Source organism: Nilaparvata lugens, chromosome 9 (assembly GCF_014356525.2).
Source record: "Nilaparvata lugens isolate BPH chromosome 9, ASM1435652v1, whole genome shotgun sequence".
Classification (NCBI taxonomy): domain Eukaryota; kingdom Metazoa; phylum Arthropoda; class Insecta; order Hemiptera; family Delphacidae; genus Nilaparvata; species Nilaparvata lugens.
Genome location: NC_052512.1, coordinates 38,543,026 through 38,678,215, shown reverse-complemented (window position 1 = coordinate 38,678,215; position 135,190 = coordinate 38,543,026). Strand labels below are relative to the sequence as shown.

The 135,190-nt window shown below is 35.3% G+C and overlaps 3 protein-coding genes across 3 annotated transcripts; 1 reads left to right on the top strand and 2 right to left on the bottom strand.

The window, feature by feature from the left end:
- Positions 1-389: 389 nt before the first annotated feature.
- LOC120353138 (E3 ubiquitin-protein ligase RNF126-like) lies at positions 390-16,798 on the bottom strand. The gene is made up of 4 exons (XM_039435839.1): positions 16,657-16,798; positions 12,843-12,956; positions 7,019-7,095; positions 390-453 (listed from the first exon to the last, which is right to left on the bottom strand). The coding sequence occupies exons 1-4, from the start codon at positions 16,747-16,749 to the stop codon at positions 414-416; spliced, it is 324 nt and encodes a 107-aa protein (XP_039291773.1). The 5' UTR covers positions 16,750-16,798; the 3' UTR covers positions 390-413.
- Positions 16,799-17,277: 479 nt separating this feature from the next.
- Positions 17,278-29,450, top strand: LOC111060207 (protein kish-A). The gene is made up of 3 exons (XM_039435835.1): positions 17,278-17,411; positions 23,575-23,684; positions 28,374-29,450. The coding sequence occupies exons 1-3, from the start codon at positions 17,409-17,411 to the stop codon at positions 28,477-28,479; spliced, it is 219 nt and encodes a 72-aa protein (XP_039291769.1). The 5' UTR covers positions 17,278-17,408; the 3' UTR covers positions 28,480-29,450.
- A 15,875-nt stretch (positions 29,451-45,325) lies between these two features.
- LOC111060208 (very-long-chain (3R)-3-hydroxyacyl-CoA dehydratase) lies at positions 45,326-113,741 on the bottom strand. Its single transcript, XM_039435834.1, has 11 exons — positions 113,470-113,741; positions 108,459-108,571; positions 103,205-103,324; positions 94,472-94,588; positions 66,044-66,191; positions 65,049-65,153; positions 62,511-62,638; positions 57,075-57,187; positions 54,008-54,130; positions 52,791-52,909; positions 45,326-45,815 (listed from the first exon to the last, which is right to left on the bottom strand). Exons 1-11 carry the CDS (start codon positions 113,504-113,506, stop codon positions 45,733-45,735), a joined length of 1,206 nt encoding a protein of 401 aa, XP_039291768.1. The 5' UTR covers positions 113,507-113,741; the 3' UTR covers positions 45,326-45,732.
- Positions 113,742-135,190: the final 21,449 nt, after the last annotated feature.

Genomic DNA, 135,190 nt, shown 5'->3' with positions numbered 1-135,190 from the left:
CATGTTCGCGGCGCGTATATCTGGACGCACCTTGAGGCTCAACTCCACTTACGCGCTCTAGTGGAGAGCATGTGTTTCCAAATGGTGACACTCAGACCAGTCGATTCTAGTCTCCGCGACTGTAACCATTTGAAAACACATGCTCTCACTAGAGTCGAGTCTCTTCTCGACCTGAGTCGCGAAAGTGTGGGTGAGCCTTAGACCCTCACTTCGCTCGGTCAAATATCTACATATTTCAATATGGTCCTCTACATTTTATTATTTATTTCATGGCAATCACAAAGTACAATTTTCATGATAAACCGCAGTTTGGGCGACAAAAAGTGTGGGCCTACTTACACAGGGTGGCCGTTGGCAGCATTGCGATAGGTGCCCTGCGGTGCATTGGCCAGCCCATCCAAGTCCGGCCAAATTCACAGCAGATCTTGTAGAATGTTTTCCACCGGCTCCAATCTGAAACCAAAACTTACTACAACAACACTCTCTCTCAATGATCAAAATGGTAGTTATTCGTGCATCTAGGGACTAAAATCCTATAGGTGCTAGGCACACAGTCAAGACAAGACAAGACATGATCAGACACAATATTTCACATAGTTGCTTATGACGCAACACATTCTGATTAGTCATTGCAATTAGATAGTCTTCATAAGCAACTATGAAGTATTGTGACTAAACGTGACTAGTCTTGTCTTGACTAACCGGTGTACGCCTAGTCTAGGACTAGGCACACACCAGACAAGACAAGACATGATCAGACACGTTCAGTCAAAATATTATTATTACTTCCCTTACCTATGGTAATAGGGCAAGGAAGTATTGCTTTCCGGAAAAAATTAAGGTACCCCAATCTCTAATTTCTATACGTTTCAAGGTCCCTGACTCCAAAGAACTGTTTTTGGGTATTGGTCTGTATTATATATATATATATAATATATATATATATATATAGATATATATATATATGTGGTGTGTGTGTGTGTGTGTGTGTGTGTGTGTGGGTGTGTGTGTGTGTGTGTGTGTGTGTGTGTGTGTGTGTGTGTGTGTGTGTGTGTGTGTTGTGTGTGTGTGTTGTGTGTGTGTGTGTGTGTATGAGTGTATGTGCGTCTGTGTACACGATATCTCATCTCCCAATTAACGGAATGACTTGAAATTTGGAACTTAAGGTCCTTCCCCTATAAGGATCCGACACGAACAATTTGATCGATCAAATTTAATTCAGATGGCGGCTAAAATGGCGAAAATGTTGTCAAAAAACAGTGGTTTTCGCGATTTTCTCGAAAACGGCTCCAACGATTTTGATCAAATTTATACCTAAAAAAGTCATTGATAAGCTCTATCAACTGCCACGAGTCTCATATCTGTAAAAATTTCAGGAGCTCCACCCCATCTATGCAAAGTTTGATTTTAGATTCCCAACTATCAGGCTTCATATACAATTTAAACGAAAAATTTCAAGTGAAAAAGATTGAGCATAAAAATCTCTACAATTAATGTCCAGTAATATTTTCACTTTAAATTGAAAATAAGCACGAAATTCGAGAAAATGTGATTATCCAATCGCAAACTGTTGTCAACTGTTTATTCTATTAAATCATTCACTATAAAGAGATAGCAGACCTCGTATGTCTCCAACGTTATTGTCCTGTCACCAGCTGGCTCAGATCTTTGTTCATAAGTAGACTTGATATGCGCGAGAACACTAGCGTCAGGTGATCAATTTTCATAACGGCAAGGAAAGTTGTGTGAGTGCGCCACACCAGATTTTTGATATAGAGAAGGTAACCCCGACCATAACAAAGTCTTCTTGCACTATGATTTAAATAGGTAACCTTGTTAGCTGGTGAAAATTCGACGTCCAAAATCAATTTTAATCCTTCTGCATCGGAGTCCAGTTTCTTTCTGTTGATCGATGCATTTTCTTTGCGTTTCTTGCCTACATAAATATTCTGTTGATAAGTTATGCAGTGCTGTTGTTGTCACTTCAATACAGTAATGTTCTTTCTTTCTTTCATCTCGCTTGTTGCATGAAGTGGCCTTAAATGAATGCATTGTAGAAAGAGAACTCTATATAGTACATAGAACTTAATAATAGTATAATACTGTACATCGTTATTCGGTTTTGTTCTTATAAGAGCTCTTTAAATTTCGCCACCTTTTTGGTGTCAGTTATTTCACAAATTTGTCCCTTTTAAGTGTCCGTTAACCGTTATTGAGAGAGCCCGCTATTTAGAGATAATGATGTATATTCTTCTTACGGAGAAATGGCGTGGAATGAAAATTTGTCCATTATTGAGAGATGTTCGTTATTTGGAGGTGTCCGTTAAGAGAGATTTCACTGTATTATTATTTTGAAGGGACGGATTCAAGGATCCAAAGGTTCAAAGAGCCCCACACGTCAACCGAAGCTTATTTATTTATTTATTCGTGGAAACAATAACAAATCATATAAATATGATTGGGAAGGAACAACAGGCTTGGCCCAAAACCATTCCATTCCCAATTTTTCATTACATTTCCAAAAAATAAGTTATGTTTCTTCTGTAAAAAGTTCAAGCTCAACTTTCGTCCAAAAATAAATATGGGATGCAAATTTTAAATTTAGAAAATGCAAATTTTTTATTGTGTTCCCAAGTAGTATGTTGGTTAGGCAGACCAATACCTGTGTCCTTTACAAGAACCAGGAGTTTTTCCCTATCCTAACATCCCATTCATCCATCACCTGGATGCAATCCTTGTCGCAATCCAGTGTGATATGCTTGGCAGTCTTTGCAGACTGATTAGTCCTCGTGAACTACGTGAGTTCCACTCCTGGCCTTCTTTATGGGTAATCACAATGTTGGAGTTAGCTGGCTAAGTCGAGCTATTCGCTAGTCTCTAGCTATTTGCTAAGTCTGTGTTAACTCAATGCTATAGTGGGACGTTGGAAAAAAATTAACAGACGAGATAGCAGATAGCGCTGGTTTGAGTCCGCTAACTCTAGCTATCTCTGTTAAAACGGCAGCCATATTTGTTTTGATCATATTTGGTAGCAAAAGTGAGGTTATAAACTTGAGTTACATAAATTATCCGCTTGGAACGCTATTGTAGTTAGCTTATAGCAGTTGGTTTCAGATGGGGCGTTCACAATCCAGATAGCACACTTTAGCTGGCTAAAACAACATTGTGAATACCCCTTTTGAAGGTCCTTCCGCTGAGGGAGGGGTGACCAAGTTGCCTCTCTGGCGCCCGGCCACCCTCGACACAGCCGCTTGACCCACATTTGTGCCTGGAGTTTCACCCATCTCTGGTCTCTTGGGTTTTTGTTTTTGCCCCTCCGAAACTGTGTACTCTGATTACCCTATATATATATATATATAAACTCATGTTATTTTAATTATCCACTGCATACTGCTGTATATTACTGAAAGTGATTACCCTGATCTACTTTCAGCCTACTTCATTTTATTAATCAATAATTTGATCTTATCTACCTATATGATTATTTTACTCTATAAATTTTCTGTTTTTTCTCTTAAATATTTATATTAATTAAAACTTTTACAATATTTCCATTAATAAATAAATCCTTAGTTTAATTAATTAAATTAACGTTTTGGTAGAGAGTTAGTGGGGAGGATATTTTTAATATTCTTTCCAAAGAATGGACATTGATATGTCCAAAGCTCCGCCAATTTATGTACATGCATTACAATATAATTATTATCTACAGTTATTATATTACAAATTACTTTTTCATATCATATAGCCTACAGTTCAATAATTATTTTCTTAGTCTATATTATGTAAATTCATCTATAATTTTGCTGTATTGTAAGCTATTGTATATAAGTGTATAAGCCAGTATATATTGTAATCTACATAAATAAAGTACTCAATCAATCAATCAATCAAACTGCCCCGATGGGGCACAGATCCCGTGGGATCGAAGGCACTTCTGGAGTTGCCTTGGGGTCCCTTTTAGTCGCCTCCTACGTCAAGCAGGGATACTGTGGGTGAATTCTGGTTTTCAACACATTCTTGAGTACGATGTTCTACTCAAAGCTCCCCCAACCCACAGGGGGCAACTCAGTCACAATACTTCGCATAGTTGCTTATGAAGACATGTCTAATTGCAATGACTAATCAGTGTGAGTTACTTGTACTAGCCAAGACGCAAAAATCCGCCATCTTGTTAGGAAGCGCCGCATTGTAATAGCATTGATAGTAGATTCGGATCACTTTGATGATCCGGATCAATTGATCTCATTCTCTGCCACGAGCCAATCAGAAGACCAGGATTGGAACTTCCCAAGGTCACGTGACGTGTCTAGTATTTGCGTCATGTAAAAAGCATTGGTTAGATAGGCGTTTGATTACAAGTTTCCATTCTGTACCTATTCTGTGCCGCGTCCCCTTAAGTTGTCTCTTGATGTTTAGGAACAAAAAGAAGTCCGGTGGTGCCATATCCGGGCTGTAAGGAGGATGTGGCAACGTTACCCTCGACTGTTTGACCAACTGCTCGGTGATGAGCAGGCAGGTGTGCGACGGAGCATTGTCGTGATGCTCCGAATCCGTGATCCACGAATCGGCAATCCCCGGACGGACTCGATAAACCCGGGCGGTTAGTCGACGGAGCACCTACCTCTCTGTTGTACTGGTCATTCACAAAGAGTTTGTGTCACCCGGCCAAACTGTAAACGGCCAGTACTACAGAGAGGTGCTCCGTCGACTAACCGCCCGGGTTCATCGACTCCAAATCCTCATCACGACAATGCTCCGTCGCACACCTGCCTGTTCGTCACCGAGCAGTTGGCCAAACAGTCAAGGGTAACGTAGCCACATCCTCCTTACAGCCCGGATATGGCACCACCGGACTTCTTTTTGTTCCCAAAGATCAAGAGACAACTTAAGGGGACGCGGCACAGAAAAGGTACAGAATGGAAACTTGTAATCAAACGCCTATCTAACCAATGCTTTTTACATGACGCAAATACTAGACACGTCACGTGACCTTGGGAAGTTCCAATCCTGGTCTTCTGATTGGCTCGTGGCAGAGAATGAGATCAATTGATCCGGATCATTAAAGTGATCCGAATCTACTATCAATGCTATTACAATGCGGCGCTTCCTAACAAGATGGCGGATTTTTGCGTCAGGGTATAGCCAAGTTTCCATACTGTATGTATACTGTGGACGCGGTTCGGGACTCTGGAAAACGTTCAACGTGCTACGACGAGGGCTCTAGACAGCATAGAGGTTGCCGACTTCCAGGGAGCGTTCAGAGATTGGAAAATCCGGTATCAGCATGTTATCGACTCCAATGGGGACTACTTTGGAGATTTCTAAAGAAAAATTGTACATATTTTGCCAATAAAAAATTTCCGAGGTCAGTCCGGTTACTTATTATACAGACCCTGTATAATTGGAAACGTTTTATCACAGAGAAACAATAGCGTAAGTAGATATCCCATGTTATAGGGAATTTATGTCGCAACTTTCACTGTTATCTCAAGCCGATTACTGTCGATTATTGTCAATTTTTACTGTTTTGTTGGGGTGATAGTGTATGAACGGCACAATTTGAGAGACTATCAGCGTCACACAGCTGCATAGGAAAGAACTATGTGAACTATCGGCTTGGGATAACAGTAAAAGTTGCAACATAAACGCCCTATACCATGAGATATCTACTTATGCTATTGTTTCTCTATGGTTTTATTTTCCTTGACGAAATTAAACATTACTAAATAATACAAAATAGCTGAAACTTCACACTATTTTCTCTTAATATTATTTTGAGTTCAATTTTATAGTTTTTCGAAATTTAATTTAAACGTGACTATGACTATAACTACGACTACGCTCCATTTTGGAAATCCAATTTTCTGACTCCAGCTTTTCACAGTCTAGAACTTAGCTAAATCCTGAGCTCAGAAACCGGCCTTAAAGGTGTAATCAACAAAGTAATCCACGGATTAAACTTGAGATTAAACCATTCATGGGCAGTTTAAGGGCCGTTTGCACAGTGTGAGTTTAAGCTATAGCTTAAACCAAATCTGGATTTTTTTGTTCAAACTAAAATTCCGTTTGCACAGTATCAGTTTAAACTCTGTATTGAGTTTAAACTCTGGAAAAGTTTAAACCTCCAAAGTAGGAGGTTTAAACCAAATAATTTGGATTAACTTGACATCTGTAAAGATTTGATGGGGGAACAGCTGATAGTAAATTATTTTTCGACAGTTGTTTTGAATGCTTCTGTAGACGATGATTATTAATTTAGGTTAAAATGAATCATTATTATTTGAATGTAAAAATAATTATAATGGAGGAATTGATAGAAGTTTTTTAGGCGATTGATAAATATGACTGCGAAGAAATTATAAAACTGAGAAAAATTGGGCAAAAACGAATGATTTAAATTCTGGGATAGAAAATTTTCTTAACGTTTTGCTTGAGTAAAGCAAAACTGCCAATCCAGTATTTGATTAAATAAACCACTTGATAGCAAATAAGACAACTTTTAACAGTGGTCATTGATGAGGAGACATATTTTTAATAACACATAACTGAGATATTTTGCTTTCGAAAGATTCTAATAAACGAGGAAGACCGTAGTAGATTTAAGCGTAACAAAATCGCTTTTTTAAAACCTTCTCAAATATATTTTTTTGAAGAACTTCTTGATCGCTTTTCACTTTATTACCGTACAGCTTACAACTCTGTGGATTTTGAACAAGGAAATAGTAGCTAATAACTCAATAATTTACTGATAGTTCGTAACAAATAACAAATTTCCTGTAAAAATAAGCCTTCCTGATATTATAAACGATGACATTCTATTACCAACTTAACGCTAAACTAGTTTAACTTAAACTGGATTAGTAAATGCACTGAGAAAACCGATTCAAGTTTAAACTTTCAGATTAACTTAATCGAGTTTAGCAATCTATACTGTGCAAACGGCCCTTAAACAGTTTAAACCGCTGTTTAAACCAAGTTTAAAACTTCGATGCCACGACAATAGCCTAGTATTCACCTGTCTCTGTTCCTCCGAGCTCCTCTACGCCCTCCACCCGTGCCCGCCAATTCCGAAGATAGAATTGAGCTCAACATCTGAAAAAAAGAAAACGTTTCAACTATTAAGGTCTACTTGATTCTCTTATACAGGACAAATATTGTGCCAGTACTCCTATAATGTGGTCCACGTTATAATGGCAGTGAAGAAAGATAGGAGAAAAACGTTGCCAAGTCTCTCTATTTTGCCACTGACTGTACACAGCGGTTACTCAATTCATCCCATTGAATTTAATCCAATAATAATATTATCATTTCCTTGATAAAATAATCAATTTAATGTCAAATTGATCAAATAAATATATTTTTTCATAATTTGATTCAAAAATTTGCTTTCATGACTAAGATTAGATTTTTATTTTTATACAAACCTGAAGTGGCGGCTAATTTAAAAATCGTTAAATAATAATTATATATCAATTAGCATTTGAATAATAATGCATTCTCCATCTGTAACTGGTTGGCCGCTGTGGCTTCGTATAAAATGAACGCTGCTATCCAGAGATTGTCATGTTGGTGTAAGGTAAGCATTCCTGACTAGAAATTGGGAGGTACCGGTTCGATCCGGGCTGGCAACTATTTTTGGATAGTAGTTCTCATCGAATTTCCATCTAGCTGTTAACCCTGTTGTCAATGTCTGCAGTAGCAGAAGTCTTCGGGGTGATGTACAGCATTTATTTAGGATTTTCGTTAAATAATAGTTATATATTAATTAGCATTTGAATAAATGCATTCTCTATTTAATTCCATCTGTAACTGGTTGGCCGCTATGGCTTCGTATAAAATGAGCGCTGCTATCCAGAGATTGTCAGTTTGGTGTAAGGGTAAGCATTCCTGACTAGCAATTGGGAGGTACCGGGTTCGATTCCCGGGCTGGCAACTAATTTTTGGATAGTAGTTCTCATCGAATTTCCATCTAGCTGTTAACCCTGTTGTCAATGTCTGCAGTAGCAAAGCTTCGGGGTGATGTACAGCATTTATTTAGGATTTTCGTTAAATAATAGTTATAATTATATTAATTAGCATTTGAATAAATGCATTCTCTATTTAATTCCATCTGTAATTTTAAAAGCTGTGATAGAACAATCTGAATTTCAAAACAACAGAAATTGAGTTATTTGGTAGGTATCTATTCCAATTTCCTTAATAATAATAGAAAATATAATCCTATTTAAAAATAAGTAGTTTTAATTGATTAATTCTGAAATAACTTTTCAATATTATTTATACCGATACGACGGGTATAACCATAGATAAACAATAGCGTAAGTAGATATCCCATGGTATAGGGAATTTATGTCGCAACTTTTACTGTTATCTCAAGCAACGATTACTGTCGACTATTGTCAATTTTCACTGTTTTCTTGGGCGATAGTGTATGAACGGCACAATTTTAGAGACTACCAGCGTCACACAGCTGCATAAGAAAGAAATACGTGAACTCTTGGCTTGGGATAACAGTAAAAGTTGCGACATAAACGTCCTATACCATGGGATATCTACTTATGCTATCGTTTCTCTATGGTATAACCTATGCGGGTAGGCTAACTTAAGCATGGATGAAGTCTAGGATGGTTAGTTATCAACCTTTAAAATGTTATTTCAGGTATTTTAGTTTGTGTTTCTCATAAAATGATGTTTAAAAATTATCTCTTTGTTTCAAAAATACATTTTAAATCAATTATACGACTTGTGTACTCAAGTATTTTGATAGAATGAAGAAAAAAAATGGCGGCTAAGAATATGGTTTGTTCAGTTTTGTAGTCACTGTCAAAAGTAAATATAAAATATTCTGGCAAATAGACAACATTGCAAAGCGAGAGAGAGAGATAGTGCTATCTGTTTTGTTGTATGATAGAAAAGGACAGCAACAGAATTGTCAATCGTACACTGCCATTATAATGTGGACCTCACTATATACAGGGAGTTCTGAAAAAAGTGCCCATAAGTCAGGGCGTGATTCCTCACATCAAAAGAAGAAAAGTTCTAATTATTAACATAAGTCCGAAAATGCTCTTCATCTTCTCTTCTCTTTATCTCTTGAAAATATCTTCTTTTTCTTCTCTGTGCTGCCATTTTGATGTCATTACTTGTAGCAGAGCTACATATAATTTGGAATAAACCAGTATCCACTGCTCAGTTCCCAGCCAGAAGGTAGTTCTTGCAGCAGCCGCTGCTTTCGCCGCAGCTACTGTGATATTTTCAGCACAGAGAAGAGAAAGAAGATATTGGATAATTTTGTCTCTATTCCAGTTAAATTCACTCTCCATCTTTGCACAATAATATATATATCAAAAAGAAATGCTCGCAATGCGCAGTAGCCTACTAGCACTCTGACAACAAATGAGTACAGTATATCTGGTGTAAACCCAGCAGGCACTAAACAGCTGCAAACAGCAGTAAACAGCTGCGGCAGCCTTCCTTCAAGGACAGAGCAGCTACATCTAGCTCTGCTATAAATAAAAATTGACAAGTAGCAGAGCTACATATAGCTCAGATTCACCAAAAATTTTGGATAGCTCATTTTTACTGCTATATAGCTGCAAAAATAGACTTAAAACTGCTATATAGCCGATTTCCAGTGTCTCTTTTTGAGCTTGTAGCAGAGCTATATAGCTGAGCTACATGTAGCTCTGCTATATAGCTTAAGGCTGAACTCACACTTAGGCGGGCTACACACTGGTGTCTACGACATGATGTCTACGACAAATCTCATGTCCGAGGCATGTCGCATATGAAACCAACCTGTGTTGTAAAATCAGAGCTTACTCACTGCTTGCGACAGATGTTCGAGGCATCGCCTGTGTATCGGACAGGTGTCGCATGGAACCATGTCGCGCGAGACATCACTACGCGCATGCGCTCTAGCCACTGTCTACTGCCAGCACTGAGCACTCTTTGTCACTGCTCATGCTCAGTCTGTAATACAGCTTTGTAACAACCGAAAATCACAAGACATGCGACAAGCGACAGAGACATGCAAAAGACATACATGTCTCATGAAATTTGATAAGACACGACACGCGTCTTGCGGCGACACCAGTGTGTAGCCCGTCTTACGCGACTCAGGTCGAGAAGAGACTCGACTCTAGTGGAGAGCATGTGTTTTCAAATGGTGACGTCGCGGAGACTAGAATCGACTGGTCTGAGTGTCACCATTTGGAAACAGATGTTCTCAACTCAGTCAAGTACTATTACTTACAATCTATTATTAAATTTTAGATGGATTTTATTGTTGTATTTGTCAAGCTAGACTCTATTTGGTTTCTGTATATATATTTATGAGTGTGAATAAATTTGAATTTGAGTCTCTTCTCGACCTGAGTCTCCCAAGTGTGAGTTGAGTGTAGATGGGCAGGACACCTGATACGAGCAGATGACACATACCCATCCAAGATGGCGATGAATGGGAAAATATACAGCATGTCCCACGAAGAGGTTCACACGTTTAATTTTATATTACGTGCCCATTCATGCACCGAACGTTTTCAAATTTTGCACAGTTTACAAAGTAGGTTCTGAAAATATTCTCTAAAAATTTCAGCTCCCTAACCTTCGTAGAAACAAAATGGCGGCATATTGAAAATGTTACCAATTCGCTTACTACTTCCATGAGTTACAATCTGATTTGTTTACTACGTTGCGTTAGTCTTGCCTTATTTGATGGTACCAGAAATGAATCAAGCAAATCTTCCAACAAGATGGTGCTCCACCTCATTTTGCAAATCATGTCAAGCAATTACTAAATGACATAGCCGTTGGATTGGTCGTGGAAGTGATTTTTTGATTGGCCACCCTGATCACCAGATTCGACTGTTTGTGAGTTAAACAATAATATTATGATTGTATGGTATGAGATGTAATGGTATTTCTCCATAATTGAAAGAATATGACGTTGATGTTGTCAATACCTCTTCAATTTATTCGAAAATTAATTCATCTTACGGAACCAGGGTTCATGGTAATGGAACCAGGAACCAGGTTTCATGGTAATGGAACCAGGAACCAGGTTTTATGGTAGGTGTTACCATGAAACCTGGTTCTGTAAGATAAATACATTTTCGAATAAATCAAAGTGGTTTTATTCTTTCAATGTTTGTGACTTCTTTCTATGGGGTTACTTGGAGGAAATTTTTTTACAAAATATTCCCTCAAATTCCTTTAATGATCAATTTTTGAAAAACTGGATGTTTCACACTCAACACTAAAGCTGCTGCAACAGTTGTAGGAAAATGCGTAAAAGTGTGAAATATTATACATCAAATAGAAGAGAATTTGATGCTCTATTGAATAAGCTCATAGTTTTTTATGCATTAATTTTTCCCATCGAATTTTCAAAAGTTATACGAGCAAAAATAGAGGAAGACGTGTTATTTTTAACCTTCCGGTAGTCGCGCCCTACTCAATCACACGAGCAGTCGCGTGTTGTATTTTTTACAACATCCAATTTTCCAAGTGTTATGTACTCTGTTTACTGTCAAAACATATTAATTAATTGTATATTTACTTTCTCCATATTCTTGGATTATTTTACGCCTATGAACATTTGGATGATTACCATTTCATAGCCCAATAAGGTACATCAAGCAAAGCCATCAATTCTGTGTTATTGGTTCGTTTACAGTCCCCGTATACTGTCTTTCCCTATCTCATGCACTGTCGCGACTAAATGGCACCTAAAGACTGAACCATTGCTCGGTTGATACTGCAACTCAGTGGAGTGATGGGGGGAAAGTTTTGGAAGGCATAGGTGACTCATTCACTGAATAATTATGTGTTATTGGTTCGTGTACAGTCCCCGTATACAGTCTTTCCCTATCTGAAGGTGTGTACAGACTTTCGCTCTGCTCCGCAATCGAACGTCACTCCAGCAGATCGATTGATGATCGACCGGGGAGCAAGAGTGGAACGCGAGAAGAGCTAACATCTCCCGTAACGTTCATGATCGGAGCGATTGCGGAGCGTGTTGGAGGCGCGTATATCTGTACGCACCTTTATGCACTGTCGCAACTAAATAGCATAGCACCTAAAGACTGAACCATTGCTCGGTTGATACTGCAACTCAGTGGAGTGATGAGGAGAAAGTTTTGGAATGCATCATAAAGGTGCGTACAGACTGTCGTTCTGCTCCGCAACCGAACGTCACTCCAGCAGAGCGATTGATGATCGACCGGGGAGCAACAGTGGTTCGACCGGGGAACGCGAGAAGATCTAACATCTTCCGTAACGTTCATGATGGGTGCGTGGGCGGAGCGACTGTGGTTCGATGGTGGTACGAGGGAGGAGCGTACTCGGTGCGGGTTGGAAGCGCGAATATGTGTACGCAGCTTAGGAAACTCATTCACTGACACCACCCCATTCAATAGTTTTGTGCAGCAAAAAAACTGACACAGTTTTACTTTTTACAACAGCGCGACTGCCGGAAGGTTAAATGTCAAACCTTCAAGAGTGGATACCTCAAAAACTAGAAAAGATATAGAAAAAGTTGTGAGATGGGTATTGTAGGAAATTAAGTAAGCTTTAATTTTATTCATAACAGTTATGTCCATAACATACATAGTTTTCGAGTTATATGCGAGAAACCAAAAAATAGTACCTTTGAGCCACTCCCACCTCCTTAGCACAGTGGGTAGGGGTGGGGACTTTTGATATGTTTACCTCCTTACTACCCTAAACAGAACTGCGGGGTCGAAAATTGTCTCCCAAACTTTTCCTTCTTTGCCCTCTTTTGAGCATCCATTTCCTGGACTAGTTGGAACATTAATAAAACGAAATCAGCTACTTACTTCAACCGGGTGAAAGTCATCAACATCGGAGAATGATGAATCACTTTCATCATTGGCTTCCGGCTGTTCCATCAGCTCTACAAAGCCATACTGGCATGATGGACACTGGAAGCCCTGTAGCAAAAACAAAAATAATAATAATCATTTCCATTAATAAACAAACAAGCAATCTAATCAATAAAATGTAAAAAATATTCAAAAATACAATAAAAATATGAAATTTACTACAAATATAAATAAATTGTACAGATGGAAATTACCAAGATATTGCAATTATTCGAATGCTAATGAATTAATTATTATTATTAGACGAAAATCCAAATAAATGCTGTAATTCACCCCAAAGACTTCTGCTACTGCAAATATTGACAACAGGGTAAACAGCTAGAAGGAAATTCGATGAGCGCTACTATACAAATATTATTTGTCAGCCCGGGAATCGAAACCAGTACCTCCTAATTGTCGGTCAGGAATGCTTACCCTTACACCAAACTGACAATCTCTGGATAGCAGCGCTCATTCATCTGTAGATTGGCTGGCCGCTATGGCTTCGTATAAAATGAGTGCTGCTATCCAGGGTTGTCAGTTTGGTGTAAGGGTAAGCATTCCTGACCGACAATTAGAAGGTACTAGGTTCGATTCCCGGGCTGACAAATAGATTTTGAATAGTAGCGCTCATCGAATTTCCATCTAGCTGTTTACCCTGTTGTCAATATTTGCAGTAGCAGAAGTCTTCGGGGTGAATTACAGCATTTATTTGGATTTTCGTCTAATAATAATAAATAAATTGCATTTTTTCGGAAATTAACCTACTCAACTATGGGAAACCCATGTTCTAGAGCAGGTGTGGTAGTAATAAAATTGAATTTAGAGTGGGGGTGCAAATACATTGGGTAAGTGAGCTCACATATTGTTCGAAATTATGTTTTCTATATTATGTCTTCCAGGTGTTGTGATCCAGTTTTTAACGGCGCATTAAAATTTTCTTGAGTTTTCTATCCTATCATATTAAGCGAGCAATTTCTGTATATCTGTTTATATTTTTATATCTGGTTATCTGTTCATTTTTATATCTGGTTATTTATGTTCAACGGATCTCGAAAACGACTCTTAATGATTCTCACGAAATTTGGAACATAGTAGGTTTATGATATAAAAATTCGATTGCACTAGGTCTCATCCCTAGGAAAACTCGCTGAACCACATCAAAAGGATAATTTATCCTTGGAAAAACAGGTGAGACTTTCGTCGTCTGTGGATCAATGGAAGTGAGTAAGCGAATGCGTCTGTGGAAAATCAAAATATCACATCCCCGAAATTCATAAGATGACATATAGCCAGCTGTAAAATTAAAACATGACCTAAAAGATGAAGAAACCTTAAGGGTTTGAAACGTCGAATTATTCATAATTAATGAAAAATAATAATCATATTAATAATAAAACATATTTTCGCGATGTTATGATAAATTCATCATAATTTTCAAATTTATTTACCGTTTACATAAGTGATTAGTGAGTGTTATTTTGTTATTCAATTTGGTATGTAAACAATCTATTCTGTTTTCAAATGTTTGGACCTTAGACCAGTTATAGAATCGACACGCTGGGAAGTCTAGCCTCTGAAGCCAACATCTACTGCCATTATCACCATATTGTGACGTCAGCATCGGATAGAAAACTTTTCTGCAGAGTTTGTTTACATTGTTTTCTGTCCGATGCTGACGTCACGATATGGTGATATGGCAGTAGATGTTGGCTTCATCGACTTTCAGTATGAATATACAATGGGCCGTGTCTATTCTATAACTGGTCTAAGGTTTGGACTAAAAATTGGACCTGAATTCAAGTAAATGGAACATAGCCTACTTTTTGGACTATTCATAGTGTACAAAACAAAATTTGGGGAAGAAACAGTTTTGGGCTGTGCCTGTTAGTCCTTCCCCAATCATTTTGGAGAATTGTGTTCTGTTTATCAATAAATAAATAACGAGCAAAGCTCGGTGCCCCGATATTGTTCTATTAACTCAAGAGCTTTTACAAACATAGAGTTTTGTCATACAGTAACTTAGAGTCAATTCAATATTAATATAAGTTCCATTTATACTCAATACTCATATCAGACAACTTGTAAAGCACCAAAGTACCCGATAAATATACCACATGTAGAAATGTGGTCAAATTCAAAAGCTAAAATATAATAAATTATATTAACTATATAATAAATTATATTAACTATAATAAATTATATTATTGTAGACGCTTCATAGAACTTATCGAAGGTCCAATTCCAAATCGACGACTCTATAGTGAGGAACACGTTATAATTACAGTGGAGAGAAAAACGTTGCCGAACCTCTGTCTTGTCAATGCCACATGTTCATCATGTGGAGGATAAGTTATGTTCAATCTTATAGAATCTATAAGGATCAAGTTATTAACCTTTTGTTAATAACTTTGGTGTAGACGCAGCTTTAGCGAAGCCATTGATTCTACAAATGTGGGTAACGATGATGAAGAAGAAAGTAAAAAGTGGGGTAAATTATAAGTTGATTCTATATTTTGACTGTTATATTTCATTAAACTTTAGCTGCATTTCAGGTGGCACTGAAAAGACATAATAATATTCACATAAATATTATCATTTTATGACAAATATTATTACGATTATAAGTTGATGCATCTAACTAATTGGAACGATATGATTCATAAATATTACAAGTAGGCCTAAATGAACAAGTTACATCATGAATCACAAGTTCTAGCCTAACTCTTGCAATTCTGTAGCTACGTTATAAGTTTATTATCATCTGAATCTTTATTTTTAATTTTAATGAGTAACAGATACCAAGAATTCTACGCATAATTACTAAGATTTAATAATCCTCGTTCTGAATTTCACGTTTTTGATTATTTCATCAGACACTATCCATCGAGTTGTAGAAAAATTTTCATCAAGTTCATACATGTTCCAGCCTAACTCTAGCAATTCTGTAGCTACGTTATAAGTTTATTATTCTCTAAAACTTAATTTTTAATTTTAGTGAGTAACAGGAACCAAGAATTCCACGCATCATAAATAAGATTTTATAATCCTAGTTCTGAATTTTACGTTTTTGATTATTTCATCAGTAATTTTCCATCAAGTTGTAGAAAATTCTTCATCAATTTGTGACATAATGAATGAATAATACATCTCAATTGAATAGATAGAGATGGCCTTGATTTCAACATGATTGTAATTAGGTGAGTTCAAACAAATAATTAGGTTGCTCATAGTAATAGTACGATACTACAATTGTAGAAAGTTATCAGACAAGGATAAAATCTTACAGAGTTTCAAAAAACGAATTTTGAAATTAATGTAAACAATGAGATCAAAAACATTGATACCAAGTCGTCAATATAGGCTATGTTGCGGTAACTAGGGAGGGTAGCCCACATTCTTTTCTAATCAATTCAATTTCTGTATGTTGGAATGTTTATAAATTTAGCCATTTATTAATGAGTATTCAAGCCTTCACTTTGACAATATTGATAGAAATTAATTAAATTGCTAATTGGAAAGGTCCATTCTAATCTTCATAAGAAGCATTGTAACAATCAAACGAAGGATGCCAGTGTTATTATGGTACTTGAATAGTGATAGGCCTACATAGAATATATTTTAGTCAATATTGATAATGAGTAAATAAAATCAGAAAACTTGAACTTCAGTACGTCAGGTACAGCGTAGAGTGGAACGTTATGGTGGAATGGAAATCAATGAAACATGAAAGGAATGGGGAAAATCATAAGTAAATTTTAGTACTCACAGGTAAAAGGTTTCGAACTTCTGATTGACATTTGTGACAATAATATCTATCTTCCCTAGTTAACAAATTTTCAATATTCGTTTCTTCTGCCATACTCTCTTCTGTGCTGTACTGAGAACTCACTGAAAATTTACACTGCAAACTAGATCAGAAATGAGCAATAAACACCATCGAGATTTCGATTATCAAACAAACTACACAATTCAAAATACAAATTCGAGTTGCAAAAATCTTTTAAATGTATTTTAAAATATTATTATTTTGATCATCAGAACCATTTATTAGTCATAAAATGTTTCTTCTAAAATTCTTTCAACATATGCTCCATTACTCAATGTACGCTACTTATACAAAATTAAAATTGCTTGAGTTAAGAGTAAACAATCATGAAGTGAATGAAGAAATCTTTTGTCCAGTTCCACTATAAATTTCAAATGTATAATAATTATGATTTTAATAATTATCATTAAATTTAAACTCGAATTTTATAATTCAGTCTTGCTCTAGACTTCTACATACTTTATATAATAAATACTCTTTCAATCTTTTTTATAGATTGACTTTCTTTCAAGATGGCTGATTTTGGTGACACAATTCTGGACGAGTTTGCATTCTGTAACGATTCAGTGGCCAGAGACCCGATCAAAAACTTAACCTACAAATTACAAATTAAGATAACCTCAAATTTGGAACTGCTGACTTGGAGTTAGTTTATTTGAATCAAATAATAATCTATTCAAATTAATTTTAATATGGTGAGTACGTTTCAGCCTTATGCATTTTTTCATTAGAGTTTTCACACTTGAGCTTACGTGACTTGAGTAGGCTATAATATAGTGAATTAATTGTCAACTGATTCTAGATTACCTATACAGAAATGATACCTCAAACACATTTATAGCAACATATCAAAAAACTCACTATGTATTAAATATTAATCAATTGACTGCCTCTTGTCCTTTAGGAGGGCCCAGTTACAATATTATAATATGATGTAGACGTAATTCCAGGTCCAGTGCCATTACACCTGTCATCAAATGTTTGGTTGATATCGATTTAGTATGTTTTTAATTTATAAGTGGCCGTCGTTTAATTTTGTAATAAGAATAACATACTCAATTGATTCCAATCAAAAAAATTATGACAGATATAACTTAATGGCATTAGGCCAGGACTATGGCCTCATATGTATTTTGATATTGTCTCAATATAATGAATATACTGTCTCAATACCTGACGACGTTTTGCCCTATGAAAACCACAAAAATAGAGCCAATGACTCAAACATGCATGTTAATAGTTGGTACAATCCTGAACTCAAGACCATGAAGAACCACCTGTTAGTCTTGTATAAAATTTGGAAGATCCGAGGTGCCAATGAAGACAAAGAGAGATTCAAAGATTTCAAAAAACTTTACACTGAAGCGATTGCTAGGGCAAAGTTGTCACTCAACGACAAGCTGTTGACAGAATCTAACAATAAATGTAAAACAGCATGGAAAATCATCAACAATGAATCTAAACACAAGAATAAGTCATCAACTACAATCAACATTCCTCCTGAGAAACTGAATGATTTTTTTCTTAGTGCAGGAGTTCATGCTCAGGATATGTCTATCTCTACATCAGTTACAATGGAAGATATGCTGGAAAAATGTAATCTCATCAATTCAATTCAATTCAATTTTATTTTAATGTTATGCATCGTATGTAATACAATATTAACACAGGTCATAAACATTTCATCAAACAATACACATCTTAAATACATTACAAATGTCACCTCAATATAAATGCAATATAGTCTATATAATTAAAAACAATGTTAATATCACAGATGGAATTATTGTAGTTGAATAAACTAAAAACATCAATTTAAAAAATGTGGCTGCACCAAGATTTGCATGGAAAGAGGTTGACATTGAAACGGTGAAGTCCATAGTGGGAAATCTCAGTTCCTCAAGAAGTGAGGATACCTTGGTCTTTCAAATTATACGGTGAAGAACATTATCGATTCGATTCTCCGTCCACTGACATGTGTAATTAATTTGATTATGATACTTGGAGCTTTTCCTGAATGCTTGAAAATGTCGATAATAAATCCAATCTATAAAAAAGGTGAAAAGGAACTGCCAGAAAGCTACAGACCAATAGCAATAGTCTCGATCGTAGGTAAAATCATTGAGGCATGTCTACTGAAACAGCTGTATGAGTACTTTGTAGAAAATAATTTGCTCAACCCCAATCAATTTGGATTTAGACCAAATCATTCAACAACTATGGCGATTGAAAAGGTTGTCAACTACATTCTTGAGAGCTTTGAAAGCCAATGTATGGTTGCTGGTGATCTACTGGACCTGAGTCGTGCGTTTGACTCCATGTCACATTCAATATTGTTTGAAAAGTTGAGATACTATGGTATTGAAGGTAGCGAGCTGACTCTGATTCAAAGCTTCTTGAGCAATAGACAACAGGTGGTAAAAGTAAATAATAAACTATCTAGCCCAAAAGCCGTGAAAACAGGCGTCCCTCAAGGGTCTGTTTTGGGGCCGTTTTTATTTCTAGTGTTCGTAATGATTTCAGTTGTAATATACCATGCTTTTTAATATTGTATGCCGACGACACTACAATTCTCAATTCTGGTGCGAATGCGGAAAATCTTATTCATGACCTTGACGTTTCAACAAAAACCTCAAAAATATGGTACAATGCCAACAGCCTCCGTCTTAATGAGACCAAAACTGAGAGGATATTATTTTCCTTGAAGAGCAGAATAGATCCTAGCCTAAAAAACTACACGAAGCCGGTCAAATTGCTGGGCTTAATGCTGGACAGTAAGCTATGCTGGGAAGACCATATCGAGTTTCTTTGTAAAAAACTATCAAGAGTCACCTTTCTTCTACGTAAACTTAAACTATCAGTCAGCCCTGGAGTTTTGATGATGGCATACTACGGTCTCTTCCATTCACATTTAAATTATGGTCTCCGTTTATGGGGCAACTGCTCTTCTGCCAGCAGAGTGTTTCTATGGCAGAAAAAAGCCATAAGATGCATTGCAGGACTCAAATTCAACGAGTCATGTAGAGATGCTTTCAAGAAACTTAGCGTCCCAACCCTTGCTAGTATGTATATTTATGTAAATCTAATTTACATGAAGGAAAATGAAGATAACTTTATGAAACAGCAAGAAAATCATGATCACAACACAAGAAATAAATTTGACTTGATAAAACCTTCTATAAGGCTGCACAAGACTTATAAAAGCCATAAATACCAGCAGATTATTCTTTTCAATAAACTTCCCTTAACAATTAGAAGTCTTCCAAGCAGCAAATTCAAGAGAATAGTAAAAGAACTGCTGAGACGTAACGCATTCTATACAATAGAGGAATATCTCGATAGTCAAATATTGCAATGTTAAATTTACACATGTTAACTTTAAAATGAGAATGAACTACTCACCTTGTTTTGCCTGCTTGTACGGAATAACTTATTGTCGCGACTAATTTAAGACATTTTCTCATGGCATGACTGTACCTATTATAGCCTATTTATTTTTTATTTGTAGTTTTTAACTTGACACGATCCATATATATTATGTTATATTTGTTGATCAATAAACAATTCTATTCTATTCTATTCTATTCTATTCTATTCTATATTGTTAATAGAGATGTGTTGTTCGGTCATGACCCGTTCGAATTGAACGGGTCATTAAGGTGAACGAGTGATCCGGATCACATTTATTCAAAAAACCCGTTTATTTGACCCCTGTTTTTACTGTCTTTACACATCAACTGTGGTGAACTTTTTTTTTTTTTTGCTTGTTTATATGAAAGCTATAGGGAATTAACTGTTCAATTGAACGGGTCTTTTTGAACGGGTCGCGACAGTGAACGTGAACGACTGACCCGAATCAGTAAAGTGATCCGAACTTCCCATCTCTAATTGTGAAAAAAAATATATATAAAACTTATCTAATACCATAGATGAACAATAGCATAAGTAGATATACCATGGTATAGGGCGTTTATGTCGCAACTTTTACTGTTATCTCAAGCTGATAGTCCACGTAAATCTTTCCTGTGAAGCTTTATGAGGCTGGTAGTCTCTTAAATTGTGCCGTTCATACATTCTCACCCGGTCAAAACAGTAAAAATCGACAGTAATCGGCTTGATATAACAGTAAAAGTTGTAACATAAACGCCCTATACCATGGAATATTTACTTACGCTATTGTTTCTCTATGGTAATGCTTGGAGGCGTAGAGCTATCAATCAGATTGTAAGATGGGACACCGAGCGAGCCATTCACTATCCGATTACTATTTAAACTTTAGGCTCAATAAACTATGTCGGACCGTATAGTCTGGTCCACGTTATAATGGCAGTGGATAAAGATAGAAGAATAGCGATGTCAATTCTCTGCATTAATTAATTATATTACTACACCGTCAAAAACATAATTGTCATCGTTGTGGACCTAGAAAAGGATAGTACCACCGGCTTTGTCGAATGATAGAAAAGGATAGCAAAACTGAAGTTGATCAAATACTGTCATTATAACGTGGACCTCACTATAGTAAATGGGTCAGTTGGAAGTTGATGTTGGGTCAAACGCTGTCGGACGATTTGGGTGAACTGAAAATCGGTATTTCACTGCAACCTTGCATTGTAACATTACAAAGATTAACATTAATGTGTAGATACCTTACGCAAGAATAGAAAATGTTATTAATCCCAGTCATTCATCTTGGGACTCAATTACATGGTCAATAAATGAAAAAATACTATTTTATAGTAATTTAAGTAAATTTGGCATTGGACAAAGTCTGATCTAATACTATAGTGAAGTCCACGTTATAATGGCAGTGGAAAAAGATAAACCTTATCTGCCACCATCTATAGAAGGCATTGACAAGAAATAGGTTCGGCAACGTTGTTCTTCTATCTTTCTCCACTGCCATTATATAGTGGACCTCACTATAGTCGTTCTATTCTATAACAAGAAAGTGATTTAATAGTAGCCTAAGGCTAGGCGCACACTGGTTAGTCAAGACAAGACACGTTTAGTCACAATACTTCACATAGTTGATTATGAAGACATGTCTAATTGCAATGACTAATCGGTGTGTGTTGACAAGACATGATCAGACACGTTTAGTCACAATACTTCACATAGTTGCTTATGAAGACATGTCTAATTGCAATGACTGATCGGTGTGTGTTGCATCATAAGCAACTATGTGAAGTACTGTGACTAAACGTGTCTGATCATGTCTTGGCTTGACTAACTGGGTATGCGCCTAGCCTAAGTAGTTCGTGATGGAAAACAACATTAAATAAATTATATCATAGAGCTCGATGTTTTGCTATATCGACTGCTAATTATCAAGTTATTTTATTTTAGAGCTCGATGTTGCTATATCGACCGATAAATTATCAAGTTATCAGTGGATATTAATTGCCTCTATAGTGAGGTCCACATTATAATGGCAGTGGAGAAAGATAGGAGAAAAACATTGCCGAACCTCTGTCTTGTCAATGCCTTTTATAGACGGTAGCTGATTGATGTAATATTAGCTGTTCATTCTCGTTTAAAATGCAGGATTTGGTTTTGGATGGTGTGAGAGGACGAGGTAGACCTAGGATGGAACATCTGGTACAAAATTTTTGACTTTGTAGATTAATGACGACTAGTTGGGAGGTATACAAAGCCCAAAATCCGCATCTCTAGCCCTTCTATTGAAGTTGTGGAACTGCTAAGTTGACACTTGTTGCAGAGTTGAAAATTTCACCCCCACATTGAATCCGCTATAACAATAGAAGGAAAACAATAAGTAGTGAAATAATACATCAAATTAAAGAGAAAACAAAGCTCTACAAATCTACGGTGAGCATTCATTTTTACGATGCATTGTTGGAGAGTTGTAGGCCCTTAAACATAAAAAATAGGATTAAAAGCTGTTATTTTAACAATTTTACACTTTTAAGAGCGTATATCTCGATAACTGTTAGAGAAATGACAAATCACCACAGAACAAATATTATAGAGAATTTATCAAGCTTCATTTCTAAATAGCTAGTCATGTCGGTTGAACGCATTTTTCTCAAGATATGAGCGTGTAAGCAGAACATTGAAAAATGCAACTTTTAAACCACCCTCATCCCTTTAGCACAAGGGGTAGGGATGGGGACTTTTGATATGTTCACCCCCTAAGTGGTCCCAACAAAGCTGCAAAGTCAAAAATTGTGTTCAAAACATTCTCTCAAAATTCCTTTGTCAATTTGTCTATTTTTGCATAAATGAAGATATCACACTCAACACTGAAGCGGCTGCAACAGTCGTGGGGATGTGTGTAAACTTGTGAAATTATACATCAAATTGAAGAGAATTTGATGGTTCATAAGCTCATGATCAGCATGGATTTTTCCCATCGATATTCAAAAAGTTATAAGAGCAAAAATAGCAAAAAATTGAAGGAAAATGTGTTTTTTTTTTCAAAAATGTCACATCTTATAGAGCGGATATCTCGAAAAGTGAGAGAGATAGAGAAAAAGTTGTTAAATCAATATTGTAGGAAATTATGTAAGCTTTGATTTCTTATGGAATAGTCATGTCTGTAAAATGCATAATTATCGATTTATATGCGAGAAACCAAAAAATGGTACCTTTGAACCACCCCCATCCCCTTAGCACAGGGGCTAGGGGTGGGGACTTTTGATATGTTTACCTCCTCAGTACCCTTAACAGAACTGCGGGGTCAAAAATTGTCTTCCAAACTTTTCCCTCTACACCTTTTTTGAGCATTCATTGCCTGGACTAAGGTAACTATAGAATGATCATAATTATGTATTTGATGGTGTAATGTGTAATGGAGAGGCTCTATCAACAACTAACAATATTTTCAATTTTCAGTCGGCGATTTTCAACTTCCAAAGTCTCCTAACAGTTGTTTTGCTGTTGATTTGTACGTGCGCCTATATCCGATCAATGTTTCCCAGTCTTCTGGATAGGAATAAAGTTGGGTAAGTATACAGGGTGCCTACGAACTCCCTACCAACACTCTAGGGCATTGTTCCTGGGTGAAAAACATATCTAAATATCATATTTGAATTGTCCGGAAGTCTTCAGTTACTCACTCAGCGGCCATTTTGATTTTTCACTTATTACTTTTTTACTAAATAATGGTTAAACATACGAAATTGAAACTTTGCACGATCATTTATAACAACTGGGCAAAGCTACAAAAAAATTGAGATAATTTTTCAAATTCTGACGGCCATGTAAAAGTTTGCTTCTTAAATAACTCAGAAACCGATGGTTTTATAAAAACTTTACAAGAATAACTTTTTTTAGTAAATTTAATGGCCTATCGATTGGTACCAGAATTTTTAAGATTGCACGATCATTTATAACAACTGGGCAAAGCTACAAAAAAATTGAGATAATTTTTCAAATTCTGACGGCCATTTAAAAGTTTGTTTCTTAAATAACTCAGAAACCGTTGGTTTTACAAAAACTTTACAAGAATAAATTTTTTTAGTAAATTTAATTGCCTATCGATTGGTACCAGAATTTTTAAGATTGGACCAATAATAACTGAGATATGGCAGCCTTAGTGATATAGTGAGGTCCACATTATAATGACAGTATTTGATCAACTTTGGTTCTGCTATCCTTGTCTATCATTCGGCAAAGCCGGTGGTACTATCCTTTTCTAGGTCCACAACGATGCCAATTATGTTTTTGACGGTGTAGAAATATGATTAATTAATGCAGAGAATCGGCATCGCTATTCTTCTATCTTTATTCACTGTCATTATAACGTGGACCTCACTATAGGTGACCACTGAAAGTTATATACGTGGTTGCAGTGCAAACCAAGGCATGATGATAGAGTCGCCTCAATAATGCAACAATCTCTATTCGCATTGAATGTTAATAGAAAGCGATTTTAGGTCATTTCAAACAATAAAATAACGTTACATAACCCTCTTAAGGTGGGTCAGCAACCTCTAAAGCTGCCATATCTCAGTTAATATTGGTCCAATCTTAAAAAATCTGGTACCAATGTAGGCTGCTATAGTGAGGTCCACATTATAATGGCAGTGGATAAAGATAGAAGAACAGTGTTGACTATTCTCTGCCTTTATTAATTATATTTCTACGTTGTCACAAACAGATTTGGCATCGTTGCGGAGCTAGAAAAGGATAGTACTACCTGCTTTGTCGAATGATAGACAAGGATAGCAACACTAATGTTAATCAAATACTGTCATTATAACGTGGACCTCACTATAGAACCAATTTGACAGAGATTATTCATTCAAGATTACTGTATCTCAATAAATGATTGTTCGTACAATCATGTTTCTAGCCCAATCTTTCAATATCAATCAGAATAGAATTATAGGATAGAAATATGTATCTCATTAACTTGGCTAATATGTTGTCATAATACAGTAAAGTTTTGCTTGAAGCATCCTTAGGATACTGTAGTGAATTTGAATTTCGCTCCTTCAGTCGGAGAACGTAATGTCGGCTGCTAGTGAGAGCGAAATGGCATCACTCGTGATGACGTCACGGACGTTCACTTTGTTACGTTCAATCTGTGAGTGGCCAAACACATTCTGACCGTTGGGCGCAATTTGCAGATTCCCGTCCACTACAGGTAGAAAATAAACTTGGACCCATCACAGACCTTGAAGCCATTAAATCACTCTCTTGTTATTGAATAGCAGTCAAATTACTTCCATAAATGTTCCTTCCTAATCATATTTATAAGATTTGTGATTCTGTCCACGAATAAATAATAATAATTGAACGAAAAAGACTGAGAAATTGTCAAAAAACCACTGATTTATTGATAATTAGAAAGACCGGTTTCGGTTATTACACCATTGTCAATCTCTGATAACTTATAACCGAAACCGGTCTTTCTAGGATTTACACTTTCCAGGAGTTCTATGAACTGGCTAGGACTTTAAAATTATTAATATTATGTTGAGGTACCTACATTAAGTAAATACTGTATCAGCTACTGCTACTTTTCATTTCTGTTTGTTCGTTTTTATTTGTGTGACTGCATTATATTTCAAGACCAGAATATCTTATATTTGAATATATACAGGGTGTTTCAGAAGTAGTGTCGAGAATTTTAGGGTATTGTACCTGGATGCTAGGAGACTACAAATGTCATATTTGAAGTGTCCAAAACTCAGCGGTTATCCTTATAGCTGCCATTTTGTTTTTTTCACTTAAAAATTTTTATCTCAAGAACGAAATGTTGTATTGATCTGAAATTTGACATGAATATCTATGCTATAAAGACTCAACTATAAAAAATAAAAAAAAATTTTTCGTTGAAATTTTTCAAAATGGCGGCCATTTTAAATTTTTGATGGCGAATATCTCGAAAACCGTCCATTTTACAGAAAATTTACAAGAGACAAAAAAGTTAGCAAATTTTTTCACGATTCCAATGATACCTAATTTATTAAGATTGGTCGAAGAATAACAGAGAAATTAATTTTTTTCGTACTGCATGCATGACCACTTTTCACCATTTAAAGATCAATATTAATTTTTTAATTCCAGATGTATTTAAGATGAAGCTTTGAAACTCGGTATGGCTCCATATGGGCAAACAGATGATTTTACAATGGTTTTCAGATGATAATGTTTGTCTTGTAAAAGTATTGTTGTTTCATTAAAAGTAAAGAACCAGATGTAGTGCTTCCTATTTCTTAGTCTCACGTTTCCTAGGTCTTATTTCTATCTTAAATTTCCAGTTTCAATATTTTCTTACGTTGCTTCTACACAAATATTTAATTATTGTAATGGAATTTAGTTCGCTGGAGTACACCGATATTCACTTCATGTATGGAGCAGCTCTTGGCAATGCGACCGAAGCAAGAAGAATGTATGCAGCTGCATTTCCAAACCGCCGTCTCCCTTCCGACAAGGTGTTCACAAGAACTCACAATCGGCTGAGAGAAATTGGTTCATTTGAACGGAACAGGGTAATTGCTGGTAGGCCTCGAGCAGTTCGAAATGTTGCTTTTGAAGAGGAAGTATTGCAGAAATTCGATTTCAATCCTAGAACGAGTACGAGAGCAGTTGCAAAGCAAATCAATTCAAGTGCTTCTTCTGTGTGGCGTGTACTAAACAAGGAAAGACTTCACCCCTTCCGCTTTCAAAAAGTTCACTCATGGTTGAACGCGACTATGAGCCAAGAGTAAACTGTGCCCGTTGGTTTCTTCAGCAAGACATTATCCAACCAAATTTTCTAGAAAATGTGTTATTTACCGATGAGTCCAGCTTTACAAGAGAAGGAATCTTCAACTCTCGCAACAGTCACGTCTGGGCCTTAGACAATCCTCATGAGGTCAAAGTGCGTGGTTATCAGCATAGATTTTCGCTGAATGTTTGGGGGGTATCTTAGGTAATCGCGTGATTGGACCATACATTCTTCCTAATCGTCTGAATTCTCCCACGTACATTACTTTTTTAAGAGACATACTACCAGAACTTTTGGAAGATGTGCCTCTTGCAAACAGATATAATATTTGGTTTCAACATGATGGTGCCCCTGCTCATTTCGGAAATGTTGTTACGGACTTTCTGAACATGACCTATCGTCAGCGGTGGATTGGGCGGGGTGGACCAGTACCGTGGCCCGCACGTTCACCTGACCTCAACCCTTTAGATTTTTTTTTCTGGGGCCATATGAAAAACCTTGTTTACAGCACGCCAGTAGAAAACGGAGAAGACCTTGTGGCAAGAGTGGTTGCTGCAGCAGGTGCCATTCAAGATGATGAAAATGCTTTTATAGCAGTTCGACGGTCCATGATTGAAAGGTGCAGACTGTGTAATCAAGTTGAAGGACGGCATTTTGAGCAATTGCTGCATTAGTATCAGTGAACCGATTTGAGTGAAATTAATATTTTTCAATGAAAATTTTTTTTTTATTTTTTATAGTTGAGTCTTTATAGCATAGATATTCATGTCAAATTTCAGATCAATACAACATTTCGTTCTTGAGATAAAAATTTTTAAGTGAAAAAAACAAAATGGCAGCTATAAGGATAACCGCTGAGTTTTGGACACTTCAAATATGACATTTGTAGTCTCCTAGCATCCAGGTACAATACCCTAAAATTCTCGACACTACTTCTGAAACACTCTGTATTTATATACATTTTGTATTTGTATATATATATATATAAGGACATCTTTCTTTGTTTGGACATGATATTAATATATCATGATATTGTAGTTCTTTTAGAATAGTATATTTCCAATTATTGTATTGTATGTGTGACATTTGCTGTACATTGTGACGGAGGTAATGCTTCTGAAGACCTCAGAAGCGGTTACATTAAAACTTATTCTATTCTATTCTATTCTATTCTAATTATCAATAAATCAGTGGTTTTCTTATCAGAGATTGACAATGGTGTAATAACCGAAACCGGTCTTTCTAATTATCAATTAATCAGTGGTTTTTTGACAATCTCTCAGTCTTTTTCGTTCAATATGAATAATTACCACAATATCAACTTCTCAACTACACAAAAAGTGAAAAAAAGAATAATAATAAATAACTTTGACTGCTAGTCGTTCCATTTAATAACAAAAAAGTGATGTTCTTATTTCTATTGAGAGTGGATTTCATTTCAAGTCTAGTAATAAATTAAATTTCATTATTACAGGCTTTTGGGAACCTTCTGGAAATGCGCAAGGATTGGTGAGAGAAAAAGTCCTTTTGTGGCAGTCTTCTGCATAATGATGGCCGCCCGCATCCTCTTCATATCGTGATAATTATGTTAAAAAAACTGTTGTGAAATTATTATTTCTGTACATTAAGGCTGTGCAAAGGCTAAAATTAAACTTTCTACTCGTGATATTTTTCAAAGTTTTTCGATTTGTATATCATTAGGCTATCAAACTGAAAAAGTTTTCTCAGGAAAACATTTTTTCTGATCATTACTTTTTGAAATATGAGCGCCTGAAGTTTGAATTTTTGGGACAGAACTTTTCAAATTCGGTAAGATATAAATCCATGAGATTTAAAGGATAGATTCTTCGTGGTATTGTTGATCTAGTAAAACAAAAATTCTCTGAAAATATCAATTTTTGAAAAAGTTATTCAATTTACCAAAAATAACTTAACTAAGTGCCGGTTGCACAAAAGCCAGTTAAATGTTAATCGTGATTAATTCCTCGAGAACCAATGAGAGAAGACCTTCAAATCAAAAAGGCCTTCTCTGAATGGTTCTCGTGAAATTAATCACGGTTTAAATTTAACCGGCTTTTGTGCAACCGGTCCTAAAAGTTATTTTTGGTTATTTTTAATAAATTGGATAACTATAATAAAAATTAATATTTTCAGAGAATTTTGTTTTACTAGTTCAACAATACCATGAAGAATCTATCCTCCAAATCTCATGGATTTATCACTTACCAAATTTGAAATGTTCTGTCCCAAAAATTTAAACTTTAGGCGCTCATATCTCAAAAAGTAATGATCGGAAAAAATCTTTTCTTGAGAAATCTTTTTCACTTTGATAGCTTAATGATATACAAATCGATAAACTTTGAAAAATATCACGAGTAGAAACTTTATTTTTAGCCTTTGCACACCCTTAATACTATGTGAAGTATTCTGTCAGTTCATTAGACTATTATGAATGTCATATAACGTTTTTTACTGATATCTATTAAAATAGTGTTGAAATTACTTTCTTTATTCAAATGAATAGGCGAACAAATAAATCCCATATAACGTTTTTTAGTTTTTTTACTGATATCTATTAAAATAGTGTTGAAATTACTTTCTTTATTCGAATGAATAGACGAACAAATAAATCCCAACCCCTGTTTCATAAAAACTTAGAAGTCCTGTAATACAGGAACAGCTGATTTTATCGGCTATATTGAGCATGTAATTGGAATGGCGATTCTCCTGTATCACGTGACTTATAAGTTTTATGAAACAGGGTCCTGGTGTGGCGCACTTACACAACTTTCCTTGCCGTTATGAATATTGATCACCTGACGCTAGTGTTCACGCGCATCTCAAGTCTACTATTCAAAGATCTGAGCCAGCTGGTGACAGGACAATAACGCTGGAGACACACGAGGTGTGTTTTTTACTTTCCTTGGCCTATTACCATAGGTAAGGAAAGCATTGCTTTCCGAAAAAAATTAAGGTACCACAATTTCTAAATTTCTATACGTTTCAAGGTCCCCTGAGTTCAAAAAGTGGCTTTTGGGTATTGGCATAGAGAAACAATAGCGTAAGTAGATATCCCATGGTATAGGGTGTTCATGTCGCAACTTTTACTGTTATCTCAAGCCACTAGTATATATAGTTCTTTCTTGTGACGCTGGTAGTCTCTCATACTGTGCCGTTCATATACTCTCACCCCAACAAAACAGTAAAAATCGACAGTAATCGCTTGAGTTAACAGTAAAAGTTGCGACATAAACACCCTATACCATGGGATATCTACTTACGCTATTGTTTCTCTATGCTACTATTCAAAGATCTGAGCCAGCTGGTGACAGGACAATAACGCTGGAGACACACGAGGTCTGCTATCTCTTCATAGTGAATCATTTAATAGAATCAACAGTTGTCAACAGTTTGCAATTGGATAATCACATTTTCTCGAATTTCGAGCTTATTTTTAATTTTAGGTGAAAATGTTACTGAACATTGATTGTAGAGATTGCCATGCTCAATCTTTTCCACTTGAATTTTTTTGTTTAAATTGTATATGAAGCCTGATAATTGGGAATCTAAAATCAAACTTTGCATAGATGGGGCGGAGCTCCTGAAATTTTTACAGATATGGGCAGTTGATAGAGCTTATAGATGACTATTTTAGGTCTAACTTTAATCAAAATCGTTGGAGCCGTTTTCGAGATGACCGCGAAAAACCCTGTTTTTGAAAACATTTTCTCTATTTTAGCCGCCATCTTGAATTGTATTTGATCGAAATTGTTTGTGTCGGATCCTTATATTGTATGGACTTTAAGTTCTAAATTTCAAGTCATTCCGTTAATTAGGAGATGAGATATCGTGTACACAGACACACACACACACACACACATACAAACCAATACCCAAAAACCACTTTTTTGACTCAGGCGACCTTTAAACGTATAGAAGTTGGGGTACCTTAATCTTTTTGGAAAGCAATACTTTCCTCACCTATGGTAATAGGTAATAAATAATAATACAATAGTATGATCATAGTTTTAAATATTATGTAGCGTCATTCGTCAATTCGCCAATCGTCATTATGTTATTCTCCTATTATTCCCGTTTAAGGCTTTTCGGTACACCTTTTAATTATTATTAAAATTGGATAATCTTTTTCAATATAACTGTTAAGATCATTATAAGAGTGAGAAGAAACAAACAATCCCTCTCGAAACTGTTCAAACTGTGACATCGAATTTTAATGTAGCATTACTAGATAATAGAGTAGATACAGAACTCCATAATGATGCTCTCATTGAGAAATATGTTGGTTCAGATAAAATACATGTGATCAACGAGAAATTGAAGGAGGAAATTAAAAATGTATCTGATAGAATTAGGTTAATGTCAATTTCAATTGAGGCCTTAGAGGCTGATAATCAGACCCTAAACAATGAATTACTTCATGGAAAAAAAGAAGTAAATCGATTCAGAACGCTCTATGATGAATTGTACTCAAAATCAATAGCAGGTTGTCAAACTGGTTCAAAACCGCGAAATTTAAAAAGAAATGTTTTTGGAAAAATAAAATTATTCGCTGACAGCCATGGCAAAGGTTTAGTGAATAAAGTTTTTAAAAGCGTGAAAAGTACAAGCAGTATTTTAAAACCAGGAGCAACTTTTGATAAAATAGTTTCATCTTGCTCAGCTGAATGTAGAGAGTTGAAAGGTGGAGATCTGGTTGTTTTAATTGGTGGAGCTAACGACGTGGAAAAGACGGAAAACTCGAGGAAACTAATTGGTGAAATTGAGAAACAGCTTCTCGCATTGACTCATACTCGGGTACTTATGCTAAATCTTCCCCACAGACATGACCATGGACCCACATCTGAATTAAATTCGAAGATTGCAATGTTGAATAAGGAAATATCAGAATTATGTGAACGTTTCAAGAATGTAGAGCTGATGAACATTAATAATGTTGGCCGACGGTTCCACACGAGACATGGCCTTCATTTCAATTCTATTGGGAAAAGATACATCTCGGATCGTATTGTGCGCGCTTTCAATGGGCAGGAATATTCATGCATAGCGATACAGACACCACCACTTTCGGCTGCTAACGCGGGAAATTCAAGTGTTTCTCAATCAGACAGCTTGGATGAATCGGTAAATTTATTTGAGAATGGACTTGAATCTTTTCCGGGAACTGCCACGAGCTCAATGAATAATGGTATATCTTCTGTTGAACATGTTGACAATTTAAACTTTTAGGTTGTGACAAAGATGAGAAATCTGCAGCGAACATGACTAGAGAATCTATCATTCGTAATTCGAACCCCGCAATGACCTGTGACTTTTCAATTTTCCACCAGAATATATTTCATCTGCCATCACGAATAGACTCACTGGAAATAGTTCTGAACGAGATAAATCCAAATGCTGTGATTTTGACTGAACATAAAATGAAAAACGTTGAGTTGGAGAGGTTGAATATAGCGAATTATGAGACAGTTGTATGGTTTGCTCGAATGGGTAGAGAAGGCGGTGGCGTTGTGATCCTTTCAAAAAGAGGTGTCAACATGGAGAAGGTATCAAACCCTTTCATTGATAATCTCATCGAAGAATTTCAGTTTGAATTGGCTGTCTGTTCTTTCAAGTTGAATATGGTTGATTTTGTGTTGGTGGGAATATACCGTAGTCCATGCTCAAATAAAAGCATATTCCTTAATAAATTGGATGAACTACTCAGCTTACTCTCAAGAAATTATACTCGTGTATTGATCGCTGGTGACTTGAATATAGATGTTTTAGAGGCTACGACAGCCTCAGTTGAACTGAAGAACATTTTGAAGAGCTACGGTCTCTCTGCCATGGTGAACTTTCCAACTAGATTTTGCTCAACTCGACAATCAGCGCTTGATAATTTTCTTACAAATCTTCCACACAGAAATATAATTATAACTGGAATAGATACCTGTTTATCAGACCACGATGCTCAACTTCTAGAATATAAAAATGTAGAAGAGAAAAGGAAGAATGATAGTGTTATTAGAATTAAAACCCGAAGATTCTCCAAAAGAGATGTAGAAAGATTTAAGAGTCTTCTCTCTTTAGAAAATTGGTTCAATGTATTTAATGCAAAGGTTGAAGATAAATATAATGAATTTCATACTACCTTTGTATATTACTTTAACAAATCATTTCCTGTAGTGGACAAAATAAAAAGGATTGGAAGTGGAGTCAAGTGGATAACACCTGAACTGAGAGAGCTAAGAAAGGAAATAAGTAGTAAATGCTGTAGAGCCAGGATTGCAAATGATTTTGATTCACTTGATGACATCCGCAGAGAAAAACGTCAATACAGAGAAAAGTTAAGATCTGCAAAAGAAATGCATTTTAAATTGTTAATTGAAAATTCGATAAATCCGACCAAATGTACATGGAATGTAGTGAATTCTTTAACTGGTAAAAATAATAAAACCGACCATGATTTAGAGATTGAGCATAATGGGAGACTCTACAAGAATCCAACAGATGTGTCAAAGCTGTTTAATGAATATTTCACAGATAATACTTTATTTCCTCAAGATACAAATACAGTCATCAATGTATTACAAGGAAGTAATGAATGCCGATTTCGCCCAAACCAAGTTGATGATGAGGAAATGCTCAATATAATAGGATCATTTTTAAATCTCAGATCGTGTGGTTTTGATGAAGTTCCAATGTCCGTAATAAAAGAAGCTAAATTTTATCTGATGAAGCCCTTGGTCCGTGTAGTAAACTCTTCATTTGTATCCGGAATCTACCCTGAACTTTTGAAAATAACTAAAGTAACGCCAATACACAAGAAAGGAGATAGGAACAAGCTCAGCAATTACAGACCGATCTCAGAGCCGTCAGTCTTTTCCAAAATATTTGAGAGAGCAATGAGTAATAGACTTATGGAACACCTGTCTAAATACAACTTGATTGACGAGGAACAGCATGGTTTTCAGCGCGGTAAATCAGTAATGACAGCAGCGGTCAGTAGTATTGAATGGATTGTTGAGCAGGTTGATGCAGGTCGGCGCACAGCATCAATTCTGATGGACCTCACCAAAGCTTTTGAGTCGGTGTCTCATAATATACTTCTTCAGAAGCTGCATTCATGTGGGGTGACTGGTAGATATCTGCAGTGGATGCGTTCATATATTTCAAATAGAAGGCAGTTCGTGACAGTTAGAAGAAGAACTTATGATACCTTCAAATCAAGATTTCAACTTGAAATCTTCAAATCTGAACTTAGAAGGGTGACTCGAGGCGTTCCCCAGGGATCTATTTTAGGCCCTATCCTCTTCAAGGATCATTGCTTGAGACTGAATCCAACTAAATGTGAGGCTATAAAGTTTTCAGCTGGAATTCGTGAGGATGAGGAGACTGAATTCACTGTTGATGGTCACGTACTTCAGGAAACCTCAAACTTAAAGTTCCTGGGTTTGACAATAGACCAACGATTGTCTTGGAAGTCACATGTGGATGGCATATTGAAGAAGCTGAACTCTGGCCTCTATTCACTCAGGGTATTGTCGAATTATTCAAGTCAGGCTACACTGAGAACCATCTACTTTGCAAACATTCATTCTCACCTAGCGTTTGGAGTAGGACTCTATGGAGGAACATCTCTTGAAAACTTGAAAAAATTATTCACAGTTCAGAAAAAAGCAGTCAGAATCATATTGAAGTTAGGTTTCAGAGAGTCTGTGAGAGAAAAATTCAAAAGCCTCAACATATTGACAATTTATGGACTGTACATAATGGAATGTATTCTGACATTGAAATTTAAAAATGAAGAATATGTTACCCACCGGTATCATACACGCTCAAGGAGAACATATGCACGTCATCAGCACAGGAGACACTTCTTTGAAAAACGGCCATCATACATGGGAGCAAAGTTCTTCAACAAGCTGCCGATTGATGTCAGAGAGAAGGAGGGTGCAGACTTCAAGAGAGAACTGAAGAGATATTTAATTTCTATGAGCCTGTACTCAATTCAGGAGTATCTAAATTGAATTGTTGTTAATGTTGAAATTCTTTGACCTCTTTTACTGTGACGTTATTTATATTGTATTGATGCAATGATGAATAAAGAATTATTTGATTTGATTTGAAGAAGTGGCAACTAAAATTTTTAAGTGTTCTAATAAGCGAGTTATGGGTTGTTGAAGTGCTAAACTCAGTTTTCTTTCCAGAACATGAACGGTTTAGAATTTTCCATTGGAGTTTTTTTAATACATTCAGTATATCATTGGCTTTGTTCTAATATGCGTTTTTCGCGATTAATGCCAAAATAAACAAGTTATCGAATTTACAAAAAAATTAACTTTTTTATTTATGAACGATATGGGGAATAAAATGTTTTAGTTTGGAAAGATACTTGTTTTGAATTTTTAAGAGAAGTTCTAATAATATAGTCAAAACCGTTTATGATCTGGAAAGAAAACGGAATCTGGAAAGTTAGCACTTCAACAACCCATAACTCGCTTATTAGACCACTTGAAAATTTCAGTTGCCACTTTTTCTCACTCTTATAATGATCCTAACAGTTATATTGAAAAATATTATCAAATTTAAATAAAAATAAAAAGGAGTATCGAACAGCCTTAATTAAGAATGAGGCTTACAGTTCAATAAGCGAGGAAAGTTGTGTGAGTGTACCACACCAGATCTTATTTCTATCTCGATGTGTGTGTGTGTCTGGGATCCGCTGAGATCTGACAAAAAAAAAAAATAGGAGTATTCACAATGTTGTTTTAGCCAGCTAAAGTGCTACGGTATTTGATAACTCTGGATTGTGAACGCCCCATCTAAAACCATCTGCTATTAGCTAACTGCAATAGCGATCCAAGCGGATAATTTGTGTAACTCAAAGTTTATAACCTCACTTTTGCTACCAAATATGACCAAAACAAATATGGCCGCTGTTTTAACAGAGTTAGCGGACCAAAGACCTTAAAGAGATATAGACCCACAATGCCTATGCCTTCCCAATGATAGCTCTTACTTCAAATTGAAGGCCGCCATTGGGTATTTTAGCACGAGATATTATATCTATATATATATATTTGTAATACAATAAATCACAAAGGCATTGGTGGCATTGGTATGTAATAATCTGATGGGTTGCCCCCTCAATGGCGGATTTCAATTCCAAGTACAACACTATTTATTTATTTATTTATTTGAAAATTTACATATTTGAGGGCACCAGGAACTGAAACCCATTATTGCCCTCATAACACACATTGAGCATAATACAATTTGAAAATACAATACATTAAAATGAAAATAGAATAACTTAACTAATATACTATTGAGTTTTAGAAAAAACAAAATACAACAAAAAATAATAGAAAACCTTGCAAATATGAAACTTATAGTATAACAGATAAAAGAAGAAGAACTAAGTATGTAACTAATACTGAAAAATTCAAGAAGAAAAGAAAAAAGAAATAAAGAAAAGAGAATTATGGAAACTTTGCAAATATGAAACTTATAAATAAAAACACTAATAAATTATGTAATACATAGGAAAGAAAAAAAAAAGCGCTGCATGTGAGTCTATGCATCTTTAAGGTCTTTGTAGTGGACTCAAACCTGCGCTATCTGCTACCTCGTCTGCTATTTTTTTTCTAACGTACCACTATAGCATTGAGTTAACACAGACTTAGCAAATAGCTGGAGTTAGCGAATAGCTCGACTTAGCCAGCTAACTCCAACATTGAGAATACCCCTATTATCACCCGGTTGCACGAAAGTCTGTCACCTTTCATACCCGATCAAATATCACGAGAACCAACGTCACAAAAAAACTTCTCTGATCCTTGGTTATAGCGGATTATAATTATGATTAAAATTAAACAGGCTTTTGTGCAACCGAGCTTTCTACCAACAGAAAGAAAAAAGGTAGGTTAAGTTGAAACATAGAGAAACAATAGCTTAAGTAGATATGCCATGGTATGGGGCGTTTATGTCGCAACTTTTACTGTTATCTCAAGCCGATAGTCCACGTATTTCTTTCCCAAAAAGCTGTGTGACGCTGGTAGTCTCTCATATTGTGCCGTTCATACACTCTCACCCCAACAAAACAGTAAAAATCTACAGTAATCGACTTGAGATAACAGTAAAAATTGCGACATAAACACCCTATAACATGGGATATCTACTTACGCTATTGTTTCTCTATGGTTGAAACTTTACTGACAGTTGAGGATATTTAACTTATCAAAGAAAAACACCATTCAAATTGATAATGCTTTATGAGTTATTTGTAAATAGAAACAAACAAGAACAATCACAACTTTCCAAAACACTTTAATATTCTATATAGGCTTAATATAAAAAGGTAGGCCTAATCAACAATATCTTATCGAAATTACAATGAATTACAGTCAAAATATTTCAATACTATCAAAAATTACAATAACTTTGGTGTCGAATACGAAGACTACTCATTAGTTCAGTCAACGAAGGTTTAACTGCTATAGTGAGGTCCACGTTATAATGACAGTATTCAGTATTTCATCAACTTTGGTTTTGCTATCATTCGACAAAGCCAGTGGTACTATCCTTTTCTAGGTCCACAACGATGCCAATTATGTTTTTGACAGTGTAGAAATATAATTAATTAATGCAGATAATCGGCATCGCTATTCTTCTATCTTTATCCACTGCCATTATAACGTGGACCTAACTATATACCGTGTTATCGGATGAGCACGTTAAACTGTCGGTCCTGGCTGGAGTATGACAGTCGTGAGGCCCATTGACGGCTTAAATTATACATATATTCAGGCGGTGGGACCTTCCCGCAAGGGACTCCCCACCAACAAAAGCCATACGAATTTACTTTTACTAGCTCTAAAACGCTTAAGCTGCGATTACACCAAAGTTATTAACAAAATGTCAATAACTAGTAGTTCTGTGAACAGTGGACCTCACACAGTATTCTCATCCACAAGTACCTGATTGAAACTATAGACCTTATGGAAATATAACAATAGACTGGCTTCTCAACACATCTGTGTAATCACTTGTCAGCTGATTTATGATGCATAATTCTATAGTCTGATTTTTACTATAATATTGGCGTATGAAGGAGGCTCCTTTTTCCTTTTATATTATCCTTGAAATGCAAAATTTCCAAAAACCTTGTATATACGTCGACGCGCAATTAAAAAAGGAACATACCTGTCAAATTTCATGAAAATCTATTACCGCGCTTCGCCGTAAATGCGCAACATATAAACATTTAAACATTAAGAGAAATGCCAAACCGTCGACTTGAATCTGAGTCCTCACTTTGCTCGGTCAATGATCATTATAGTTTCTATTACATTGAACATAACTTATCATACACATGATGAACATATGTGTCTGTCAAGTTCCGTTCAATCTAATAGAATCTATAAGGATAAGTTATTAATTGGATAAAAACACACATATGTTGTCAAATTCTACATTTTTATTCGGTACACGACAATGGTTTCGTAACCACACCGGTCACATTTTCAAGTCGTGTACCGAATAAAACTGTGTAGAATTTGGCAACATATTTGTGTTTTTATTCAATAATTCCATATTTATTATGGAACGGTTCTACAATATTGACAATGACTCAGTCGGATTGAGTTATTAAAATGTTGTTAATAACTTTGGTGTAAACGCAGCTTTACTGTACCATAACCTACCTTATGAATTATTATAAACTTGTTTGAGCTGGGTTTTCGTTTGTGCATAAATGCCGTCGTCGACCTCGACAGGGTGAGGATCTCAGATTGGGTAGATTTCAATTTGTCTAAATCACCTAAAAGAGTATGTTATTAATGTTTCAATGGGGGAGATTTGGTTTATCCTTTAAAATAATTTTAAATGGCAATATCCTATTATATTAAGCGAGCAATTTCTGTATATATACTTTTTTATCTGGTTATTTATATGGTCATTCATGTCCAACGGATCTCGAAAACGGCTCTAACGATTTTCACGAAATTTGGAACATAGTAGGTTTATGATATAAAAATTCGATTGCACTAGGTCTCATCCCTGGGAAAACTCGCTGAAGGACATGAAAAGGATAATAATTATACATCCTTGAAAAAGCAGATGATAATTTCGTCGTCTGTCGATAACAGATGTGTGTGCCTCTGTGGGAGATCAGCTGTGTAATCATTCAAACAGCTCACTGTATCTCGCAAGAAATAATATCTATAAATTTTAATAGACTCTATCAAAATAATCTGATTTGTTGACATGACATGGTTTATCACTCTAATGCCCGGTTTCTCAGTCGATCCATAAGCCGTTTATCCATACAATAACTTTATTGAATCGATTAATATGATAAATGCGTTTCTAGAACGCTCCTTAAAATTATTGGATCCATAAATCTCTCAATAAACTATAGTGCCAAAATCCAGCCTATAAATATTTATTGAATGGATAAATTTGTCAAATTTTTGGTTGCAATCAAAAAATTAAGTTAAGTTGGAAAAATTAAATTACAAAATAAAATTAAATTTAGTGTAGATTACTAGTATTTTAAAAACAAAACAGAATCAAAGTTGCACTATATTTAGCATTGATAGATATTTGCCCTTATTTGGTGTCAGCCATCTTGTTTTGGAGACATGAGCCAAAAGATGACATCTTTGACATTGTCAGTACCGTGGGAAATTACCTCACAACAAGAAGCATGGAATAAACATCCAAGATTTGGTTGGTTACCATAGGAACCATGTATAAAGTTTGTTTACGAGAGTGCTGGTTTTGGATCATGCCATGTTGCCAGATTCATTGAACAGATAAATCGTTCCATATCTATGGATTCTATAAATATGTTTGAGAAACCAATAAAGATTTATTGATTGGATAAAGTTATTGAATCAATAGCTATAGCGTTGTTTATTGAACGACTGAGAAACCGGGCATAAATTAGAGTATATCATAATATTCAAAGTTAATCATTATTTTACAGTTTTAAGTGATTAGTGAGTGTTATTTTGTTATTCAATTTGGTTTGTAAACAATCTAAATTAGAACTTTTCTGTTTTAAAATATTTGGACTGAAAACTGGACCTGAATTCAAGTTTATGGAACATAACCTACTTTTTGGGCCATTTATAGTGTATAAATCAAAATTCGGGGAAGAAACAGTTTTGGGCTGTGCCTGTTAGTCCTTCCCCAATCATTTTGAAGAATTGTGTTCTGTTTATCAATAAATAAATAGCGAGCGAAGCTCGGTGCCTCGATATTATTGATATTATTAGAAATGTTTTGATTCTTGAATAATTAACACAAATAATGAAAAGTTATTTGATCAGCTGTTTTAGCACACTTGGAATTTCGACAATATGAATGTCAACAATGCGAAACTTTACGCACAAACGAAAATGCACCTTTAGATGCGCCTGTAGGGAGAAAGAAGTTTGGAGGACAATTTTTGACCCCGCAGTTCTGTTTAGGGTAGTAAGGAGGTAAACATATCAAAAACCCCACCTCTACTTACTGTGCTAAGGGTTTGTGGGGGTTCAAAGAAACCACTTTTTAGTTTCTTGCATATAACTGGAAAACTATGTATTTTACGGACATTGCTATTCTATACAAAATTGAAACTTCGGAAATCTGAACTTCAATCAACAGAAATCAAGTTATATGGTTGGTATTCTACTTCAGTTTCGCTAAAAATTAATTGCAAAATAGAAAACCTATTTATAATAAAATAATTTCAATGGGATCCTGAAATAACCTTTCAATATTTGTTTATCCTTTACCGGTAGGCAACTGAAGCCACAGATTACTTAAGCTGCCATTTTGTGATGTTTATGTTATACCGTTAAGGCTGTGCAAAGGCTAAATAGTTATTTGTATATCTAGAGTGAAAAGAACGACTTTTTCTCCCTGTGGGAAAAAGTTTGAAGCCCGAGGCGAAGCCGAGGGCAGCAATTTTCCTGAGGGAGAAAAAGTATTTTTCGCTTGTGATGTACACAACATTTTTCCTCCATCTACATTTTTTTTATAGAAACTGCAAATAAAATCATTCTAATAACTCACGTATTGGTGACAATGATTCCTAACAACATAACCTAAAAACCGGTCGTCTGATTGGCACTGCCGATTGCGCTATCTATCGGCAAAAGTTGTAACAATTATATCAGCTGAGCAGCTACCAAAAATGGCTGACTCTAGATCACGCGGTTCAGATTTGGATTGCAGATCAAAAAATATTTGTTGGCTGGTATTTTGAATAGAATAAAATATTTTAAAAATTTTATAAATTTTTATCGTCTACTAATATTAAGAATATAATAATTATCATACAAACATATATTTCATGAGTTAATCAAATTTCTGGTTGTGGTATTGAATTCAGTTGACTCAATGACAGACACCTCTATTAATTATGCTTTCTCATCTGAGCTTAGACCTTCTAACCTATTACAATGTAAGTTTCAAAATAGAGATGCTCCCCATGTTATTTAAATGGAGTAGCTTTTACTCCCTAGGGAGTTTTTCTGTTTTTTACTACCGAGAGCGAAAAAGTGACACTTTAGTATTAGGTTTCAGGGAGTAAAGTAAGTACTTTAGACAGTAGGTGGAGGAAAAATAAACTTTCTACTTGTGATATTTTTCAAGGTTTTTCGATTTGTATATCATCAAGCTATCAAAATGAAAAAGTTTTCTCAGGAAAACTTTTTTTCTAATCATTACTTTTTGAGATATGAGCGCCTAAAGATTTAATTTTTGGGACAGAACATTTCAAATTTGGTAAGAGATAGATCCATGAGATTTAGAGGATAGATTCTTCATGGTATTCTTGATCTAGTAAAACAAATATTTCCTGAAACTATCAATTTTTGAAAAAGTTATTCAATTTACCAAAAATAACTCAACTAAAAGTTATTTATGGTTATTTTTAGTAAATTGAATAACTATCTTAAAAATTGATATTTTCGAAAAAAATTGTTTTAATAGATCAACAATACCATGAAGAATCTATCCTCTAAATCTCATGGATTTATCTCTCACCGAATTTGAAATGTTCCGCCCCAAAAAATTTAACTTAGGCGCTCATATCTCAAAAAGTAATGATCAGAAAAAAAGGTTTTCCTGAGAAAACTTTTTCATTTTGATAGCTTGATGATATACAAATCGAAAAACTTTGAAAAATATCACCAGTAGAAAGTTTATTTTTAGTCTTTGCACAGCCTTAAGTGGGAGGAGACCGTCTAGCTGGGCCAATGGCAGGCGTTCATGCCCTTGACCAATAGCAGTACTCGCCTACTAGTATAAATTCTGCTGCTCTTGTATTTAGTATTAGTTTATCAGAGATTGACAATGGTGTAACAACCGAAACCGGTCTTTCTAAGTATCAATAAAATCGGTGTTTTTTGACAATTTCTTAATCATTTTATTTAATATCTAAATTCAAAAAGAAAAATTAATAATTATGCGACTTGATGTCTACTCAAGTAATTTGTTAGGATCAAAACATGGCGGATGACCTGAAAATTGTTTGTTTAAATAGGTTAAAATTTCCGGATAAGAGTCCGATTGTTTATGGCTTGCAACTTTTCAGCAAGCTGCCTAAAAGTTTGTCAAAGTCGAGTAGGCCTAGCTTTAAAAGAGATGTGTATGCATTTCTGGTTGACAAGGCTTATTATAGCGTTGAAGAGTTTTTAAATGATAGGGTGTTACAATTTGTTCAATTGTAAAATTACAGGTATTTGTATGTAAAGTGTAGAAGAACGTTATAATTTATGTGACATGCTATATTTTTGTAAGCCTCTGTTATCCTATTTATTTATTTTATGTATTTTTCAATACCTGTTGACAGGGCCAGTTGTAAAGTGTTTTGGCTTAATAAAATTGAATTTGAATCTTTACTAAATAATATATTTTTGGCAAACTGACAGCATTGCAAAGATAGAAAGGGATAGTGCTATCTGCTTTGTCGAATGATAGAGAAGGATAGCAACACCATTGTCAATCATATACTGCCATTATAACGTGGACCTCACTATATTTACAATAATTATAAATACTATGGTGGGCTACAAAATATTCTAAACGTGACATGACAATGAGATAACAATCTAGATGATAATAACTTAGAACTATGAACTCAGTGCTGATTTTAGACTAGTTTTGAACTTTTTTAGAAATTAATACTATTAATAAAGACGAGCTTAGTTTTATAGAAAAAAATCAACTATTTAACCTTCCGGCAGTCGCGCTGTTGTAAAAAGTACAACAGTGTCAGTTTTCTTGCTGCACAAAACTATTGAATGGGGTGGTGTCAGTGAATGAGTCACCTATGCATTCCCAAACTTTCCCCCCCATCACTCCACTGAGTTGCAGTATCAACCAAGCAATGGTTCAGTCTTTAGGTGCCATTTAGTCGCCACAGTGCATAAGATAGGGAAAGACTGTATACGGGGACTGTAAACGAACCAATAACACACAATTGATGGTTTTCCTTGATGTACCTTATTGGGCTATGAAATGGTAATCATCCAAATGTTCATAGGCGTAAAATAATAAAAGAAGATGGAAAAATTAATTATACAATTAATTAATATGTTTTGACAGTAAACAGAGTACATAACACTTGGAAAATTGGATGTTGTAAAAAATACAACACGCGACTGTTCGTGTGATTGAGTATGGAGCTACTACCGGAAGGTTAAACATTATGCACGATGAGAGATAGAATGATGGAAAGCTACATTATAAACCAGTAAAAAAATGAAAGTGATAAATTGTAAAAATATTTCAATATACCCTACATTTGATTGCAGCTTAGGAACAAAAATCTTTGGAATAAATATTGTGCTTATATTTATCAAGAAGTAATGCATTTTTATCTGTATATTTGTTCATTTTTAACAATGCAAAAAATTACCTCATTGTTTTAATGGTCGTTAATTATTAATTTATTAGGAATAAAAGTATTGATAATAATAATTTTAGACTTTATTATTCAGGTAATCATAGACTAGAAGTGATGAAAATTTCAATGAATTATACTATTCTATGTAACCTATCTTATTGATAACTACAAAACTTTGGTTTGAAAAGCTCAAAATAAATTCAAAAACATGGATAGCCCATATTATGCTAAATAGTATACTAATAATTATTATAAAGTCTATTTATCAATGATTTACAAATCAAATCAAGGTCTATAAATACAGGTCATGACACTCGTGTTCCTTATGGAGCGGCCATTTTGTGGGGTCTTCATGGCGGTACATTTGAAATACCATGATCTGCTCATAATCAAATCATTATGTTATTACTATTAAACGAAAATCCAAATTAAATGCTGTAATTCACCCCGAAGACTTCTGCTATTGGAAATATTCACAACAGGGTAAACAGCTAGATTGTCAATATTTGCAGTAGCAGAAGTCTTCGGGGTGAATTACAGCATTTAATTTGTATTTTCGTTTAATAGTAATAATTTAATTCATTAGCATTTGAATAGTTGCAATATCTCATTGATTTTCAACCAAATCATTATGCTTTTTAAAAACAATATTCCAGTTCAGATAATATAGAAATTCAGGTTTTAGATTTTTTAATAATGAATTATTTCAATAATAACTGGTTAATAATTCATTTTTTATCATTAAAAATTGGTCTTATTCTTGTAACTTGTTATGATTCATAAGGCAATGGGACAAAAGGTTAAACTCGAAAACAGTTTGAAGTTTCTAATCTAAAAATCAACAATTCAGTTTCTAGTTGGAATCTAAATAATAATAATATTAAAAATAATAATATTATTATTATTATTCTGCCGGAAGAATTTATTTTACAATTTAAAGCCAATAAGCAATATTCCTTGAACAATATAACAAAACTAGCTTGCCCGGCGAACTTCGTACCGCCAAAAAATCAATGTATCTCATGTCACACTTGACTTTATTTGGCGAATCATGAAATTTATCTGACAATCAATATTTTTATTTACATCTCGATACGGACTTCCTATGTGCTTAAACTACCGTTTTAATACCAGTATACAATTTTATCACAGAGTGACGTGTTTATTACATCTGGTAAATTATATTATCACAACATGATCTTGAATCATGATGATCTTCCCGTTCTACGTTAGCCGCCCGGCCGACAATTTCGAAAACATAAGTCTGTAAAATGGATTAATATATAATTTATTATTAGCCCCCTATTGAAATTTCTGGTCAGAAACCATCCCCAATATTAATACAACATATTTCCAAAGTTTTATGCCGTTCTGTCAAGTAGTTTTCGAGTCTATAGGGAACAAACAAACTAGCAAACAAGCAAACTAACACACAAACAGACTTTCATTTTTATATAGACAGAACACATCATGCTGTTCAATCTATAATGATAACAGTTGATAAATTTGAAAATTGGTGAACTAGAACCTCATAAAATGGCGATTTTGCAATGCATCACGGGATTGTGTCATGACCTGTATTTATAGACCTTGGATAATTATTCACAAATCATTTATTAACTAGTTATTTTTTTGTCTTTGGCCAAAACTTTCTAAACAAATTACGACTAATATTTGGTAAATAAGGCATGCATTCAACAACACACATCAAATTGGTGTTTTCAGTAAGATTATAAAGCGAAAATACGATATATTATCCTGATTAACAAGAATAAAATGTTCGTGAAAATATGTGACGTTGACGTCGTCAACGTTGACGTTGACATTGTCGTTGATGACAACGTTGACGTTGACGTCAACGTTGACATTGACGTCAACGTTGACGTTGAAATAATTTTTGTGACGTTGACGTTGACGGATTCACCTATCTCAATTTCTTTTTCCAGAAATTCGGTTTCAACTTCTTCACACGAGCGTTGTACATGTGTCTCATCATGGTGTACATACCTAGAAACGAGCATTAATAATTAATTGAAATAATTAATAATTAATCAATTATTGAAAATACAATTTATTTGAAGGTCATCCAATAACCTAAATTTTCACAGTAAATTTTCGTCTGTAAAGCAACGAAAACCATTTCGAGCTATAGTGAGGTCCACGTTATAATGACAGTATTTGATCAACTTTGGTTTTGCTATCCTTGTCTATCATTTGATAAAGCCGGTGGTACTATCCTTTTCTAGGTCCACAACGATGCCAATTATGTGTTTCACAGTGTAGAAATATAATTAATTAATGCAGAGAATCAGCATCGCTATTCTTCTATCTTTATCTACTGCCATTATAATGTGGACCTCACTATACGCCAAGCTCTCAAGGAGAGACCTGCGCTAAATCAGAAGAAGAAGAAGAAGAAGAAGAAGAAGAATTACTCATTCATTTATTGAACGAACGTAGTGAGGTCTACGTTTCAACCCGAATATTTTTTCGTCTGTCTGTATGTAACGCGATTACGGCCAAACGCGTTGATAGAATAGAATTCTATGAGATTTGGCAGGAATATTCCTTTTTTAATTGCGCTTCAATGTATACACAAGGTTTTATTTGAAATATTTCGCATTTTAAGGATAATATGAAAGGGATAGGAATTTCCTCCAAACTCCAATATCACTATATATATCATCTACTCTGAAGATAGGATTAATCAGACTATAGAATTATTCATAATGAATCAGCTGACAAGTGGATTATTCATTGCATGCATTACACAGATGTCGGGAGAAGCCAGGTGACACCAGATACTTAAGGGCAAACGGCCCTTAATGTTTAAATGTTTATATGTTGCGCATTTACGGCGAAACGCGGTAATAGATTTTCATGAAATTTGACAGGTATGTTCCTTTTCAAATTGCGCGTCGACGTATATACAAGGTTTTTGGAAATTTTGCATTTCAAGGATAATATAAAAGGAAAAAGGAGCCTCCTTCATATGCCAATATTAGAGTAAAACTCAGACTATAGAATTATTCATCATAAATCAGCTGACAAGTGATTAAACAGATGTGTGGAGAAGCCAGTCTATTGCTGTATTTCCATAAGGTCTATAGTTTCAATCAGGTACTTGTGGATGAGAAAACTGCGTGAGGTCTACTGTTCACAGAACTACTAGAACGATGATATTCAAATGAACATATGTGATCTTGCATCATAGTTATTCTATTCACGTATCTATTGAGTCAGAAACAATGATTATATTATTGACTAGCCGTCAGGCTCGCTTCGCTCGCCATATCCGTCTAGCCAGGGGACTCCGCCCCCTGGACCTCCGACTGGATCGTCCAAGAGTGAGATCAGCATTTTTCATTCCAGCATTTTCATCATATGTTAGGACGATCCAGTCGGGGGTCCAGACTAAACGTCTGGCTAAACGTCTGGCTAAACGGATATGGCGAGCGAAGCGAGCCTGACGTCTAGTAATATGATATTCCCAGGATTGAAGTAGCAGTGCCCAATCAATTTTTCCGCGATAAATGCATTTCAATCTTCAACTTGGTGCCAACCTAACAAAGTCAACTCAACTTAATGCCAACCTGACAAAATTATTAATTTAGTTACCAGTTAACAACTGTTTCGAAGAGGTACTCTCTCTAGGTTATAGTTCTATATTAACATATGGTATGGACATTTCAATTATAATTCCAAGATATTGGAATAAGAAGAATATACATGCTAAAAGACGAACTTTAAACCCTTAAAAACCACTCTTGGAGTTAAAATATCGCCAAAAGATTTCTTAGTCTCCTCTAAAGGGCCAACTGAACATACCTACCAAATTTGAACGTTTTTGGTCCGGTAGATTTTCAGTTCTGCGAGTGAGTGAGTGAGTGAGTGAGTCAGTCAGTGAGTGCCTTTTCGCTTTTATATATATAGACTAGCCGTCAGGCTCGCTTCGCTCGCCATATCCGTCTATCCAGGGGGCTCCGCCCCCTGGACCCCCGACTGGATCGTCCGGGAATGAGATCAGCAGGCTCGCTTCGCTCGCCTGCATTTCTCATTTAAGCATTTTTATCATATGTTAGGACGATCCGGTCGGGGGTCCAGACTAAACGGATATGGCGAGCGAAGCGAGCCTGACGGCTAGTGATATAATATTCCCAGGATTGGAGTAGCAGTGCCCAATCAATTTTTCCGTGATAAATGCATTTAAATCTTCAACTTGGTGCCAACCTAACAAAGTCAACTCAACTTAATGCCAACCTGGAAAAATTATTAATTCAGTTGCCAGTTAACAACTGTTTCGAAGAGGTACTCTATCTAGATTATAGTTCTATAGTAACATATGATATGGAAATTTCAATTATAATTAAGAGATTGGGAGAAGAAGAATATACATGCTAAAAGACGAACTTTAAACCCTTAAAAACAACCCTTAGAGTTAAAATATTGCCAAAAGATTTCTTAGTGAGCCTCTAAAGGGCCAACTGAACATACCTACCAAATTTGAACGTTTTTGGTCCGGTAGATTTTTAGTTCTGCGAGTGAGTGAGTGAGTGAGTGAATGAGTCAGTCAGTCAGTGAGTGAGTGAGTGCCATTTCGCTTTTATATATATAGATAGAGGAGACATTATCATTAGTCCGGGCGCAAATGTCATGAATAAGGCACTCCGTGGTCATTATTGAGTAACAGCCGTGAAAGATGTCTCAATTTCTTCGTTAGGTCTAGCAGAATAAGGATCGTGATGATGATGATAAGTCGACAAACACCTCGGAAACAAAATGGCCGCCAACATTTTCATGGTTTTGCTATATCGCTTGTATTTCAATAACCGTTCGAGATATTCAACCGTTTTTTAGACGAGAATATTTTTAATATCTTCCTCTACAATTTTTGTTTTATAAAATTTTTCTCTAAAACGCATATTTTTCTAGTTATAACCGTCAAAACCCCAAAAAATATTTTTTTCTAAATTTGTACAAATTTCATTCCATTATAACTTTTTTTGTGCAAGAGATACAGAGAGATTTTAAATCTACGAAATTCAAAGCGTTTTTACAACTTTGGAATGATATATCTTCATGCGCTGTACGTCAAAAAATGAGTTCTCCGGCGCCCTCCAAAGAAATCCCTGCATGATTTCTGGTGCGTTTTTCCATATGCATGAGGCAACAAGCTAGAGCTATAAAATCGATTTTTTCATGACTACTTCAAGATTGAGACTTGCAAATGGTCTCAATCTCTTCGTTACAACATTACGAATAAAAATATTGATGATGGAAACAACTAAAATATTCGACATCATTGAACAATACAAGATGGCGGTCATAATTGACAGAAATTTTTATATCGCTTGTTATTCAGTTATTGTGAAAGATATCGGATTGGTTTTACCACCAAAGTGTTTAGAATTCAAAAATATGTCGATTTTAAGAAATCGTCTGCAATTCTAATATTGTCGAGGATATCGGATCAATTTAGTCATCTGGAAGCTCTAAAATAATCATACTGAAATTGCCGTGCTACCAATTTTTCCTTAAACGGTTGGAATAGCATTTAACACCTATCAACCTAAGAATAGTTGTCGGCTCCAATAAAATAGATTCTTGATAAACTGTGAATGGATCTATTGCCTATGAATGAGAAATCCAGTTTTCAGAGCAAATTAACTTATAATCTTCAGATGAAATTTTGGCAAAACACAGAAATATACAAAGAACAATAACTTACAAGCCTAATTATTTCAAGTAACTACGAACTAAAATACTTATCTAGTTTACAGTTGAAACACAGTGGCTATTGGCTTTACTACACTAATAGCTAATTTTGCACAAAAATTTATATAAAACTCAATCTAAAACATTAATAAACGAAAATGATTTAGAGCAAAACTCCACGACAACATTTGTAGCCAGCCATTTTTCAGAAAAAGGGCAGAACAGAAAAAAAAAACATAAGTTGCCAGTCACAAAAACAACGCCCTGTTCAATATCGATCTCCACAGACACGTCATCAAAAAATTATAACTTATAAGTTTAGAATTCACATTCTACATCTGTTCTCAATAAAACTTTATTTTGAAAATGTTATTTTAAATTTTTATATATATCTCGATTTAAATAAACCATTTATTCTGTTATTTTGTTAACCCTGCCTCGGTGACACCATGGAACAATGCAACAAACATTTACGATAATAAATTCTCCGTCAAAAAGTTTATCCGTCTATTGATAACTCTGACATTTACTATAAAGTTCCATAGATCTCGAATTGAAGATTCGATTCCAATGTGAGAAGAAAAATGTAATATTACAAAATATCCTAAAGATTTATCCAATTCCACCAACTTTTACTATGGTGAATATAGCTTCAAACTCTTGAAATCAGATTTTTGGCCGCCATCTTGGATTTTTCTATGATGACAAACATTTTGAGATTGCCATCATGGATATTCTATTTCCACACATCTTTACGAAGAGATTGATACCAATTTCAGGTTTGTACCTCCAAAGGGTCATGAGTTACATGGTTTTCTAATTGTTCAGGTTTTGCATAATATTATGGTTAAAAAATCTAGTGTGGCGCACTCACACAACTTTCCTTGTCGTTATGAAAATTTATCACCTGACGCTAGTGTTCCCGCGCATAAAAGTATACTATTCAGAGATCCAAGACAGCTGGTGACAAGACAATAACACTGGAGACACACGAAGTCTGCTATTTCTTCATAGTGAATGATTCAATAGAATCAACAGTTTGCAATTGAAATAATAACATTTTCTCGAATTTCGAGCTTATTTTCAATTTTAAGTGAAAATGTTACTGAACATTAATTGTAGAGATTTTCTAGCTTAATCTTTTCCACTCAAAATTTTTTGTTTAAATTGTATCTGAAGCCTGATACTTGAGAATCTAAAATCAAACTTTGCATAGATGCTCCTGAAATTTTTACAGGCACAATTTTTAATTTATGAACGGCACAATATGAGAGACTACCAGCGTCATAAAGCTTCACAGGAAAGAACTACGTCGTCTATCAGCTTGAGATAACAGTATATTATAATTATATCAGCTGAGCTGCTACCAAAAATGGCTGACTCCAGATCACGCGGTTCAGATTTGAATTGCAGATCAAAAATATTTGTTGGCTGATATTATGGTGAAAAAAGAGTGTTTTCCGCTGCAAACAGTAGTTTTTTTCTCTTTTTCCAATGACGCTCCAGCCGTGGAAGGTGGACTTACACCCTTCAACTAGATGTCATTTTCAAGCTTTCATAATATTCTACAATACTGTGGCAATAATACCATAGAGAAACAATAGCGTAAGTAGATATCCCATGGTATAGGGCGTTTATGTCGCAGCTTTCACTGTTATCTCAAGCCGATTACTGTTGATTATTGTTGATTTTACTGTTTTGACCGGGTAAGATTTTATGAACGGCACAATATGAGAGACTACCAGCGTCATAAAGCTCCACAGGAAAGAACTACGTCGTCTATCAGCTTGAGATAACAGTATATTATAATTATATCAGCTGAGCTGCTACCAAAAATGGCTGACTCCAGATCACGCGGTTCAGATTTGAATTGCAGATCAAAAATATTTGTTGGCTGGTATTTTGAATAGAATAAAATATTTTAAAAATTGTATACATTTTTATCGTATACTAATATTAAGAATATAATAATTATCATACAATCATATATTTCATGAGTTAATCAAATTTCTGATTGTGGTATTGAATTCAGTTGACTCAATGACAGATTATGCTTTCTCATCTGAGCTTAGACCTTCTAACCTATTACAATGTAAGTTTCAAAATAGAGATGCTCCCCATGTTATTTAAATGGAGTCACTTTTACTCCCTAGAGAGTTTTTCTGTTTTTTACTACCGAGAGCGAAAAAGTGACACTTTAGTATTAGGTTTCAGGGAGTAAAGTAAGTACTTTAGACAGTAGGTGGAGGAAAAAGTATTTTTCGCTCGTGATGTACACAACATTTTTCCTCCATCTACATTTTTTTATAGAAACTGCAAATAAAATCATTTTAAAAACTTACGTATTGGTGACAATTTTTCCTAACAACATAACCTAAAATCTAAAACCTGAAAACCGGTCGGCTGATTGGCACTGCCGATTGCGCTATCTATCGGCTAAAGTTGTAACAATTATATCAGCTGAGCAGCTACCAAAAATGGCTGACTCCAGATCACGCGTTTCAGATTTGAATTGCAGATCAAAAATATTTGTTGGCTGGTATTTTGAATAGAATAAAATATTTTTAAAATTGTTTAAATTTTTATCGTCTACAAAATAAGAATATAATATCATACAAACATATATTTCATGAGTTGTTCAAATTTCTTGTTGTGGTATTGAATTCAGTTGACTCAATGACATACACCTCTATTACGCTTTCTCATCTGAGCTTAGACCTTCTAACCTATTACAATGTGAGTTTTTGAATTAGAGATGCTTCCTATGTTATTTGAATGGAGTCACTTTTACTCCCTAGGGAGTTTTTCTGTTTTTTACTACCGAGAGCAAAAAAGTGACACTTTAGTATCATGTTTCAGGGAGTAAAGTAAGTACTTTAGACAGTAGGTGGAGGAAAAATAACGTTCTCACCATGGGAAAAAAAATTTTCCGGCTCTCAATCTTTTCTAGTCCTCGGCCTACGGCCTCGGACTTGAAACCCGATTTCGAGCCGGAAAAGTCTCATTTTCGGCCCTAGGTGCGAAATATACTATTTCCGCTGCAAACAGTAGTTTTTTTCTCTTTTCCCAATGACGCTCCAGCCGTGGAAGGTGGACTTACAGCCTTCAACTAGATGTCATTTTCAAGCTTTCATAATATTCTACAATACTGTGCCAATAATACTGACATAATAAGCATATAGACAAGTTCAAATACGATCGAGTGACAACTTGAACCTCACTACACGTTTAAATATTATAAGAATTATTGTTATTTGTCGAACTCACCAGGAAAAAAGAGGAACAGGAGATAGAGCTTCATGACTGTCGGACAATGAAACGTGAAATTCCAGGCATTGGGCAAAGACACGCTGAACCGGTTCGTTTCCTCAAAGTACGGAATATTTCTGAAAAATTTTTAGTTTCAATTAAATTTTGATTTACATACAGCATGATATTGCATTGTATCATAGAGAAACAATAGCATAAGTAGATATCCCATGGTATAGGGCGTTTATGTCGCAACTTTTACTGTTATCTCAAGCCGATTACTGTCGATTATTGTAGATTTCTACTGTTTTGACCGGGCAAGAGTGTATGAACGGCACAATATGAGAGACTACCAGCGTCATAAAGCTACTTTATTAATTTGATAGTATGGTATGAGATGTTGTGGTTTTTCTCCATAATTGAAAGAATATTCAATAACGTTAAGTTAGTTAACGTTAACGTTAGTTAAGAATATTAACTGACGTTGATATTGTCAGTCAGACATTAAGGGCCGGTTTCCGAGCTCGGGATTTAGCCAAGTTCTAGACTTTAACTGGCTTTAAACTCTGGAGTCAGAAAATCGGCTTTCCGAGTCAGAGCGTTAACATAGTCGAGGACTTGAATAGACTCTGGAGTTAAGAGATCACGTTAGACCCTGGAGTTTATAATTTCGCTTTCTGAGTGAAGGGCTTATAAGTCCAGGACTTGAATTAGATACTCGCCTCTTTCCAAGACGAGGATTTATCAAAAATCGTTAAGTCCATGACTTAAAACAGAGTGATTTTAAACCCTCGACTGGGGTAGGGTTTAAATTCAAGTTCTAGACTTAACTGAGCAAATACAATTCAGTTATTGTTTTGGAGTGGATAAAAAGCCAAATAGATGTCATGGAATACCTAAATTATTTGGATTAGTCCATCGAAATTCATAATCAATAGTTTGCAAGTTCATTTTGGAGTAAAATTATATCAGAATTATGCGTAAAAACTACAGTACCATAACCTTATTGTACGACGACTGTGATATAACCTGAATATGTTCTACTAATTTTGGTCAATAGGTACATTGGAATAGGAAACGAAAAAACGAAAAACGATTCTTCTTTTTAGAAAACGAAATAGATACTTATTATTGCAATAATAAGTATCTTATTGGTTTTTTGATTGCAATGTGTTTTTATTATAAAATGTTCTTTCAATTCATTTACTACATCACTTGATTCTGATTTCACTGACCTTAGAATTATGATGCCCTCACAGAGAATACCCAACGGGTAGAGAGGAATCCATACAGAGTATCTCAGCCATGTAAGAAAACTAACGTTGAGTTTGAAGACTTGAGCAATATAATATGGATACCTGAAAAATCAACAGATGAATTGAGCATCTATCAAATGTTGAAAGTTAAAATTACACATTGAAATAATTTAGATACTTCTAGAACACATCGGCCAAGGTCTGAAAAAGCTTTATTTGTATAGTGAGATTGTAATATTATGTCTTGCGGTACCATATGCTTTAAATTTTAAACTATCCGCCTATGATATTTGAACATTAGAATGTATTTCTTGACAGTCTCTTCAGACTGATTAGTCCTCGTGACCTACATGAGTTCCACTCCTGGCCTTCTTTGAAGGTCCTTCCAGTAAGGAAGGGGCGGCCAAGATGCCTCTAAATGACGCCCCCTGTGGGTTGGGGGAGCTTTGAGTCGATCATCGTACTCAAGAATCTGTTGAAAACCAGAATACACCCACAGTATCCCTGCTTGTTGTAGGAGGCGACTAAAATGGACCTCAAGGCAACTCCAGAAGTTGCCTTGCCTACAAACCCACGGGATCTGCCCCATCAGGGCAGTTTCGTAGGGGCAAAAAGAAAAACCCAAGAGACCAGAGATGAGATGGGTGAAACTCCAAGCACAATTTTCTTAAATAACTCAATATTATTTGTTACAAGTGGCAATTGAGTGGAATATTTCTAAACAATTTATTAATTCAAGCCATCTAAATTCAAAATTTATAGTTTTCATGTTTATTTTGGACTAGAATTTTGTGAAAATTGTACACGTGAAATTCTAACCTTATCTTGGATTTTGTCACCTACAAATTTGGAAGGAAAAAAGCACAAGGACTACCTTATTATTTTATCTGCCAATGTTATTAAATCAGTCTCATTTGTATTGCAAATAAATAAAATAAATAAATAATGTGGGTCAAGAGGCTGAGTCGAGGGTGGCCGGGCGCCGGGCGCCCTAGAGACAGTTTGGCGTTCCCTCTCTCAGCGGAAAGACCTACAAAAAGACCAGGAGTGGAACTCACGTAGGTCACGAGTTTTGGGTGGAGTTACCAAACCTCACCACTGCTCAAAGAAGGAAGGCCATTTAGGCATAACCTCTTGTAAAAGGTGAGGCTTCTGACCCTGCGAAGTTTCGGAGGGGCAAAAGAGAAAACCCAAGAGACCAGAGATGGGTGAAACTCCAGTTTGAAACAGGTGAAACAGTTTGCAGAACTGCCTGTCGTGGATGATCATGATCTTTATGGCTCTGTGATTTTTCGGTTAATTATTCTGTTTTACACGTTAATTTGAGTTAATTTTTGTGCTGTAGTGATCTGTATGTTGTATTATCACTCTACCCACCTGGACATATATATGTGTGGTTCGTAAGTAAGGTCGATTCAATCGTAATACCATATCCGCATCTTCTTGCACTTGGTTCACATTGATTAAGTTATTTGTTGTTTTGCACTGCTGAACTTGATCTCACCAGCCGGTGGCTGTACTGTCGTCTGCTACTACACTGTTTTGCGCTCCAACTACAGTGCTGTGATTCCTTATTAGTGGCTGCGGCAATACTATTTTTGAGATAAGCGTGCTTCATCAATACTTCAGTTTTAACGTGCCCATCCGATAACACGGGAGTGATCTGGTTAAAAAAACTTTTGGAAATGAGAGGGTTCGAACCCGGGATCTCTATGCTGCTACGCAAGCACTCTATCCACTAGACCACGGATCACTCCTAGATTGCAACAAGCAACCGAGTGATGAATGGAATGTTAGTATAGGGAAAACGCCTGGTTCTTGTGGAGAACACAGGTATTGGTTTGCCTAACTAACATACTACTAGGGAACACAATAAGCTTCGGTTGACTTGTGGGGTTCTTTGAACCTTTGAATCCTTGAGTCCGTCCCTTCAAAAACAATAAACAATATGTTGCCTCTAGGGCGCCCGGCCACCCTTGACTCAGCCTCTTGACCCACATTTGTGCCTGGAGTTTCACCCATATCTGGTCTCTTGGGTTTTTCGTTTTGCCTCTCCGAAACTTCGTAGGATCAAAAGCCTCACCTCTCCCAAGAAGTTTTGCCTAAATGGCCGCCCTTCTTTGAGCAGTGGTGAGTTTTGGCCTCTCCACAGACAAACTCGTGACCTACGTGAGTTCCAATCCTGACCTTCTTTGTAGGTCCTTCCGCTGAGAGAGGGGACGCCAAATTTCCTCTAGGGCGCCCGGCCACCCTCGACTCAGTCTCTTGACCCGCATTTGTGCCTGGAGTTTCACCCATCTCTGGTCTCTTTTGGTAGAGAGTTAGTGGGAAGGATATTTTTAATATTCTTTCCGAAGAATGGACATTGATATGTCCAAAGCTCCGCCACTTTATGTAGATGCATAACAATATAATTATCTATAGTTATTACAAATTGTTTTTTCTCATATCATATACAGTTCAATAATCATTTTCTTAGTCTATAATATGTAAATTCATCTATAATTTTGCTGTATTGTAAGCTATTGTATATAAGTTTGAATGCCAGTATAAATTGTAATCTACATAAATAAAGTAAATATAAATAAATAAATAAATTTTTATTGTCATTGAGCAACATTGGCAATAGACAAAGTCAAAACTATACTAACATTATAAAAGTCAGAATTTTATAAGTTAATGTAATTGAAAGTATATACGATATACATATATAAACACATAAACATAACTACATCTAAAGTAAGCCCAGAAGAATTCAAATATTCATCACTATACAAGGCCTTGTCAAAATGTTAAAACAAGAAATAAAAGCTTCAAGCAATCAAGGAATCAAACATCAATAATCATATCATATATGCCTTGAGGTCCATTTTAGTCGCCTCCTACGACAAGCAGGGATACTGTGGGTGAATTCTGGTTTTCAACACATTCTTGAGTACGATGATCGACTTGAAGCTTCCCCAACCCACAGGGGGCAATGTGTGTGAAACTAGCCTAATAATCTGTACTAATTGGAAATTGAGAAGGAAGGGAGGATGCAACTCACCGAACAATCTCAATAATGGACCAGATGAGAAATAAGTAGAACACGACTGGCTTTGTCTGCATCCTGGGCTCGGCATCGATCATTAAAAACAAAATGGCCGCTCTGCCCGTCACCTACAGCACAAAAAAATCTATGAACAATCGCACTCTGTAGTCTCTTTTAAGCTGCGTACACATATACGCGCCTCCAACTCGCACCGAGCACGCTCCGCCCTCGTACCGCCCTCGTTCCTCCAACGCACCGCAGTCGCTCCGCCCCCGCTCTGCAGTCGCACCCATCATGAACGTTACGGAAGATGTTAGATCTTCTCCCGTTCCCCGGTCGAACCACTGTTGCTCCCCGGTCGATCATCAATCGCTCTGCTGGAGTGACGTTCGGTTGCGGAGCAGAGTGACAGTCTGTACGCACCTTTACAGTGACATATAATCAGCACCTGATTATCATTGAATAAAAAGACTAACCCCCAGTTTTTCGTACGTCGGTTAACGTTTAATCACGATTAAATGCTGTACTTTAATCAAGATTAGTGCTAACCGATGCATTTTGGTTTCACAAAACAGAAAAAAAGTAAATTCGTATGGCTTTTGTTGGTGGGGAGTCCCTTGCGGGAAGGTCCCACCGCCTGAATATATCATTTAAGCCGTCAATGGGCCTTTCGACTGTCATACTTCAGCCGGGACCGACAATTTAACGTGCCCATCCGATAACACGGGAGTGATCTGGTTAAAAAACTTTTGGTTATGAGAGGGATTGAACCCGGGATCTCTGTGCAAAAAACACAGAAACAAAACACAAATTTCAAGCGATAACGCCGATTAAACTAACCGGCGTAAACAATTTTTAATTCTGATTAGTTGGCACCATTTTAACCGCGATTAGTTGAAACGAAGAAAATTTGGTTGCTCAAAGGTAAAAATAGAAAAATAACGCTGGTTAAACTAATCGACGTAGAAGATTTTTAACAGGCCATCCACGGGGAATTAAATCCAACTAACGCCGGTTAGGTACCTACTGATTCTTCCAATTAGTTTTTGGTAAAAAAACTAAAAAATTCAAAGTATGGGCTAAATATATGATTGAATTTCATTCATTAATAAAATGGAGAAGTGTATTTAGCTGATATTAGCATTCTGATTTTTGAGGTTAGTTTTCGATCTGTTGTCGTCTGTTAGCAGCATAGCTCTTGACACTGGCGACAGACAGAGCATTTTCATGGCGCATGTCTCTGTATTGAATGGTCAAATTCACCGCTTCAATAACATAACCTCATTTTTACCTTAAAACATACCTATCATCATCAGTTTTCTATTATGTAAATATTCTCTCTTATTAGAATTGAAATCAAACTCATTTTTTCTTTGTCTAATAATATTGGACCATGATCTCGTTTGTTAATATTATTTCAGTTCCAAATTCACCGCTTCAATAACATAACCTTAATTATTTTGTCAGTTAAATTACAGTGTTGCCGGATTGTGAAACCGTTAAAATCTTGGTTAGTTAACCGGTAAACTTAATCGGGATTAACAACTAACCGATCTTGGAGGAACAAAAATCAATCCGTAAAACTAACGCTGATTTGTTAATCGACGTTGTCCATTTTTAACAGACGGACGTGCAACTGGCCCTGAGGGTTGGTTTCCGAGCTCGGGATTAAGCTAAGTTCTAGACTTTAAACAGCTGGAGTCTGTTGGGAAATTAGCTTTCCAAAACGGGGCATAGTCACAGTTTTTATAACAGTAGTCACAGTTTTTATTATATAATTTCTATAATATTGGAAACTTTTTTCCTTGACGAAATTAAACATTTCTAAACTAGTAGTTCTGTGAACAGTGGACCTCGCGCAGTTATAATGACGTCCCAAACCATAAGAACATCCACACTGATACACTAACTATTTATTTGATCAGATCATGCTTACACAAGATTTAATTATATAACGCTTTCCGGAATTTAGCGCGAGAAAACGAGAAGACATCTAGGCGCCCAGATATATAGCTGTTATAAGTTTTCTGCATCCTATTTAATAGTGCATAAAATTGCATTCAATGAGGCATGCAATTTATAGTCTACACAGCTGCTAATTTTTTACCAAGTTAAATTGAGATATTGAATTGCATGCGTCATGGCATGCAATTTATAGTCAACTCGACAGCTGATTTATGATGAATAATTCTATAGTCTAATTTTCACTCTGATATTGACGAATGAAGGAGGCTCCTTTCTCCTTTATATTATCCTTGAAATGCAAAATTTCCAAAAACCTTGTATATACGTCGTCGCGCAATTTAAAAAGGAACATACCTGTCAAATTTCATGAAAATCTATTACCGCGTTTCGCCGTAAATGCGCAACATATAAACATTCAAACATTTAAAACATTAAGAGAAATTCAAACCGTCGACTTGAATCTTAGACCTCACTTCGCTCGGTCAATAATTCAAAATAGCTGAACTTTACACTATTTTCTCTTTATTTTATTTTGTGTTTAATTTTCTAGTTTTTTTTTTAATTTAATTTCAACGTGACTATGTCAATGACTACGACTACGCCCCGTTTCGGAAAGCCAATTTTCTGACTCCAGCTGTTTAAAGTCTAGAACTTGGCTAAATCCCGAGCTCGGAAACCGGCCCTAAGAAATTGTCAAAAACCACAGATTTTATACATAGTTAGAAAGACCGGTTTCGGTTGTTACACCATTGTCAATCTATGACAAACTATGGTTTTCATTCAATATGAATAATTGACCGAACGTGGTGAGGTCTATGTTCTAACTCGGATTTGCTTTTGTCTGTCTGTATGTAACGCGATTACGGCCTAACGCGTTCATAGAATTCGATGAGATTTGGCAGGAATATTCCTTTTTAAAGTGCGCGTCCATGTATACACAAGGTTTTTTAAATTTTACATTTTAAGGATAATATGGAAAGAAAAGAAATTCCTCCATACTCTGATATCACTATATGAAAATATCATCTATAGGATCAATCAGACTATAGAATTATTCATAATCAATCAGCTGACGAGTGGGTAATTCATTGCATGCATTACACAGATGTCTGGCCGTCTCTATTTCTATTTCCTATTCTATTTCTATTTCTATTTTCTATTTCGTTTCTATTTCCTATTTCTAAAAGGTAGGGTTTCAATATTTTTTATGATGCATGCCCCTCAGTATCAATATTCCCACATTCGAAAAACAAAATTAATAGGTGATTGAAAATAAAATAAAAAATGATCAAATGAACTGAATAATGCCGAAGATGTTATAATATTCTTGTTTGAAAAAATTAATTTTAAAATAGTTGAGATATATTTTTATCAGATGGAAAGATTATCTCGAAACTGGATAAATTATCATATGGGATACAAATTCAAACGTGAACTGAGTTTATTAACATAAATGAGTTTTTGATCTTGGAGAAAACAAATAACAGTTTCTAAGACTAAATTATGATTCAATTGTGATTTGTGATTCAACTGAATCAACTAGAACAGGTGACAGCAGATACTTGTGGATGAGAAAACTGTGTGAGGTCTACTGTTCACAGAACTACTGGTAATACTGAGAGTGATGTCCACATAAGCTCTTAGGCTTGTGCGTGGGCAATGAGTGAGAGGGATGATGATGAGAGATGACGACTAGTTTTTAGGTAGACGGGACCGACGGCTTATCGGACGCAGAACTTTTTACCGGGTAAATTGTGAATCGGACAATTTACCACATTTCATGTACCCAGAACGGGCCATTCTTTCTAAACAATTCTTATTAAACAAAATAAGAACAAGAAGTGGCCACTAATATTAATAATAATAACAATAAAAATAATAATAATAATTTATATACCGGTAATAAGAGAGAGTAGGGTTGTATTTGTTCGTGTGTTTGTTCGCATCAAAACATGTCAACTTGTGGATTGCATACCGGAAAAACGGGAATGATTTAGATCTCCAAATTTTGCACATAGATTCTAAAAATATCAATCTCGTGCACCTGGAAACCCAAATTTTAATTTTCCTTCTAGATTTTTCAGAATTAATGTTTGAATTTCATTAATGGTACATTAGATTTCATTAAAAAATTACCAAATCATATGGTCCAAATTAAAAAAGGAACATCTGTTTCTATATTGCTTTCTACCTGAAAAACATAGTTTTGAAACTTTGTTTTCCTGATGCAATGTTTAGGCCTACACGTGGCATGGATTATTAATTTTTCAGCTAGAACAATTTTTGAGACAAAGTGCTAAATAAACGTCTACAGTTTCACCAATGCTGTATCGGCAATAAGAAAACGCATGCAGTTAATATGTCTTTGAATGAAGGTGTTGTTATTTACATAAAGAAATTATATTCTTCCATTTTTATTTAATTAAAATTTCAAAATTATTTGAGCCCTGATAGAATGACTCACTGTACAGTCAGTCGAAAATTTTTATATTGGAATGAGGGGTATTTTGGCAAGCTGAGCAAAAAAAATAAGGTCATATGCACCTTTTCGTTATATCTTCAAATGAAAAATGAGTATTGTGGGTTGTCAAAACTCCCTCTGAAAGGGAAACTATTCAACTTATTCTATCTTTTAGTAAAATAACAATGATCATCCATCCATGTATACTATGATCATCCATGATCATCCATCATCAATGATCATCCATCATCTTCTATACTATAATAAAGGAAAGTACTGGATTATAAACGTAGCCTATACAGGTGTAAAGTATAGGGAAATTAAGATTGACGCATTATCACGTCAGAACTACTGGACTGATTAACTTGAAATTTTGCATATAGATTCTTGCTTAACCGAGGGTGGTTATAGACCAATTTTAAATTCTTCAAGATTTGATTAAATCAAGTTTTCAATTATTTGTCATGCTTCCAGTTTGTATGGAAGCAGCAGAAGATTTCTCTTAAAAGGGAAATTAGAAGATAGGTATGATTGGGGATCCTTTTCGAATGATAAAAACAGGTTTTCCGTCACACCCAAATTTTTTCCGCCATTTTGAATCCAACTTCTTTTTTTAATTGAAAGGTGGTCATTCTGATTCACTTGAAATGCAGCATATAAATTCTTAATCAACCGAGGATTCTTATAGGCCTATTTTGAATTCTTCTAGATTTCATTACGTCAAGTTTTAAGAAAAACCCTTGCGAAACACGGGTTACCTGCTAGTAATAATAATAATAATAATATTCGTATGACTTTTATTGGTGGAAATTTCTACATCGCCTGTACATATATTATCATTTGAGGTCAATGTGCCTTACGACTGTCATACTTCAGCCGGGACCGACAGTTTAACGTGCCCGTCCGATAACACGGGAGTGACCTGTTCAAAAACTTTTGGCTCTGAGCGGGGTTTGAACCCGGGATCTCTAGGTTGCTACGCAAGCACTCTATCCACTGGACCACGGATCACATTGGCCACTAACCTGAGCAAAAGCAATACAAGTGGATCCAGTAGTGTAGCCGAATAGAGGATGCATCACCTCTAGAAACTGAATCAGCTGACAGAACTTCATCACTGTGCCGACTGCTTCATAAGTACCGGACATTGAATCTGCAAAAAGTCAACAGTCACAATTTAGAGAATATTCAGAGAAAGCTACCACTGGACCGTAAAATCCTCAACTATGAGACTTATGCCCGGTTGCAGAGTCGACAAATAATGTCGCCCATAGTTAACAGCGCGGACTTAAATATTTAACTGAACAGGCCAATTTCGTTGCAGAGACGTTCTGTTAGCTATTGCTACTTTGTGCTATTGCTCAGCTGATAGGTAACAGGGCGCCAACAAACAGGGTTTTCCGTTGAAGAGACGAAAACCCTACAGGCAGATGATGTCATCTGAGGCTACCAATAACTAAACGTGCACTAAATTTAAATGCCCAAAATGCATTATAAATCCACTATACATTCGCGCAAAGTGTATTTCAAGGTTATGTTGACTTTTTTGCATGTTCTAAAAGACAGACGAAAATGATTACATTATAATAACGTTAACTATTTGAAACTGTAGACAAAGTGTAAATAAACTGAATGAAATATCATTGACTATTCGAGTAGCTTGGATGAAGATGTAATACAATTTTCAATACTTAATTAAAATAATCATTAGAAATATATCTTGTAAACTGGCTGCTTTGCTTCCAAGATATATCAAAATGCCAGAAGGCAACGGAATAATTCTGGTCCAATTTTTTTTTATTAATATTATACAATAATAAATACACCAGTCACTTATTTCACTTCTACCTCTAATTTTATTTTACTTAATTCATTCATTTAGCTATCAAAAAATCAAACTGAAATAAAACTAAATAAAATCAAACTGAAAATAATTTATTACAAATTATTAATAATTTATTACGATCTTGATTCATAACCTCCAAGCATAAACAACACAATAAGCAGACAGCAGTTTTGTGATAAACAAGCGCCATGATGTGACGTCATCCGACTGGAGGTTTGGAAGAGCTGTTCACAGTGATTCTCTTTCCGTTGCCAATACATTAGTTGGATAGAAGCATACCACGCAAAAAGTGGTATGAGCAGCAGTGTGACTTATGTGTGTGCCTTATCAGAGCCATAGCTAACAGGGGTCTGGCAATCGACTCTGCAACGAACTTCTATTTATGGGTGAGGTGTTAACTAATGGCTCTGTTAGCTATAGGTGACTTTATGTAGCGACTCTGCAACCGGGCATAAACTGTTTATTTTTCTTTAGTGCAATCAATTTTAACTACTAGATGGTGGGAAAATGTAGTAGAGCAGGTGAATTATTATGTACAAGAGTAGACCAGACTGGCACTCGCACGTTGACGCTTTGACGCTCCGCTTCTAGACGCTCAAAAAAAAACAAACCAGCTTGTTCCAAGGTTTTAAGAAATGAATCCGTAAAACTAACGCTGATTTGTTAATCAGCGTTAATGTCCATATTTAACAGACGGACGTGAAACTGGCCCATAAAACTACAAAGGCCTTATAAAAAAATCTGGTGTGGTACACTCACACAACTTTCCTTGCTCATTGATCTATAAGCCTCATTAACGATTATAATTTAGGGAATAACATTATGTCGATTGGCGGCTAAATAATTAAAACTACGATTATACTATTGTGATTGTGTTCAGAGTACATTTTCCTTTGTTTGAATTATGAAATTTGAGGATTTTTTAAAAGTTGTCGAAACAGCTGTTCTACAAATAAAATATCGACATGTGTTCTTTTGAATAAACTGCTCTACCTACCTACCTCACGCACGAGAAGGAGGTTACAAAGTAAATTTCTCAAGGATGGGGTGGACCCCCTGTTAATTTCTCAGGGAGGAAACTCATGCCAGTTAATAGAGCTGATATATAATTATACAGGGTATGCATTTGAAAAAATCGGTCAAGTCATTTATAAGAAAATCGTGATACAAATTTAACAAAATTCATTCTTCTCAGGAATATTGCGGAGCTCCTGCAATTTTCCCAGAAATGAGACTCATGTCAGTTGATAGGGCTTATAAATAGCTATCTAGGGCGTAAATTTGAAGAAAATCGTTAGAGCCGTTTTCGAGAAAACCATGAAAAACATGGTTTTTTAGCCATTATCCGCCATTTTTAATTGAATTTTATTGAATTTCTTATTGTTGGATCCTCATGGTATAAGGACCTTAAGTTTAAAATTTCAAGTCAATCGGTTAATTAGGAATGGAGTTATCGTGTTCACAGACACACACACCCACACACACACACATACCAACACCCAAAAATCATGTTTTTGAACTCAGGGGACTTTGAAAGGTATAGAGAACATAAAATTAGGGTACCTTAAATTTTTTTGGAAAGCAATGCTTTCCTTGCCTATGGTAATAGGGCAAGGAAAGTGAAAAATCACTCTTCCGAGTGAATACTTAAAACTCTTTTGAAATAAGTTTAAGAGCGCAAATACTAGTATGAATGAAACAGTTCTATAATTCTTACCAACATTCTCTTTAGCGTACCGAATCGACATCACAATGAATACGTACATATAGAAGACAAACTGGCTCAGGTTATATAGTACAAGGTAGACCTTTTTCATGTCCTCTGAAACGAAATGAACATATGTTTAGTGATTGGTTATAAGTTCAACAGGTTAAACTACAGAGTGAGTTATAAGAATGGGAACCCATCAATAAATTGAACGTTTATCTATATAATAAGAGAGAGTAGGGTTGTGTTTGTTCGAGTGTTCCTGTGTTCTCATCAAAATATGCCAACTTGTGGATTGCATACCGGAAAAACGTAAATGATTTAGGTCTCCAAATTTTGCACATATATTCTAAAAATATCAATCTCGTGCACCTGGAAGCCCAAATTTCAATTTTCCTTCTAGATTTTTCAGAATTAATGTTCAAATTCATCTATGCTACCTTACATGAAGTTTCATAGGCTACATTGTTGCAGCCCAAAGTGTGTTTTTTTATGAGGAGGTTATAATGCTGTTACAAGACTATCATTTTCGAACGGCCGTGTAGCGCAACGGTAGAACGCTAGCTTAGCATAAATATGCATGCCAAATATCAGATCAATGCAACATTTCGTTATTGAGATAAAAATTCTCAAGTGAAAAAAAAACAAAATGGCAGCTATGAGGATAACCGATGAGTTTTGGACACTTGATATACGACATTTGTAGTTTCCTATCATCCAGGAACAATACCCTGAAATGTTCGACACTACTTCTACTACGTCAGTATTAGTTGAATAGATAGATAATTTAGCAGCCGCTGACCTCCTCTCAAAGGGGTGTATGGACTTGTCAATCATTTAATAATATCTTACATAACATGGAAGGGAAGGGGCCTTTTGCACTTCAAATACGACATTTGTAGTCTCCTATAATCCAGGAACAATGGTCTAAAATGTTCGACACTACTTCTGAGACACTCTGTATAGTGTAAAAGAACAGAATCGAATTTTCAAGAGTTGCCAACCTTTTTTATATCCAAATTCGTCCTTTTTCAATTTCTCGTACAGGTCGGGGTAATCACCATGTATGTCTTGTAATCGCTTATTGCCGTTAATTTCGGGAAGTTGATCTTCCTCTTCCTCTTCTCCACTCTGCCATCGTTCGAAATCAACCTGAAAATTAATTACAAAATCAAATTAGAGTATTTTCGCCACACTATACAGAAAGCAGCTGTTTTCCAGTCCCTACGTAGATCTGAAAGACATTGTTTGCAGGCGACTCTCGTCTGACGTCAGAACAGGTTTCTTTCCGGCCTAGGCCGGAAAGAGTACCCTTTCCAGCCGCTAACATGGAACTAAGAAAGGTGATCAAAAAACAGCTGATCAAAAAACTTTTCATTAGTTGTGTTCATTATTCAATAATTAAAACATTTATAGCCTACTAATATCATCTTATTGTCATTTGAAAGAATAAAAAAGTATAAACTCAACCTTCCACATGATTGAACATCATCTTTTAGGTTATTTAGGCAAATCAGAATAAGAAATAAAAATACTTGGAAAATTTCCTGATATTCAGATTAACTCAGATTTGCTAGAGCTATCACCTTCCACTTCTGCTTTCGGAAGTGCTTAGTAAACAATTATTCTCATATATATATATATATATATATTGTTTATTTTTGTGTGTGGCGAAAAATAGCTTTCGCACCACGGGCAAAAATGTTTTTCCGGCTCTCAATCTTTGAAAACCGATTTCGAGGCGGAAAAAATCTCATTTTCTGCTCTAGGTGCGAAATATACTATTTTCTCCATACTAGAACATAATGAGCTGTTTTTACTTTCCTTGCCCTACTAGTAGGTCTGTGAACAGTAGATCTCGCGCAGTTATAAACCGCAGCCTCCTCATATATTGTCCATCAGAGTAAATCCTGTCTGTATGTCGTGTTGGCGAAATATCGGTGTGAAAAACGGCTAATGGCTGTTGTGGTTCGTGTATCAAAGGTCGAGAGACAATACTATGTTATTTTAGTTATATAGTGCATAAGAATTGCATTCAATGAGGCATGCACCACACATCAGCTAATTTTTTACCAAGTTACATTGAGATATTGAATTTGCATGCGTCATGGCATGCAATTTACAATCCACTCGACAGCTGATTTATGATGAATAACTCTATAGTCTGATTTTTACTCTAATATTAGCGTATGAAGGAGGCTCCCTTTCCTTTTATATTATCCTTGAAATTCGAAATTTCCAAAAACCTTGTATATAAGTCGACGCGCAATTTGTATTGTATTTGTATTTAACGCTGAAAATTGTTCAATATTCATGAATTGCAAGCCTCCAATTGCACTTTACCGTCGCGCTCACTATTGCTATCCTTTATTGTCACGCTCACGCTCACTATTGCTATCCTTTATTGTTGAAGTCAAATGTCCCCGTAATTTCAAATCACTGATTACTTCCTCCGCCTTTTTCAAATCGTATTTCAGAGCATCACCTCGTTTTCTCAAGTTATCATTTTTAAATTTAAGAGACTGAAGCAATCATTACACTGTTTTAAGAATTTGTGAATCTGTTCTGTTCTTGCATAATCTTTGTATGTAGCACTTAAAACAAGCAGTCTTGCCAAGTCTGAGATCATGGACAAATATCCGAAAAGATATTCTTCAAGGGTTATATGAAAGCCTAGTAAAGTCGACGCGCAATTTAAAAAGAAGCATATCTGTCAAATTTCATGAGAATCTATTGCTGCGTTTCGCCGTAAATGCGGAACATTGAAACATATAAACATAAAGAGAAATGCAAAACCGTCTACTTGAATCTTATACCTCACTTCGCTCGGTCAATTACCATAGGTAAGGAAAGTATTGCTTTCCAAAAAAATTACGGCACCCTAATTTCAAGTTTTCTATACGTTTCAAGGTCCCCTGAGTCCAAAAAAGTGATTTTTGGGTATTGGTCTGTATGTGTGTGTCTGTGTTTGTTAATGTGTGTAAGAGTGTATGTGTGTCTGTGTATACAATATCTCATCTCCCCATTAACGGAATGACTTGAAATTTGGAACTGAAGGTCCATGTCAAAAACAGGGGTTTTCGCGACTTTTTCAAAAACGGCTCCAACGATTTTGATCAAATTTATACCTATAAGTCATTGATAAGCTCTATCAACTGCCACAAGTCCCATATCAGTAAAAAATTCAGAAGCAGCGCCCCATCAAAGGTTGATTTTAGATTTCCAATTATCAGGCTTCAGATTCGATTTAAACAAAATATTTCAAGTGGAAAAGATTGGGCATGAAAATCTCTACAATTAATGTTCAGTAACACTTTCACCTAAAATTGAAAATAAGCTTGAAATCCGAGAAAATGTGATTATTCAAATTGAGAACTGTTGGCAAATGTTGATTCTATTAAATCATTCACTATGAAGAGATAGCAGACCTCGTGTGTCTCCAGCGTCATTGTCCTGTCACCAGCTGGCTCAGATCTTTGAGATGCGCGTGAACACTAGCGTCAGGTGATCAATTTTCATAACGGCAAGGAAAGTTGTGTGAGTGCACCACACCAGATTTTTATTTTGAAACAATGAGTTGTTACAGCATTGAAACACTGAATTGTTTCCTCCGGATAAGAGATAAGAGATGTGACTGTATTGTGTTGTGAATTATGATGAGCAATAGATTATTCGAAATTGAAAAACTAATTGCAGAGAATCCGGTATGAAGGGAAATTTATCATGCATATCGCCTGCACGTAATGCAGGTGTGTTTGGAAGGACATAAACAAGTAGCGCCCAGCGGTCAAATGGGAATGATACATGGCTCCCTTACACAGGTACACTGTTCACGTAGTGACGTCATCACTGCCAGTCCCATTATTTGTCCCGCTCTCACTCTCTTTCTCACTCTCTCTCTCCCATACTAGAACTGGTGCAAATACTCTCAGAGTACCTAATCATCGAACCACTATCTATTCCAAATCGTTCCTTGTCAGTGCTTGTCGTGAATGGAATAAACTTCCCAACTCCAGAGATGCATTGAGAGCCGAGTGGGCTTTATCTTGTCTTTGAAAAAGTATCTTATAGAGAAAATGACTGAGTCTGTCCAACCCTAGAGCACTGCATGACAAATATTCTAATCTCCCTTCCTTTCCATTCATTTACCCATTTTCCACATCCCATCTCCATTCTATAGTGAGGTCCACGTTATAATGGCAGTGGATAAAGATGGAAGAATAGCGATGCCAATTCTCTGCATTAATTAATAATATTTCCACACTGTCAAAAACATAATGGGCATCGTTGTGGACCTAGAAAAGGATAGTACCACCGGTTATGTCGAATGATAGACAAGGTTAGCAAAACCAAAGTTGATCAAATACTGTCATTATAACGTAGACCTCACTATACATAATACATATTCATCTTCCCATCTCAAGATTTTCTGTTCTTCAGTATTGTATATTGTCAATATTACTCAATAAATTTCTGAAATTTCAATTAAATCCCACCCTATAACATTTGTTTCATTTATCTCATTTTATATATTAATGCAATATTGTATTCACTATTATTCTATATTTCATTTATTCATTCATCCCATAAATCTAAGATTCAAATCAACTAGTTTGTAACTTATCAAGTGGAGTTTCCAATTTGAACATTACTTCGAGTTATAATTCCCAACAGCTCTAATTCATTACAACCCGGTCGTGTGTTAATGGGGAGGATATTTTATATCCTTCTTAGAGAATCGACAATTATTTGTTGAAACACCACCGATTTATGAAGTTACATCACAATATTATCTAAAGCTATTACCAATTTATTGCTTTTATCATATCAAATGCAGTTCAATAATTATTTTCTTAGTCTATATCATGTGAATTCATCTATAATTTTGCTGTATTGTAAGCTATTCTATATAAGTGTATAAGCCAGTATATATTGTAATCTACATAAATAAAGTACTCAATCAATCTCTCTCTCTCTACAATTTGGTACAGAGTTAGTGGGAAGGATACTTCGAATATTCTTTCCAAAGAATGAACATTGATATGTCCAAAGCTCCGCCAATTTATGTAGATGCATAACAATATTATCTATAGCTAATAGCTATTACCAATTGCTTTTACATATCATATGCAGTTCAATAATAATTTTCTTAGTCTATATCATGTAAATTCATCTATAATTTTGCTGTATTGTAAGCTATTGTATATAAGTGTATAAGCCAGTATATATTGTAATCTACATGAATAAAGTACTCAATCAATCCGTCGAAGAGATAACGGTATAAATGCTTTTCTATAACCATCTGTTGTATAGCAACCATTCCTCCCTATTCGCCTTATCCGTTCAACCTAGACCTCCTGCTAAATTATCTTGCTTCGCTCGCCTGCATTTTCCATTAGATACTTTAAGGCTTGATTGAATCGGCGGTTGATTTGAATTGTGCAGCATTCAGTTGCGTAATTTCCTTTTTTTTATAAAATGGAATGAAAAAATGGAGTGATAAAACACCATTATTAAGAAGATATCATGATCATTTTTGTAATGTAGTCTAGTTATTTCTGTAATTTTCTAAAAAAAGATGAGGAAGTAAGACAATTTTTTTTTACTTTTTTATAAAAATTGATAAAAGATGGAATGATAAAACACCATGACTAAGAAGATAATATAGGGGCACCGAGCTTCGCTCGTTATTTATTTATTGACTTTTGATAAACCGAACACAATTCTTTAAAATGATTGGCACAGCCCAAAACTGATTTTTCCCAAATGTTTATTTATACACTATAAATAGTCCAGAAAGTAGGTTATGTTCCATACACTTGAATTCAGATTCAATTTTCTGTTCAAAAATTTTGAAAACAAAAAAATTATAATTTAGATAATATACTTTTATAATTTAGATAAAGTTGATCATTATTTGACAATTTCAAGTGATTAGTGAGTGTTATTTTGTTATTCAATTTGGTATTTTAATAATAAATTGATAGCCCAGTCAATGAAGGTCCAAAAAAGCAGTTTCGATCCGAAAATTAAATAAATAATTAATGTAGCCACATTCATTGCGAATCCATTGATGTATATTGTTATTTATTTGCGATTCGATTTGACACTGTGGAAGGGGAAACAGTCGACGCGGTACGGCGTGGCTGACTCTCTTCACCATAGTAAAAAGTAAAATACAGTAGTATAGGCCTACTGCTTTCTAAGTTGCATCCTATTCACACTATGGCGCTCGAAACAATCAATTTTGTCTATTGTTTTGACATGCGATGAAACTAATTTTTCACATTTTAATTCTCTAAATTCTCTAAAATCATTTTGTTGTTATATATGTGCTAAATCATGCATTCTATTACAGAAAAAGATATTGTTTGCAACCGATAAAATATTCATACTATTACATAATATAATACATATTCAAAATATGTGTGTATGATCATAATTCTATGCTAAAATTTATCATAAGTTATGAATGTCAAAAACTGAGATAAATCATAGATTACAATAGTGTTAACAGTGGCAATTTCCTGAAAAATCATAGCGTGCAGTGTTTGCTGTTTTCTACAGTTAATATTTTCCAAGCCAGGTTGATCAACCTTCGGTTGAGCCAAATATATATTATGACGGCTGAGGCATAAAAACAATTATACATTGGGCTTGTTGAGTTGAAACTTTCTATGATTCTCTCTGTAAAGTAGCTTATCTTCCGTTCTCACTAGTTGAATCTACATTATTTAGACAGTCCAATATGAAAATTCAGTAGATTCTAAAGATGAAAGCCATGCAAACATACAAATTAAGGAAGAGTAAGCATGCATAAAACGTAGGAAAATCATGAAAGTGTTTCACATTTAACCACAAAGTACCCTACCGTATAAGATTAATTGAAAGATGATTCATCATATTCTATTATTTTTGTTAACACATCGATTTTTCACCTCCTCTCGCATCTTGTCAATCTTTACACAAGGTTGACAGAAGCGTTTCTTTATGTCGATTAATGTTGATTGAAATTGATTTTGATTAGGGCACCAAAAGAATAGATCATTTTCTATTTGAAGCATTCAAATTAAATCTATTGAACATGATTTCTTATGACTTAGCATTCACAGATTTAGTTGGGTGAAGCTATTTGAAAAATGTACCTGATTATCAATTTCATGGTTTTTATACCATTCTAGTTCATTGTGATCATTGAAGGGTTGAAGTGATGAGTTAGTTCAAGTGAATTCTAGTACACAAGTATATTGTGCTTATAATGGGGTCTTCTTTATTTTCTATCGATGTTTTGCTCCAGTAGAGAAAATTTAAAATGTTGGTTTTACATTTTATAAGCTTTATAAATAATATAAATTAACGATAATATAAATTTGATAAGTCCAGTATTAAATTAATCGATGTTGATTTTCATTGTATCGCTTTGTATCAATGTTACTTGCACTGTTTGAAATTCATCACTATTCTCTCAAGAATTATTAGTTTTTTTATGAATTTCATGATCTGAAAATTGAAATTCAAATGCTATTTGAATGACGTTCACATTCCACTGGTTTTTTTTACAATAATTGTTACGTTGAAGAGTGAGGCAATTCAATCCATTTGGAAGTAAAAGGAAATCACAGTGCGATTTGAACAGTGGATAGTAACTTTGAAATTCAGTTGCTCAATTCATTACGGCTTGATACTATCATTTGTAATTATAGTTGATCAGAAATATGCATTGTATATAATATGTTTATATTTCAGTTTGACCAATCTTCTATCACAGTCTCGCTTTCATTCATAAACATGATAATCCTAAATACGTTGATTACCTTAAAGATGTAGCTTATCTTACGTCGAACAATGTACAATACAAACAATTTTCATTAAATTACTATCATGATGATCATTGGAATTTCTGCCTGTGATTGAGAAAAAATCATTTTATGAGCCTTGAGATTCGTACCTAGAAAAAGTTGCATTATTACTAGAAATTTGGTTATTTTTACTATTTATTATAGGTACTGTACATTGATTTTTGTGATTATAGAGATCAACTACTTTATTCTGAATCAGGATAAGGGTAAATGGGATAACATCCATAGTTAAATTTGCATAGCATCAATTTGAAAGCTCTGATAATAATGATTTGAACGGAACTGCGATTCTGGCTTGGTATTGCCTCTTCATGTTCAGTGAGAATAGAAAGCATCAGAGTGATAATTCGTTCTCATAATATGTGATAATATTGGTAACATTTGTTAATATTTGAACCGAATGTGCAACAAATTAATCTACTTTCAGCTTGAAAATTTTCAACTTATCAGGAGTACAGTGTTATATAGTACTCAGGTAGGCCCACCCTTTTATTTTTTTTGATATTTTTTTTACGTGGTCTGATGATATTCATTCCATTATCAAGTGTTTAAATTATAAAGAGTGATGAAACAATATAAAACACAAGAAAAGCTATGAAAAGAAATTTTGAATCTTCATTTTTCACAAAATAAGGATAAGATGAAGGAGTCGGACACATATGTCATGAAACTTCGTTGAAAAACATCAATATCTGAAACTAGAGTTATCAAATTGTGTTACCTCTGACTCGTATGGAGGAGGCACACTTCAAATTAATATAATAAATTATGTGAGCAAACAACGAAATCCTTATTTTTATCATGAGCATGGTTAAATCAAGAAAATTGTAATATTTTTTAGAGTATTGAAAAGTGAAAATCTATATACAGTGCATGTCAAAACAATAGACAAAATTAATAGTTTCGAGCGCCATAGTGTAAATGAGATGCAATGTAGACAGCAGTATTATTCTGTTTACTATGGTGAAGGGAGTCAGCCGCGTCGGCTGTTTCCCCTTCCACAGCGTCAACTTGAATCACAAATACATAACAATATAAAACAATGGATTCGCGATGAATGTGGCTACAATAATTATTCGTCACATTGTTCTTTAAAATTACTTGCTTCGAAGTTAATCGGAGAAAACAAAAAAATCAAATCGAAAAACCCCCAAATTTTTACATTATATTATTCTATCAAGGAAACTGTTCGATTTATTGAGGAAATGAATTCGACTAATATTGTAGTCCTTAATTTAACGAATCGAATGACATATGATAGATTTTTTTCCGGTTACAGAGATAATTGATTTCCAGTTTGCTGTTTACTATGGCTAGGAGAGTCAGTCGCGCCGTTCCGCGTCGACTGTTTCCCCTTCCACGGCGTCAAATCGAATCGCAAATACATAACAATATACATCAATGGATTTGCAATGAGAGTGGCTACATTAATTATTCGGCTCATTTTTCTTTAAAACTACTTGCTTTGAAGTTAATCGAAGAAAACAAAAAAAAAAATCGCAAACCCTCTAAATTTTTACATATATATTATTTTATCAAGAAAACTGTAAATTTTATTGAAAAAATGAATATAACTCATATTGTAGTCCATAATGTAACGAATCGAATGACATATAATAGAACTGTTTCCGATCAATGGGTACAGAGATAATTGATTTTCCGTGATTACCTGCATTTTTCAACTTTGAGGGGGGCTATGGGGGGGAAAGCTCCAAGGGGATTTCTTGGGACTTTTGGGAGAATGACCTTCTGGGAGGATTCTATCGATGGTAAAAGATTCAGCTTTTATTTAATTTTCGGATCGAAAAAACCTTTATTGACTGGGCTATATACATGATCTGACAGACTGATAACAAAGCAACGAACCACTGAAGATAACTTATACGAATTATCCCTGGTGACTATATAATTATCATAGTTGTTTTTCCAGCCTGAATATTCAGTCACCAGTGAAATAAAGATTTTGTATAACTTCTCCTTAGCGGTTCGTTGCTTTGTTTAAAAAAAAACAGTCTATATTTGTTATTTCCGCATTTACTGGGACAATAGATTTTTATGATGATTGACATGTATTTTCTTTCTCGAATGGCATGTCGACACAGCCTATATACTATAGATTTTCGAAATTTTGGAATTCAAGGAAAAAGGATAATAATTCCATAAGAAGGTGCTATTAAGAAGATGATGTAGGAGGTGGTGGGGGATGAGGAAGAGAAAGAGAGGAAGCAGAGGAATAAGGGTAAGAAGGAGTAGTGGAAAGAGCGCCATGGAATGGTGGAGGAGGATGTGGTGGGGTAGCGGGTGGTTAAAAAAGAGGAGAAGTGGTTGGGTTGTGAGTGATCGATGGTGGAAGAGTATGAGGAGGAGTAGGAGTTGTATGAGGAGGAAGGAGGAGGAGGAGGAGGAGGAGGAGGGGATTCAGGAGGGGGTGTTGAAGAAGAAGGAGGAGCAGTTCACTGTTTTATTGAATGACAGAATGGAGAGAGAGAGAGAGAGAGCGAGCGAGAGAGAGAGAGAGAGAGAGAGAGAGAGAGAGAGAGAGAGAGAGGGAGTTAAATAGATGGATATACTTTATTCTTCTACTAGGCTTGTCCCCTATGGTTGCATGGTTACAAATATATTTATTTTTATAATTTACAGAGAGAGAGGGAGAGCAATAGAGAGAATGAATGAATCAATTTAATTTTTGGATATGATTAGAGCTGAAACTTTATTCTCACTCATATCCACAGAACAAGATGCTAGTTTACAAAGCTAGAGCAAAAATTTTTATAAATCTTATGTCTATAATACATCTTCATAAAAAGAGAGACAGTATATTAAGAGAGGGAGAATTTATGTGAACAAATTATAACTGACTTGGACTCACTCTAATCTGTCAGCATCACTTGAATAAGAAGAATTGATGCTATTCATAAGGAATGCTGACAGCCAGGGTGGACTCACATGTGATACAGTATCCCACAGTTTGTATCAATGATTTGCAACGCGTTGCACTGCACCATCTAGCGAGCCAACTTGCAACCACTTTAAGCTTTTTTGTTCCTGATTCCTCGTTGCCTACCTTTTATTTTGGGTATTTAACAGTAATATGTACAACTTAGTTGCAAAAGTGACAACTTATAGGATTTTGTGAGATGTGAAAAACTATTTGAATAAGTTTTTATCATGTTTTTACTGATTATCTTGTGATAAATTGTATTTGTATTTGCCAGCTCTCGCCAGAGAAAGGTGGTGATAGCTGAAGACCCCTATACATGATCTGACAGACTGTTAGCAAAGCAACGAACCACTGAAGATAACTTATACGAATTATCCCTGGTGACTAAATATCATAGTTGATTTTTCAGCCTCAATATCTAGTCACCAGTGAAATAAGAATTTTGTATAACTTCTCCTTAGCGGTTCGTTGTTTTGCTTCAAAAAAAAAAAATCAATCTATGTGCCAGTTGCACAAATCCGGTTAAATTTTAACCATGATTAATTTCACAGGCAGGAACCTATCAGAGAAGCCATCCTTTCTGATAGGTTGTTGTGAAATTATCACGGTTTAATTCTAACCCACTTTTGTACAACCGGGCCCATTTATCAGTTATATGTGTGTGTGAATAAATATATCATACCCGATTTTTTGGAGAATCATTGTTTTGTATTGCCTAGACAGATATGGACATTGGTTTATTAAGAGATAATAGATAATACAAATTTTACAATCAGATATATTTATTCCTGTATAACCTCTTCACCAATTCTCTCTCATATTGCTGAAGAAGTCAATAAAGAAGAAGAAGAAGTCAGTATATAGTATAAATTGGAAATGGGACAGTTTTGGGCATGAGCCTGTTGTGCCTTTCCTCATGTTAAATATGTGTACACAATGTGATAAAAAATAATTAAATAAATAAATAAACCTACTTGGTTTATACATTAACATTTCTATCTAGTGGAGAAACTCCAAAGTCTTGTAAATTTTATGTGGAATAAAAACAATATTGTCAGTTCCAAATAATTCATTTGAGCCAAACTCAAGTTTAAGACATCATCTTCAGATGCATCTATAATGCACCTTAGTGTATTAAGACTTCAGTTTCGCTCAAATGAATTATTTGGAACTGACAATATTGTTTCTATTCCACCTTCATATGGAGAAATTTCACAAAATCTCTGTTCATAGTGTAAATCTTGTTAATTTGTTTTTTTCTAATACGGTAGAGTATTAACCCATAAAACACTCCTGAGACAAAAATGGAGGTATTAGACTCAAATCTAAGATTGAATTCCACGGTTTTGCATTTCTCTTTGCATTTCCATGTATGAATGATTGTTTTTCCCGCATTTCCTGTGAAATGCTAGGATATATTTTCATGATGTTTGACAGGTATTTTCCTTCTTGAATGGCATGTCGACACAGCCTATAGACGATAAAATTTCGAAACTTTGCAATTCAGGGCTAAAGGATTATAATTCGATATGATGGTGCTATGAAGAAGATGAAGGAGGATGAGGAGGAGGAGGAAGAGAAGGAGGAGATTTTTTTCTATTTTATTTATTTATTTATTTACAATGCAAATAACACTAATGTAATAACATTGAAAGATAAAATAATAAGGTAGTCCTACTTGTGCTATTTTTCTTCCAAATTTATAGGAGACAAAGTCCAAGATAAGGTTAGAATTTCACGTGTACAATTTTTAAAAAAATTTGGTCCAAAATAAACATTAAAACTATAAATTTTGAATTTAGATGGCTTAAATTGATAAATTAATTAGAAATATTCCACTCAATTACCACTTTTAACGAATAATATTGAGTTATTTAAGAAATTTGGAACTATTCAAGAAACACAAACCCGTAAACACTAAAGCTCAGCTGTTGAGAAGGAAAAGGAGGAGGAGGGGTGAGAGAAGAAGCATAACAAGAGTTGGAATTAGAAGAAGAAAAAAGAGTAGTGGGAAAGCTTCAAGGAAATGAGGCAGAGGAAGTGATTGGGGTAGCGGGAGGTGACAAAGGAGGAGATGGGTGGTGGGTGGTGAATGGAAGAAGGGTGGTCGGTGAAGAAGGAGGAGAAGGTTCAGGAAGGAGAGGAGGAGGATGGGAAGGAGAAAAAGGAGCAGTTCACTGTTTTTGTGGATGACACGATTGAGAGAGAGAGAGAGAGAGAGAAAGAGAGAATGAATCAATAATTTTTTTTTCAGTTATTGGACTCACTCTAAGCTGTCAGCATCACTTGAATAAGAAGGATTGATGCTATTCATAAGGAATGCTGACAGCCAGGGTGGACTCACATGTGATACAGTATCCCACAGTTTGTATCAATGATTTGCAACGCGTTGCACTGCACCATCTAGCGAGACAACTTGCAACCACTTTAAGCTTTTTTGTTCCTGATTTCTCGTTGCCTACCTTTTATTTTGGCTATTTAAGTGTGATTTGGACAACTTAGTTTCAAAAGAGACAACGGATGGGATTTTGTGACATGTGAAAAACTATTTGAATAAGTTTTTATCATGTTTTTACTGATTATCTTGTAATAAATTGCATTTGTGTTTGCCAGCTCTCGCCAGAGAAAGGTGGTGATAGCTGAAGACCCCTATACATGATCTGACAGACAGTTAGCAAAGCAACGAACCACTGAAGATAACTTATACGAATTATCCCTGATGACTAAATATCATAGTTGATTTTTCAGCCTCAATATCTAGTCACCAGTGAAATAAGAATTTTGTATAACTTCTCCTTAGCGGTTCGTTGTTTTGCTTCAAAAAAAAAAAAAATCAATCTATGTGCCAGTTGCACAAATCCGGTTAAATTTTAACCATGATTGATTTCACAGACAGGAACCAATCAGAGATGCCATCCTTTCTGATAGGTTGTCGTGAAATTGATCACAGTTAAAACTTAACCCACTTTTGTGCAACCAGGCCTTTATCAGTTATATGTGTGTGTGATGAATATATCATATCCGATTTTTTGGAGAATCATTGTTTTGTATTGCCTAGACAGATATGGACATTGGTTTATCAAGAGATAATAGATAATACAAATTTTACAATCAGATATATTTATTCCTGTATAACCTTTTCACCAATTCTCTCTCATATTGCTGAAGAAGTCAATAAACCTACTTGATTTATACACTAACATTTCTATCTAGTGGAGAAACTACAAAGTCTTGAAAATTTTATGAGGAATAAAAATAATATTGTCAGTTCCAAATAATTCATTTGAGCCAAACTCAAGTTTAAGACATCATCTTCAGATGCATCTATAATGCACCTTAGTGTATTAAAACTTTAGTTTTGATCAAATGAATCATTTGGAACTGACAATATTGTTTCTATTCCACCTTCATATGGAGAAATTTCACAAAATCTCTGTTCATAGTGTAAATCTTGTTAATTTGTTTTTTTTTTCTAATACGGTAGAGTATTCATCCATGAAACAGTCCTCAGACAAAAAAAAAAATGAGATATTTGACTAAGGTCTAAGATTCAAATCGACAGTTTTGCATATCTCTTTCGGTTTCCATGTATGTATGTTCGTTTTTTCCGCATTTATAAATAAATAATAAATAAATAATTTTATTCATGGAGGCAACAGGTAAAAACCCATTTTGCCTCATTCACACATTACAATCATACACTATACAATCCAAAAATGTATTTTAAGATTTAAGTATGAAGAAATGTTAAAAAACAAGAAATGTGATGTTAGTGGAATAATAAGAAATAGAAATTAAATGAATCAAAAATATACTAACAAAAGTATGTCAAATGAATGAGAATGAAATTAAATATAAGATTTTAACAATTTTAGAAAACTTGAAATCAATAATTACTGTATGCAATTATTCAATTATCAATAAACTACAATAAATTAATCAATAGGCCTGAAAAATAATTATCAATAAATCACAACAAATAAATCAATATTTATAATGAGAAAATTGCAAAGGTAATTAATTAAACCCTGAACTTTAAAACTTAATAAAAGTCTGTTGATTCAAGTTTAGCCTACAATGAAAAGAAAAATAGAATGTCTGTGAATCACTCTATCGATAGAGAGAGATTTACTATGAAACGCAGCAATAGATTTTCATGATATTTGACAGGTATTTTCCTTATTAAATTGGCTGTCGACATAACCTATAGCTTATACTATAACATTTTCCAAATTTTTCAATTCAAGGATAGAGGATAATGATTCGATATGAAGTTGCTATAGAGAAGATGAAGGAGGAGGTTGAGGAGGAGGAGGAGGAGGAGGAGGAAGAGGAGGTGATGTAGGGGGTAGTGGAGGATGAGTTGGAGGAGGAGAGAAAAGAGCAGTGGAAAAAGCGGCAAGGAAGTGAGGCAGAGGAAAAGGTTGGGTAGCGAAAAGTGAGAAAGGAGAAGGGTGGTGGGTGGTTGAAGGGAAGAATGGTGGTCGGTGGAGGAGGCGGAGGAGGAGGATGAGAACGAGGAGAGGTGATGTGTGTGTGTGTGTGTGTGTGTGTGTGTGTGTGTGGAAGAGAAGGAGGAGGAGGAGATTCATGAGGGAGAGGTGAAGGATGAGATGGTGGAGAAGTAGGAGCTGTTCACTGTTTGAGTGGATAACACAAATAAAATCTGGTGTGGCGCACTCACACAACTTTCCTTGCCGTTATGAAAATTGATCACCTGACGCTAGTGTTCCCGCGCATCTCAAGTCTACTATTCAAATACTTGAGCCAGCTGGTGACAGGGTAATAACGCTGGAGACACACATGAGGTCTGCTATATCTTCATAATGAATGATTTAATAGAATCAACAATAATTTGCAATTGAATAATCACATTTTCTCGAATTTAAAGCTTATTTTCAATTTTAGGTGAAAATGTTACTGAACATTAATTGTAGAGATTTTCTTGCTCAATCTACTCCACTTGATTTTTTTGTTTCAATTGTATCTGAAGCCTGATAATTGGTAATCTATCTGCATTGATGGGGTGGAACTCCTGAAATTTTTACAGATATGGGACTTGTCGCAGTTGATAGAGCTTATCGATGACTATTTTAGGTATGAATTTGATCAAAATCGTTGGAGCCGTTTCCGAGAAAATCACGAAAAACCCTGTTTTTGACAACATTTTCGCCATTTTAGCCGCCATCTTGAATTGCATTTGATCGAAATTGTTTGTGTCGGATCCTTATAGTGAAAGGACCTTAAGTTCCAAATTTCAAGTCAGTCCGTTAATTGGGAGATGAGATATCGTGTACACAGACGCACATACACTCATACACACACACACACACACACACATACAGACCAATACCCAAAAACAATCAGAGAAGCCATCATTTGTGATAGGTTGTTGTGAAATTATTACGGTTTAAATCTAACCCACTTTTGTACAACCGGGCCCCTTTATCAGTTATATGTGTGTGAATAAATATATCATACCCGATTTTTTGGAGAATCATTGTCTTGTCTAGACAGATATGGTCAATGGTTCATTGAGAGATATTAGAAATTACAAATTTAATTACCAATTTCACAATCAGATATTCATTCCTGTGAAACCTTATCACCAATTCTCTCATATTCCTGAAGAAGTCAAATAAGCCTACTTGGTTTATACATTGACCATTTCTATCAAGTGGAAAAACTCTAAAATCTTTTTGATTTGAGGTGAAAATGGAACGAAGGCATCATCTTCTGCTGCATCTGCAATGCACCTTAATGCATTGAAACTTAAGTTTGGCTCAAATAAATATGTGGAACTGATAATATTGTTTTTATTTCACTGACATATGGAGAAATTCCACAATATCTCTGTTCATAGGGTAAATCTTGTAAATATATTTTCTCTAATACAGTAGAGTATTAACCCATAAAATACTCCTGAGACAAAAAATGGAGGTATTAGACTCAAATCTAAGATTGAATTCCACGGTTTTGCATTTCTCTTTGCGTTTCCATGTATGAATGATTGTTTTTCCCGCATTTCCTGTGAAATGCTAGGATATATTTTCATGATGTTTGACAGGTATTTTCCTTCTTGAATGGCATGTCGACACAGCCTATAGACTATAAAATTTCGAAACTTTGCAATTCAGGGCTAAAGGATAATAATTCCATATGATGGTCCTATGAAGAAGATTGAAGGAGGATGAGGAGGAGGAGCAGGAGTAGTTGATGAAGGAGGAGTGGGAGGTGGATGACAAGGAGGAGGAGGAGTAGGAGGAGGTGGAGGAGAAGGAAAAGGTGGAGGAGGGGTGAGAGAAGAAGCATAACAAGAGTTATGAAGAAGAAAAGAAGAAAAAAGAGTAGTGGAAAAGCTTCAAGGAAATGAGGCAGAGGAAGTGATTGGGTAGCGGGAGGTGACAAAGGAGGAGATGGGTGGTGGGTGGTGGATGGAAGAAGGGTGGTCGGTGAAGAAGGGATGAAGAAGGAGGAGAGGGTTCATGAGGGAGAGGAGGAGGATGGGAAGGAGAAAAAGGAGCAGTTCACTGTTTTTGTGGATGACACGATTGAGAGAGAGAGAGAGAGAGAGAGAAAGAGAAAGAGAGAATGAATCAATAAGTTTTTTTTTCAGATATTGGACTCACTCTAAGCTGTCAGCATCACTTGAATAAGAAGAATTTTGATGCTATTCATAAGGAATGCTGACAGCCAGGGTGGACTCATAATGTGATACAGTATCCCACAGTTTGTATCAATGATTTGCAACGCGTTGCACTGCACCATCTAGCGAGCCAACTTGCAACCACTTTAAGCTTTTTTGTTCCTGATTTCTCGTTGCCTACCTTTTATTTTGGCTATTTAAGTGTGATTTGGACAACTTAGTTACAAAAGAGACAACGGATGGGATTTTGTGACATGTGAAAAACTATTTGAATAAGTTTTTATCATGTTTTTACTGATTATCTTGTAATAAATTGCATTTGTATTTGCCAGCTCTCGCCAGAGAAAGGTGGTGATAGCTGAAGACCCCTATACATGATCTGACAGACAGTTAGCAAAGCAACGAACCACTGAAGATAACTTATACGAATTATCCCTGATGACTAAATATCATAGTTGATTTTTCAACCTCAATATCTAGTCACCAGTGAAATAAGAATTTTGTATAACTTCTCCTTAGCGGTTCGTTGTTTTGCTTCAAAAAAAAAAAAAAATCAATTTATGTGCCAGTTGCACAAATCCGGTTAAATTTTAACCGTGATTGAATTCACAGGTAGGAACCAATCGGAGAAGCCATCTTTTCTGATTGGTTTTTGTGAAATTGATCATGGTTAAAATTTAACCCACTTTTGTACAACCGGGCCTTTATCAGTTATTGTGAAATTGTTTTTGTGAAATTGATCATGGTTAAAAATTTAACCCACTTTTGTACAACCGGGCCTTTATCAGTTATGTGTGTGTGTGATGAATATATCATACCCGATTTTTTGGAGAATAATCATTGTCTTGTCTAGACAGATTAAGAGATAATAGATGAAACAAATGTAATTACAAATTTTACAATCATTCCTTTGTAACCTCTTCACCAATTCTCTCATATACCATCTCATGTCAACAAATCAGATTATTTTGATCGAGTCGATTAAAATTTATAGATTTCTCGCGAGATACGGTAAGCTAATTGTTTACACAGCTGATCTCCCACACAGGCACACACATCTTCTGTTATCGAGAGACGACGAAATTATCATCAGTTTTCCAAGGATGAATTATCCTTTTAATGTCGTTCAACGAGTCCTAGTGCAATCGAATCTTTATATCATAAACCTATGTTCCAAATTTCGTGAAAATCGTTAGAGCAGTTTTCGAGATCCGTAAAACATAAATAACCAGATATAAAAATCTGGTGTGGTACACTCACACAACTTTCCTTGCTCATATTAGAAACTACGATCAGACTTTTGTATATGTGTATATATAATTATTTTCAGAGTACTTTTCCCTTCATGTGAATTGTGAAATTCAATGATTTTTTTAAAAGAAGTCAAAACAGCTGTTCTACTGTTGAAATATCTCGACTATGTGTTCATTTTATGAACTGCTCTACCTACCTACCTCATGCACGAGATGGATGTTACTAAGTCCATTTCTCAAGGATGGGGTGGACCCCCCATTAGTTTCCCAAAAAGGAGACTCATGCCAGTTAATAGAGCTGATAAATAACTATACAGAGTATGAATTTGAAAAAAAACGGTCAAGTTATTTTGAGAAAATCGTGAAAAACATCGTTTTTTTAGTAATTATCCGCCATTTTTCTCAAGTATATTACGGAGCTCCTGCAATTTTCTCAGAAATGAGACTCATGTCAGTTGATAGGGCTTATAAATACCTATCCATGGTATGAATTTAAAGAAAATCGTTAGAGCCGTTTTCGAGAAAACCGTGAAAAACATGGTTTTTTAGTAATTACCCGCCATTTTGAATTCAATTTTATTGAATTTCTTATTGTCAGATCCTCATGGTATAAGGACCTTAAGTTTAAAATTTCAAGTCAATCGGTTGATTAGGAATGGAGTTATCGTGTTCACAGACATACACACATACACACACATACACACACATACACACACATACACACACACACACACACACACACACACACACACACACACACACACACACACACACACACACACACACACACCACACACACCACACACACACACACACACACACACACACACACACACACCACACACACACACACACACACACAACACACACACACACACACACACACACACAACACACACACACCACACACACACACACACACACACACACACACACACACACACACACACACACACACACACACCACACACACACACCACACACACACACACACACACACACACACACCACACACACACACACACACACCACACACACCACACACACACACACACACACCACACACACACACACACACACACACACACACACACAACACACACACACACACACCACACACAACACACACCACACACACACACCACACACACACACACACACACACCACACACACACACACAGACCAACACCCAAAAATCATGTTTTTGGACTCAGGGGACCTTGAAACGTATAGAAAACTTGAAATTAGGGTACCTTAATTTTTTTTTGGAAAGCAATACTTTCCTTACCTATGGTAGTAGGGCAAGAAAGTAAAAATAACAAGATATATACAGAAATTGCTCGCTTAATATAATAGGATTATTATAATTTTTGTAATGAAGTCTAGTCCTTTCTGTAATTTTCTAAAACAAGAGGAAGGAGTATAATCTTTTAAAAATCTTTCTGTAATATTTCTGTAATTTTCTAAAAAAAGATGAAGGAATGAGACAATTTTTTTGAACCATTTATAATGGTTCAAATTAATAATTTTTTCACATTATCTCTGTCATAAAGACATATGAAACGAAAAATCAAAACATTAGAATGAATGATTGAGACAAGATGTTGCTTCAACCAATTTGACAGTGATCATTCATTGAAGATGATTCTCAATAAATGATTGATCATACAATCATGGTTCTAGCCCAATCTTTTATTATCAATTAGAATGGAATTACAGGATAGAAACATAGAGAAGCAATAGCTTAAGTAGATATCCCATGGTATAGGGCGTTTATGTCGCAAATTTTACTGTTATCTAAAGCCGATAGTCTCTCATATTGTGCCGTTCATACACTCTCACCCCAACAAAACAGTAAAAATCCACAATAATCGACAGTAATCAACTTGAGATGATAGTAAAAGTTGCGACAGAAACGCCCTATACCATGGGATATCTATATTGGGATACTTACGCTATTGTTCAAATCAAATCAAATCTTTATTTTTCCCAAAAACATAATTACAATGACAAAAATGGTTGTAAATGAAAAAAGTAAAATACAATATAAAATGAAAAAGAAAAATACCATTAATAGGATTATACATAACTATATTAAAAACGGGAAGTCCCTGCAAGGTTCGAGGAACCTGAGCGCAGAGGCCGAGTGTTCAATGCTTAACAGTGCTTGTTCCTCTATGATAGAAATCTGTATCTCATTAACTTGGCTATTATGTTGTCATAATACAGGAGTGTTTTGCTTGAGGCTTCCTTAGGATACTGTAGTGAATTTAAATTTCGCTCCTTCAGACGGGGAACGTAATGTCGGCTGCTAGTGAGAGCGAAATGGCATCACTGGTGATGACGTCACGGACGTTCATTTAGTTACGTACAATCTGTGAGTGGCCAAACACATTCCGACCGCTGGGCGCAATTTGCGGATTCCCACTCAAACAGGAGACTAGAGGATAGAGGCAACATAGATGGAAGAGAAACCAGAAATAGGGCGCAATTATACTATAGTGAGGTCCACGTTATAAAGGCAGTGAATAAAGATAGGAGAACAAGGTTGCCGAGTTGACTCATCCTGTTCCGTGATAATCTTTCCATCTGATCAACTATTTTAAAATTGATTTTTCCTAACCAAGAATATTATAATTTCTTCAGAATTATTCAGTTCATTTAATCATATTTTATTTTATTTCAATCACCTATTAAATTTGTGTTTCAAATGTGAGAATATTGATACTGATGGGCACGCATTATAAAAAAATCTGGTGTGACGCACTCACACAACTTTCCTTGCCGTTATGGAAATTGATCAAATGACGCTAGTGTTCTCGCGCATCTAAAGTCTACTACTCAAAGATCTAAACCAGCTGGTGACAGGACAATAACGCTACAGACACATGAAGTCTGCTATCTCTTCATAGTGAATGATTTAATAGAATCAACACTTGCCAACAGTTTGCAAATTGAATAATCTTATTTTCTGGAACTTCGAGCTTATTTTCAATTTTAGGTGAAAATGTTACTGAACATTAATTGTAGAGATTTTTATGCCCAATCTTTTCCACTTGAAATCTTTTGTTTAAATTGTATCTGAAGCCTGATAACTGAGAATCTAAAATCAAACTTAGGATAGATGATGCAGTGCTCCTGAAATTTTTACAGATATGAAACTTGTGGCAGTTGATGTAGCTTATCAATGACTTTTCTAGTTGTGAATTTTATCAAAATCGTTTTTTAACAATCTGGGTGAAACTTATTTTGATATTCCTGCCACTGAACTCTTGAGTACTGTCATAGGAGCTAGAGATTTGAAGTTTATTTTTTATTATCGAGGTTATTGTGAAATTAATTTTCTTAATATACCTAAGCTGTCTGATAGTCCGGGAGTTGAGTACCCTGTGGGTTTCTTTGAAGGTAATAATAAACGTGAAGCTTTCATAAACTCTATGATTGAATTACGGACCCTACTTCAAAACACTGATAACGAAAATGCTAAAATATATAAAAATATTCTTCTTAGGGTCACGCAAAGAAACATGTCAATATCAGGTGATGAACTAATAAGCGTCCTGAATAACAATATGAACATCTATGATAATAATTTGAAAAGATTCCTATTCAAAACAAACTCTAAATACCGAATGGGATATTGCTTGGAGCAGGGTGGAAGTTACGTAGAATTTCAAGAGGATACTTTAAAATTCTCTACTAAAGAACGATATGTTTTAGTCACACGTAATACTACACTTATGCTGAATAGCGAATTAATAAAAACTATAAATAGAATAACTCTTCATGAGTGTAAACTTCCCAAAATAAAATGGTATGACGGTGTTCCCGGCTGTGGTAAATCTTACTTTATAGTCTCGCATCATGAGCCTGGCAAGGATCTAGTACTCACTCAAACACGGGCAGGTATTAAAGCAATCCGTGAAACTGTCATTGAAAGGTATGGTCGAAAACATTGTAATCGTCTTAAGCTTGATTACAGGACAGTTGGCTCATATATAATAAATCATAATCAGAATAAAACATACAATAGAGTTTTTATTGATGAAGCTCTACTTATGCATGCGGGTTACATCGGTTTTATTGCTAACTTGAGTAAGGCCTCAGAAATAATTGTAGTTGGTGACGCAAACCAAATACCCTACATTGAGAGAAGTAATTATGCCACAAGATGGCATAAAATTTCAGAATTCTGCGAACCTTTTACAAAACAAACGGTAACTCGTAGATGTCCTATCGATGTTTGTTTTGTCCTTTCCACTGTCTATGAAAATATTACGACACTTAATGAAAGAGCTACCTCAATTCTGCCTACTTACAGAAATGGGGAATACCATCTGATACAACCCGACACTTTGATATTAACATTCACCCAAGAAGAAAAACTTATGGTGGGTGATACTATAAAGTGGAGAGAGGATGTTGCACTTCACACAATCCACGAAGCACAAGGGCTAACTCATAAAAATGTTATTCTAATCAGAATTAAGTACAAGGAGAATGAAATCTATAACAGCATGCCCCATGCGATTGTTGCCTTGTCTAGACACACTGAAACTTTCAGGTATTTAACAACCAGTCTGGTAGATGATGCTGTGGACAAACTAATTAAAAAACTTAAATTCAGGGGCTTGTTGAATGGAACAAGGAAAAGAGAAGTGGACCTGATGATATAATTTATGAGTGACACTGAAGAGGTTCTTAATATTTTAGAAACAGAAAATGAAACAGATGTAATCGACGATTATTTGAACTATCACTTTCACGAGGACAGAAATAAAGATGCTGAGTGTTTCAATATTATGTCTATGAATATACGTAGTTTGAATGCTAATTTCGATCAGTTTATTTGCTGCCTCAATGAATTGAAAACTGATATTCACATTATAATATTAACTGAGACCTGGTTGACTGCAGATATGCCGTTCATTTTCAACATTCCTGGATATACGGCAATAAATAAGTACACTAAACAGAATAAATGTGATGGATTATGCATGTACATAAAAGATTGCATAGGATTCAATGAAGTTTCACTCGATATCTCTGATGCTAATGTAGTTAGTGCTGACTTAAGAATTGATGATTTTATTGTGAAGGTGATTGGGGTTTATAGATCACCAAGTAATCAAAATATTGATAATTTTCTTAATAGTCTGAGTAATGAAATCAGTAAAATTCCTAATGGAATAAATGTATGTGTGGCGGGAGACATGAATATAAATACACATTCAACTAGTGTTCCTGTTCAAGATTATCTGCATATTTTCAATAGTAATGGCTATAAGTCTTACATAAATGGTGATACCCGAGTAACAACCACAACAAATTCTTGCATTGACCACATTTTTTATAAAAATTCAGGCAACCATTCTATGTCCACTAAAGGAGTTATATTTAGGACAACCATAACTGACCACTACGCGGTTGTACTGAACTTGGTGAAGGTCCCTATCAATAAGGATAATAGAAACGTATTGATAAACACATTAACTAGAACCAACTATCATGCACTATTGGAACGCATAAGGAATGAGATTGGGGAGAAATCTATACCGTGAATGGAAGCATTGACACTATTATGGATAAATTTGTCGATCGTTTGACCAGTCTCATCAATCAATGCAAGAAGGTAAAAGTGATACCTAACAGACTTCGTCCCCTGAAGCCCTGGATATCTGAAGGCATCATAAGATCAATAATCACGCGGGACAAAATGCATTCTAGACTCAGAAGAGATCCTAATAACAATATCTTAAAGAATGAATATAAGGCTTATCGTAATGGTTTGAATAAGATCATAAATCATGCAAAGGAAGTCTACTATAAAGGGAAAATTGAAAATTGTAATAACAACAGCATGAAGTTGTGGAAGTGCATAAACGAGGTTATAGGTGAGGCCAGTATCAAGGAAAAGAGTACTGAACTTGATGCTCACTCCCTCAACAATTATTTCACAAATGTGGGTAAATTACAAGCTCAAACTATCAATATCCCTGATAATACTGGTGATCGATTTCCTGCAATACAGATCGATAATACGTTTTTTATGAGACCAACGTGCCCAGTTGAAGTTGAGGCAACTATTAAAAATCTAAAGAACAACTGCAGTCCTGGTATTGATGGTCTAGGTAATATTACGCTGAAGAAAATAGCCAATTTTATATCTCAACCTCTCGCTTTCATTTTTAATAGATGCTTTGAGGAGGGATATTTTCCCGAGCACCTCAAATCAGCCAAAATAAAACCTCTATTCAAACAAGGTGACCCGACTAATCCCTGTAATTATAGACCGATTAGTCTTATCAGCAACCTTGCTAAAATAATGGAGAAACTAATAAAGTCAAGAGTTGTTTCTTTCTTGAATCTTAACAAAATAATCAACAAGAACCAATTCGGTTTCCAAAATAGTAAAAGTACATCTGACGCTCTAATAAAATTCATCAATACTTATCTGATAAAATAAACTCCAATAAGAAAACTATTGCGGTCTTCCTGGATATACGCAAAGCTTTTGATACAATACCTCATAATACTTTGTTCAATAAACTGGAGTCCTATGGTTTCAGAGGAGTCTCGCTTAAATTGTTCAAAAGCTATCTGAGTAATAGAACCCAGTCCCTAACCATAAATGATCAATCTAGTGTAACTAACTTAACTTCTTATGGTCTTCCTCAAGGTACTGTACTTTCTCCCATCCTTTTCATACTCTATGTAAATGACTTTTTAAATTTAAGACTTCTAAACTCAACTGTGATATCCTTTGCAGATGATACTGCAGCTATTTTTCACGGAAATTCATGGAATGAAGTTCATACTATAGCTGAAAATAATATGCTTTTAATTAAGAAGTGGTTAGATAAGAATACCTTAGTTTAAATATTGAAAAAACTAATTACATTACTTTCTCTGCAAATAGAGTAGGGCAGCCTAACGAGAATCAAGATTTGAGACTCCATTCTCAGTGCAATTTAAACTTGGGTAATTGTGATTGTCCCACCATTAAAAAAGTCAATAATACTAAGTATTTGGGAATTATAATTGATGAAAACCTTAAATGGGATGTTCATATTAAATACATATGTAGAAAAATTAGATATTTATCCTTTAAATTTTACCAAGTTAACAGAATTCTTAATAAGAACCACCTGAAAATGATGTATCATGCTCTAGTCAAGTCAATTCTGCAGTATGGCATAGTTGTTTGGGGAGGCTGTTTCAACTGTCATATTGCTGAATTATTTGTAGCACAAAAACTGATAATTAAAACTATATTAAACAAACCCAGGCTCTATCCAACGGATATGGTTTTTAGTGATTTTGAGGTCATGACTATACGTCAATTATACATAAAAACCGTAATTGAGTACTTAATAAAATATAGATCCGATTTTCCTCTCACAATAAACTCTACTCTTAATTATTATAATCTAAGGGCCACTGCTAACAAATATGTAACCTATAACACTAATATTGAATGTATAAGGAGGCAATTAATTTACATAGGTACTAAAATAATAAACCTCATTCCAAATCACTTTCTCATGGACAATAAGATCAGCGGAAAAATTAACTGGATATAAAAAACTGGACATACAGTAATTTCTTCTTCCATTTAGATATATGACTCGAGATTTCTGCTCCAGCATTTTTTTTTTCATTAGTTTTTTTCATTTTTCAGTGGACTCGCTTACCTTTATTTTGAGTACCTATTCCTCTGTTTTCTTCCTTCCCCCATTTCTCCCTTCCTTTTTTCCTCATTACTTCTCTTCTCTTCTTTGCCTGCCTATTACATGGGAAACCATAGTTGGCTAGGTATCTTCCTCTCTTTTTTTCTCTTCTCCAACACACCCAAACACTAAGCCCATGGTTTTTTATATTTGTAACATTTTATTGTGTTTTATTTGTTTCGTAAATCTTTGTAATTTTGTTTTGTCTTGTTTTGTGTGTTTTTAATAAATTGAAAAAAATTGAAATTGAAATTGAAAGAGAAAATCGCGAAAAACCCTGTTTTTGACAACATTTTCGCCATTTTAGTGGCCATCTTGAATTGCATTTGATCGAAAATGTTCGTGTCGGATCCTTATAGTGTAAGGACCTTAAGTTCCAAATTTCAAGTCATTCCGTTAATTGGGAGATGAGATATCGTGTACACAGACGCACATACACTCATACACACACACACACACACACACACACACACACATACACACACACATACAGACTAATACCCAAAAACCACTTCTTTGGACTCAGGGGACCTTGAAACATAGAAATTTAGAAATTAGGGTACCTTAATTTTTTCGGAAAGCAATACTTTCCTTATCTATGGTAATAGTGCAAGGAAAGTAGAAAATTGAAACCCTACCTTATAGAAATAGACATGGCCAGACATCTGTGTAATGCATGCAATGAATAAACCACTTGTCTGCTGATTGATTATGATTAGTTCTATAGTCTGATTAGTCCTATCTTCATAGTAGATGATATCCTATTATATTAAGCGAGCAATTTCTGTATATCTATATATATATATATATATATATATATATATATATATTTATATTTGGTTATTGACCGAGCGAAGTGAGGTCTAAAATTCAAGTCGACGGTTTGGCATTTCTCTTAATGTTTAAATATTTGAATGTTAAAATGTTTAGATGTTGCGCATTTACGGCGAAGTGCGGAAATAGATTTTCATGAAACTTGACAGGTATGTTCGTTTTTTAATTGCGCGTCGACGTATATACAAGGTTTTTGGAAATTTTGCATTTCAAGGATAATATAAAAGGAAAAAGGAGCCTCCTTCATACGCCAATATTAGAGTGAAAATCAGACTATAGAATCATTCATCATAAATCAGCTGACAAGTGATTACACAGATGTGTGGAGAAGCCAGTCTATTGCTGTATTTCCATAAGGTCTATAGTTTCAATCATGTACTTGTTGATGAGAATACTGCGTGAGGTCTACTGTCCACAGAACTACTAGTTTATATTTATTTATATTAATTGGTTATATTTATTTATGGTTATTTATGTTCAACGGATCTAACGATTTTCACGAAATTTGGAACATAGTATTTTTATGATTTAAAAATTCGATTGCACTAGGTCTCATCCTTGGGAAAACTCGATTAAGTTAATCTGAGTTGAAACATAGACCTCACTACGTTCGGTCAATTACCATTTAATCAGCACAATACTCAACAAAGATGGAAGAGCTTACCTTGAGCCAGGCAGGTTTTTGATTGTGTTTGGTCAGTCTGGGCCAAAGCAAATCCTCCTGCTTTCTCACAACAATTTCAACAGATCTGTCTGTAATTTTCGTCTGATGCTCCACTTTCTGCAACAAAATTGCAAGTTTATTAGGAGAAACGCAACTTGCCTACATTTTTAATCAATTTCCTATACTATCAAGGCTGTGCAAAGGCTTAAAATAAACTTTATACTGGTGATATTTTTCTATTTGTATATCATCAAGCTATCAAAATGAAAAAGTTTTCTTAGGAAAACATTTTTTTCCGATCATTACTTTTTGAGATATGAGCGCCGAAAGTTTAACTTTTTGGGACAGAACATTATTCAAATTCGGTACGATATAAATCCATGAGATTCAGAGGATAGATTCTTCATGATATTGTTGATCTAGTGGAACAAAAATTTTCTGATAATATCAATTTTTGGAAGAGTTATTCAATTTACCAAAAATAACTCAACTAAAAGATATTTTTTATTTTTAGTAAATTGAATAACTATCTCGAAAATTGATATTTCCAGAAAATTTTTGTTTTACTAGATCAACAATACCATGAAGAATCTATCTTCTGCTCTAGATCTCATGGATTTATCTTTTACCGAATTTGAAATATTCTGTCCCAAAAAGTTAAACTTTGGGCGCTCATATCTCAAATAGTAATGATCCGAAAAAAATGTTTTCCTGAGAAAACTTTTTCATTTTGATAGCTTGATGATATACAAATCGAAAAACTTTGAAAAATATCACCAGTAGAAAGTTTATTTTTAGCCTTTGCACAGCCTTAAACGAGCAATTTCTGATGATTGACCGAGCGAAGTGAGGTCTAGGAGGATTCAAGTCGACGGTTTGGCATTTCTCTTAATGTTTAAATATTTGAATGTTAAAATGTTTAGATGTTGCGCATTTACGGCGAAGTGCGGAAATAGATTTTCATGAAATTTGACAGGTATGTTCCTTTTTGAATTTAGCGTCGACGTATATACAAGGTTTTTGGAAATTTTGCATTTCAAGGATAATATAAAAGGAAAAAGGAGCCTCCTTCATACGCCAATATTAGAGTGAAAATCAGACTATAGAATCATTCATCATAAATCAGCTGACAAGTGATTACACAGATGTGTGGAGAAGCCAGTCTATTGCTGTATTTCCATAAGGTCTATAGTTTCAATCAGGTACTTGTGGATGAGAATACTGCGTGAGGTCTACTGTCCACAGAACTACTAGTTTATATTTATTTATATTAATTGGTTGTATTTATTTATGGTTATTTATGTTCAACGGATCTCGAAAACGGCTCTAACGATTTTCACGAAATTTGGAACATAGTATTTTTATGATTTAAAAATTCGATTGCACTAGGTCTCATCCTTGGGAAAACTCGATGAAGTTAATCTGAGTTGAAACATAGACCTCACTACGTTCGGTCAATTACCATTTAATCAGCACAATACTCAACAAAGATGGAAGAGCTTACCTTGAGCCAGGCAGGTTTTTGATTGTGTTTGGTCAGTCTGGGCCAAAGCAAATCCTCCTGCTTTCTCACAACAATTTCAACAGATCTGTCTGTAATTTTCGTCTGATGCTCCACTTTCTGCAACAAAATTGCAAGTTTATTAGGAGAAACGCAACTTGCCTACATTTTTAATCAATTTCCTATACTATCCTATACTATCAAGGCTGTGCAAAGGCTTAAAATAAACTTTATACTGGTGATATTTTTCTATTTGTATATCATCAAGCTATCAAAATGAAAAAGTTTTCTTAGGAAAACATTTTTTTCCGATCATTACTTTTTGAGATATGAGCGCCTAAAGTTTAAATTTTTGGGACAGAACATTTCAAATTCGGTACGATATAAATCCATGAGATTCAGAGGATAGATTCTTCATGATATTGTTGATTTAGTGGAACAAAAATTTTCTGATAATATCAATTTTTGGAAGAGTTATTCAATTTACCAAAAATAACTCAACTAAAAGTTATTTTTTGTTATTTTTAGTAAATTGAATAACTATCTCGAAAATTGATATTTCCAGAAAATTTTTGTTTTACTAGATCAACAATACCATGAAGAATCTATCCTCTAGATCTCATGGATTTATCTTTTACCGAATTTGAAATATTCTGTCCCAAAAAGTTAAACTTTGGGCGCTCATATCTCAAATAGTAATGATCCGAAAAAAATGTTTTCCTGAGAAAACTTTTTCATTTTGATAGCTTGATGATATACAAATCGAAAAACTTTGAAAAATATCACCAGTAGAAAGTTTATTTTTAGCCTTTGCACAGCCTTAAACGAGCAATTTCTGATGATTGACCGAGCGAAGTGAGGTCTAGGAGGATTCAAGTCGACGGTTTTGCATTACTCTTTATGTTAATATGTTTATATGTTCCGCATTTACAGCGAAACGCAGCAATAGATTTTCATGAAATTTGACAGGTATGTTCCTTTTTGAATTTAGCGTCGACGTATACATACGGTTTTTTGAAATTTTGCATTTTAACCTTCCGGTAGTCGCGCCCTACTCAATCACTCGAGCAGTCGCGTGTCGTATTTTTTACAACATCCAATTTTCCAAGTGTTATATAATCAGTTTACTGTCAAAACATATTAATTGTATAATTACTTTTTCCATCTTCTTGGATTATGTTACGCCTATGAACATTTGGATGATTACCATTTCATAGCCCAATAAGGTACATCAAGCAAAGCCATCAATTCTGTGTTATTGGTTCGTTTACAGCCCCCGTATACAGTCTTTCCCTATCTTATGCACTGTGGCGACTATATGGCACCTAAAGAATGAACCATTGCTCGGTTAATACTGCAACTCAGTGGAGTGATGAGGAGAAAGTTTTGGAATGCATAAGTGACTCATTCACTGACACCAACCCATTCAATAGTTTTAAGCAGCAAAAAAACTGACACTGTTGTACTTTTTACAACAGCGCGACTGCCGGAAAGTTAAGGATAATACAAAAGGGAAATGAGTCTCCTTTGAACGCCAATATTACTGTAAAAATCAGACTTTAGAATTATTCATCATAAATCAGCTGTCTAGTGGACTATAATACTACCCGTTCAAAAATATCGAACATCTTGAACATGTATCTTTCCATCAACGTTAGTAGACAGTTGACTATAATACTACCCGTTCAAAAACATCGAACATCTTGAAAATGTATCTTTCCATCAACGTTGTAGACAGTTGCAGCCAGACCTGATAACAGCGCTCACACTCACATTCCGGGACGACACGTCACGGTACGATAGGACAGAAAGCTCTATGTTTATTTATTAGGATTTTTTCTAGACATTTTAAATTAATAAATTATTTATTAATTTTTGAGAAAACATAACAACAGGTCAATGTAACTTACTGAGCGCGAGGTCTACTGTTCACAGAACTACTAGTATGTTTAGATGTTTATTTGTCTGTATGTGACCGGATCTCGAAAACGGCTCAAACGATTCTCACAAAATTTGGAACAAACTAGGTTTATGATATGAAAATTCGATTGCACTAGGTCTCAACCCTGGAATAACTCGCTGAAGGACATTATAAGGATAAATACGTCCTTGGAAAAACAGCTGGGAATTTTGTCGTCTGGAAGTGAGTGAGCGAGTGCATTTGTGGGTTATTGCTCAGCTGATCTCACGAGAAGAATAATTCAGCAGTAAAACTTGTTTTTGTTTAGTTCTCTTTTTCTTGGAAAACATGTTTACTTCAGAAAGTCCAAAATAGTAACTAGATGCTGCTAGTGTGGAATAGTACATAGTATATTAACAAATATTGTAGCAAACATAGTATATCATTCTAAATCGAATTAATAGTATATTCGATTATATATAATAGTATATTAAAGGAGCAACTTCTGTTTATATGTTTAGATGTTTATATGTTTGTATTTCACCGGATCTCGTGAACGGCTCTAACGATTCTCACGAAATTCAGAACATAGTAGGTTTATAATATAAAGATTCGATTGCACTAGGTCTCATCCCTGTGAAAACTCGCTGAAGGACATTGAAAGGATAATTGTTATTCATCCTGGGGGAAACCGCTGATAATAATTATTTCGTCGTCTGTTGGTGATGGAAGTGAGTGAGCGAGTTCATGTGTGTGGGACTGTGTCAAAATTATGACTCAGCTGTTGAACTTTTGTAATCATTCAATCAGGTACTTAGTGCCGGTTGCAAAAAAGCCGGGTTATTTTCAATCCTGATTAATTTCAGTAGATCCATCTTTTTGAAATGGTCTTCTCTGATTTGGTTCACGTGAAGTTAATCAGGATTAAAATTTAACCGGATTTTATGCAACTGGGCCTTTGTGAGGGAAATTTTTGCATTCCTCTGGGAATTCATCTCAATTTACTGTGATTAGATAGAACATTTCTGTATGAACAGGGGTGCCCACAAGGGGGGGGGCATGATTTTTTTTATATTTTATGTCAGCATTTTGAATCATGGCTAAAAAATCAAGGTACCTATTAAATAGAGATATCCTAATGTAGTTGATTTTAATACTTTTTCCCACATTTGCAATGTTAGGCTATATTTTGCTAAGTGTAACTCAATATAAAGCATAAAAAATACAATTGATAATATTCTGTATGCAGGAATTTTAGTAATTTTAGCCTATGAGTTTGAAGGTAAATCTTTGACAAAAATAAATTATAACTTCATCATCCACTATTATTCTGATTTCCTTTGCTTAATTTTAATTTTTAATGGTCCCGTGTTTCAGTTTCCTTGCTGTTGCAACCTAATTTTCTTAAAAGCACAATGATAAGTTAAATTATTGTAATGTACATTTTAATCTAATAATTATTTTAATTTCGAATGCGTTTCATGATGATATTAATGTCTCTGAAATGAGAATGCAATTATAAACAACATCGCAAACTCTAGTGAATTTCACAGAAGAAAAAACTTCTCTTGTCAAAAATTTGTCAAATATCATATCAAATGAAGCCAATTTCAATCTTCCAAATTTACACCCTATTTACCACACAGTAATCAAGTAATTATTGTAATGCTTCATTACTTTTTTTCTGTTTTGTATAGTCCAGTCAAATGGTCGTTTTTCAGGAGACAGCCCGAAAGAATTTTTCGCGACGGTTCTATATGTATTTTGGGGGGCTGAATTCTAATCTGAAATTCGCTGACACGCCAGAGGGCGGCTTCACCCCCAAAACTCCCAAAAACCCCAAAATTTCGGACTTTTTCAAGTTTTTCATTCAATCTTGAGAACCTTTAACTTTTCGAGAAAAAGCATTCTCTAAAATATTAAAGATAATAAAATTTCCAATAAATTGAGTGGTCGCGCAGGACTGTACGTTTTTTGATTCCGGAGCTTAGAGTTTTCAAAAAAGGGGTATTTTTCAAGGGGTATTTTTCAAGGGGTATTTTTCAAGGGGTTTTAAAAATCATGCAAATCTACCACTTCTACCCTATTAATACAACTACGATTTTTTTCTAGTACAGTAATGATAGAAAGTCACACATCACGTGAATTAACAATATTAATTCTGAACAGAATTCCTTAGGTACCTATTTTTGAATTTAGTGGTGGTGGGAGGGGAATACACCCAAAAATAGAAAATCATGTCCTACAGCCAAAATTCAAATTCTCATTATAATACCTTTTCATGGCATTCCTAACAAAAAAGAAACATTTCGGCTGAAATCACCTTACGAGGGTTATGTTCTATGAGAATCACTCGTTAGATTCCAGTATTTCCTAGTGGGAGACACACATAAGGATACGTCCAGGATCAAAACTTTAATCACTTATAACTTTTGACTGAATAATCTCCTCGTACTACAGCTCGCTCATATCAGCTCGTCAAGGCGGTTGAAAATCATGTATCATATCACTAAAATTTGTTAAAAAAATGAAAAATTCCTCCTTTAGTGTACCTATTTTAGCCCATATTTCAATTCATAGAAAAATTACCAATTTCTATATTCAAAACTGTGTGTCTCTGTAACTCAAAATGATACTTGGTCTTGATTTGAAGAAAAGAATCTCTTCTTTTATGTGAGGTGAATGATTTTTGTAAAAATATAATCGTGAAGTAAGATACGTTTGTTTCAAAAAATCAAGAGATTTGCGATATTTTTCTCATTTTCACATTCTCGACAGTTTTTCGATATAAACAGTAATGCAAGATCAATTTATGGCAACTCAGCTTATAGAGCATGAAATTTTCTCTCATTTAAGACCAATCGCAAGTTTCTATCATGTATTTTACTCATTTTAGAGACTCTTTAATCAGTAAAATCGCAAGAAAAATGAGAAAATAAAGATCATCATTCAATTTTCTGTAACTTTTGAACGGTATTGAAAACAGAAGTATAATTCATGGGAATGAAAAGAAGAGAAAATTCATCACAAACTCGACTAATTTTTGGATTTTTTATCTGAAGTGTTCCACAAGATACGCAACGTTACATATGCGAGAATGTGAAAATGGGGGAAATATCACAAATTTCTGGCACATTCAAAGTTGCGTAACTTGTGGAACACTTCAGATAAAAAATCCAAAAAGTAGTCCTGCGCGACCACTCAATTCATTGGAAATTTTATCATCTTTAATATTATATAGAGAATGCTTTTTCCTGAAAAATTCAAGGTTCTCGAGATTAAATGGAAAACTTAAAAAAAGTCCAAGATTTTGGGGGTGAAGTCGCCCTCTGGTGTGTCAGCAAATTTCAGATTAGAATTCAGCGCCTCAAAATACACATAGAACCATCGAAAAAAATTATTTCGGGACTGTTTCCTGAAAAATGACCATTTGACTGGACTATAAGTTGTTATCCTATTATATTAAGCGAGCAATTTCTGTATTATCTGTTTAAATTTTTTTATATCTGGCTATCCGGTTATATGGTTATTTATGTTCAACGGATCTCGGAAACTGCTCTAACGATTTTCACGAAATTCGGAATATAGTAGGTTTATGATATCAAAATTCGATTGCACTAGGTCTCATCCCTGAGAAAACTCCCTGAAGGACATGAAAAGGATAATTCATCCTTGGAAAAACAGATGATGATTTCGTCATCTGTCGATAACAGAAGATGCGTGTGACAGTGTGGGAGATCAGCTGTGTAATCAATTAGCTTATCGTATCTCGCGAGAAATCTAGAAATGTTAATTGACTCGATCAAAATACAATAATCTGATTTATTGACATGAGATGGTATATATCATAATATTCAAAGTAAATAATTATTTTACAGTTCTAAGTGATTAGTGAGTGTTATTTTGTCATTCAATTTGGTATGTATACAATCTAAATTAGAAGTTTTATGTTTTCAAATATTTGGACTGAAAATTTCTCTTGAATTCAAGTATATGAAACATAACCTACTTTTTGGAATATTGAATAATATTCCAACTATAAATTGTATAGTGTATAAATCAAAATTCGGGGAAGAAAAGTTTTGGGCTGTGCCTGTTAGTCCTTCCCCAATCATTTTAAAGAATTCAGTTCTGTTTATCAATGAATAAATAACGAGCAAAGCTCGGTGCCCCGATATCTGGTATTAATAGATAGAATTTACAAAATGTACTTGTTCAGATGATATCTTTATTCCAAAAACCAAACCATTTGAAGATACATTTGTTAAAAAGTGAAAACTACCAACAACACAACATCAGTGACAACCTGTTCCAATTTATGATAAATATCGGGGTACCGAGCTCCTACAAAAGCATATACAAATTATTAGGAAAGAAGAAATTATAATAAATATTCATTGTTCATACAAAAAGGTTCTATCTAATCACAGTGGATTGAGATTAATTCTCAGAAGAATGAAAAAATTTCTCTCACAAAATTTTAATCCTGATTAATCTCACGTGAACCAAATCAAAGAAGACCATCTCAAACAGCTAGCTTATCTGATTGGTTCTACTGGAGTTAATCTTGATTAAAAGTGCCACTAAGTACCTGATTGAATTAGGTACAAAAGTTCAACAGCTGAGTCATAATTTTGTCTCAGTCCCACACACATGCACTCGCTCACTCACTTCCATTATCAACAGACGACGAAATTATCAGCTGTTTTTCCAAGGATGGATAAATTCTTTTAATGTCCTTCAGCGAGTTTCCCCAGGGATGAGACTTAGTGCAATAGAATTTTTATATTATAAACCTACTATGTTCTGAATTTCGTGAGAATCGTTAGAGCCGTTTTCGAGATCCGGTGAAATACACACATATAAACATCTAAACAGAAATTGCTCGTTTAATAGTATAGGATTTAAAATACCTAAACTTGACGACATTATATATTGTCAGAATAAAATCGTTCCAAATTTGTATGAATGTTTAGGTACCAAAATTGCTATGCAATATTCTCTTGCAATAAAGAATTATCAATGATATTTATTATTCAACTTTTTATGAGTATTAAGTAACCTTAACATTTAAAATCGATGCCTCCCTTACTTATATTTTAATATCCTATTAAAATATTTGTCATGTAGTTTTTCCTGATGTAATGTAGTACTTTCTAGTCCTACCGAACAAGAACGGGTGCACTGCTAATCTCAAAAATAATATCAAAAAGATACTTTATTTCTATTTTAAAAGAGATAAGAAACAGAAAGAATTCCTCACAAGACCAAAGGTAAATAATGTCCTTTGGAAGATTAGAATGTAAGATGTGAATTTTATTGTAATAGACTGACTAATGTTAAAAACTAAAGGGTTGGGAATTGGGATACTTTGGGGGGGGGCATTACACTTGGATTGGGGGGGGGGGGCATGCGCCATTGCCCTTGGGGGGGCTGGGCACCCCTGCACGATATTCTATTTGTAATTGATGATGTGTTTGTTTTTAAAGTATGAATAAATTGTTATTTTGATGAGTGATGGTAGCTTACTTACCCTAGATTTTTATTTGGACTGTAGTATAAATTTGAAAAGGGACAGTTTTGGGCATAAGCCTGTTGTGCCTCCTCATATAACTTTAAAAATAATTGTGCGACTGAAAAAATGAATAAATAAATATAAACTATAAATTCAATCTTTTGTTACAATTTTCTATGCTTTTACACTCCAGAGCGAAGCTCGGTCCCACGATATTTAGACATTCACAGACCTATTATGACATGAAAAGGATTCAGGAAACTCGTGTCACTTCAAAAATGACTGAAATCTCAGCAAAAGTTCAGGGTGTATTATGTTATTTTTCAGTACCTACTTATTTATTTTTTCTTTTTTGTGTAGTTGAGAAGTTGATATTGTGGTAATTATTCAAAAAAGACTAAGAAATTGTCAAAAACCAATCAGTTTATCAGATATGGTGTAACAACCGAAACCGTTCTTTCTAACTATGAATAAAATCTGTGATTTTTGACAATTTCTTAGTCTTTTTATTTAATAATATCGGGGGACCGAGCTTTGCTCTGGAGTGTAAAAGCATAGAAAATTTGTGACGAAAGATTGAATTTATAGTTTATATTTATTATTAATTTTCTCAGTCGCACAATTATTTTTACAGTTATATGAGGAGGCACAACAGGCTTATGCCGAAAACTGTCCCTTTTCATATTTATACTACAGTCCAAATCAAAATCTAGGTTAAGCTACTATCACTCATCAGAATAACAATTTATTCACACTTCGAAAAACAAACATATCATCGATTAAAAATAGATATACTATGAATTCGATTTGGAATGATATACTATATTTGCTACAATATTTGTTAATATACTATGTGCTAGTCTACACTAACAGCATCTAGCTACTACTTCTGAAGTAAACATGTTTTCTATGAAAAAAGAGAAATAAACGAAAATAAGTTTCTCTTGCTGAATTTTTCTTCTCGTGAGATCAGCTGGATGATCCCACACATGCACTCGTTCACTCTCTTCCATTACGGTATCGACAGACGACAAAATTTCCAGCTGTTTTTCCAAGGACGTATTTATCCTTTTAATGTCCTTCAGCGTGTTATCCCAGGGATGAGACCTAGTGCAATCGAATTTTCATACTTTGTTCCAAATTTCGTGAGATCGTTAGAGCCGTTTTCGAGATCCGGTCTTCATACAGATATAAACATAAAAACATCTAAAGACAGAAATTGCTCGTTTAATAGTATAGGATTTATGTTTTGATAATAATGATGATGAGAAATACGAAAAAGATTGTGAAGAAAAAGTAGAATAAAGTGAAAAAAACTCACCACTTTGCTGACCACATCCTTGTAGAAATTAAGTCTGAAATGGTAGTATGTAGCTCCATGGGCTCCTACGCCCTCAGCACCCATTTCAATGCCATACGGTTCGATTTTTATGATTTTTTCCTGTAAATTACAAATAAGTCTTTGAAAAATGATGTAATTCATTTACTGAACATTCATTAAATAGCCAAACATCAATCTCTGAGAATACCGTACTCCCAATTTATGAGTAGTTTGTTGGCCGAACTTAAGCTGGGTTTACACCATAGTTATTAACAAAATGACCGACCGAAGTGAGGTCTAAGATTCAAGTCGACGGTTTGGCATTTCTGTTAATGTTTAAATGTTTATATGTTGCGCATTTACGGCGAAACGCGGTAATAGATTTTCATGAAATTTGACATGTTTGTTCCTTTTTTAATTGCGAGTCGACGTATATACAAGGTTAATGGAAATTTTGCATTTCAAGGATAATATAAAAAGAAAAAGGAGCCTCATTCATACGCCAATATCAGAGTAAAAATCAGACTATAGAATTATTCATAATAAAATCTGGTGTGGCGCACTCACACAACTTTCCTTGCCGTTATGAAAATTGATCACCTGACGCTAGTGTTCCCGCGCATCTCAAGTTTACTATTCAACGATTTGAGCCAGCTGGTGACAGGGCAATAACGCTGGAGACACACGAGGTCTGCTATCTCTTCATTGTGAATCATTCAATAGAATCAACAGTTGCCAACAATTTGCAATTGGATAATCACATTTTCTCGAATTTCGAGCTTATTTTTGATTTTAGGTGAAAATGTTACTGAAGATTAATTGTAGCGATCCTTATGCTCAATCTTTTCCACTCAAAATTTTTTGTTTAAATTGTATCTGGAGCCAGATAATTGAGAATCTAAAATCAAACTTTGCATAGATGGGGCGGAGCTCCTGAAATTTTTACAGATATGAGACTTGTGGCAGTTGTTAGAGCTTATCGATGACTATTTTAGGTATAACTTTAATCAAAATTGTTGGAGCCGTTTTCGAGAAAATCGCAAAAAACCCTGTTTTTTGACAACATTTTCGCCATTCTAGCCATCTTGAATCACATTTGATCGAATTTGTTCGTGTCAGATCCTTATATTGTAAGGACCTTACGTTCCAAATTTCAATTCAATCCGTTAATTGGGAGATGAGATATCGTGAACACACACACACACACACACACACACACACACATACAGACCAATACCCAATAACCACTTTTTTTGGACTCAGGGGACCTTGAAACGTATAGAAATTTAGAAATTGGGGTACCCTAATTTTTTCGGAAAGCAATACTTTCCTTACCTATGGTAATAGGGCAAGGAAAGTAAAAACAGCTGACAAGTGATTACACAGATGTGTGGAGAAGCCAGTCTATTGCTGTATTTCCATAAGGTCTATAGTTTCAATCAGGTACTTGTGGATGAGAATACTGCTTGAGGTCTACTGTTCACAGAACTACTAGTCAGGTCTGGCTGCAACTGTCTACAACGTTGATGGAAAGATATATTTTCAAGATGTTCAATGCTTTTGAACGGGTAGTTTTGTAGTCCACTAGACAGCTGATTTATGATGAATAATTCTAAAGTCTGATTTTTACAGTAATATTGGCGTTCAAAGAAGACCCCTTTTCCTTTTGTATTAACCTTAAAATGCAAAATTTCAAAAAACCGTATGTACACGTCGTCGCGAAATTCAAAAAGGAACACACCTGTCAAATTTCATGAAAATCTATTACCGCGTTTCGCCGTAAATGCGCATCATATAAGCATTCTAACATTCAAACATTAGGAGAAATGCTAAACCGTCGACTTGAATCTTAGACCTCACTTCGCTCGGTCAATCATTGGCATACAGTAGCTTTAAGGCAAACGACTGGTTAGAAAAATTGATCATAAAACAGCTGACAAGTGATTATACAGATGTGTGGAGAAGCCAGTCTATTGCTGTATTTCCATAAGGTCTATAGTTTCAATCAGGTACTTGTGGATGAGAATACTGGGTGAGGTCTACTGTTCACAGAACTACTAGTCTGATGCTACTATGTACTACTATGAGAACTACTATGTACTGAGCTAACCAGTGAGTCTAATGAAGAAAAAAATACATATTCTAACTCAGAAAATGTGAGTCACAGAAATCTGTGAACAGTAGACCTCACGCAGTATTCTCATCCACAAGTACCTGATTGAAACTATAGACCTTATGGAAATACAGCAATAATCTGGCTTCTCCACACATCTGTGTAATCACTTGTCAGCTGTTTTATGATGAATAATTCTATAGTCTGATTTTTACTCTAATGTTGGCGTATGAAGGAGGCTCCTTTTTCCTTTTATATTATCCTTGAAATGCAAAATTTTCATTAACCTTGTATATACGTCGACTCGCAATTAAAAAAGGAACATAGCTGTCATATTTCATGAAAATCTATTGCCGCGTTTCGCCATAAATGCGCAACATATAAACAAATAAACATTTAAACATTAAGAGAAACGCCAAACCGTCGACTTGAATCTTAGACCTCACTTCGCTCGGTCAATTATTCATAATCAATCAGTCTATTTCTGTATTTCTATAAGGTCTATAGAAAAGGACCTTCAAGAGGTCTATGCATCTTTAAGGTCTTTAGTTTCAATATATTGTTTTGCAGTCATGGTATTATTATGCGTGTCCATCAGTACTCTCAATATTGTCACATTTGACGAATTTAATAGATTTTTAAAAATAATCAAATGAACTAAATAGTGCTGAAGAAATAATAATATTTTTGATTGTAAAAAATTAATTTTCATCAGATGGAAAGATTATCACGGAACTGGATGAATTATATCATAAGGAATACAAATTCAAACATGAACTGAGTTTGTTAACATTTGAAACAGGTGACATCAGGTAGGGTCGAAACTAGTTTTAGTAGTTGAACTTTTTACAAGTTTTTAAAAAATGAAGGGTATAACGAATATCTCTAACAAATCTCTCTAACGAATATCTCTAACAAATAACGAATATCTCTCAATAACGAATACCTCTCTGCAGGGATTTTTTTTCTCGGGATAATCAACTTCGTTATACAGAGGTTCAACTGTATTGAAATGATCGACCCTAACTTGGGTCATGAAACAGTTGAAAATGACCTAAGTTAGGGTTGAAACTAGTTTTAGTAGTTGAACTTTTTACAAGTTTTTAAAAAATGAAGGGTACCTACTACAAGATTTTTATATTGTTTTTATTAATTTATTAAAAAAAGGTCTGAAAACCGACCTGAATATGAGCTTAATCTAGAATGCCTTTTTTTCTCAAGGGCTACTTTTTAATATAAATCTGAGTACATTATAAAGTCTTGATAATGGCATTAGTATCCGAAACATACTGTGACGATATAATTGACCGAGCGAAGTGAGGTCTAAGATTCAAGTCGACGGTTTGGAATTTCTCTTAATGTTTAAATGTTTGAATGTTTAAATGTTTATATGTTGCGCATTTACGGCGAAACGCGGTAATAGATTTTCATGAAATTTGACATGTATGTTCCTTTTTTAATTGCGAGTCGACGTATATACAAGGTTAATGGAAATTTTGCATTTCAAGGATAATATAAAAGGAAAAAGGAGCCTCCTTCATACGCCAATATGAGAGTAAAAATCAGACTATAGTATTATTCATCATAAATCAGCTGACAAGTGATTACACAGATGTGTGGAGAAGCCAGTCTATTGCTGTATTTGAATACGGTCTATAGTTTCAATCAGGTACTTGTGGATGAGAATACTGCGTGAGGTCTACTGTTCACAGAACTACTAGTATAAAAAGGGGTAGGTACTCAGATTTATATTTTTATTTATATTGATCTAGAATATTTGATGAAGGATGACCTTCAGAGTTAAAGAAAATAGGTAAAATGAATAGGACTGTAGAATTTGTTCTGTAAACATTGATCAGAAAAAACACGACATGAATATCAACTTGGACGTTTTTTGGTGTGAACTGCTTCCAGAAAAACTACCTCCACGGGAGCGAGCTCGCTACCGCTAGCAGACGTTGGTGTGACGACTGCTTTAGGGTAACCGTCCACTAGAACCGTATTCAACCGATCCGTTCGGCCGTTAGATCGGACGAATCTGCCGGCCGTTAATTCGGCCAAATATGGTCGTCCATTGAAACCGTTTACTTCAGTCTAGGTCAGTAGTTGGATGAACTATTGAATATTGATTAAATATTGATTAAATATTGAATTAACTATCATAGCCACCAAAATATTTCTTAAACAATGATTATATTGAGATTTTGAAAATTGAATAAACAAATAACCACTAGTCGTTTTGTGAACAGTAGACCTCACGCAGTATTCTCATCCACAAGTACCTGATTGAAACTATAGACCTTATGGAAATACAGCAATAGACTGGCTTCTCCACACATCTGTATAATCACTTGTCAGCTTATTTATGATGAATAATTCTATAGTCTGATTTTTACTCTAATATTGGCGTATGAAGGAGGCTCCTTTTTCTTTTTATATATTATCCTTGAAATGCAAAATTTCCAAAAACCTTGTATATACGTCGACGCGCAATTAAAAAAGGAACATACATGTCAAATTTCATGAAAATCTATTACCGCGTTTCGCCGTAAATGCGTAACATATAAACATTTAAACATTAAGAGAAATGCCAAACCGTCCACTTGAATCTTAGACCTCACTTCGCTCGGTCAACTAAATTAGTTATTCATTACAATAATCTTTTCCTTCAGATCCTATTAAATATATCCAAATTTTGTTCAGTAATCTTTGTTCACTGATTCCTTTGAATATCACGACGATGATATCTTTTGTCTCGCATATCCCACAATCTTGAACCAAACTTATCAACTATTCATTGTTTATAGTTACAACTTTATAAAACAGAACAATTTCAAACAAACAATTGTGAAACAATTTTAAGTTGGAAACACTTTGTTGTCTCAGCTCTACTAGTTAGTTCGGCCGGATAGAGCCGGAAAATCCCATTCAATTCGGATCGAAAAATTGATCGGCCAGAGACGGCCGTGCACGGCAATGTTGCAATGGACGAGCATCTATTCCTTTCTTTGTTGGGGGATCGTTCGGTAGTTTTCGGCCGATGCTAGTTCGGATGAAAACGGTTCTAGTGGACGACCCACCTGATTTCAAGAGAAGAGGTGGGCTAATATGAATAACACAATAATTGTGTGAATTATTTACCTTAACATCTTTCAAGTCAACTTTCAAGAAGATATTCTGCATATCTTGTGCCCAATAAACAAAAGGGCTGGGTGTTCCAACAGTCATATTTGTGACAAATTTATCCAGGTTTGCTAAAAAAAAACATACACACAATCAATCAATCAGAATAATTTATCTTTGTATTTGAATTATGTAGAGTGACACGGGAACTTTTTAAAACGCCATCTTCTATCTATATATATATAAAAGCGAAATGGCACTCACTGACTGACTGACTCACTCACTCACAGAACGAAAAATCTACCGGGCCAAAAACGTTTAAATTTGGTAGGTATGTTCAGTTGGCCCTTTAGAGGCGCACTAAGAACGGATTTGGAAAATTTTCCAAAGATACGCCCAAAATCTGCGTTTTTCTAGCGTTTTCTCAGCTTTATCGAGAAAAAATGAACAGAAAATGTTCAAATTTAGTGCAGAAGCTCAGCTAGGGTGTATCACTGACTCACTCACTCACAGAACTAAAAATCTACCGGACCAAAAACGTTCAAATTTGGTAGGTATGTTCAGTAGGCCCTTTAGAGGCGCACTAAAAACGAATTTGGAAAATTTTCCAAATTTCCAAAATCTCCGTTTTTCCAGCGTTTTCTCAGCTTTATCGAGAACAAATGAACAGAAAATGTTCAAATTTAGTACAGAAGCTCAGCTAGGGTGTAATAATGTTGTGTTAGAAGGAATTTGCAATAACGTCAAAGATACGCCCAAAATTAGCGTTTTTCCAGCGTTTTCTCAGCTTTATCGAGAACAAATGAACAGAAAATGTACAAATTTAGTACAGAAGCTCAGCTAGGGTGTAATAATGTTGTGTTAGAAGGAATTTGAAATAACACCAAAGATACGCTTAAAATCTGCGTTTCCAGCGTTTTTTGTTCAAATTTACTACAGAAGCTCAGCTGGGGTGTAATACCTAATGTTGTGTTGGAAGGAATTTGAAATAACGCCAAAGATACGCCCAAAATTAGCGGTGTTTTTGCGTTTGGGTGATTGAATCGAGAGAGGAAGTACTTTGAATTTCTGAAGGAATGAAGCATCCTCAAATGAAAAATGCAGGCGAGCGAAGCGAGCCCGCTGATCTTATTTTTGGACGATCCAGTCGGGGGTCCAGGGGGCGGAGCCCCCTGGCTAGACGGATATGGCAAGCGAAGCGAGCCTGACGGCTAGTAAAACATAAGTGGGAAGGACAAAAATGATTTTATTCTAATAAATTTTATTCTATTCTATTTTAACTATTGTAAAGTTCAAGACTTGCCATTTGAGAATTATCTATAACATCTATCAGTTTTTGACAATTACTTCTTCAAGATGGCTTCCTCCTACACGAATACACTCTTGGAATCTGTGTTGAGATTGCAGCTGGGATATTGTTAATTTCTTTTTGAATTGTCTGTTATGATTCAACCACAGTTATTGGTCAAGTAGTGAAAACGTTTGATTTGAGATAGCTCCACAAACAGAGATTCGCAGGTGGACAGATCATGGGACCAGGAAACGCAGATTTTGCAGCGATTAATGAGGAATCGTCAACACAGATTTCAAGAGTGTATTCGTTCAGGAGGAAGCCATCTTGAAGAAGTAATTATTGTCAAAAAGTGATAGATGTTATTGATAATTCTCAAATGGCAAGTCTTGAACTTTACATTAGTTTGAAAAAAATCATTTTTGCCCTTCCCACTAATGTTTTATGACGTTTTTAAAAGTTCATGTTATTTTGTGTCATCCTGTATTAATATAAATCTTAAAATTAACGTTTTCCACTCATCAAGGTTATGTATGGTTCTGTTTATGTTTCCCAGAATGTTTTTTCTCACTTCATCAATAAACTGATTATAATAAAAATTAAATTATAACAGCAGATATGACCATTCTTTATGTAATTATGGTTGCTCTTTATGAAGAGAGAGAAATCATAGTTTATCTTTCACTCAACAAAGTTTGTTTAAAACTGATGAACCAAGATATTCAAAAATGGATTGTGTTGGTTATAAAGTGAAAATATTAAAGTGAGAGCACGAGGTTCAAAGATGAGAAGATTTTAGATTTTATTTTGAAACACAATATTTTTTAAGGTACCAGTTTAGAACGGACGCATCAGTTATTTAAAAAGGTATACTTAAGCTGCATTTAAACCAAAGTTATTAACCAAATGTTAATAGCTTAATCCTTATAGATTCTATTAGATTGAACATAACTTCTCATACACATGATGAACATAAGCCTATGTGTTTGTCAAGTTTCGTTCAATCTAATAGAATCTATAAGGATTAAGTTATTGACATTATGTTAATAACTTTGGTGTAAACGTAGCTTTACGCTATTCCTTTTATAAAACTTATGGATTTGATTATGTGATGATATTTTGTTTAACTTGGAACAACAATTTTTTCTTTGCATTTCAAATATATTAATATAAATTCTAAAATTAACGTCCTTCACACATCAAGGTTATGTATGGTTTTGTTTATGTTTTCCAGAATGTGTTTTACTCATATTATCACTGAACTGATTGAACAATCATGTGGTTGCCTAGATCAAAATTATAAAAATGTGGTGTAGTACACTCAGACAACTTTCCTTGACCATTGAACTGTAAGCCTCATTCTTAAACGAGAATAATTTAGGGGAATAACATAATGACGATTGGCGGTAACATATTTGCAACTACGATCAGACTACTGTATATGTGTATATATAATTGTTTCCAGAGTACTTTTTCCTTTGTGTGAATTAAGAAATTCGATGATTTTTTTTTAAAGTCATCAAAACAGCTGTTCTACAGATGAAATATCTCGACTACCGTATGTGTTCTTTTTATAAACTGCTCTACCTACCTATTTCATGCACGAGGAGTTCACAAAGTCTATTTCTCAAGGATCGGGTGGACCTCCCATGAGTTTCCCAGGAAAAAGACTCATGCCAGTTGATAGAGCTGATAAATAACTATACAGGGTATGGATTTGAAATAAATCGGTCGAGTCATTTTTGACAAAATCGTGAAAAACATGGTTTTTTAGTAATTATCTGCCATTTTTCTCAAGAATATTACGGAGCTTCTGCAATTTTCCCAGAAATGAGACTCAAGTCAGTTGATAGGGCTTATAAATAGCTATCCATGGTATAAATTTGAAGAAAATCGTTAAAGCCGTTTTCGAGAAAACCGTGAAAAACATGGTTTTTTAGTAATTATCTGCCATTTTTCTCAAGAATATTACGGAGCTCCTGCAATTTTCCCAGAAATGAGATTTAAGTCAGTTGATAGGGCTTATGAATTCATGGTATGGAACTCATTAATCCATGGTATAAATTTGTAGAAAATCGTTAGAGCCGTTTTTGAGAAAATCGTGAAAAACATGGTTTTTTAGTCATTTTCCGCCATTTTTCTCAAGAATATTACAGAGCTCCTGAAATTTTCCCAGAAATGAGACTCATGTCAGTTGATAGGGCTTATAAATAGCTAGGCTATCCATGGTATAAATTTGAAGAAAATCGCTAGAGCCGTTTTCGAGAAAAACATAGTTTTTTAGTAATTATCCGCCATTTTTCCAGCCATCTCGAATTTTATTGAATTTCTTATTGTCGGATCCTCATGGTATAAGGACCTTAAGTTTAAAATTTCAAGTCAATTGGTCAATTAGGAATGGAGTTATCGTCTTCACAGACATACACACATACACACACCCAAAAATCATGTTTTTGGACTTAGGGGAGCTTGAAACGTATAGAAAACTTGAAATTGGGGTACCTTAATTTTTTTTGGAAAGCAATACTTTCCTTACCTATGATAGTAGGGCAAGGAAAGTAAAAAATTGGGAAAATTTAAATAATAAATGCAGAAGAGACCATTCTGTATGATCATTCTTTATGTTACTATCATATTTCATAAAACTCTCTGAGTTTGCCTTGAAAATGTGCAATATCAGCACGAAACGGACGTCGCCACATTAAAGAATGTGAGTGTTTTTCCACATTAAAGTATTATGAAATACAATAGTAATAATAATAGTGAAAACAAGATGGATAACCAACAAGGGCATTCTTTATGTAAGTCTATTATAGTTGTTGCTCCTTATGAAGAAAAATAAATTTTAGTTTTTATATTTTAGTCAACAAAGTTTGTTTAAAACTGTTGAACAAAGTTATTTCAAAATCGATTGTGTTGGTAAAATATTTAAGGTTCAAAGATAAAGAAGTTTTTTATGTTAAAACAATATTTTTAAAAGTCTTACAACGTGTAAAATGTGTGGGGGAAAATTGCAATTTGGCCAAAAAGTGAAATAGGCCTACTATTGATCAAATAAAAATGACCATACCTAGATTTGGTGTGATAAAGGCCGACTTCCCTGGCTAACTGGTTGAGTGCCAGTTTAAGAGAAGATTATGACGTCATGATTGTGAGAAGCGCAATCAGCGCATCCAATATTTCTCCATGCACTATTGTGTGGTCCACGTTATAATGGCAGTGGATAAAGATAGAAGAATAGCGATGCCGATTCTCTGCATTAACTAATTATATTTCTTTATTGTCAAGAACATAATTGACATCGTTGTGGACCTAGAAAAGAATAGTACAACCGGCTTTGTCGAATGATAGACAAGGATAGCAAAACCAAAGTTGATCAAATACTGTCATTATAACGTGGACCTCACTATAGTAAGGTTTGGTTGGGATGCGTTTGGTGAGATAAGCTTGTCCTTTCGCATTGAAGTTTTGAGTGTTAAACAGTAAACTGACAGTTGCCAGAGAAGACTTTTTAGATGTTTTGGGGAAAACTTACTAAAATAATGTGAAAAATACCTGATGCGTCCGTTCTGGATAATTAGGCTACCGGTTGATATTATAAAATAGGATTGTCAGATACCCAAAATTTCTCAGGACAGTGGGCCTAGTAGTTGGGCTACCTATCAATGATTATTAATTAAGAAAAAAATCTATCAAATTGAAATAGCCTAATGGATATAAATATGATTGATAAATTACCTGTTTCTCGATTCGTTACAAACCTATAATATTGCATTAGCAAGTCAGTAGAGAATACATTTCTGTAATTTAGGACAGAATAAGCAATACCTATAAAAATATCTTTACATTAGTTTTTGCAATCACACCTCACCATACACCGCATACAAACAAGAGACAACGGATTTCATTCGACATGTTGACAACAAAATATCAATGTTCTATCTAGTTTTGATGAATTGATTTTGTGAAGAATGAATTCAGAATTCACGATTTGCAAATTTGTAGGTTAGGTATTATGCTTACAGTTTACCAACGTAAGTTTATTCCTAAATGTATTCAAATAACATGCATTATCATATTATACATTGTAAAAATGTTTTTAATTCGAAATAAAAATGAATTTGTTTTGGAGAAATCACTCTCAAATCTCTCAAATCATTTCCATACTTTCCTGTTCCTGGTGAGTATTTTTCAAAAACACTTTTCAGAGCGCTATATTTGGAAGCAACAGAAAAGGAAAATTAAACTAATTCAGATTGTGTGTAGACAATAATCAGTTAGTCGAAGCTGGATTTACACTCAACAGCCGCCATTTTGGATATAAGTAACAAAAACCCTTTTTATTGATAACAGCTTTCTTGTTTTGAAAAGGAATTGGAAATAATGTATACACAATGAGTGTTGGAATTTGAAATATTTGAGTTGAAACCCCTCATTTCCTTGAAAACTAAAACTTCAATCAGCCCCCATTTTGGATACAACATACAAGCATCATAGAACTTTTTTCATGATATTAACTATTTAGATATAATTATGATCCAACTCTCGTTCACGAGAGAAAATGAATGGGATTATAAAAAAGTTTGATCTGAGGTCTGAGCTTGAAAAATACTATCTGCCCATTAACCTGAATAGGTATGAAATGGAGTTGACGAACACAAGAATAAAGCTGTCTGAAGCAGCTAGGGAATATATGGGCTAAGTTTAACTTTCCTTGCTCTTTTACCATAGTTAAGAAAAGTATTGCTTTCCGAAAAAAATTAAGGTACCCCAATTTCCAAATTTCTATACGTTTCAAGTTCCCCTGAGTCCAAAAAAGTGGTTTGGTCTGTACATGTGTGTGTGTATGAGTGTATGTGCGTCTGTGTACACGATATTTCATCTCCCAATTAACGGAATGACTTGAGATTTGGAACTTAAGGTCCTTACACTACAAGGATCCGACACGAACATCTTCGATCGAATTCAATTCAAGATGGCGGCAAAAATGGCGAAAATGTAATCAAAAACAGTGTTTTTCGCGATTTTCTCAAAAACGGCTCCAACAATTTTGATTAAATTTATACCCAAAATAATCATTGATAAGCTCTATCAACTGCCACAAGTCCCATATCAGTAAAAAATTCAGAAGCACCGCCCCATCTATGCAAAAGTTGATTTTAGATTTCCAATTATCAGGCTTCAGATTCGATTTAAACAAAATATTTCAAGTGGAAAAGATTGAGCATGGAAATCTCTACAATTAATGTCCAGTAACATTTTCACCTAAAATTGAAAATAAGCTTGAAATCCGAGAAAATGTGATTATTCAAATTGCAAACTGTTGGCAACTGTTGATTCTATTAAATCATTCACTATGAAAAGATAGCAGAACTCGTGTGTCTCCATCGTTATTAAACGGAGTGATCCGTGGTCCAGTGGATTGAGTGCGTGCGTAGCAGCATAGAGATCCCGGGTTCAAACCCTCTCAATACCAAAAGTTTTTTAACCAGATTACTCCCGTGCTATCAGATGGGCACGTTAAAATGTCGGTCCCGGCTGAAGTATGATTGACATAAGGCCCATTGACGGCTTAAATTAAATGATATATTCAGGCAATGGGACCTTCCCGCAAGGGACTTCCCACCAACAAAAGCCATACAAATTTACTTTTAATAGCGTTATTAAACTGTCAACAGCTGGCTCAGATTTTTCAATAATAGACTTGAGATGCGCGTGAACACTAGCGTCAGGTGATCAATTTTCATAACGGCGGGAAGTAAAGTTGTGTGAGTGTGCCACACCAGATTTTATTAGGATTGTGTTCAAAGGTTGACCCCCATATGTTTATGTAGGAAAGTAGAAAAATAAAACATGTATTGAAAGGGCTGTTCCTCATATTTAGGATAGGGTAATAATGGTGCCCAACGAATCCGGAAAGATACACAAGGATCTTCAATGTATCTTTCTATGAGCAACAGATGCTCTTTTGAATCTTCTCAAAAGCAACGTGTTGCATCTGAAAAGATACACAAGGACCTTTAATGTATCTCTTCATAAGCAACAGATATTCTTTTGTATCTTCTTGAAAGCAACGTGTTGCATCCGAAAAGATACACAAGGATCTCTAATGTATCTTTCTATGAGCAACAGAAGCTCTTTCGTATCTTCTCAAAAGCAACGTGTTGCATCCGAAAAGATACACAAGGAGCTTTAATGTATCTCTCCATAAGCAACAGATATTCTTTTGTATCTTCTTGAAAGCAACGTGTTGCGTCTGAAAAGATACACAAGGATCTCCAATGTATCTTTCTATGAGCAACAGAAGCTCTTTTGTATCTTCTCAAAAGCAACGTGTTGCACCCGAGAAGATACACAAGGATCTTCAATGTATCTTTCCATGATCAACAGATGCTCTTTTGTATCTTCTTGAATCGATGAGTTGGAAAGAAATTTACAACGTTTTGAATTTTCTCAATACATAGTAGAAGATTGATTAGGTCTAGGAAAAGCCTCAATATAAGGGATTGGGATTCATTACATAGGTCTAATTCAAAGAATGATATAAACGAGAAACATACATAGAAAGATACAAACGAGCTTCAAAGAACATTTTTACAGCATCAAATTCTAAGAATAGAATCACACAAAAATGATTACCATAATGTATCTCTTCATAAGCAACAGATATTCTTTTGTATCTTCTTGAAAGCAACGTGTTGCATCCGAAAAGATACACTTGAATAATATTATTATTTGCTCTTTTGCTGAACATCTTCAACATGAGTATGAGTCAACGATCTATATACCAATTCCAATTTCCAATTCAGTTTATTTCCAAAAAAACATAATACACGAATAAGAAATACAATATACAACATATTTTGGAATCCCCCTACTAGACTATCCATCTGTGTGTAGGGGGGGAGTTCCACTTTATACATAATAAGCTTAATATGCTCATAGAAGTAAATAATAGAGAATACACTTATATTATGGATGTATTATTAATATTCTGATTATAAAATAGATAATATATTGTGCTGATGTATATTTAAGAATGATTATGTAGGAATATGTATGTAGGAATAAGTATACTTAATACCTTGATTGATTAAAAGAATAAATAAAAAAGAAAAAACAATATTTTTTTGAAGACCGCAGTGGCAGGGATTCCAGAAATTCTCAGAAGAGAGAATGAAAAAAAAGCATAAACCAGAAAGGCAAAACAGTCAAATCGGTTATATCAATGATAAAATAAATACCAATCAATTGTCTGGAAACCTTGAAGTCGTGTTGGTCACCAAGCATAACGAGATTTGAGTAGTTCTTCTGAAGCTTCTCAACCAATCTGGTACAGCCACCTGTCCACCCTCTTCCTAAACACTACCAAACTAAATGCCTCTGCTTCCCTAATCACCCCTGGCACATTTCTGTACAAGATATGGGCCAGGTATGAAGGATTATAAGGAGGGCAAACAAGGAGAACTTGAACTTGTGTAAGCATTTTAGAAATGTCACTTTCGTGGATATCAGCAACTTGGGTAGGAAATTCCACACATCGCAGGGCTTCCATTTGAATTCTTTGGGGAAAAGATACGTGAGTGACAGGATCATGGACGTGGTGTGTGAGCTAGCTCAACAGGAAAAAACATCTGACTCAATCCCCCTCAACTATTACACTAACTCTTTTTTAGGAGTGGATCGAGTTCTGTAGGATTGTCGTGCTCTGAATCCCAAAACATTGTTGGTGATGCGGAACAGGCAGACCCGGAATCACAGGTTTTGCAGTCTGATTTTGCAATGTTTCATTGGAATGTGCAGGGTGTCATGAACAAAACTGATGAGTTGGGTGATTTGATTAGAGAGCATAATGTCAGCATTTTGGGTATTTGTGAACACTGGTTGAAAGCTTGTGAGATAATTGAGGTTGGTTTGACTGGCTATAGATTGGCTAGTGCATACAGTAGACCTATAGAACGGAGGGGTGGTACGGCTATTTATGTAAGAGATGATCTAGAATACTGTGAGCTTACTTACTTGAAGGAAATGTCAATAGCCAGTATATGTGAAGTTTCTGGGGTTCTTGTGTCGAAATGGAATGTGATTTGTCTTGAGGTGTATAGAGTACCAGATAGGTGTAATTTTGATTATTTCATTGAGACGCTTCACGTTGTTTTGAGTGAAGTATCACAGAAAAATAAGTCAAATGCATCCATTATTCTCAATGGAGATTTTAATGTTGATTTACTGGTGAATGATGTACATAGATCTATTTTTGTCAACTTATTAAATAGCTTCAATCTTAATTTAACTGTGTTTGATGTGACAAGACCAAGCAGGATATGTATTGACAGAGGAACATGTATAGACAATATGGCTACTTCCATACATAAAGATAGAATTAAGTCTGTGTCTGTTATACCGACCTTAGTATCAGATCATCACTCATTGCTTGGCTTATTCACGTTGTCTGGTGGAAATGACTTGAAGCAGAGTGATAATGTTTCTCGAATCATTCGTCCGATTAAAAATAGTTGTAATAAAAAGTATTTCACTCTTCTACTGAGCAAAGTTAATTGGTTGGATGTATATGCAACAGGCAATATTAGTGAGAAATTTGAGTACTTTTTGAACAAATTCCTAAGTATAGTTGATACAGTTTTTCCTCTAAAAACGGTCAAGTCCTCCAAATTGAAGAAAACCCCAAAGTCTAGATGGTACAATGATAATTTATCAGCTCTCAAAGAGGAATGTTTGAATATGTATAGTCTTCACAAGTACACGGGTCTGGCTTACCATTGTGAATTGTATAAGATATTGAGATCCAGGTATAAATACATGGTATTTCATGCTAAGCGTGAGTATTATTGTAATAAAGTATTGCAGACTAAAAATAAATCACATGCTATTTGGTCAGTTATAAAAGAGAATTTGAATGTTAACGATAGAACATTGGTATCACAGGTAACTGATCTCACAAGTGATAAATTTAATAAATGCTTCCTTGATAATGTAGAGTCAACAAAACAAAATATCCAACAATCAAAACATGATATGCCATATTATTTGAATAAATTTGTTCATGCTAGACAGAATAATATCAACTCTGTTTTCTCAGTTGGCCATTTCAGTGTTGAAGAGGTCTATAACGCCATTTTTTCTCTCAGTAATAGTATGAGTTTGGATGTATATTGTTTGAATTCTGCTCTTTTAAAACTTGCTGCACCTTATATAGTGGAGGTATTGTCATATTTATTCAATCAATGTGTTAAAGAGGGTGTAATTCCTGTGTGCTTGAAATTGTCAAAAGTTATTCCACTGTATAAGAGAGGTACTAAATCTGATTGTAGTAACTATCGACCAGTGTCAATCATACCAATTATTGCTAAGGTTTTTGAAATATTGCTGAATACTCGATTAGTTAAATATTTTGAGGGTGAACAGCTTTTTTCAGATAAACAATATGGTTTCAGATCCAAAAGAGGAACCAATACTGCAATTCGTAATTTTGTGAAAGCTTGTGTGGATGCTTTAGATAGTAGAGAAAAGGTCATGGGGAGCTGGTATGATATGAGTAGAGCATTCGACACAATATCCCATGATATATTGTTATATAAGTTGAAATACTATGGCTTTGATCGGTTTGCTTTACAACTTTTTAAAGAATATTTGTCAGGGAGGTACCAATCGGTTTATTTTAATGGGTCCTTTTCAGCATATCTGCCTCTCAAATCAGGGGTACCTCAGGGATCCATATTAGGACCCACATTGTTTATAATATATGTTAATGACTTACCATTAGCGATAGGAGACGATAGAGTGAATACATACATGTATGCTGATGACTTGGCAATTCAGGTAAATAATAAATGTTTAAATTCAGTTGAACGTTTTATAAATGATGCAAATACTGTTATAAAAGACTGGACAGCAGCCAACTCACTTAGTCTGAACAGCAACAAAACCCAAACGATGAATTTTTCCTTGGCTAATTATTCAGAAAATGGGGAGGTGAAGTTTTTGGGTGTGACGTTAGAGTCAAACATGAAATGGGGCATACACATTGAAAATATAAGTAAAAAAGTTGCCAGGGGTGTATTTCTCATCAGGAAATTTAGACCTTTTGTCAATGTTGATGTATTGCTGTCAATTTACTATGCACACATTCAAAGTCATTTGTCATATGGCATAGTGGTTTGGGGACACTCGTCTGAAATGAAAAAGCTCATGATTTTACAAAAAAGAGCTGTGAGAGCTATTTTTAATGTCCACTGTAGAACTCATTGTAAACCTTTGATCAGAGAGCTAAGAATACTAACGGTTCCATCTCTTTTTATTCTTGAGTGTCTGTTGTATGTAAAAAGTTACATGCATGAAATGCAGACAAATAATTACATTCACAATTATGGAACACGCCAGAAGACATTGTTGCATAGAATTCAATGTAACTTACAACTAACTCTGAACAGTTTTCATGAATTTGGTAAGAAAATTTATAACTTGTTGCCAACGGAAGTCAGAGAATTAAATATGAGCAGTTTTAAAAAATGCGTGAAAGATATGTTGTGTGAGCTTTGTGTCTATAGTGTTAATGAGTTTGTAGAATGTTTGACACTTGATAACACATCTCTATAGACATATAGAATATTATTGTTGTTGTCCTGTTTTTATATTGTTGATTTGTTATTACTATTATTATTGTTAGTGTTACAAAACGTTACCATACTTATTCATGTATTGATGAATGAAGAATGTTATAAATTGTAAATGTACCTGACCTTGTTATACAATTTGTTTTGTAATGACAATAAACAATTTTGATTTGATTTGATTTGATTTGATTTGTCAATTCAGAGCCGTGAGTCAGCTGAGGTATCTCAAAGCTGTCGAACCACCTACAGTCGAACCTCTCTATAACGAACCTCCACTTGACGAAATCCTCTACACACCGAATTTTTACCTGGTCCCATGACATATTGGAGTTTTGGCTCCTTATTTAACGAATTTCGGACCTCTCAACAACAAAGTTTTCTCTTGACTTCAACATACAAAATGTATAGTGTGTATAGGAAGCAGACGATCATTTTCAAGGAATTAGTTTTAGCAGAAAGGTCAATAGACTAAAAATAATGGCAACTCAGGTAGGAAGAAGATCGGTGGTGGACAGTCAATAGAGGTTGAAAGACATGTCGGAAATTGAATGCAAATTACTCTATTGGATTTCAAGATAACTTGTCATTTGTAGAACGACTGGACTTTCTAAATCTTGCTTTTCTCACACATTTCAATTCTTTGAACTGACTAAGATGATGATGGTTGTGAAGAATCCATCAGATCAAGAAGTTCTAGAAGCTTTCAAAATTATCAGGCAAGGATTAAATCTGAAAAATAGTGTACCAGCCTTTTTATGTTCGACTGTTTGAATAGATGTCGTTTACTGAACATGATGTTTTATTCAAATGCAAAATCCAACCGAAAATTACTCACTTTTTCAAATAAAACATTGAAAAATAGGGAAGTTGAGTTATTATAGTATTTATAAGTTATTGCCAAAATTACCGTATTTTGCGTTAAATCTAATACAGTAGTAGTGTAAAAAGTACGAAAAAATCTTTGGTGAAGAAAGTTGAAAAATATTGATACTGAGTATGTACTTTGATTAAACTCTACTAATAGTACAAATCAAGCTTTCTAGAAATAAATTGGTGAGTTTACTTACCTATTACATTCTATAGATATTCAAAAAACAAGTTCTTACTTTCCTTGCCCTATTAGCATAGGTAAGGAAAGTATTGCTTTCCGAAAAAAATTAAGGTACCCCAATTTCTGAATTTCTATACGTTTCAAGGTCCCCTGAGTCCAAAAAAGTGGTTTTTGGGTATTGGTCTGTGTGTGTGTGTGGTGTGTGTGTGTGTGTGTGTGTGTGTGTGTGTGTGTGTGTGTGTGTGTGTGTGGTGTGTGTGTGTGTGTGTGTGTGTGTGTGTATGTGCGTCTGTGTACACGATATCTCATCTCCAAATTATCGGAATGACTTGGAATTTGGAACTCAAGGTCCTTACAATATAAGGATTCGACACGGACAATTTCGATCAAATGCGATTCAAGATGGCGGCTAAAATGGCGAAAATGTTGTCAAAAACAGGGTTTTTCACGTTTTTCTCGAAAATGGCTCGAACGATTTTGATCAAATTCATACCTAAAATAGTCATTGATAAGCTTTATCAACTGCCACAAGTCCCATATCTGTAAAAACTTCAGGAGCTGTGCCCCATCTATGCAAAGTTTGATTTTAGATTTCCAATTATCAGGTCTCAGATATAATTTGAACGAAAAATTCCGAGTGGAAAAGATTGAGCATGAAAATCTCTTCAATTAATGTCCAGTAACATTTTCACCTAAAATTGATAATTAGCTAGAAATTTGAGAAAATGTGATTATTCAATTGCAGACTGTTGGCAACTGTTGATTCTATTGAATCATTCACTATGAAGAGATAGCAGATCTCGTGTGTATCCAGCGTTATTGTCCTGTCACCAGCTGGCTCAGATCTTTGTTTATAAGTAGACTTGAGATGCGCGGGAACATTAGCGTCAGGTGATCAATTTTCATATTACAAGATACCATATTACAAGATCCATAAGATCGTGGCAGTTTTCTTGACAGAACAACCTCTCAATAACGAATACCTTTCAGCAGTGAATTTTTTCTCGGGATAATCGACTTCGTTATACAGAGGTTCGACTGTACTAACTATAATATAGTTATATAGATCGTTGTTTTATATTATATATATAAATATCTCAATTATTGACCGAGCGAAATGAGGTCTAAGATTCAAGTCGACGGTTTGGTATTTCATGTTTAAATGTTTATATGTTTATATGTTGCTCATTTACGGCGAAACGCGGTGATAGATTTTCATGAAATTTGACAGGTATGTTCCTTTTTTAATTTCGCGTCGACTTATATACAAGGTTTTTGGAAATTTTGCATTTCAAGGATAATATAGAAGGAAAAATGAGCCTCCTTCATACGCCAATATTAGAGTAAAAATCAGACTATAGAATTATTCATCATAAATCAGCTGACAAGTGATTACACAGATGTGTGGAGAAACCAGTCTATTGCTGTATTTCCATAAGGTCTATAGTTTCAATCAGGTACTTGTGGATGAGAATACTGCATGAGGTCTACTGTTCACAGAACTACTAGTTATATAGTTATATAGTATATATAGATCGTTGGTATGAGTACGGTATATGGTTTTGGTTTGAACATGACATGTTTTTGCTGAGGATGATCCCCACATGTACTCCAGGCTTGTGCGAGGGTGATCAGACGGTTGGTGATGATGATGATGATGAAGAGATGAATGAAACAACAGGCTCCCAGCTACCAGTATTTCCTAATAATTTTATTAATTGAGAACTACACATTAATACTTGACATTGTGCTAAATTTCGGATGATTTTTTGACCAATTCGAAGTTTCTTTGTTTGACAATTTTTCAGAAATATTCTTATCAGAAACAAAGGAAAGAACTATTCTCTTATTTCGATTTTTGAAAATTTAATATTAGTTCATTTGAATGTTGAATTATTCTATTCCCATTTTAGAATATGAACGTGCTTTTGTTAGTTTTCTGCGATACTAAATGCAAATTTTGACTTCAAAAACATGACGTAGTTTGTTTGAATTGGATCCAGAGTCAGCAAATAAGTCTTCAAATTCAGTCTATAGACGCGATAAACTTATTTTTCTCAACTTCAAGGACAATCCAATAACTTGAAAGGCACGTGTCTCGATCATTTCGATTTTCTACTTTCCTTGCCCTATTACCATGGGAAAGGAAAGTATTGCTTTCCGAAAAAATTAAGGTACCCCAATTTCTAAGTTTCTATACGTTTCAAGGTCCCCTGAGTCCAAAAAAGTGGTTTTTGGGTATTGGTCTGTATGTGTGTGTGTGTGTGTGTGTGTGTGTGTGTGTTGTGTGTGTGTGTGTGGTGTGTGTGTGTGTGTGTGTGTGTATATATGAGTGTATGTGTGTCTGTGTACACGATATCTCATCTCCCAATTCGGAATGACTTGAAATTTGGAACTTGAGGTCCTTACAATATAAGGATCTGACACGAACAATTTCGATCTGATGCAATTCAAGATGGCGGATAAAATAGTGAAAATGTTGTCAAAAACAGGGTTTTTCGCGATTTTCTTGAAAACGGCTCCAACGATTTTGATCAAATTTATACCTAAAATAGTCATTGATAAGCTCTATCTAGTGCCACAAGTCCCATATCTGTAAAAATTTCAGGAGCTCCGCCCCATCCATGCAAAGTTTGATTTTAGATTCCCAATTATCAGGCTTCAGATTTATTTTATTTATTCATTTATTGAATCAATGAGAATTACACAACTTACAGAAAAGTAGCACAGGCTTATACGCCCAAAACGGTTCCAATTCTAATTTATACAACAGTCCAAATGTAGCTAGGTTATGTGTCTCCTAACATTCATTTTTCAATAAATACAATTTATTAAAAAAATTCCAAGTGGAAAAGATTGAACATGAAAATCTCTACAATTGATGTTTAGTAACATTTTCACCTAAAATTAAAAATAAGCTCGAAATCCGAGAAAATGTTATTATTTCAATTGCAAACTGTTGGCAACTGTTGATTCTATTTAATCATTCACTATGAAGAGATAGCAAACTTCGTGTGTCTCCAGCGTTATTGTCCTGTCACCAGCTGGCTTGGATCTTTGAATAATAGACTTGAGATGCGCGGGAATACTAGCGTCAGGTGATAAATTTTCATAACGGCAAGGAAAGTTGTGTGAGTGCGCCACACCAGATTTTTTATTTTTGAAAAATTGTTCAATATTTAGACTCATATTGGAACTCAATTCATTTTTAAGCTGTTTGAAGCTCTGTAGATGGATAGTTAATATTCAGGTTAAATGAGAAATCATCATCTGGTCCCCCTCACTCAAAACCCAGCGACCGGTGCAAGTGCACCCTTATCACTCCCCTAGATTTGACCCTGGACACTATAGAATCAAAGGATACAACTACTATTTCGATATTTTGAAAATGAGAGATTCAAATTTCTAATTATTGTACAAAATATTCCATTTCTTTTTTAGAATATGAACGTGTTTTTTCTAGTTTTGTACATCTGCGATACTAAATGAAAATTTGGACCTAGAAACATGACGTTGTTTGATCGAATTTGCTCCAGAGTGCGCAAATAAGTCGACAAATTTAGCCTATTGACGTGATAAACTTATTTTTCTCAACTTCAAAGACACTTGAAAGGCACGTTTCTCGATCATTTCGTGACACTAAATCCAGTTTGCCCAATTAAAAATTATTTTTGAAGCACATGTGCACAACAAACTGCGTCAATGTTTGAAACAAACAAGTCGGGTTTTTCGTTTAAATAGGACGGGTCTTGAAGGCAGAAACCATCCGAAGTGCTACAGTCGAAGAAGTCACATCTAGTTGTCTTCATCCTGTGGTGCTGAGCAGAAGTTGAGACGTCCGTCTTCAGTCTGTCGTTTTGCTGCCTTCAGCGGTTTCACTGCAACATTGTCACCGTCCTACTGTGAGTAGACATATTCCACATAATCTTTGGTCCCTATTTCTTCTCTTGTGATTTATTACTATCTCACTTTATTAATCATCATGTTTGTTTTTATGTTTTTTTTTGTATTGAGTTGAGGTGTACTCGTATGTAATATATAATAGAATATTCACTTACTTACTACATGGTGCTACAGCTCATTGAGGGCCTTGGCCTCCTCCAGAATGCCTCTCCACACCTCTCTGTCGGTAACCTAACACCTATTTCTCGAAGTAATAGAATTGTAGGCCCAAATTTAGGTATCTCCCCCTAATATCAGTTCCACGACATCGGATAAAAATGTATAATTTTATCTGACAACAGTCATATTTCACCCGGTTTATAGATCCGATTGAAATCCCTTGTCATAGATAGGATTGAACCCTGTTTAGGTTTTTATTGATTGGGCTATATTTTATCGAATTTATTGATTATGATTCTAAAAATGATTAGACCATTATCAGCAGTAGATCTCCTGGAGAGGAAGAAGCTAGAGCCCTGCTTTCCAATTTATTTCTGCGCTACTGGGCGAATAATGATTTCCATTATACTTTATGGGAGAGTTCATACATTCTCAGTGTGAAACCTCCCATAAGAATCAATGGTATTCTTCTCTCTTTGTCAGAGCAGGAAATCGAAAAATACCTACTTTGATTCCCCTCCTGTTGGAGAATGCAGCTATTTCTCCTTTTCTTCAACTTTTTCTGCTATTGGAAGTTTTCCTTTTCCAAACTTGCCCTTCGATTGACTATTATGAAATTCTCATGATCGAAAATTCAATCAATTAACTGACTTGAAACTGACACAGCCACTTATTTATTTATACTGACTACTCTTACACAAGACATGAGCCAGCCAGGTCACTCGATATTATTACGACTTATTGATTCAAACATTTTCAGGAAACTATAGTGAGGTTCACGTTATAATGACAGTATTTGATGAACTTTGGTTTTGCTATCCTTGTCTATCATTCGAAAAAGTCGGTGGTATTATCCTTTTCTAGGTCCACAACGATGCCAATTATGTTTTTGACAGTGTAGAAATATAATTAATTAATGCAGAGAATCGGCATCGCAATCCTTTTATCTTCATCCACTGTCATTATAATGTGGACCTCACTATAGTCTCGCTTATCACACCCTTATCAATCTCTAGAAGAACTGGAAGCTTCAATATCGATTTTCAGATGTATGAATGCAATCATTTATATACTCTGCTACTCGATGTCCAAATTTGAGTTGATTGATTATGGTTTTATAACCAACACTATTTTCTCAAAAGTTTGAAAATGTGACAATATACAAGTCATTCTATTCAATATGGATATTCACTACAAATAAATTAACTTTACTCCAAATCAGAACGAATTAGTATTTTCTCTTGATGAAAATTATGAACATTTATTTCGATTTATTTATAACTCTTGAAACACTACCCAAGGTGGAGCGATTAACTTGAAACTGTCAGCTGTCTTCAGGATTGATATCAATGCTTCCTATAAGTCTGTCACTGACAGGTTAACGTGAATCACATTATAGTCTAGATTTTGCCTATCGATGGTATTTTTTTAATTCTATGACCAGGAACTATGAACCATTAATATTATTCGAATCTATTTTCTACGAATGAAATTCAAATGAATTGAGTTAACCGTTCATCATTAATCTCATTGGATTCGAACTCCAAGTAACCCACTTTTCATGTCTATTTTTGAGTCCTCCAATATATAGTACTGTATTTATCTCGGAATCATCATCCGTTTTCGGTCAAACCCAGCTAATTTTCTATTGTCATGTAACCAACTCCAATTTATATTCAATTTATTCATGGAATTTACAGTTTTGTTAGTCCCCTTTTGCATAGAATTGCTTAATTCTAAAGAGACAGAGCTTTTTCAATATAAGTCAGCTAAACCAACTAGTAACTCGAAAAACGAACATTTCAAATTTTTAAACATCAGTAGACTGTTTTCACTTTCCCATATTTGCTTTTGGAAGTTTTTAGTAGTTGAGATAGCCACTGAGTGACCATTGGGTGACCGCTATGACTCTGAGTGACCACTGGGTGACCACTGGGTGACCACTGGGTGACCACTGGGTGACCACTGGGTGACCACTGGGTGACCACTAGGTGATCACTGGGTGACCACTAGGTGACCACTGGGTGACCACAAGGTGACCACTGGGTGACCACTGGGTGACCACTGGGTGACCACTGGATGACCACTAGCGACCACTGGGTGACCACTGAGTGACCACAGTCAATATAGCATCAACATACTATTTTTTGGGAGCTTCGAGTAGGTGTTTACCTTCTTTCAATATCATTTTGCAAGGGTGACTACTGGGTGACCACTGGGTGACCACTAGGTGACCACTGGGTGACCACGGTCAATAAAGGATCAACATACTATTTTTTTGGAAGCTTCGAGTAGGTGTTTCCCTACTTTCATGATCATTTTGCAAGGGTGACCACCGGGTGACCACTGGGTGATCACTGGGTGACCACTAGCGACCACTGGGTGACCACAGTCAATATGGGATCAACCTACTATTTTTTTGGAAGATTCAAGTAGGTGTTTCCCTTCTTTCATGATCATTTTGCAAGGGTAAACACTGGGTGACCACTAGCGAACACTGGGTGACCACTAGCAACCACTGGGTAACCACAGGCGACCACTGGGTGACCACTAGCGACCACTGGGTGATCACTGGGTGACCACTAGGTGACCACTGAGTGACCACAGGGTGACCACTGAGCAACCACTTGGTTACCACTGGGTGACCACTGGGTGACCACTAGGTGACCACTGAGTGACCACTGGGTGACCACTGAGCGACCACTTGGTGACCACAGTCAATATGGGATCAACCTACTATTTTTTTGGAAGATTCAAGTAGGTGTTTCCCTTCTTTCATGATCATTTTGCAAGGGTAAACACTGGGTGACCACTAGCGAACACTGGGTGACCACTAGCAACCACTGGGTAACCACAGGCGACCACTGGGTGACCACTAGCGACCACTGGGTGATCACTGGGTGACCACTAGGTGACCACTGGGTGACCACTGAGTGACCACAGGGTGACCACTGAGCAACCACTTGGTTACCACTGGGTGACCACTGGGTGACCACTAGGTGACCACTGAGTGACCACTGGGTGACCACTGAGCGACCACTTGGTGACCACTGGGTGACCACTGGGTGACCACTAGGTGACCACTGAGTGACCACTGGGTGACCACTGAGCGACCACTGGGTGATCACAGTCAATACAGGATTAACATACTATTTTTTTGGAAGATTCAAGTAGGTGTTTCCCTTCTTTCATGATCATTTTGCAAGGGTGACCACTGGGTGACCACTAGGTGACCACTGGGTGACCACTAGCGACCACTGGGTGACCACAGTCAACTAGTAACTCGAAAAACGAACGTTTCAAATTTTTAAACATCAGTAGACTGTTTTCACTTTCCCATATTTGCTTTTGGAAGTTTTTAGTAGTTGAGATAGCCACTGAGTGACCACTAGGTGATCACTGGGTGACCACTGGGTGACACTGGGTGACCACTGGGTGACCACTGGGTGACCACTGGGTGACCACTAGGTGACCACTGGGTGACCACAAGGTGACCACTAGGTGACCACTGGGTGACCACTGGGTGACCACTGGGTGACCACTGGATGACCACTAGCGACCACTGGGTGACCACTGAGTGACCACAGTCAATATAGGATCAACATACTATTTTTTGGGAGCTTCGAGTAGGTGTTTACCTTCTTTCAATATCATTTTGCAAGGGTGACTACTGGGTGACCACTGGGTGACCACTAGGTGACCACTGGGTGACCACAGTCAATATAGGATCAACATACTATTTTTTTGGAAGCTTCGAGTAGGTGTTTCCCTACTTTCATGATCATTTTGCAAGGGTGACCACCGGGTGACCACTAGGTGATCACTGGGTGACCACTAGCGACCACTGGGTGACCACAGTCAATATAGGATCAACCTACTATTTTTTTGGAAGATTCAAGTAGGTGTTTCCCTTCTTTCATGATCATTTTGCAAGGGTGACCACTGGGTGACCACTAGGTGACCACTGGGTGACCACTAGCGACCACTGGGTGACCACAGTCAATAAAGGATCAACATACTATTTTTTTGGAAGCTTTGAGTAGGTGTTTCCCTTCTTTCATGATCATTTTGCAAGGGTGACCACTGGGTGACCACTAGGTGACCACAGTCAATATAGGATCAACATACCATTTTTTTGGAAGCTTCGAGTAGGTGTTTCCCTTCTTTCATGATCATTTTGCAAGGGTGACCACTAAGTGACCACTAGGTGACCACTGGGTGACCACTAGCGACCACTGGGTGACCACAGTCAATATAGGATCAACATTCTATCATTTTGGAAGCTTCGAGTTGGTGTTTTCCTTCCTTCATGATCTTTTGCAAGGGTGACCACTGGGTGACCACTGGATGACCACTAGGTGACCACTGAGTGACCACAGGGTGACCACTGAGCAACCACTTGGTTACCACTGGGTGACCACTGGGTGACCACTAGGTGACCACTGAGTGACCACTGGGTGACCACTGGGTGACCACTGGGTGACCACAGTCAATATAGGATTAACATACTATTTTTTTGGAAGCTTCGAGTAGGTGTTTTCCTTCTTTCATGATCATTTTGCGAGGGTGACCACTAGGTGACTACTGGGTGACCTCTGGGTGACCACTGGGTGACCACAGTCAATATAGGATCAACATACTATTTTTTGGAAGCTTCGAGTAGGTGTACTTTCTTGGAAGCTTTTGGTGAGCTTCTGTAGTAAATTTGAACATTTTCTGTCTATTTGTTCTCGAAAAAGCTGAGAAAACGCTAAAAAACGCAGATTTTGGGCATATCTTTGGAAATTTCTCCAAAACCGTTCTTATTGCGACTCTGAAGGGCCAACTGAACACACCTACCAAATTTGAAATGTTATGTCATATTTTTATCATATGTTAGGACGATCCAGTCTTTGGTCCAGAATAAATGTCTGGATTAACGGATATGGCATGCAAAGGGTGCCTTTCGGCTAGTAATATAATATTCCCAGAAATAGCTCTGATTGAAGTAGCAGTACCCAATCAATTTTTCCGCTATAAATCAGGATCTCCTAAATAGGTATTCAGGAGGTACTGGATAAATTTGTATTTAGGAGGTCCTGGATAAATGCATTTCAATCTTCAACTTGGTGCCAACCTAACAAAGTCAACTCAACTTAATGCCAACCTGACAAAATTTTTAATTTAGTTACCAGAACAACTGTTTCGAAGAGGTACTCTATCTAGATAATAGTTCTATAGTAACATATGATATTGAAATTTCAATTATAATTAAGAGATTGGGAGAAGTAGAATATACATGCTAAAAGACGAACTTTAAACCCATAAAAACCACCCTTAGAGTTAAAATATCGCTAAAAGATTTCTTAGTGCGCCTCTAAAAGGGCCAATTGAACATACCTACCAAATTTGAAATGTTATGTCATATTTTTATCATATGTTAGGACGATCCAGTCTTTGGTCCAGAATAAATGTCTGGATTAACGGATATGGCATGCAAAGGGTGCCTTTCGGCTAGTAATATAATATTCCCAGAAATAGCTCTGATTGAAGTAGCAGTACCCAATCAATTTTTTCGTGATAAATCAGGATCTCCTAAATAGGTATTCAGGAGGTACTGGATAAATTTGTATTTAGGAGGTCCTGGATAAATGCATTTCAATCTTCAACTTGGTGCCAACCTAACAAAGTCAACTCAACTTAATGCCAACCTGACAAAATTTTTAATTTAGTTACCAGAACAACTGTTTCGAAGAGGTACTCTATCTAGATAATAGTTCTATAGTAACATATGATATTGAAATTTCAATTATAATTAAGAGATTGGGAGAAGTAGAATATACATGCTAAAAGACGAACTTTAAACCTATAAAAACCACCCTTAGAGTTAAAATATCGCTAAAAGATTTCTTAGTGCGCCTCTAAAAGGGCCAATTGAACATACCTACCAAATTTGAACGTTTTTGGTCCAGTAGATATTTAGTTCTGCGAGTGAGTGAGTGAATGAGTGAGTCAGTCAGTCAGTGAGTGAGTGCCATTTCGCTTTTATTATATACTTATTATATTGAGATAATTCAAATTTGCGCTAATTGACTCTTAATTATGTGATGGATATATAAAAACACTCGTTTAAAATAAAACAAAATTGTGTGACGTTAGGCGAAGCCTAATTAAAAATTTGAAGACTTTCTAAAACATTTAGATATAGTGAATTTCCATTCAATTATTTCTTTAATTCATATGCTTTTAATATTGTCAACTACATTCTGTATTTTTTTCTCACTATTTCATGCTTGTATCATTGACTTTAGTTCTAGTAAAGTCAACAAATTTTAGTATTCTTTGTAATTGGTGTCGAAATAATTTAATTTCATCCAGTTCTTGACAAGGATAAATTCATCAGCCATCTATGTTTAGAAGCAGAGGAGAACATCTTACAGCCAAATCAAGAAATAATGTGTGTCACAGTAGAAGTGGTGAAAAGAGAAATAAGAAATCTGAATAACAAAAAAACCCCTGCATTCGAAATGATAACTGGCTTAGTCCTCAAGCACCTACCAAGAAAAGCAATAGTAAAATTAACATAGGGTTATAATGCAACTCAAGCCAGGTAAAGAGCCACATGAAGTATCATCATATAGGCCAACATCATTGCTACCAGCATAGGTTATATGTTACAAGCATAGGTTATAGGTTATAGCATAGGTTATAATGCTACTCAAGCCAGGTAAAGAGCCACATGAAGTATCATCATATAGGCCAATATCATTGCTACCTGTGCTTGCCAAGTTGTTTGAAAGGATTTTACTGAGTAGGCTATCACCAATAATTGAGAGACAGCACATAATTCCAAATCACCAATTTGGCTTCAGAGTGGAACACTCAACAATAGACCAAGTGCATAGGATTGTGGATGTAATAGAGAAGAGCCTAGAAGAGAAAAAGGTTTGTTCAGCAGCTTTCCTTGATATAGGGCAAGCTTTTGATAAAGTGTGGCATGAAGGTCTTCTTTTCAAACTGAAAAAGTGCTACCAAAGCAATTTACAGATATATTAAAATCCTATTTGACTGACAGATATTTAGAGTCAGGTATGAAAATTTATATTCTGATTTGAAGGAAATAAAAGCAGGAGTTCCTCAAGGAAGTGTTCTAGGACCATTTCTCTACCTACTCTATACCAGCGATATTCCCAGCCTTGATGAGAATACTACAGCAACATTTGCAGACGATACAGCCATATTATCAGTAGACAGTAATATTCATATTGCAACAGAAAAACTACAGAGATCCATCAACAAAATTCAAGATTGGACTAGAAAGTGGAGGATGAAACTAAATGAAGCAAAGTCGATTCACATCAACTTCACCAATAAGAAGGACCTGCCCATACCAATAACAATTAACAACCAAGTTGTACCATATGCCAATGATGCCAAGTATCTAGGTATGACCCTGGACGCAAAGCTTTGCTGGAAGGACCATGTCAAGAAGAAGAGAGAGGAACTTGGAATCAAATATAAAAAGCTGTATTGGCTGATCGGTAAAAACTCCAACCTACAAATCCAAAACAAAGTGCTTCTGTACAAACAGATACTAAAGCCAGTATGGACATATGGTATACAACTTTGGGGGTGTACCAAAGACAGCAACATCAATGTCAAACAACGGTTCCAGAACAAGGTGCTGAGGAACATTGTGGATGCTCCTTGGTATGTCAGGAACAGCGATCTTCATAGAGACCTGCACGTAGACCTGGTGTCCACCGAGATCCAGAGGCATGCGGAGAGGCACGAGGGGCGACTGCACCAACACGACAACGTTGAGGCGATCCAGCTGCTAGACAATGGAGGGTTGGTGCGGAGGCTCAAAAGGAGGAAACCGTATGAGCTAGTGTAGAGCTTGTTCAATTAGTGTCCAGTGAAAGAGCAGAGCAGTGATTGAGTGAATCTAGCTTCTATTATAGTACAGTCATAAGTGTACATATTAATTAAACAATCAATATCAGTAAGAATATCTAATGAGATAGTCGCTGTTAACATTTTCAAGTAGTATGTTAGGGTAGAAAAAAAATTAGCTCATTAGTCTCCAGACTAGATAGCTATAGTATTGACAATAAAAAAAAGTTGATTTTATTAGCCGGTTTTCAAACCTCATCTATTTTTCATGATGCTTGCCCATCAATCAATATTCTAACATTTGAAAAACAAATTTAATAGGTGATTGAAAATAAAATAAAAAATGATTAAATGAACTGAATAATGCCGAAAAAATTCGAATATTCTTCATTCATGGCGTCTGCCTATCCTTATTGTTATTTTGAACAATCAGTCGTACACTGGACTACTTCTCCCCATAATTTTTGCTCATTGGAAATCGCACATTGAACGTAAACGGCTGTAACACTTTCCTGAGACACTTTCCTGTATTGTAACTTACATGAATGAATCTTATCCAATCCATTCTGAACTTCACCTGCATTCAAAACTGTTCACAGCCATATCCAAAATGATGCTGAAGATTATGATGATGATGATTTTCATCTGCACTAGGTTTTATTTCATCCAAGCAGCCGCCACTCCAACTACAGCCACAAGTACTGCACACGTAAGAATATAATTTACCAACAAGATATTTCATCTCAATTATGAAAATTATTTGTTCAATCATTGAAGTATAGTCTATATTTTCTCGACAAATGAGAATATTTTTTTATTTCAACCAAGAGTGAACAAAAATTTGTCCTTTTCGTCTTGGAAAAGGATGAAGGGATGAGTAAATTTCGTTATCCAACAAACTTGAACTCAGACGAAAAAATGCTTGGCGTGTTTGAGAGGAAAATCCTGAGGAGGATCTTTGGGGGTGTACAGGTTTCGGGAGCCTGGCGCCGGCGACACAATGAAGAGTTGTACAGGTTGTACCAGCACGCAGATGTGGTAACCTTGATGCGAGTATGCAGGCTAAGATGGGCAGGGCACCTGATGAGAGCTGACGACGCATACCCGCCAAAGATGGTTCTGGAAGGAAGACTGTACGGTCGGAGAAAGAGAGGACGTCCAAAAACTAGATGGATGGATGTGGTGAATAATGACGCCTCAGTGATAGGTGTGCGGAGATTGAGAAGTGCAGCGTTGGACAGGGATGCTTGGAGGCAGAAGTTGAGAGAGGCTGTGACCCGCACTGGGTTGTAAAGCCAAAGAAGAAGAACGAACTTAAACTGCTCAGAAAAAAGTGTAAATTGGGTCGAAGAATACGTGTTGGAAATTTGAAGCTGATTTATCAACTCTTTCTCAAGTTATTGTAGAATATACAAATAGACAAACTAATGAGCTCAATGGAGCTCGAATGTCCATCAATTCGTAAGAATGCTCAAATAATATTTGTTAGAAATCCAAAGTTTCAATTGAAGTTGATTGATACAGACTGTGGGAAACGGTAGCTGAATCAATAATCTGAACAAGTGGAGGACCGAGAGAATGATGACTTGAGAGAAGTGAACAGTACATAGATTGACTCATGGAAAGTTGTAATTTGCGATGCCACCAGTATATTTTCCGATGGCGACTCGAAGGATGCGATTATGTATGCTGTAGACTGAAGTTACTTCTAATGCACACATGATCAAGAGGAGATCGAGGAGTGAGGGGAAAAGGTTTGCAACTTTATGCACTTGATGCCACCCACCTTCAAATAACATATTTCAAAACAGTCTGAAGTGGTGACATTTTGAAAGAA

Excerpts from the sequence above, each read along its gene's own strand:
- LOC111060208 (XM_039435834.1), bottom strand. The coding sequence starts at position 113,506 with ATGCAATATTATAGGTTTGTAACGAATCGAGAAACAG. Across the intron at positions 103,325-108,458 it reads TTGACTTGAAAGATGTTAAG|GAAAAAATCATAAAAATCGA; the intron begins GTAAATAATTCA and ends TGTAATTTACAG. Across the intron at positions 65,154-66,043 it reads CGAATTTGGATATAAAAAAG|AGGACATGAAAAAGGTCTAC; the intron begins GTTGGCAACTCT and ends ATTTCGTTTCAG.
- LOC120353138 (XM_039435839.1), bottom strand. The coding sequence starts at position 16,749 with ATGGCAGAAGAAACGAATATTGAAAATTTGTTAACTAGGGAAGATAGA. Across the intron at positions 7,096-12,842 it reads ATGACTTTCACCCGGTTGAA|ATGTTGAGCTCAATTCTATC; the intron begins GTAAGTAGCTGA and ends TCTTTTTTTCAG. Across the intron at positions 454-7,018 it reads GCTCGGAGGAACAGAGACAG|ATTGGAGCCGGTGGAAAACA; the intron begins GTGAATACTAGG and ends TTTTGGTTTCAG.
- LOC111060207 (XM_039435835.1), top strand. Across the intron at positions 23,685-28,373 it reads CTGGATAGGAATAAAGTTGG|GCTTTTGGGAACCTTCTGGA; the intron begins GTAAGTATACAG and ends TCATTATTACAG.